Below are 103,959 nucleotides of genomic sequence, written 5' to 3' on the forward strand. Positions count from 1 at the left end.
TACAAAATATAGTGTTTATGCTTGAATTCTTCCTACACTTTTGGAAAGGTTTAAAGTACAAGAATATAATGGAAATCTGAGAAAAAACCCAATAACATTCATCTGATTATTAGCTACAGGGATAAAACAAGTTGTTTTGTTTGTACAATCGAAGTCTTAATTTGAATTAATTTTGCATTTGGGTTCAGCTTTTTAAAAAATCAAATGCAGCCATTTTGTATATTAAGTATTCTCCACTGAAGTGTTACTCTTGTAAATGTGAGAACTCTGGTTTTAATGTTTTTTAACTTAAGAAAATCCACATCCACTACCTTCTACTCTTAAATGTAAATATAGTAGCAGGAAGAGTCACACTAGATTTATAATTAAGTGGGTCAATGCTGAGCACAGATGCTTGTCAAGCTGGGGTGAAATGGGGTGCATTATTTCTCAAGCCATTTGAAGAGCAGTGTGCATTGCACCATGCTGCCTCTGCTGCCCAGCCTGAGTGCTCAGGTACAGTTCCAGCTGAGCAGACTGGGGCTGCCTTTCCCAGGAATCCTCAGGGAGGGATGCTCTGGCACAGTGGCTGCTTGATGCTTTTGTCTCAGTGTGCCTTCTTTACCTTAACATGCAGGAACAGCCCCAGTTGATGCAGTATTTGGGATATGTTATGTTTTATTTGTTATGTTGTCCCTAGACACTAACTAACGTCTCTAGAAGGATTTAATTGTATATTGTACATTGATACTTGAGGGCTGAGATTGATCATGGGCTGAGATGCTTAGCTCAGTGGCTCAGCAGAGATTGAAGGCAATTGATACTAATATCAGTATGTGCTAAATAGTTCTGAAAATGTGTTAGAATAATTCATTTCATTCTGAAGTAGTATTTACTGTTACCATTCTTAGAGGAGAGACCAAAACCTGTCAGACATTTGGCACTGACTATTATAATTGCAGTTTCAATTTGAGATAATCTTTGACTGAGGTTAAATACTGAAATAGAGGGTATTATCTCAATGCTTTAAATAAAAATCATCCATAGTTAAATCAGGTCTTTAAAAAAGCCAAAGCAGCACACTAAACAGTTGCTTAGTCATTGTCACATCAGTTACTATTAAAATAAAATTATTTGTTTGTTTGGTCCTCACCTGAACATGTTTTGCTTTAGGAAGGAAGTCCTGTTCTACAGAAAGCCTATCTTCCTTCCAGATGTAGCTTAAGAAAGCTTTTGTTGTACAGCTGAGCCAAAGGCCCCACAGAACAGCACATTTGCACAGTCCTCTGGGACAGGGGCCAGTGAGAAGAGGAAAAGGCAGTCAGCTGTTCTGTGCTGAAATGTAACCAAGATGTTTCAGGAAAAAAAGAGCATCTCCACTGTATGGACAGAGCAATGTGTTTCTTCCTGATCACTTCTCTGCTTGTAGGCAGTAAGAATAATGACAGGCTGCACTAATTGCATTATTGGATAGACATTTAGTCTTTTAAATCCAAAGCAGGAGCGACCTGTCTGGAGATGTGCTGAGGTAAGAGGCCTTCTAGAAGGATGTAAGTCACTATTAAAGAATGAGTAAGAAAAACAGTGTAGCTTTGCTCTAGGAACAGTAATGTGTGCTGAGGTTGAGGTAATCAGAAGCTGAGAGTGGAGGTGAGATCGAGGGACCCCAGCTCCACAGAGGGAACAGGACTGGGTATCCTCCAGACACTGCTGCTGCCCCCTCTCTCAGGAGCTTTTCCAGCTGGGAAATTGCAATGTTAATACTTCATTGCCATCTGTTCCTTTCAGACATGTTGAGGTGATTAATTTGTCTTCTTAAGCCCCTTGAAAATGAAAGCAGTTTATTAGTGCTAAGTAATACTGTTAATTGGCAAGAGAGAAAGAGGCAGCATGTGGGTTTATGAGCTGGAAATAAATCATTCTAATCAACTCTCATGCTACCAGTTAAATAACTTAGTGGAACTCGCTGTGTCAGTCTCTTGTGTCCTCCCCCTTCAGGGGACTTTAGGGTCCAGGACTGATTTCTAAATTTTATTTCTTTTCCCTCCATACAGAACTATGGATCTGAAATGGAGAATATAATGTTCTGTTCAGCTTCCTTCCAGAGCACTGTTTTTTACACAGGCCACAAGATCCAGCTGACCCTCATCAAAGCAGGGGAATCTGAGCCTGTGAGCCTGTGTGCAGAGCCCCGGGCTGCTGGTGTCTGCAGGTTCTGCCTGTCCACAGGTACTGTGTGTCCTGCAAGCCCCTCGTGCCTGCTGAGGAAGGGAGCTGTGGTGCTTTCTGTTGATGCTGTAGTCCAGGTCATCCCACTCCCCTGCCCCTCCACAGGAGCAATTCTACAGAGCCATGTGGTTTTAAAGGAAAAGAGATGGGTAAGCTTTGTGGGTGATGTGGGTTAGTGCGAATGTTGTTCTTTTTCTTGTTGAGAAAGCAACATGCACACAGCAGTTCTGTCCCTAAAAATGGTTGTGCTCCCTTTCCACCTCTGCCAGCTGGAATGAGCATGTCCATGTCCTTTTTCTGTGGGGCAGCACCCTGCCACAGGCAAAACCAGTTCCAGAAAATTGTTTCTTTGCCCCGGAACTCTTTCACCAGCCTTGGCACACAATTGCATGTGGATTTTACTGTATCCATGAAGGGAATGGTGCATGTCCTTTGCCATGGTTGCTTGGATGTCCAGCTTCCATCTTTCTGGAGGTGTAGAAGTGCTGAGCCTGGAGCTGACAGCCATCACATGTACCAGGGCCAATGTGTTCAGATAGCAGAGTACTAAGCTGTAGCTTGTAAGTCTTTGGGAGCATTAATCCTTTCAGATATGTGACCTCAACAGATGTCATCTGTCTTATTATCAGGCTTTCAGTATACTACAGGCCATGCCTCTCAGATGGCATGTGAAGGAAGCTTAGAAAGCAAAGGGGAGGGACACAGGCAAGGAAACGATGCTGCTGACTTCCATCCCCTTCCAGGCACCTTCTGCTCGCCTACAGGCACTAAAGACAGGTATCGTTTGTGGTATCACAGGTGTGATGAAGGGGAGATGTCCCCCGAGGTGTTAAAGGTAGTGGGACTTAAGGAATGTGGGTCAGGCGCTCCCTGCGCTCCTGCTGGCCAGGATTACATCTCCGAGCTCCACCTGGTGCTCAGGGCCGGCGCACATCTCCGCAGGACACACCCGCTCTTCCCCGGCATCTTCTGGTCCCTGCTCACCTCCGGCAGTTTTTACTGTACAGCAGAGATGGGCTCACAGCTTGGGGTGCAGTGGATCCTGCCCAAACCCCCTTTTGTTGGTGCTCTCCAGCAGGCCTGCTGCCAGGCAGCTTTCTGTGGTGCAGGCAGCACACAAAACTGTCTGGGCCCGGGTGCCAGCACCTGACCTGTGCTGTACTGCTGGAGCTTGGGGTCCTGACACAGACACAGCACCCTCAGTGATGACACATGCATAAAAGTCAGGCCTTTTCCCTCCTCTGCAGGCTTGTAGGTAATTTGCTTACACTGCTTCTGGTGTTGGTTTTAGTGCAAACTGATGCATTCCAGATTGGGACTGGCAGAAATTCCTGTGTGCAGGTTATTTGAATGCTGTCTTGTGTTCACATTGTCTGGGAAATCCTACAAATGCCACTGCCTCAGAGAATCCAATTTTAGAAAAGCTTTTACATTGATTTAAATGCACGATATGGTGTTATAATTTGTTTTGTTATAATTTCTTCCTTGTTCACATAGTGGTCTGTGTTTTCTAAATACCATGCTGTTTTTCGGCATCAGCCTCACTCTAACAGTAGAATAAGGAGTTAATTTACTGTTGTGCTGCCATAACTGTTTTCTTAAAGAAGGATCTTGGGAAAAGATGAGACAAGTGCTTCTGAGAAAGCAGAAGAGACCTGTTTTGATTGTGTGATGGATGTTGTTCAACAACCTGCTCCCCCACTCAAATAAGAGCAAACCCTGGAGCTGTAACACAGCCCTTGTGTTCCAAGTCTGCACTGGGAGTCCTTTCCTGCTCCAGTTTTGACTGGAATGTGTGTGTGTATATATATATATATATATATATATACACACATATATATATATATATATATACATATATATACACACACACATATATATATATACTGGGGGGACTGCAAAATGTTTAGTGACCAAAATCACACTGATATTTTGCTACAGGCTCAATCTATGTTTGTGATAGAACAGCTTTTCTGAAGCAGGTTGAAGGTTTGTAAAAACAGTTTTAGTTTAGTTAAAATTGTTTATACGCTGTTTACATGCCTCCCTCCATCTAGTGTGAGTCCTTTGGTGCTGTGCCTGTTAATTTTTGCATTGATAGGTTTGGGCCACAACAAGTAAGAAATTTCTTCATGTCTGTGGTGGGACCCTAATTCACAAAAGCGGCCCATTGCTTCCAGAAGCTCTGCCTTTGGTTAGGCTGTCTGGAGAAGCTACAGAAGACCTTCCTGAGAATCTCTTTAAATGAAAAGTGAGTGTGGAGTTAGGTATAGGTGGTACTTTTGTTCAATGTGAAGTGGGATAGAAGAATAGCCAGTAAGTAAAAAGTTGCAGAAATGAGAAATCCCTAAACTAGGGAAAGGAGAAAGGCTGTGTGTGGTGTGCAGGAAAAGGCCATTAAAACATCTGTTTACAGTCTATATATGAAACCCTTTGTGTGGGAGTTCTAAAACATTTCATTCCTCTCTGGCACTGAGGTAGCTCGACACAAGCACAAGGATTCGAGGTGAGTAAATACAGCGCAGAGAGCTTGGACAGTGCCCCGGGGGCAGCGAAGCCTTTGGAGTTCAGCACAAGCGGCGCTGCTGGCTCTGCCGCCGGGGCGGGCTGGGGCCGAGCTCGCCCCCGGGCCGCGGGCCCTGCGGGAGGCTGGGCCTGGATCTGGCGCGCAGCTGTGGGACCCGGTGCCAGGTCACGGCCGGCCTGGAAGGGGACCAAGGACACACGTCAGACAGATCCGTGCAGGGACGGTCATGCACCCGGGCTGGCAGGGACCAGGGAAAACCGCCCCTTTCCCCCGGCAGAGCTTGAGGAAACTGGCGATTCCCGCGGGAGCCTGCGTGAGGTTCCCTGACGGCCACAATGAGGACTTTTCTAGAATTTCATACTCTGCCCTGGGACTTTTGCTGCTTGTGACGGGAGAGCCAGTAGCTTGGTCAGTCTCCGTGTCCCGCTGCACCCGCAGCCTTGCCGGGCTGGCTGAGCTTCCTCATTCCCCGTTTCCGAGGCAGGGATGGACTGCTCAGCTGGGTGGCAGCACTGCAGAACAGGGAACTCACATTCCAGAGCATTTAACAGAGAAGTTAACACAGCTGATGCCCTTCAACTGCATCACTGCAGTTGTTGAAAGAGGAACAGTCTGAACAGAAAACAAACATTCTTTAAACCCCACAAAATTTGCTCTAGAGCCATTGCACCAGAGAATATTCTTCAAGTTCTTTGTGGTTTGAGTGCTGCCCAGTAGTAGTTTTGCAGGCCCATACCAAAGAAATGGAGAATAAGCTTCAAGTTTTCTATCTAACCTGATGTTTCCAGGGGATGGGAAGGGATGAATCTCTCCCTGGTATTCATTCCCACACTGCAGACAAGCAAGGAAAAATGTCTTTGAGTGACACTTTTGCCAAATCAGGGAAGGATGGGCTTTATGCCACAGAACCTATGCTTTATGCTGCTGTAAGTGGGATTCCCATTCAGCAAGAAATAGCACTGAATCTTGGGTATGGGGATATATTACCTGGTGTCACAAACTTCTGAAGGGAAAAGCTGCAGGCTTTTATCCTGATTAACTATTGCTGATGTGTATTTAGATCCCTTTTATGCATCCAAAATGCTTTTCTTCATGCTGTGGTTGGAGGCTTATTGTGAACACCGATACATTTTTATCCAATGCTGAGGAACTGCCCACTACATCCCCATTTTTGCTCCTGTTTTAACATGAGCGGATTATCCTGTTTATTTTCCCAGAAAGTTGCATCTCTACACAACCTTTTGCCTCTATTTTAGTAGATCACCAGTTTGCCTTTTGCTTAAGCTGATGCAATTTTAAGTTTCTTTTTTTGATCCACTATGCAGGTTTGTATAAAAAGGCGCATCTGGCATGGCAAAGGGTATGGCTGAGGGAGGAGCAGTGTGTTCTGCCATGAGGGGTGCGAGGAAAGAGACCATTAAAAGATGCATGTGGTTCCTTAACCTTGATATTCCTTTAGAGGTTAAATGGAAGATGTGTCCAAAGAGCAAATCCTCTTAGGAAAGCATGACCTTGACCACAATGAATCCACACAGAAGGTGTACTGTGTGAAGCAACTTTATCAACAAAAACCTCTCAGACCATCTGGATTGTGATATTGCCTTCGTCGAGCCTGTGGAGGACATGACAGAAACTTGTCATTGTTCACTGTGCCTGCTTGCCCAGGAGAGGCAGCTTTCTTTCCTTGGGAGAGTCCTGCTGGGTAGCTGCATGGGGGGGACACGTGGTGCATGAGCACTCCTGGTTTTCCAAGGTCAGGCAGGGTTGGTATTATTTTTCCTCTTAAATCCAAGTACACAGAGGAGGATTATATAACACACCCTGTGTCTCTTACATGTTTAGACAAGGAAGCCAAATACCTGAAATGCTTGTTCCTAGGGTAACAGCACATCTGGGATTAGGCGGCTGATTTATACTTTCTCTTATGTCAGCACTGAATAATTTGTAACCGCGAGTAACGTCCTGATCAGAAGAATGGCTCCTTGGACTGTGCTCAGAGGAGGAAATGTGTGGGAAATTGTGACTCAGCTACCACATCATCTACTTAGATTTCCATTTGAAGTCCTTTCTGATTGAAGCCCCCCTACATTCTTTGTTAAGCTTTAAATGCTGTGCATAAACTTACAAAAGGCAGCACTTCACAAATGTGCTGGCCGTAAAGGCTGAAACGTCACGGAATCACAGAATAGTCTGTTTTGGAAAGGATCCAGGAGGACCATCGAGTCCAGCTCCTGGATGGTCCCCACAGGGATCGAGCCCTCGGCGTTTATCGGCGCCGCGCTCTGGCCAGCTGAGCTGAGCTGATCTCGCTCCTGACCGGCTAAAGCGTGCGGGCAGGGAGCAGTGACTGGGTCTGTTCCCAGCTGGAAAGCGGGGCGGCAGTACTGGGAGGTGCTCAGGGAGCAGTGACTGGGTCCTGTTCCCAGCCGGAAAGCGGGGCGGCTGTACTGGGAGGTATTTTGGGAGCAGAACTGGGTCCTGTTCCCAGCTGGAAAGCGGGGCGGCAGTACTGGGAGGTGCTCAGGGAGCAGTGACTGGGTCCTGTTCCCAGCTGGAAAGCAGGGCGGCTGTATTGGGAGGCGTTCTGCCATGCTTCACACTTGCGGAAAGCCACACCAAGGCACGTACTCTGGGAAATTTCCGGTGGACACGATAAAGACCCACAGCGGTGGCTCGCCCCGTGATACACGTTCTGTGCTCCGAGGATTTTGCCGCGATTCCCGGATTTTGGCTGCCGTGAGGAGCAGCAGCAGCGCCGCCCCCAGCGCTCCCTCAGCCGCTCCGCCGCTCCGGCAGGGGGCGCGCGGCCGGCGGTCTCGCGAGAGCGCGCGGGGCCGGCGGGCGGGCGGACGGCGCGGGGCTGAGGGAGCGGCGCGCGGGCAGCGGTGAGGGGGCGGCGGGGCCGGCAGGGCGGGGCAGACATCCGGGGGGGAGCCGGGAGCCATCCCGTGCGGAATCCCGTAAGAAATCCCGTGAGGAATCCCGTAAGGCACCCGGTAAGGCATCCCGTGCGGCACCTCGTGCCGTGCCGCCCTGCGGGAAGTGCCCAGGCAGCCGGCCTGGCTCGGGCAGGTCGCTGGGGAAATGGACGCTCCGCGGCGCAGGGCTCGCTCGGAACACGGAGACGGCGTTTTGTACTGATCTCGCTCTCCGTGTGCCGGGGAGGTTGTGCCGCGAGCGCTCCTAAAGCCACGTTTCTAATTGCAAAGGCCAAGTCTTTTGTTAGTAGCTGCGCTTCTCGGAGGTTATATAAGCAGTAAATGTCTGGGTTAGCAATGGTCGGGGTTGTGCCGCATCGCGTTTGTTAAAGTTTGTCAGACGTGTGTTGTTCGTTGCTGGTAAGTGATGTGAACCGGAGCTTGGGGGGTTTGCCGAGCATTCTGACAGCTTTAACTCGGTGCTTGTGTCTGGGATTAAAGAGAAAAGATGATAGAGGAACAAGGTGCCTTTTCCCGAGCCTTTCGATAAGGTGTGCAGTCAGGGGAGCGGAAAAAAGCCGGCAGCCATGTAAAAACCACAGCTCGTCACGCTGCAAGTGCCTAACCTTGGGTAGCTGGATGTGCAGAGAGCATGGCAGTGCTGCCTTTGGGGCCAGGTGCTGCAGGTACAACCGGGGGCTTGTCACTTGTTTTCCGAAGGGTTTATAAGTGCAGGAGTCTGGAAGATGTGTTGTAATGTGCAATCTGAGTTAAGGTAAATGTGTGTCTTCCCCACTCTGGGGTATCTTCTTTGGTATTTTCAGTAATTATAGCATAGAGATATCAGGCCTTCATATTCAGATACTTTGTGATTTCAGTTATTCGCTTGTTGTGCATAAAATATTTATGATAGATGGAATAAAGTAGTGATCAGACTTCTTCACAGCTGCATTAGTGACTTGTGACTGTTTAGAGCCCAGCTCTTGTGAGATTGTCTCAGTACAAGTGCTCTGTGCACTGGCCGGGCTGTTTCAGAGCTAAAACAGGCAGAAAACGTAGTCACAGGTGTTCAGGTCTGTGGCACAGACCATATACTGTGCAGACAGATGAAAACTACCTGAATTTTAGAAAATGTAATTCCTGAAACTTCTGTTAGTATTTCTCAAGGTGTTTATTTCACTTTTTCTCTGTCTTGAAACTGTTAAAGGTTATTTCTTTGCTTCACATGGCTTGTGACTTAAAAAATAGAGTGTGACATACTTGTTTTGGAGTAAAATTATCCCCCTAGCAGGAGCTGCATGCAGATACCGGTACATAATGCTGATGCTGCGCTGTACAAAGTGCTTGTTATGCTTGGATGTAAATGGGAAGTTCCCAGATTCAGCTGTTGTACTTAGAGTACTTCACTCCCTGACCACAACTCCTGCCTGTCTAATTTGGGAGAGCTTCTTAAGAGGAACTTCTGTTTTTTGGTGGGGTTAGATGGAAGTCAGTGGGGATTTCAGTTCAAACAAGGCTGCTGGTTTAAAGCCACATAAAGACAGGTCAGAGAGACCTCTAGAGCAGTCTTGTCCTGCCAAATGGAAGAAATCATTCCACGTTTATAAATAGAGCCTGTTCAATGGGAGGCTTCATTCCCTTCAGCAGCTTTTCCCCAACAAAGGCTCTGCACAGCCCTGGTTTTGAGGTGATTTTTCCACACCCATTTGAAATGGAAAACAATGCTGTTCCCAAGGGCAGCGGGGATGGTTGTGCTGAGAGTGAAAAGCTGGTAGAACCAGTTTCCTGCCAGCCTGTTTGCAGAAGAGGAAGGGTTGTCTCCTCCTCCTCTGCTCACCAGCAGCCACGTACTTAATTAAAAGCTTCAAATTATTTTTGTCCAGCGGTTTCTGACCTGTGGGAAGTAACATCCCAGGGGTGGAGTGCAGGCAGCCAGGAGGTTGCACAGAGCACCTGTGACCAGGAGTTGTAGCTGCAGGGTCTTGTGGTGGCACTTCTCCAAGGAGCCAAAAGTCTTCTGTAAAAACTGGGAGTTATTTTACTATTTGGAAACAGTAATATAATAATGCTTATCATTCAGGCAGTTCTTTTGGTTTCGTGCTATGACATTTTTACTGCTTGTATGCAGACGAGGACACGTGCAGGGCCCGTCCCTGGGAGTATTCAAGGCCAGGCTGGATGGGGCGCTGGGCACCCTGGTCTATGAGAGGTGTCCCTGCCTATGGCAGAGGCATTGGAACAACGGGATCTTCAAGGTCCTTTCCAACCGAGGCCATTCTGGGTGCTTTCCTCAGCTGAGTGTGTGAAATTGTGGAAGCAAGACTAGATATGACAAGAATTGTGTATGTGTGGGTGTCATTTTGGTCCTTGCCGGAGCTAACTCGCATCCGAGCTGCTCAGCGTCAGGATTCTGGCACGCTGCAGGCTCAGTGCTGCATGGGGAGCCTCAGTGCGGGGCTGTGCATGGCCAGGGCCGGAGGGCTGAGCTCGGCAGCTGGATCGGCTCGCAGCTCTTTGGACCTTGCTGCTCCATCCGCGCTGCATGCCTCAGCGCTCGGCTCTGCTTTGTTGTTGCATGAAGAAGATACATTGCCACACTTAGCAAGTTGCAAGAAATAGCGGTTTTGTTGCAAAACGTTGAGGTTCCGCGGTTTCAACTGCTGGTAGGATGTTGGGAGGCGCTCGGTGCTGTGTCTGACGGAGCCAGGCCGGGGCAGAGCGGCTCGGCCCGGCTCGGTCCCGGCCCGGTGCCGGTGGTCGCGGCCCGGCTCGGTCCCCGCCCCGCGCTGCGGACGTGCGGCTCGGCCGGGGCGGGGCGAGGGCTGGGCCGCCCCGATAAGGCGAGGGCCCGCTCCAGCCAGCCAGCCGGGGCTCGGAGCGGATATTTGCGGCGTTGGGAGCGTTCCGGAGGCCGCGCCGGGGAATGGAGGCCGCGTTATAAACAGGACATTGCGGGGCTGCTTCCTGAGCGCAGAAAGTGAGTGCGAGCTCATCGGTGGGGTGTGCGTGCCGTGGCGCACGGGGCGGGGGCTGCCGGGGACCCCCGTGTGCCTGGGAACCGCCTGGTGGCACGGGAATGGCCAGGGCAGCTCACCGAGTGTGGCAGCCCGGTGCCTTCCTGTGTTTTGTTACTCTTGAGCCGAATTGTGTGATCGCGGGTGTATCAGAGCGTGTGACCTGAAAACCTCTTAAATTCTCAGTGCTATTTGGGAGTAACTGGGAAGCAATGAAATAGGTGCTTGCCCCCACTTGGTTTTGTTAGAGGCTTGTGGAAATGAAAAAGAGGAGTGGATTGGCTCTCATGCTCCACATATGAGTTTTACTGGCTTATTTGCAACAAAGCCTCAGAACAGCCATTTTAGCAGGGGCTGGCTGGCTGGAGGAAGGCAGCATTCATTCTCTCCATACGTTCTGGAGTGAGTCCCTTGCAATCATTGAAAAGAAGGAAAAGCAACTAACAGTAGTTTCAGAGATCATTAGAGAAGAGTGTGTAAGCTTCTTAAATTTAATTGTGCCACTACAAAGTTGCTAATACAGAGTGTGATAAAGTAGGTTAGCATAATTTTCACAAGAGTTAAACACATTATCTTTTGTGTGAGCAAATATGGTAGTTTTATTTAGCCTTTCAGACTTTGACGTTGTTATGTAAGAATATAAAAATGAAATAATAACCAATATGATGTTTTAAATTTACTTTTGGGTACATGATAGTTTTTAAGGTACCTAATATCCTTGTTTTCTTGGCTGGGTGTATTGCTGTCATCAACTTGTTAGATTACATCTGAGAACTTAGGGCTCCCACTTACACTGTTGGCTCCTACTTGCTGTAGGTTGTACATGAGAGTTGCAAAGCAAGATAAAGTCTGGGGAGTGTTGTGAGAAAAAGCTTAGCTTACCTTTTATTGCATTTTGCTAGCATGGTGAAGATCATGAAACCTTATAGAAGTGAACCTGTGAACGAGCTAGGGGGTGCAAATACTGGTGCTCACAGCACAGCATGGAGAATGATGTATTTGGACTGATTTGGTGCAAAATAGCATCAATGTTACATTTGAGTTCTCTTGTGTTTGTGCTCTGCAGTTCCTAGAGGATGAGGTGTTATGGTGAGGATGGGATTGAGTTGTGTGCAGGGCCTTGGGGTGGCTTCTGTGCCTACTCTGTGTCTTGTGTCCGAGGCACAGGGAGCCCATGGTGCTGAGGGAACCGAGGGAGCTGCAGCCTCTGCTCCTGCCCCACCATGAACATTGCTTTTTCTGTCACCTTCCACTGGCAAGCCACTCTTAGCCCTCTCCTGTGTGACACACACACAGTTTTATATCTTCCTGTAGAAGGACTTTTGGGTTGCAGTTTATATGATCATGGGGCTTGGAAATTGCAGACTAAATAGCTGCTCAGGAAGCAAGTTCTTGGTTGTCTTGTTAAATTCAAAACTACTTTCAGTTCCCTCCAGAGCTGTGGTAAAATTTGTGACATTTTAGATTGGCACATGTGTGTACTTTAAATCTGCTGGGAATTTCCATAGTTGTCATTGCTGAAGACTCGTTTAAATAGAATAAATACTCTTGAATGTTTAGTGCTTCAGGAATCTCATGAAACTGACAGGAGAATTCAAACTCTTTGGTAACAAAATAACCCACTGGTTAGGAAAAGTGCTTGCAGTTATCCTTCCTGTTTTTACTGAAAATCCATACTGTCTTTTCCCTTACTTGCAGAATCCTTGCCAGTATCACTTCTGCAGAAATTTTGTATTTGAGCCCCTTCTACTTGAGGCTGTGCTGAAGCTAAGTGACCAGAGCTGTGCCCAGGACAAAATGGGTAGCTGTGGAAATTCTGGCCTCTGCAGCTTAGTAAAGAATGATCTTTGTAGCAACATGTGGGTTTTCAGTTCTTTACAGAAACTGTATTGGAATTTTCTCACTTATGGGAGCAAGCTCATTGCCTGCAGAGGAAAGAAGGGTGACTGAAATATTTCCTGCCTCTGGTCAGGCCATTCTCCCCCAGCTCCAACATTGCTGCTGAACCTTCCCTGAATCCACCCTCAGCTCTGGAGTTTGCTGGCTAGGCATAAAAGCTGGAGGAAGGTGCCTGGCAGGGGAGGATTGCCTAAACTCCTGTGGCTGAAGCTGTTGTCAAATATCTGTTGGTTTTCCTGTGATTGTGCAAATTCCGTGGGCTGAGGTGTTTCAGAGACCGTTGTTGCTCCTGGAGGAGAGCTTTATGTGTGTTTAGAAAACTTGCATCTGTGTAGGGTCTTAGGGGCTTTTTTGTTCACCTTTAAAGTGAAGTAGAGCAGATGGTTCTTCATATGATGCCCTTCCTCTTCTCTTAAAGAGGAATAGAAACTGTTAAGAAATCGTTTTTTCCATTGTGTTTTAGGAACACTTCAAGAATGAGTCCACCACAAGATAGAAATAGAAATTCCTGCAGCAGTGAGACTCTGGCGAAGTGCCTTCAAGCAAAGAAGGACTTGGAAACAGCTATATCTGGAATTGTCAAAGCTGAACAGCAGATTAAAGAAAACTGGCAGGAGGTAATTTTAAATTACTTCTTAAGAATTTTTTAATAACTAACATAATTCCAATTAAAGTTTTTATTATTCCAGAATATTTACTATTATCATAGTGGTCTGAAATTTTCCTAGCAGTTTGCAAACACATTGGTGTGTCATTTTGCCAACACTCTTGATAAAGGTATTCCTGTATACCTTTATCAATTCTGCAAGCTTAGGCATGCAGCATTTCCAAAAGCTGATGACTGAAACATCAGAATAGGGAGAGATTACTAATGACATTGTTAGCATTCAAAAACACAATCACGGAGCGATTATATGCGGTGCTTTTTATTAAGAGCTCTGGGAATCGGGGTATATTCAACCCAAATCTGACTCTGACCATACATCCAAATTGATCATGTTTTATACTCTATCGTTACAAAACTTTCATGTTAATTATTAAACTTATATTGTTCTATTGTATACATAAATTTAGCCCCTCTCTGAATTTCCAACAGAGTTTCTCACTATTCTTCTTATGGTTATATAATAATTACATTTAATTACTAAACAATCATCACATCTAATAATTATATAATTTATCATACTGCTTACGCAGGTGCAGTTGATCTGGGAAAGCACAAAGCCTAACATTTTAGATTCTATCTTTAACTTTTTCCAGGGTTCCACTATCAACATTATTCTTTGCTACCTCTTTAAAGGTAGCCTCAGAACTGTTACTGACCTGAGTCACGTGGGTCACTGTGCTGAGTTTCTGAGAAATAAATCACTCCAAAAATGCCTTTTGCCACTGACAGACAGGAGTTTGCAGTCAGTGCAGCACATGTGTGTGCACTGTGCTTGACAGATGTGGGAATGGTGTGTGTCTCCTGGCAGGTGAAGGCCAAGATCCACAGCCACATCAGCCGGCAGCTGGAGTGCCTGCGCAGCCGGGAGGTGTGGCTCTTCGAGCAGGTGGATCTCATCCAGCAGCTCAAAGAGGAGGCCTTGCAGCAGCAGGCACAGCAGCTCTACTGGGTAAGCTTGGTAGCTGCGCTGGCATTTTCCAGCAAACTTTTTTCTTGCAAGTATTGGCTCAATTTTAATCCTGGGAGCTGAAACAATAACGTGTGTTTTGTCTTCCATGCAGTACTTGGGACAGTTCAATTGCCTTATTCATCAGCTGGAACACTCCTACAGTAACGAACTGGCAAACCAGATTTCAATTTGCCTGGAGAGGTAAATCTGTTTTATGATGCAAGTTAACACAGTTGGGTTTATTTTAACTTAGGAATTTAATCTGATTTTTTTATTCTAATAGAAGTAATAGATCTCACTGTTCCTACATTTTCAATAGTTCCTAGAAATAAGAACAGCAGTCTGAGGTGATAAACCAGGGCTATAATGAGCAGGAGAGGTACTCATTTATGCAGATTATTTCAAATATTGATGGCAGTTGAAGTAAGAAGGTGAAACTTGTGTTTTGCTGACAATTTATTCTGTTCTTGGTTTTTAGATAGCCATTCCTTTCTTGTATGCTGTATCAAAAGTCTTCTTTGTTACCTAGTTAGTGCCAAGTAACTTGAAAGCCTTTTTATGAAATAATGGACTGACTTCTGAAACAAGACAGATGAGGAAGATTGTAATTTTTTTTCCTTTCTGTAACAATCACCTTTCTCTTTCAGACTGGAAAGTCTTACACTCAAACCTGAAGAGTCTTCCATCCTGAATTTTGAGGCTGACACATCTTACCTTCGCCAAGCTATTACCTCATTTGGTTCCATTAAAACGATGGTAAGCACCAGGACTTCCCTTCCCTTGGAATATTTGCCTCAAAGATTTTTTTTTCAGTAGAGCAATATATTCCAAGTGATATTTTTGCTTTTAGTGACAGCTTGAATGGCTTCTGTGTGTGAGTCATATAATTTTAGCTGTATAATAAATACACAATGGTTTATTAATTATTGCATGTAGTTTTCAACTGAGTTTAGTTATGCACATGTTATTTTAATGTATTTTGGCAGAGGCTGAGGGAATGACTACTGCATTTTTACTCTATTCCAGCAGATTATAAAGTTCAATACTGCTTTCCTTAGATAGCAATAGTTAAAACATAGTAGATATTTTCTGTGATAAAAGTATTTTGGGATTCTGATGTAAGCGGCGTGTTTCCTGTGTTGTTGGAGACAATTCTGTTAAAGGAAGCAGACTCAAGGTAGTATTTTTATAGTAAATTTTTCTCTGTATATGTTGAGAACATTGTTAGCCATAAAGCACTGAGAATTTGTAACTGTGCTTTACTTCTGCTTTATTGTAGAATTTGTCCTAGAAACTGGACAAAATGGAGATTTAAATTCATTTTTACTTTTCTTTCAGCAAACCTCAGAGAGAGAGAATACTTCTCCCTGGTTCCCAGGGCAGAGCGTTGCCCTGATGAACTGTGAGCAGGTAAGACTGACCTGTGTGTGTGTGTTTAATTGCATTAGAGGAAAGAGGAGAACTCAAGCACGTTATGTGAGCTTGAGTAGTGGCTTGTGTGTGTTTAAGATGCTTGGGTAGCCAGTGACAGTGGCTGTGGTGAGCAGAGTGATCTGATACCGCAGCTGCTCCAGGAGCAGGGTATGAAAGTGCGTGTGGGGTGTGGCTGACAGCATTTTTTAATGGAATGTTCATTATGTTGGAACTATCCAATTCCTATGGGATTTTTTGTAATTAGAGGGGACTGTTTTTCCTGCTGGTGCAGAAGTCCTGCTGCCTGCCTGTGTTGGTGTTCAGCACAGCTGCTCAGCAGCCAGTCCCTTCCTAAGCAGGCCTTGTCTCTCGGCAGCAGGCGCAGTGCGGGGCAGTGAGCGCCTCGCTGGCTGGCTGGTTACTCGGAAGCAGGCCCGTGCCCGTGCGCCAGGCTCCCTACGTTCCCAGCACCAACCTGGAGGAGTGGGTCACCCAAAAGTGTGTGCCAGAGCCCAGCCAGGTAAACCTCTTGTGTGCTAACCTAGTTTTGAACAGAGGGGAAAACACAGTACCTGACTGCAAGCACAATGTGGTGGGAATGAAACCTTCTGTAGTACTCTTCCTTCTGCCTCGTGTTCCCCTGATGCTTTGGCACTCACTAGCTGAATGCTCTGAGCTCTAACTATACAAACAGAACATTGCCTTTTAGTTTTAATGGATGTATTTCAATGTGTCTTTTCTAGAATTTGAATTCTTCCAAAGTCTGCTATTTTGAGCAAGCCTGGGGAAATCTGAAGGCTTTGGAGAACTGGCTTCTGCACAATCAGCAGCGTGATCTTGCTGGGAAGACAGATTCCCCTGGTTGCAGGGACTCCACCGCTACTCTTAACTCATCCTTTTCCACTGTTGAAAACGTGGAGGAATTAGAGTCCCTTGGACAAGAAGATATGGACCTTTCTGACTGGCTGCTTACTCCTGACACAGAAAATGGAAGTATTGCTTCAGATGAGAAATGGAAGAATGAATTTAAACCTTTTAGGGAAGAATGCAATTTGAATGATTGGCTCCTCAAAGCTGAAACATGTACCAGTTGTCCTGGCAGCCAGAGCAAAAGTGTGGAAATTGAGAACCTGGGAAATCTGAAGTGCCTGAATGAGCATCTTGATGGAAAGAAATCACCCACTACATCTGCTGTAAATGCTTGGCTTCTTCAGCATCCTCAGGCCCCCTTTAAAGTGGAAGATGTGTGCAAAGCTAATGATCTCTGTGCCAGCTTTTCAGAATGTGTGTGTGATGAAAACTGTGGAAAAGAGGCTCTTTGCAAATGGCTTCTGAAGAAAGATGGGAAGGACAAAAATGGAGTTCCAGTCAGCCAGAGAGATGTTCCAGACCCTCAGCATGAGAAGACCAAGTTTGCTGCCAGTTCCTGGCTTAGCCCCGCCCAGCAGCTCCCAGGGGAACCCGTGAGTGCAGAGAAAGCAGATTATTCAGCAGAGATTGCAGAGCCCTGGAAAGCTTTGCTCGAGAGGCCTCTGACAAGCTGGCTGGCCAAGGCTGAGCACAAAGCAGAAAGCACAGAAGAAAAGGAGAGTCGGGAGAAAGCAGACAAGAGTTTCAAGAGTCCTTTCCTAGACCTCTTGGCTCCATTCCACCTCCCCTTAAATGTAAACAGTTGGGTGTTGGCTTCAAATGACCTAGAAAATGCAAACCTGCCTCCAGTGGAAGATAAATGGCTTCTGCGTAAGAAAGCACAAGTGAGCATAAGTTCTTGATATTTTGTGTCTTATGTGCCAGGTTTATTGCTTTACTGAATTTCATGGCTTCATTCTCTTCCAAAGTCATAGCTCTTCTAGGTAATACTGACTGAAAGTTTTTAGGTTTCTTGACTCTTTTAATGTTCTCGCAATTATTAGTTACTTAGCACTAAACAAGTTAATATGTTATACTAAATGAAGAAAGTATTAATCTCAAAGACTCAAAAGTCAGTTTTGGTTTTGAACACTTTACAGAATTTGAAGATGTATCAGATTGTATTTATGTTTGGGTTGGTAATGAAGGTGACTTCTCTTTCAGGACTTTGGCCTTCCTACAGTTTGTGACCTTTTTGCCTGCATGAAGCTCAGTGGAGATAACGAAAAATGGCTGTATCGGTCTCCTTTACAGGTAGGATACAGAATGTATTAGAACAGCTGAGCCTAATCAGAACTTGGGGGTACAGAACACACACACTGGCAGCTAATGGTCACCTTAAATTCTTTAAACCTTAAGTTTAACAGCGTAGTAATTTCCTCCCCATTACACCTTTTAAACAGTTTGGACCGTTCCTCTTTGTTATTGATCCTCCTCTTCTGATCACAGGCCAGGGAGGGAATCACTTCTGTTCTTGTGTCAATCTCTCAACTGATTGACACTTGGTAACTCTGACTGTAACTAAGATATGGAATTAGTGTATCAATCTCCAGGCAGCTTCTTTCTTAGCTTTGTAATGTATTTACAGCTGACATAATGTCTTTCCTTTCTGATGATAACTCTTTGTCATTGTTTTTGCAATTAATGAAAATAGTCCTTAGCAGGAGTACTTCAAACCCTTAAAGGCAGGATCCTCAATTCTAGGAGGAATGTTAATATAACTTTTTTATTATCTTATAGTTGTTTTTTTTTCCAAAGTGTTGCTTTTTATCAAAGAGAATAATAACCCTGTTTTAAATTTGTTTAGATGTGAAGAACTGGATGTGTTGAAACCATCCCCTTCCTGCTATCAGTCGCACATCACACTGAGTGACTGCAGCCAGCTGAGTGCTTGTGTTTTGTGTTTGGCCATCTGCTTTCTCTTCTAAAATTATAACAAAAAGAAAGATTCCTTATCTAACAGAGTTCTGGTGCAGAAGATCCCTTTTTGTTGTCATTAATTCTGAAATGTAAACCCACTGACCATTAGCAATCTGATGCTTTAGAGGTGTTAGGCAATTTTTATCTGTTATGGGAATCCAAGGATCTTTAATGGGTTGACACTCCAAGTATGTTGAGGCCAGTGCAGGTATAAAGCAGAATCTTCCTGGTGCTGTGGAACATCCACCTTTGACAGTGACTTTACAAGTGCTGCTGTTCTTTCAGCTGCTACAACTGTCATGCGTTGGGTTCCAGCTTACTTAGGCTGTACTTGCAAGCAATTTGTTTATGGAGCAGTTGCTCACTTTGGAGGTTTCATTTGCATCTTGTGTTGGTGCATTTCCCAGCTAAACGTGTGAAATCCAGACTTGGAAAAATACATGGATTTATGGGACCTAAACATGTGACAGGAGAATTGGTAACTTAGTTTTAAATCAAAACTCTTCTTGTGAATTTTGAGCCTTTCAGAGAACAGGGTAGGGTGTTAATTTTCATGCACCAGTAGATCAGATCCTACTGTGTCCCCAGCATTTACAAACAATTTGAATGTCACTGAAAAAGCTGGAAAATGAAATGTGGGTTTCTGTTAGTTCTAGATAATTCATAATGAATTCTTATTGACTAAACCACTGGAAAGCAGGCATCTTAGCCACATAATATTTAAAGGTAATATTTGGGGAATTAGATGCCTTCAGCAGATTGATGACCTGCTGTTTAATTGGGAAACACTGACTTGGCAAACTGTGGCTCCCACTGATGCAGTTTAAAGGTATTTAATCTGTGGTTTCCATGTGATTATGTGTGTGAAAGTGGATCTTCCTGAAGCTGTGGACACAATATGAGCAATACCTCTTCAGATATTTAGCCTTTTGAGCCTGTAGGAACGAGTGCAAAGACGTTCTGCGGAAACGTGGATCATGCCTGTCAGGCTCCATGGAAAACTGTGAAGCTCCATAGCTTCTGGTGCAGCTTCTACTCACTTAACAAATTGCTCTTGATGACTATGAAAATAGGTCCCCCTTCTCCCCATCCCTGCAGCCTGCCTGGGAATAAAAGTGATTTGAGTTCCTCACAACCCTGAGAAAAGAAATTATTATTAAGATCCAACCTTGGTGTCACTTTGCAGTGTGAACACATTCCTGTCTGATCAATCCTGTGCATTCATTTCAAAGTAAGTTTTTAGTCTGAGAAGGGGAGACTGCACATCTGAAACCAGACCCTGAAAGGGCTTAACATCAGCAAAACACTTGAGGCTTTTGTACTTTCATAGCCAGGGCTTTCTGCTGGAGGCAGAGAAGTGTTTTAGGAGTTCACTTTCCCCTTCACGTGTCCTTGTTGCTCCATGGGAAGACTGCACTGTGAGTAACTCCAGCAACAGATGTGATCAGCAGCTGAACTTAATGAATGGGATCGACGTGCAGCCCACCTCTTCCAATGAATTCCATGTAGTCCTCATTGTGTGCTTTGTCTCAGTTCATTATGAGCCTTTAAAACTTGGGGGGTATGTATTCCTTTACTCAACTGACTTGTCACTAATTGATATTTATGTGAAACATTGATTAGTCTTTTCCATTAAAAAATAACTGCAACCAAAGTGTGTATTATGTCTCATTTACAAGATGGTCAACAAAAACTGCTGTGGCACCTGTCCAGCTTGCCTCTGTCTGGAAGCTGCTACAGTTGTGCTTCCATGCAGCTGGGATTCACATGCTTTAGTTCATTCTCCACTGCCTGCAGCTGCACTGAGCTCCAGAGCAAGGAAACTCTGGGAGCTGGCACACTCAAGAACACTGAGTCCTGTCAGCTCCTTGCAGTGTGACCCCCTGGGCATGCAGCTGGTGTGTCTGAGTCACCCGGGCTTTGCTCAGCTGTTGGAAGAAACAGACTTGGACAAAATGACCCATTTGCTTCTTAGCACTCTTGAATACTTAGTGAGGATTCTTGGATTTTAGTAGCATTTGGTCCTCTTCTCCCATGGCTGAAGAACATCTGTGCAATTGGAATTGAGTTCTTCTGTCTCTGTGGTGTTTGAGCATCAGCCTCCCTGCACGACTGGTTCCTCCACTGGGTATTGTCCAGTATTTAACTGCAGCCTGCACTGCTCATTGTTCATTAGGAGAACGTTTACAGCTGGGCCTGGCAGCCTTTGAGCCACCATACCTTAAATTTCATGTGGGGATGTGCACACACACCTTTTTTTTAAAGTGGACTGGAAGTTCTTTGTTGGAACTAGTCACATGCAGAACTCCTGAATGTGTATCCTGAATGTTGAGCTTTCAAGGGCAGGGAAAAGTACTTCAAAATGATCCCAAAACAAGAAGGACTTAGTGGCAGGAAGTGAAAAATGCTATTCGTGGATTCTCAACTGGCTGGAGACCTTTCTTTGAACAAGGTGAGCTATGAGATTGATACCCTGTACTGAGGAATGTTTCCTTCCCTCCCACACCTCCCTGAAGCAGGGTGCCACAGGCTCCTGGGGCATCAGCCCCTTCGACTCCTTGTCCTCAGAGCACCCATGGAGTCAGTGGGGCAGCTGTTCCTACAGGGCAGGGAGAGAGGGGGAAATACCTGTGAGGAACACAGAGCAGGCATTACCCATGCTGGGGAAGTCCCAAAAAGGGCTGGGGTAGCCTCTGGTGTCCCTGCACTGGCTGGTATTGAACAGCACAGACCAATACCCACAGAGTGCACAAAGCTCCACTTAAAACATTCCAGTTTCCTATCTAGAATTTATTAAGTGCAGGGGTAACCTTCTGGTAAAGCACACAAAAGGATTTCCCCCCTCCTTCTGAAGTCCCAATTAGATCACAGGAAACAGACCATGAACACAGGATAGTTTTTCTGCCCTAACACATATTTGCCTCCTGTTTTCAGAAGCTGCTTCTGCATCAGGGTGCCCAGAGACTCCCAACCTAAGTAGTGATTGTTCAACAAATTCCTCCAACCCTAAGAGAAGTCACTTGCTGACAGGGAATGGTGTAAGTGGATTTGCCTTTCTGTTCCAAAGACTAACCAGAACCAGCTTCACAAGCCTCAAACCCCTTCCATTACACCTGCTGTCTCAGCTCCCTCACTTGGTGCCACAGCAAAGCTGCCTTGGATCTATCAGCAGATACCACAACTGGCACCAAAGCCCCCCTCTTCCAAGACAGTCAAGGTCTCCCATGCTCACATTTATGTAACACTGCATGTGAGGGCTCTAACTTGAGCCAAATTCTGCTTTCAACTTGATTTTACATCCTTTTATTCCTACTGAACTTGGATATATTTTTGGTCACAATTTAAAGTAGCAACTTTATACCGATTTGCAGTAAATTGTGAATGCAGTATGTCATGACACAGAATATTGTAAACACATTCTCTGTATTGTATTGTACAATTCACCTCCCTCACTGCTGCCTCTGTGCTGCTTGTGTTTCATAGCTCAAGCTACAGATTACTCCATATACAAACGGATGATGAACCAAAACTTTTAAGAGCTGTAACACAGCTATTTCAGAAAAATCCTCTCAGCTCTGCCCTTGAAGTGAGTAATTCCAGGAAATGTGAGCACACTGCAGACCAGATAACATGCTAAGTTGTTCAAGAGTCAGCCTAGCCTTAAGGCTGTGCTAACTATGAACTTGAAAATGCTTGTTTCTGTATTATCTCCAGTGCACTTGAAGAAGGAAATACATTTGTTAAGTTTCATTGTTTACCCATTTCAATCAGGGCAGACATCTTAGCCCTGGGTCACATTTTAGCCCTGAAAAATCTTAAGAAAACTTAAGATACATTGCAGAGTTCCTGCCATTTAAAAAGCCACCCCTGCTCCCCATCAACCCCCAAAGCAGTTCTCAATCCTTCACCCAGCATGGTGAAGAGTGCAGGAACACAAGTCCAACCAATGGTGACCAGGAAACATGCAGGGGAGGAACTCACTGATGCCAGTGGGGAGAGAAAAAGCTCAGAAGAAAGTGCACCTGTTTTCCTGATGTCCCATGTGACAGTGCTGTGCAGATGAAGCCCACATCACCCCTCTGCAGCCTGGAAGTGGGGGAACAGTTTCTTTGGTGGTACAGCCCTCAAGAAATGCATGCTAGGAAGGAAGTCCAGCTCTCACATCACAATAACAACATGCAGAGCACTATGAAATTGTGGAACATAAGGCTTAACAGCAGCAGCATTGACACAGGGGGTGAGAAAAGGCTGCTTCCTTTATGCCATGTTAAGTGCTGGCATAAAGCAACTAATGTGACCTGGTAGCCAAGCAAAGCAAATTGAGTTCACCTGGGATGGCTCGTTAGCTGGAGCACTTGCTCTATAAAAAGCTGGTCTCAGTGGTTATTTGCTACCAATGAGGTTTCACAGCAAAGGGGCATTTCTTCTTGAGAGAAGGTAAGAGCTACCACCTTCCCTTTACTGCTTTTGTTGGTTTAATTTTGGTGTATGCAATGTATTAAGAGCTGTTTCAGTAGCAAAAACTCAAATGTAAACTTGGTTTGCATTATACTGTTTGCTGACCAGTAAGTTTCCTGTTTTTCCCTTGCTCTGCCATCTTTGTCTTCAGACCTTTTCAATAAGTTTAATGTTTAATTATTTAAATGTGTAAGGAATGAGTTGTTACACAGTAACTCTAATTACTGAACTAATTCCCAACTTACCGTTTAATTTATCTGCAAATGATACTTGGTACATGGTTTAAATTTAACACTGTAGGAGAACATGTAGGTTCATCACAGTCTTTGTTCTGCCAATAACCTATATATGGTACTTCAGACAAAAAGTTTTTTGCTAATTAAAAGTCCTATAAGAGGTAATGAGTGCAGTCTTTATACTGTTTGGTTTCTAATTGTTGGCTAAATGAGTTCTGGGATACTGGAGCACCCAAATGTTTTGATAATCCACTGGCAGCTGCTCTGCAACAGCAACTGTATTTCATCCATAAACAACCAATTTGTTAGAGCAAAAAAGGGAGTGAAGTCAAGCCCTGCTATGCCTTACTGTAACATCATCAGGAGATCATCAGCCTGCTTGTGCACTTCCCCTCACCCACCAATTCCCCCAGGATTTCATCATACAGGTCCTTTAAAATGAATTCATAGGTAGGTCACTGGATGCAGAATGCTTTTGTGGCAGGAAGAGCAAAGGATAGAAATGGGTTTGAGTAAGTACCACCCTTTTTATTCTGATGATGTCCCTTTTGCTAGCTTGTCTTGTGCTGTCAGAATAGCAAGCCCTGCCTGTGCCATGGCTACTGGGGCTGTGCTGCTGGGACTGCAGGGACTGCTCCATGGACACAGCCCTTACAGGACCCAGCCAACCTGGCAGTGAGCAGGATCAGCTATGGGGGCCCAGCATGCCTGGCAGCTCTGGCCAGGAGACACTGTCTCGGTGGCCACTCTGGTCACTTGCAGGTCCAACAAATATTGCTGCCTCTCCAGCAACTGGCTGGCAGGAAGGGCCAGTCCAGCTACACGGTGTCAAGAGGTTCCTCCCAGCACAGCTTCCATCAGTTTCACACTAATTGTAAATAAAATAGCAAGGGGCACCAGATAGATCTCACAACTGATTTGATTGGTGACTAAGCAAGCGTGTCCTGTGCCCTGCTCACAGGGACTGCCGGGCTAGGGAGCCCTTCATGTGCTCCCAGTTGTTGTACAGGGCGTAGAGGCCGGTCAGCGTCAGGCCTGCGATCCCGCCTCGCGCAATCCCGCGCACTCCGCCTGCAAGAACAAACAATGGCAGCTCGTTAGCTTACTGTCAGGGAATGGGCAGTGCACAGCAACTGCCAAGAAGCTGTTTAAATCCAGAGGCATCTCAATGAACAGTTCTTTCTAGAGTAACTCTCCAGTAAGGGTCCCTGTGCTTTTTGTACCTTCCTCTCAAACCTGCTGCCAGGCTCATGGTCACTCACTCCTGATCCTGACACTAATTCTGCTGGAACAGCTTCCTCTCAGGCTGTGTTAGCACCACTGCTTCAGGGAATCACTACAGAGCACTGGAAGCCAAGGTGGCTTTTCCCAAGTCCTACTATTCTATCTGTCTTTATTACATTTGTTTTTACAGATAGACATGCTCTCCTCCGGTTACAAAATCTCCAGGTTTTCAATTATGATAATTAGCTCTGGGCAGAATGAGAGCAGAAGGGAAATAAGTGAACAAAACAACAGCTGATATGGGTATGACACTGGATTCCAGAGATTCATTAGGGCCATCATGCAAAACCTATTACTGCTTCTGTGTCTTTGGAATTTTAAAACTTTTCAATTAAAAAGTAGGAAGTAGATGAAAGGGATTAGCTGGCAAGTATTTACTATGGTGTACTTGAACAGCTTCCTTTATTCTTTCATTAATAATCAGAATTATCACCTTGCAATGGTAAAAACTGAGTCACACAGGTGAATAAAGTCTCAAGGTGCTGGTGAGCACGTTAGTGTAAGGCAGAAATACAGGGCAAGTTTGGCTACTGCCTGCAGGTAGTGCACCTGGCTGGAGCTGGGAGTCAGGTGCCATCCTGTGTCCACTCCATCCACGAGGACTGGGGTGTACAGGGGCACAAGAAGAGACTTCTGCTGCTTTTACTAAACAGCAAAACCCTTCTGTGCCTCAGCAGAGCTCCCAGAATGCTCTATAAATGCACAGAGCACCTGGGAGTATGACCCTCAGTGCTAGGAAAACTTCAGAGAGTTTGGTTCTGCAATGTTTATCATTGCAGCTGAACCAAGCTAGATAATGTGTACAGTGTATAGAACAAGGCCAGTTTTGCTGACATCAAGATAAAAAACCCTGCCTGCTTTATTGGAGGAACTGGCAGGGCAGTTCGGGTTCCTCAAACCTGAAAACAAACATACCTCAGCAATCAGAGAGATTGTGCTTGGATTTTTTCCCCCTTCCATTATGGGTCATAAAGCTGTCTCACAGAATTGCCTTTAGGCTTTTAGTGAGGCAACAAGCTGTTGGCATCAGCTAGACTGACACTGTGCTGCAAGGTTAAATGGGTTTCACTGGAGTTGTTAAACCTCCCTGTACTGCCCAGGCATGCAATGAAACCAAGAAGCTGCAGAAGTGGGACTTGGTATTAGAAGACATGTCTAGCCATAGTTTCTAGAAACTGCATTGCCAGACCAGCTGTGACAATTTGAGAGGTTTTTTAGGGTATAAGGCTGAGAACTAATTGCTGTAACTGTTGGGAATTCAATAGCTGTAAGAAAAGCCCTACTGAGTATGATTTATGTGCCTAAATCAGCATTTAGGAAAGCAAATGTAGATGTTCTGTTTGCTAATTGATCCTGAATTTGTTGCACAAAAAGCTTTTCATAAAAAGGGCTTGCAGCTGGGTACACAAAACTAACCATGTGCAAGCAGTGTCTGGCAAAAAGCCACAGGTGAAATTTAAAGGACACTTTGTGCAAAACAAGTATTTGAGATAATCTCTAAAGAACTGACTCTTCATTCCTGCTGGGGTAAATGAATACAACATTAGAGCCCAATTTTCTGCTGTTCAAATTGGGATTCAAGAGATCACAGCAGGAACCCCCAAAGGGGGCTCATGAGCATCAGGTGTACCAGGAAATGTGGAACATCCCCACAGAATGTGATGCACTGCAGAACTATGACTATTCCTGTAGGCTCTTTCCTTACCCCCCAGGTTCAATTCCTCTCCTTTCCCTTTAAAATCCTGTTATTCCTATGCAAGAACAGGCAGGGGAAGGATGATGATCTGATCTGGCTGCAGATTCTGTGAAGTCAGGGCTGTACAAGAAAGGTGACACCCTACATTTGGGTCACTGAGCTGCCTTCTAGCATCCATGTATGAAGACTTTAGATGTGCTGCTCCTACTGCAGCAAATATTGGTGTTGTCATGTGCTGAGCCAGCCAGGGAAGGATGGCAGCTCTGAACCCATTGTCAGAAGTTCACCACAGGGCCTAAGGCCATCTGCAGGCCTGCAGATACTTAGGGACATTCCTGGAGATGTTTCATGAACAGGGTACTAAACTTGTGCAGTTGGTATAGGGGCATGACTGAGAGAGAAAATATCCAGGAAAACGTGCAAGAAGTGTTCCTTTACCAGTGTTCCTATACTATGCTTCTGCTACAAAATGTGGGGGGTTTTTGGATTTTTTTTGGTAGCAGTTGCTCCTGATTTCTGAACTACCTTTGAGTAAATATGTGGCAGACTTCAAACAGTAATGCACTTTAGAACACAGCCCTGCTGCTGGGCAGAAAATCTTAGGGCCTCTGAGAAAATTACCTTGTTAACAAAAATGAAAAAGAAACTCTCCACTCCCATCCCAGCTGTGTTTGCATGATAGAACACGATCCCACCCCTCCTCTGCAATCACTCTGTGCAAGCCTTTGATACTGAGTCTGCCCTGACAAGCCCTGCTGAAACATGGCCCTGAGCCCCTAATCTTGCATGTCCCAGTAAGATAAGGGTTCCAGCTGACAGACACTTCTGGAATTCAGAGATCAGGCACCTTGCACAAGAGTTGAGAACTGCTGTGGCTGTCCAAAGGTACATCTGATGCTCCCTAAATAGGAAATTAGTTCTCTGCCTTCAGCTGCTGCACTCTTTCACCTCCAAGTACTGTCCCTCCTCTGTGGATTTCAATAGGTTCCAGGTTACACTGTGCCATGGCACACATTGCATTCCAACAGCACTGCAGGAGCCACTCCTAACACTGAGCTGCACCTGTCCAGTAGGTAAAACCATGAGGGAACCACGGTTAGAACCATTAGAACCTTAATGTCTCTATTTTCAGAATGTTACTCCAATGTCCTGGAATAGTTCCTGGAATGTTTAAAGCAAGAACCATCCAATAGCAAGCATTACAAATACCTTCACCAAAACCTCAGACCCATTTATGCCAGACAATAGAAGAATAATCTTTAAATTGTGATTAGTTTTCCATCTTTCAATCTCTCTTGGATACTCTGAATGAAAACAGCTTCTCTTCCTGCCAGGCCTTCAGGAACAAAAATAATTTTAAGTGGTTTAAAGGGCTCAATTCAAGTGTCCAAGGCAATCTCAGTTTTGCTCCAAATTCAAACTCAAATAATCAGACCATCTGAACCATCAAGCAGTCATTTGCTTGAACCTTGTGGGTGGCCTGATGTCATTAGAAAGTATCAAGAATTTCCTCCTGTTGCTCCATGGGGTTCATTTCATGAAATCTTGTAAGTAGTGGGGAGGTCTGTGGATACAGAAATTACTGAGGAAACTGATAAAGTTCTATTTGGAAGCAAGATATATTCCAGAAAAGCATCTTCCATTTTCATATTGCTGCAGCTAAGGCAATATTGTGCTTAGAATACAGAAACAACAAAGCTTGAAAGAGGGAACATTTCCTGTAGTTATTGTGGTATGAAGGCTAAATTAGAAAAAACAGTAGGAATCTACAATTTAACTTACTGGTTTGGAAGTACTAGAGCTGTTGCAATTCCTTTGCAAACATGATTAAAATTTGCTGTATTCTCACTGAGTGAAAGCAGCAGCAGCTGGCTGACGGGAGGCTACTTCAGCTACTGTAGATGAATGGCACCTGCAAACTCTGCAGACCCCTGCAGCTCTGAGTCCACTGCTCCTGGCTGCCAGGGCTGGGCAGCACTGCTTTCAGGGGCCACACATACTCTTAGACATCAGTCCTCAATAACTAAGAAAGCCTCAACAAGCTGTTACTTGTACTGCTGCTTGTACATTGTCCTAACCTCTTCCTTATTTCAGATTTTAAAAAAATCCTTTCTCTAAACATCATTTGATTGATAATCCTATAGACATGTTATGTTAAAAGGGGTTCTTAAATTTTCAAAATGTCTCACAGCCCTTAACTTAAGGGATGACAAGCAAGTTCTTAACTTTTTCCCAAATACTGCAGAAAAGTAAGATGTCCTAGACTGTACCTACAGCAGTCCCCAAAAAGCTCTTCCCTCTCTCCAGCCAAGAGAAATGAGAAAACAGCCTTGTCTGGCCCAAAGGAAAACATGGACTGGGCTCAGAGAACAGGCTTTTTATAGCTCAAGAAGCTGTCAGCTAACACAGCTGCCCTTAACTGCCCACAGGATGTCACAAAACTGATCTTTAGCTCCCACCAGATCCTACTGCTGGCAATAAACCATTCAGCCCTTCCTAATTCATAACATATTGGCTTTTCAGGGTTGTGTTCTGAGGCCTTAAAATGACAACTGCTACCTTCAGCTATTGCTAGCATGCAGTTCCTGTCTTTCCAGACACACCAAATCATGTTAACATCTATTGTTCCAATGGCATGAGATGCTGTAGCTAGGATCGGGTTCCTACTGCACAAAAGTAAATTTAGTTTGTCCAAAGAATTAGTTTACTTTTGGTGCTGTTACCCTTAACCTCAAGAGAGGAAAAAAAAATCCAAGAAAAAGAACATCTACAACCTGTGTAACCCTCAGATAAGAGGCAAAGGTTGGCTAACTTTTTTGCTTACTGAAGTCTGTCAGGAATTCCAGTGAGAAATTAATTGCTGTCACAGTGGGTCAGGCCAAAGTCCCAGCTAGTTCATCTTTTCCTGAGTGATCAATCTGCATGCCTGGGGAGGAGTGCAGGAGCCTCAGCCAGCTGCACCTTTGTGACAACTGGAGCCATGCATTTTCATGGTGGGAGGGTGTAACAGTGACATACTGCACAGTGACAATCGTTTCTGTTTGGTGGTTTGCTGCTTTTATGACTAATACAATGATAAGAAAACCAAATAAAGATGGTGAGTTTAGAAAAGAGGTTGAAAGCACATGAAAGGAGGCCGAACATTGGCTTTAAGATATGTTTGTCCTTTGTAACATTTATCAGAAAAAACATGGCATAACAGATACTAATTTCTGCATTTGCTTAAAATTAAAGAATAAATAGTATCTTATTAAATGGAAAAGCCATCCTTGTGGACTTAGAATATCAGACCCCCTTTTAGCAAAACTTGAATTGACTGAGTTGCTGTAACATTTCTATTGCATATGCCACTGGCAGAGGAACCCAAAGAGTTTTCTTCTAACTGTTACCCAAACTGAATGTACTGGGTAGAAGTTTAGTGGTGAGCTCAAAAAATTGCTCCCATGAAGTTTTAAGACTGGTGTAACAAATTAATGTGTACTCTTATTGCTGCATTTGGGCTAAAATCTAGTCAGTAATTGTGGCATTAAATTTAAACAAATGTGAAAGCTGGAGATCACTTTGGTCAGATGAATGAAGCAGAAGTTGTTACCAAACTCCTCATATCAGTTGTCCATTCCCACCCCAGAGGTGTCTGGTGACCTAAGCCATGCAGAGATGGAGCCTGGCCCTCACCTGCTGTTACTGGGGACTGAACTGCCTCAGTCACTGCAGGGGGAGTCTCAGTGAGGGATGGCACTGCCACTGAATGCAGGGAGGGCTGAATTGCCACTGAACTCACTTGCAGAGCTTTCAAACCTCTCTTTTCTCCCACACAAGCTGTGTCAAATAGCTTTGCTTGCACAAAAATGCTCACAATCAATGGCTTCAGAACGTGCAGGTTCTGTTTGACTGCTGCCATTTTGGTAATGATTAACACTTCTACAAGGACAAATTGTGAAAACTGGGACCAGTTTGGGGCAACCATCTTAGCCTTCACAAAGTCTTCCCAACTGTTTTTTTTTTCCTGTCCACTCATCAGATGCTTAATCATTGGTTTCAGAGATTCAGTCTAGGTTTTGCAGTGTTCACAGGAGTGTATTTCAGTGCAGAACAGATTCTGATGTGATTCCTCTCTCAGTGCTGTGGCAGAGCATTAAGTTATAGTAAAAGACCTGCCATACATTTTCCCATTTCTTCTTAAGTCTGTTCCTGATCTCTTTACAAAGCAGGAATGATGGAAGTGGGAAATCTGAGTCTTTGAATAGCACTACCTGCAACTCTGTATCCAACCCTTGTGGACTACAGAGCAGCCTTAATTTGCAGTGGCATGTTTGTGTGAGCTTCTATCTGACATTGAAATATGGAGATTTATAACTCAGTGCTCTTGACAGCTTTTACATTTTCCTTACTGCCAACACATCATAAATGCACAGAGCATTCTATGTAGCACAGGTAATTATTACAGTCTTGATGTGTCAGATGTCTGCTGATCTTTTGCATGGTTTAAAAATGGTTTAAATATTCCAGGTTTTAAGGTAAATATGTACATTGATGCAGTGTAAAGGCAGAACTTTTAAGTTTTACCATACAGAATAAGAAAAGGTGCTCTGGCATAGGAGAGGCAGCAGTTTCTCTGCACTATGGTTCATAAGCACAACACACACTTGAAATACAATATTGTAATGAATAGAGATTTACTGACTTCATTTGCCTTTATAAGGACTGCCATTAGCTCTGTAGATCTTGTGTTACAAAACAAATGTCCCACTGTGCTCTGGTAATAAAAACCTTAGTAGTGTCAGATGACTGTGCATGTGACTGGAGTAGTTATCTGTGGTTGCACTGTGCCAAAAAATATTACACATAATGCCAGCTGTATTCTTCTGCAAGGTAAGGGGGATGCTTCTGCTCAAGTATTAGATGACAATTCTCCTCATTAATAAACTGCTGCAGAAAATATTAGGCTTCTGTATGCTACCCTTTCCAGCTGCTCTTAGTAATCTGTCATATCACTCATGAAATCCCAAGGAAGAAATGGATTACAGGAGAGCAATGTGTCCATGCAAAGTTAAGAGTCTCCTATTTATGAAGGCTGTTCCAGCCAGTTATTTGTGGCTTCAGGTAGTCTAAGCCATTAGGAAAATAGTTACTCAAAGTGTTTTACCCTGAAAAAAGAAAAAAGCCTTCAGGAACAGCCTTCAGCTGTTCAGACACTGAGGCCCAGTTAGATATGCAGAAGTACATAGGTCAGTTCTTGCATTATCTCCTCCATAAAATGCACGTGAGTCATGCAGCCAAACATTTACTGAGCAACTTAAAACATAAAACTTTTTTCCATGTGCTAATGTCAACCTGTGATACCCAGGAATCCTCTAAAAAATATACCTCCAACTGTTAAGCTTGGAACATGTGTTGGCAGCCATTTTGCTGATGAAGGTCAGAGCCTCTCTCCTGCAAACAATTCAGTTTGCATCAGCAGTCCCACCTTAAATCCATGCTGCTCTCAAATAACCTTTTTTGTTGGTTTTGACCACTATGCAAAGACTAGAATCCTACCCCAAGACAACAGTTATGAAAACCTAAGTAATAAGTTCATAAATACATCAATTTCCCTGTGTGTAGGGTTTCTGCAGCTCCAGGTACCACTATCACGTGAATTACAGTCACATGGATCACTTGTAGCAAGTTTGATCTTCATGCAATCAATCTCTGTGTTCTGTGTTTTCCTTCCCTGTCCCCATTCACTTTGCAAGATAGCTCCCATTTGCTGCATCCACTCATGGACTTGAGAAACAACTACATTTATTCCTGCTAGTGCTGAAAACATGGCTAGGAATGATGTGGGTATGTATTTTATACAACCTCACCATGTATCTGAGGAAATAAATGACTGTTTGTTCAGTATACATGTACAACAGTCACAATTTGGCTCTCATGGTTACTGTCCGTCCTGTGCAGTTGCAAAGAATCAAATTTAATTCAGCTGGATTTTCTTTTTTTAGTGCAAGTTTTCTTTAGGTAGCCTTAGGTGGGTCAAAGCATTGTGGGCTAGGGGACACTGAGCTAACAGCCATTTTTACACTGTCAATTTTGAGAGCAGGACAGTATTTAGTAAAAGTGATGAGAATACTAATAACTAGGATAAGCACAAGAGAAGGAAAAGGAGAAATATTTTGCTACTCTACCAGTGCTTTTGTACAGCATTCCTGTCAAGGTTCCAGCAGCTATGGTGTTCAGGTCATCTTCTGCACCTCGTGTCTTTTCAATGATGACTCCAAATGCACTGTAAAGTAGAGCTGAGGGGAAAAAAAAAATTAAAAAACCTTCCATGGTCTGAGGCCCAAAGCTCAGAATCCAGGCTTGGTGTAGCTATTTAGACTATGCTTCTGAAGAACAAATTTTCTGCTTACTTGAAGGGAATCCTCTGCAAAATCCCATCTTTGGTGTTTCTTTTCCAAATCTCTTCCTGATAGCTATTCCTTCTTTCTTAAGCTACAGTTTGGTTATAAAGTAGCATTCTTCATGACAATATGTGCTATAAAGTACTGACTGAAGTTTAAGCTTATTTTGCTAGTTCAAATTTGTTTGAAAATTCAGTGTTTAAATTTGTACTGGCTGTTTCATTCTATCTTCTGTGGATGACATAAAACCCAGCACTTTCTAGGTAGAGAAAATTGCTGTCCATGTGTGACAGTGATGAAATGTGAGTTAAGTACAGCATTCAGATCATGCTACCAAGAGCTAGAGTATAATGAGCTTTGTTTCTTTTAAAAATGACTATTATAATGGTTGGGATTTGACATTTACAGCTGTTTCACCTCTGCTTGTGCATGAAATCTTTATTCCTAGAGGGCCTTTTCTTTGGGATAAGTTTAGGGACTGTCCTGGGGATAAGTTTAGGGACTGTCCTGGAAAGGACTGGAAAGAGAAATGCATGGGCTTTTTAGCATGGATGCATTTATCATTTATACATTTTGATGAAAGGAAAAGCCCCCCCCCCCATCCTCACCCCTCATGATACACTCCTATTTCATTCTGGCAAAGAATAGTAGAGTATGTCACCATTTTGAAGTGACAAAGACAATGGCATTTATTTTGTTCCTTTTCCTCCAAGAATTTGAAATCTTTCCTTCTGCTAAAAGGCAGTAAATCCTTCATAAGCAACCACAATGATGTCAATGAGTTAACAGCAGCATCATTCTCCATTCAGCACAAGCAAGGGGATTTCAGTTTTTCTTAGCAGCAAGGAGATTAGCAATGAGGGAAGGAGAAGCTGAATTCAACATAATTTTTTCACACAGTTCCACACAGATGTTGCCTCTATGATGACTGACAATTTTTGTCATTCTGTTCCTGAACAAAAATAATCTCTGAGGTACAGAAAGGCTGCACAAGGTGAACTAAGATGCAAAAATAATTCAGTTCCTTGAAAGGAATTTCTCTGGTAGCTAGGACAAGAAAGAGGTCTACCAGAATCCCAAATATAAAGTTCTGCTTAAGTCTGTAATTTTGGAGGCCATATTTTGTAAGAAAAATAACAATTTGTTACTGGAATGCACAAACATTTTCTTGAGTAATCTTTCTTCAAACACAGCTGGAAAAACCTGTTAATGTGTCACTCAAATGAAACCTTGAACTGCAGTGTGCCTGCATCTCAGTTCTCAGACATGTTTTTGTTAGACTTGGAACAAAAAAAAGAAAAAAAAAATCCAAACAGAAAATGACCCATAAAATTTAGTAGGCAACATATGCATTGCTTATAGAAAAAATGCCTTTCTTGCTGTAGCTCAGAATCTTCCCTCTAACCATGCCCTCTATACAATGTCTCAAAAGCTAATGCCTCAATTAAATGGCAGCTAATCTGCTCTTCAGAAATATGACTGAAATAAAATGTCATCCATGCAACTTAGCCTGCACTTTGCTGCATTTCTCAAAAGTCAAACAGATGTAGACTGGGTTGTAACATGATGTAGCCTCTGATTTAAATATTGCTAACTCCAACTTTGTAGGACAACAAGTTCCATCATTATTTTTCTTCAAAATAATCTAATCAATTTTAGATGTCTCCTTTTAAATATTCTGCATCAGTTTTCATTTTGGGAGGGGATTGTAATTTCTAGGCCATTAGTTATTTCACTGACATTTATGAAATAATCTTGTTTTTCTGAGGCAACTTATGTTATTTTATTTCACAGCCCCCTCCCACCCAAATCTCAGTTCATCCAAGTTTTTTCCTTATACATCAGGCTACTGGTCATTTTCTTTTCTCTTTCTTTCTAACCCACATTAGTTATAAGCAGCATTTAGGTTTAGAGTCAGTGTCCCACATGTGATTTTCCTTGCTAATGTACCATCGTTTAAAGGATAAACCTTTGTACTGACTATCACATTTCTTCCTCACATAAACATTTTTCTGACTTCAACAGGAAACAAACATTAGGCAGTTGGTCACATGACTAAAGAGTCTCAATGTAGGTTATGAAGTTATTTCAGAAATATAAAATTCTGTTTTTTGATTTAAGTTGTAATTTAATTGGAATTTATTAACACACAAATATTATCTGTAGTTTCTAGTTATTTCTGATATAGCTAGAATTTTAATACAGTAAAACAATATAATAATGTTTATAATACAGTAAAAAATTTGGGTTTTAATTAAAGGCTTTTGGCTCCTTATGCTGTAAATCCTATTTCAGCCTTTAATTTTCATGTCTACTGAAATACTCTCAAGTCCCCCAAAGAAAAAATCCTGCACTTTTTCCTGATGGATTTAATAAAGAAAATTTACAAAACACTCTTATTCAGATAATACATAAATACACTTTCCCACAATTCCAAATTTAAGTTGTTTTCCCTATGAAGGAATGAATTTACTTACCCAGTGATCCCAGAGTGTTAGCCCATAATGCTCCTTGCCTTGTCACCATATTTAGAATTCTGTAAAGGAGTTAAAGAGGTATGAGAACCTTTAGCACTCTGTTTACATCAAGGCAGTGTTTATGACAGTAGGGCTTCTGTGTTTACACTATATGTGTGGTTGACAATACTGCAATGAAGAAGTAAAAGCTTTTGAATGCAAATATTCTGTCTTGTCTAGTCTTAAGAAAATCTTTCTCTCTTGACCCTCCCCAAGACTCAAGTCTCTTCCCTTCAGATGACTTTCTAACCCAAGTTGTCCTTCCTTCCATGGTGACCCCACACAGCTCCAGGAATAACTGACACACTTATGCAGACTTAGCTGGGTAAAAGGTCTCCAAGAAAGCCTCAGTGCTCCCCTACAAGGACCTTGTGGCAGGGAGTGTGGGGATGCCTGAGCAAATGGTGTGGGCAAAAAAGCAAGTCTGGAGTGCAGTAAGTCAGGAAGGGAAGATTCAGTGCCTCCCAATCCCATCTGTGCACCCAGCAAAAGGCCAAGAGGTGTCTGTGTGTCTGCTCTGTGTGTAGGCTTCCAGACTAGCACCAAAGAGGAAAAGAGAACCCTTAGTGCGCTCTCAGAGAAGCACAATGCCACTCCTGGCTGGCACCAGCTGTCTCCAGAACGGTGACAACAGCAGCCAGAAGAAATGACTGATCTTTATCTCCCAGCAGTGTAACACTGCCACAGGCATGGTATTGCTCTGGACAGCTGACTACCACTGGAACTGAAGTTCACATTAATGTCCGATACTTTAATTGCTTTATGTTCCTTCTGATTTAATTTTCTATTGTTTTTCCTTTTTTTATCATTTTAATTAGGACACAGGTCATTACTGAATATGGTCAGGCAATGAACTAAGCAATAATGGAACATTTCATTTTGAAACAAGAGGGAAAAAAAAAATCTAAGAAGCCAGGCAATTAATAATCTCGCCTTAATTACAACTCCCACCTTTCAATTTTATATTCATTCTGAATTGATAAGAGAATCAGTAATTCTAACAACCATGGCATACTGTAAGGTATTTGATGACAAGTGAATAACAGCAAAATTAAATTTCATTAATAAATAAATAAATATGTGTACATTAAGGATAAATTTGGAAGAAATCTAGCTAAGTAAGTCTGTTCTCTGCATCTGATGAGGGAAAACCAGACCCTAATGCACTGTTGGGAGGTGATGACCTTCAGCAGACCTTTGCCTTGCAGAGCCAGGATAAGAGCAGTGTGTGCACTGACTGCCACCTCCTGGGCTTGACCTGCCAAAGTTTGTGCTTATCATCATGGCTTTCTGCAACTCTGCTCATTCCAAACCCTAAAATACAATTTTGTTAATCCAGAGCATTATGAATGAGTCATAATTATAGTGGTGAATATTTTGATAAAGAAAGGGATGAATATAGAAACAATTTAAAAAGAAGCAGAGCCAATATAAACTGTACCAGGAAATATGAAATTACTCTTCTAAAATTCCCTTGTTCCAAAGTATTCTGGGAGTGAGAATTTCCCATGCTTTCCCTCAGTTATTCTGTTCTGGTTTCCAATGCCTCTCTCACTGAGGTTTTCCTATAGCTATGTCTAAGCTGCCATTATTTTAAGAAGAGGCATCCTGTAGAAACAAATGTTCCTGTCTTTGCTGTGTTCTTTTGAACAATCAGGTAATGTGAAAACACAGCAATGCCATGGGTGCTCCTGGATCCATAACCCAGAGCAGCTCTCCTCTGCAATGCCTGCTCAGCAGCACACACCAACGTCAGCCCTAATGCAAATCCAGGCAGGCCCAGCTCTGCATTTGAATCTTTTCCTGCTTGTGAAAAGCTTGGGAAAGAAGGGAAACTTGTGCTCAGATAAATTACAGCAAAAAATAGCTGCAAGTAAACAGCAATGCTTCTGGGAATGCTTCTACATATAAAAACTGCTTTGACTTTGAAGGAGATTTTTAGTAAACATCAAAGTAGTAATTATTTCTCAAATATTTAAGGTAAGTCACAGGACGCACCAATTGTGACCAAACAAAAAGCAAAATGGTTGAACTGAACATCATTGTAACTAAAAACATGTAATAACTTGATCAAGACAAATACTGACTCCCATTTGTCCCCACTAAAGAAAAAAAACCAAAACATTTATTTTTGCAGTATATTCAGATCTAACCTTGTATAAATTGGAAGAAGCAATTCTGTCACTAAGAAGTACATTTTTTTTAGATGGAACACTTACTGTACATTTCTAGGTTTTGACCATGCCATATTCTGTGTCTCCTTCAAGCCAAGTCTCAAACCATTCAGTGCACCAAATGCTGCCCCTAGTTGGAATAATAACAGTTATTACTTTTAAAGAAGAATAACAATACTAGAAGCAAATCCTGAGACTAGAATTCAGTGTATAAACTAAAATCAAGTATCTCTTTACTTTAGAACAGACAATGTCTTGCAGAACAAGACATTTCCAATCTCATCCATCACTGTAGTGCACAGGTGTTACCTGGACAGCTGGGAAAAATGGAAACCACAACCACCTACCTGTCATACAACATCCTCCAATGGTAAAAAAGGCCAGCTCAAATCTGCCTCGAGTTTTGTTGGCTCCTGTGGGCAAGATAAACTCATCTGTATCCTGAGGGAAAACAAAAACAAATACTTTTGTATTTTCCAAGTCCAGTTCAAAATGTAAGCCATATTAATTTTTTTCTTCAATCCATGCAATAAACTAAGGATGGATGAATATTTCTGGAAAATTCTTGCCCACAGTAGCAGAGATGGAATATACCATGTGTACAGAGTACTAAGCATGAAAAAGGCCTGTAAAAAGTTCAATTGACTAAGTGCTTTTTTTCTCCCTAGCTGTGCTAACTTTTTATAAATTACATCAGTCAGCCAAGGAACTCATACTGCGTGGGTTGTTGGTTGTTTTTGTTTTTAATGACTATTTGCTTAATTACATCTTGCAGCAGGCAACACAAGCCTTCTAAAAACATTCCTGTTGTCTGATTACATAGCACTGTTTCCTCACTGAGCAGCCCAGTCTGATACAATAATGCATTAATTAAGTTTCCCACTACTTTGATACTAAACAAAAACTGTCTTTTTATGAAAAGAAGTATTCCTTGCACTAAGTGACCTATTTAAGAATGTGAAAAATGCAAGGAATACACTCAAAACTAATGATGATCAGGCATGAAATATGTGAGGTTGGGTAATGTTTCACTTGTCCATCTTTCTCCCACAGGGACATGCTTGTATTCTTGCAAATCAGTGGCCTAAAAAGCTACAGAAATGGCCTGGAGAGATTGGCACATGTGCAGAAATAAGGTGTGCCAAGGCACTTCTTCAGTAGCAGACACTGAAGATGCCTGCTGTTGATAAGGTGCTAAAGCAGCAGATCTCTTTTAAGCTTCTGTGCTTTCTAGCCACAGTTTTATCCATCCCTGCTTAACTGATGCATGACTCCAACAGCTGCAGGCTCAAGGAAATGCCTTGAGGGGTTTTACTGGCCCACTCTTGACTGAATGTGAAAGGCAATACAGAAAAAATAGCTCCTAAAATTGTGAATAGTGTTATCAATAAAATGAACCTACAATATGGTTTCTCTCTTCCTTGTAACTAGACAGCTGGAGAAATTCAGTGGTTACACAAGTTAGCAGTTTCTAACAGTTTTCACTACTGTCCCACAAGTCAAGATGAAGCAATCCTTGTCCATGTAACATCTAAGTTTCTAGAGGCAACCTCCAGAGCCCATCCTCTAGGCTTCTGCCAAAGGCTGCCACACACATTTATAACACCTGTTACCTGCTGCAGGCAGCACAGCATTGCAAACACCTCTTGTTCCATGCCTGCACTCATGGACCAACCAAAAATGTGGGGTTTAAGGTAACGAGTACCAGTGTACCATTGGTTATTATGGGAAGACCTCTTATATTCTGAAATATTAGCTGTGTCTTTTTCCTTCAGTATTTAGAGCCCAAGGAACCTGTGGAGACTCTTTACTGCAGTCCCCATTGCTAAAAGAAAGGTCAGTCAGTGCTGGGCACTCAGAGCCATTCCCACACCTTGTGATTCTCTAAGGAAGAGACCTCAGCTTGTATGGGCAACTTGTTCAGGTACAGAAAAATGGAATTCCCCTTTATTTCAATGCAATTTGCTCTTACTTCAACACACTAGAGCTAAACATGAAGGGCAGGGAAGTGTTACAACAACGCAGCCTCTAGTGTTACATCAATAAGTATTTTTAGAAGTGTTTCATGGCACTAATGCCAACACCTTTGCATTTAAAGCAAACATCTCTGTTTCTAAAAATCTCTTAGTATGCACTTTGTTCCAAAATCCCTGCTATACCATTTTTAACACCAACATATTCTCAGAAAACCTACTAACTGAACAAAACCACTTGAGAGTGTTTTTGGAGAAGGAAGCTGAGATTATTTAGACTTTCTGACCACTCAACAGCAGCAGCCACAGTACTGCACCCACTGCCACCAGAGACACAGCCCTGGTCGTCTATCCTTCTGGGAATGCTACATTGTAACCCACACTACAACAGCTTCTAGGCCCAGAACTGCATGCACAGCTTCCACTTACAAAGAAACAGTGACCCAGGGTGCCGTGGAACCAGGCACAGAGCTTAGCAGGCAACTGCTGACCTTTAACTGCTCCTTCTAGAAAACATCATGTTCTCAGATAATATCAGCCATGTATGTAGAAAAACACTAACTAAATAAAATCATTGACATGTGTACTAGTTAGATTAACGTTTTTACCTACAGTTAATATTTATGAAAATGGAAGTCATTACTTGATTTAAAATATTTTTTTTCCTTATGATGGTCTCATTTTATATCAACTGATGTTAAGATGTACAAGCATGACAGCTACATTATTCTATAGAATAAACCAGGAAATTTTACTTCATGATGGTCTCCCTTCAGCTGGGTAAAGACATTGAGACAGTGATATGAAAAGTGCAACTGCTGTGATGACAAAGCCTGTTATCAGATCTGGAGCTTGGCTGAACACCTCAGTAAACTGATGGAACTCGTCACAGTTCAGAAAACTCATCCCTGAAAAGAGGGGAGAGATTCTGGCTGCAATTACTGACTGAAGGGGCTCAGTGGAGGTGTGAGCAGTGCCAGAACTTGTGTGAGGTGCTGTTGGGCTCTCTGCCTCAAGGTAGGGAGGGAGATCTCTTTGCAAGAGCAGCATTGGCTTGCATTGACACAACAGCCCTACCTATCCTCTGCATCATCAGTGCTCATTTTGTTCTAGACGTCACATCACTCCAAGGTTTATTAAGGACAATACTGAAAAAATTGTTGCTTTCCGCTGCTCTTCAGTTCAAGGCTTCAGCGCACAGTGCCCAGCACCGCAGGAGGTTTGAGGTAACCATGGCAAACACTGAGATCGAGTTCAACACGATAAACGCACGCCACCTTCTCACCTGCACTAGGTACTTGGGGTCCAAGTTTAAATACGGTGACAAAGGGCTCATCCCAGTTACTAAAAGGAAAAACACAGAACATTTTAACACCAACAATTCACATCCTGTAAGGCAAAACCGGGCAGCTCTCGTGCGTGGCAGGAGGGGACACTGTGCCGTTAAGCTGCCCGACTCCCTCAGAGGCGGCACCGGCCGCAGCTGCCCCGTTCCCCTTTCCCGTTCCGGGCAGCGAGCGGCCGGGGCGAGGCTGTCCCTGCGACCAGCGCCCGTCGCGGCACGCGGCCCTCCCCCCGAGGCCTGGCAGCTCCGCGCCCACCCCGGGAGGTGCGGGCGGTGGGGAGCGGCCCCCGCGGCCGGGCGGCGGCGGAGCCCTCAGGGCCGCGTGATCCCGGCACCGCCACCGCCGCCGCTCCCGGTGCCGGCCGCCCGGCCCTGCAGCGGCCGCTGCGCGAACACCGCCTCCCCGGGCCGGCCCCGCCGGCCGCCCCAGTACTCACGCGGCACCCCGGCCAGGTCAGCGTGCGAGTAGCCGAGCCCGCCGGCGCCGAAGAGGCCGCCGAGCCCGGTGCCCTTGGAGTTCCCGCCGCCCTCCATGGCGGCCCCGCGCCCGCCGCCCTCGCCACAACCAACGGCTGCCGCAAAGCGCCGCCGCAAAGCGCCGCAAAGCGCCGCCCGGCCCCGCTGCTTTGCGGGTCGCCATGGCGACGGGGTGAGGCGCGCCGGGCGCCATCTTGCTCGAGCGCCGGGCCGCGCTCGCCGGACGCCGCTCGCTCCCGGCCCCGCCGCGCCCCCCGCGCCTTGGGAAGAGCCCGGCGTGCGGCACGGAGGATGCGGACGGGCGGAGCCGCTGCCGCAGCGTCGCGCCGTCCCCGGGGGGCGGGTGCTGGCCGGCCCCGGCGGGCAGGGCGGCCCCGCCGAGGATGAGCGCGGGCTGCGGGCGGGAACCCCCGCGGAAGAAAGCCCGGTCCGGCCCCGGCAGCCCCGGCGGCGGCTCCCAGGGAGAGCGGCAGGAGGGGCCCGGGGGCAGCAGCTCCGCCACCGCCGTGGGGAACAAAGGTTTGTAGCGGCCCCGGGGCGGCGGGAGCGGCCGGGTGCGGAGCGGGGCTCGCTGGCGGTCGTGCCGCCCCCGCCTCCTGCTCTCTGTGCGGGACAGCGGCGGTGCCCGCGGAGCCCGGGCTGCGCTGAGCCGGCCCAGCCGGGAGCACTGCTCGGCGCCCCCCGCCAGCCCGACCCGCCCGCTGGGGCTGGGCGAGAGCAGCCGGAGGTGACCGGGCCGGAGGCTCCGAGGCTCCGAGTCCCTCTCTGCCGCTCAGGGCGTCTCTGCCGGGCTGCTGCCGGCCCGGGCAGCGCTGGGGCCGCCTGTGCCTCTGCACGGAGCCTCCCCGCAGCTGCCCTTCCTCCTCGGGCTGGAATTGTCTCTGACTCCTCTTCCCGCTGCCAGCGCGTCCCCTGTGTCCCAGCCCCGTGGTGTGATCACTGCCCGTGCTTCCCCTTGCAGGATCTTTGCACCGCTTTTGTGCCTGATTCTTTGCAAGTTTCCACTCATAGTGCAAATCACCGACGAGAGGTGTGAGCCGCTAAAGGTAGCGTGTTCCCCAAGAGAGGGACAGATATTTCCTGCGGGATAAAAGGCGGTCAGCGGGGTTGTGCCAGGCTGTGACACAGGCAGAGCCCAGAGCAGTGACAGGAGCTCACATCAGCCCGTGGCTGCCAGCTTGGAGCGCTGCTGGCCCCATGGGTGCCGTGGCTGCTCCTCCTGCCGCCCAACGGGGCTGCGTAGGCGAAGTTCCCACGTGGCTGTCTTAGTTTTGTTTTCTGTTTGGAGCTAACGCTGTCAAAATACATTTTTAACGCACCTCTTTCAGAAATAGAAAGGAATGCATGGAAAGGGAAAAAGGCTGCAAGCAGATTTGCTGTCATCTGCAGCTGATGAGTTAAACCTCACTAAGCCCTAACTAGCTTTGAGTAGAGGATAGTTTGGAGTTAGAGGTGTACACTCCTACAGAGTAAATGAGAATCTTCTGAAAATGAGGGTGTTTTCCTCAAAGGTAGATTGTAGGGGATGATTTGTTTTATGGGAATGGTTTCAGTTATCTTGAGTAGAAATAAATATGCCATAAACAAAAAAAGCAGCAAAGTCTAATTCTGTTTACTCTGAAAATAAGCATGGGTTGTCTTTTTGTTGCCTCTTGTTCCCATCACCTTACCTGTAGCAAAAAGCCACGCTGGAAGGATGAAAGTGATGTGTGTTATGTTGGTTGGAGGGCCTGTGTGGCTGCTCAGATTTTGAAGTTCAGACTAAAGCCATTTTGTTCTGTTCTGGTGCTGCTGCAGTCATTTCTATTTCTTGTGCTAATGAATAAGTAATTCTTCCTGAGCACAAGTTTACACCTCAAGAGGTAGTCAGCTGCCTTTGAAGAGGTTTATTTGTCCCATGTTTTAACATGTCTCTTCAGGTTTTTGTGTTTGCCGGTTTTTTTTTTTTTTTTTTGGCTTCTTACCTGTAGGCAATTTGGATTAACACTTCAAATGTTAGGAGAGGGTGAAATTTGCTAATCAGAATAACTACTAGATTTAAGTTTAGTGACTCTTTGGAAATAAAAATATTTGCTCTGTTGTTTGTGCCATTACAGAATAACTGAAAATGATTTTAGTGTTTTTTTGGAGATTACTTCTAAAACTTGTGGCATCCTCTGATGAGGGTCTTTGAGAAGCAGCTGTGTAAGAGTGTTCAAGGCCTTGAATGCTGGGGAAAGCGTTTATGAAACAATGTCTCATAAGTAACCTCTGGCCTCAGCCATCTTTGTTACAAGTTACACAACCTCCATTTGCAGGAGGCTGCTGAGACTTCCCATCCTCGGAATCAGAAGAGCCAGGGGTGATTTAGTGGCTTTGAAGTTCTGCAAAACTGTTGTTACAGTGAGGCACTCGAGCTGTTCCTTGCCCAGCTGAAAGCAGCCAGCAAACACCTGGCACAGTCAGCAGTGCCAGGGAGGTGCTTTCTCTTGGCAAGTGGAAAGAGAGGGAATTGTAGCTAAGTTGTCAAATTTGCAGAATATCTTTAAATAACAACAAAACTAAATACCCCTTCTACTAATAAAGACTGTTTTCCAGTTTTGAAAGAATTGCTTTGAATTTTTTCTCCTTATTTTCCTCCAAGTCTCTGCATAATTAATTCACATGTTGCTGTTCTATTGACACCTTGTGTGACCTGCAGCAACACACCGATAAGAACTGAGGTGTTGGTAGTAAATCTGAAGAAATTGTGTCCTTCATTTTGTTGCTGTTTAGGAGAGTAAGTATTGAAAAGCTTTTCAAACGGATGGAGGAGAAAGGAAAAGTCCTTTCCTTTGTCACTTACAGGGTGTGCCATGCTTATATTGAGCCTCATGTTTCACAGTATGCTACATACAAATAAAGTTCTTGGATGGGTCCTCAAAGGTGCCTTGTTGTTTCTTCTTTTTTGATTTTAAGTTATGTTATGTTGCCTCTTCCTTCCAAAATTCAGCAGAAGCTTTTGGGGCTCACTGTGGTGGTGGCTAAAGGTAATGATGGGAGCTAGAAAGTTCAAGTTCCTTTGGTTGTTTTCTTTGAATTCTACACATTCATTGTATGTTTTTAACCTTTTAATAATATTTTAAAAAAAGGTTGGAGGAAAGAAATCCCACCACATACCATGCCCGGAATTTATAAAGAGTATTACAAAAGCTACAGCTGCTGACTGATGTAAATTAAATATTGTATCACATGTAGTTTTAATACTGTTAATGTATGGATGCTCCTATAGCAGAGATGCTAATGAGGGCTTAATTGGAGCTGTTTTTATCTTCACCCAGTACAAGTTATCTTTTTCATATGCAATGATGTTGCAGTTTTATCATGTTTCATGTAGTAACTGTGAACTGTGGTTTTCAGTTTGTAAACAGCAGACAATTACCAGTTGGTTGGAGAATAAAGGACCCAAGACAACGGAGTCCAAAAGGTAAAAAGCACAACATAAACTTGTTCAGAAGGTGTGTTCTCTGAGGGGCCTGGTGGGAGCTGGGAGTGCAGGTTGCCAGTGCAGCTAAATGGAGGCAGCCCCAATTTCTGCTGCTTTCCTTACCTTGGCACATCCTCTTGAGTAATAAGCAAATAGATTCACTACAAACAGCTAACTAGTGCCCCTCCCATCCTCTCTAAACACCCAAGCACAAACTTATTGCTGACATAGATTCCTGAAGCATGTCACTGTTTAGGTGAATAAATACATCTGCTCCTGCAAAGCAAAAAATGGGAACCTGGAGCAGGGAAAGGCAAAGTGGGAGTGTTGCTTCCAGTGGCAGCCTAACAGTTGATCAATTCAGTTGTAATACCAGACTATGTCTTTGATGAAGTGCTGCTTTCATTTTTGTTTGACATGGGGCACTAGGACACAATTGCAGATTTGCACTGATAATCCTGTAACCAACTCACTGTTGTTAATTTAAGACAAAAATCTCTTTTGGTTTGTCTCATTGGACTGCAAGTGTAGTTTAAAACATGTGCAGTTGGTTTGATTACAGCTAAAATTTACAGGTGTTCAAATGTACATTGAAGCTTTTTTTATGGAAGATGTTAAAAATTTTTGCTGCTGAATGATACCAGGTAAAGTTTGATATTTTCAACTAATTTGGTCTGTCAGACGCAGGGATTGCACAGCTGCCTTAAAGTTGTACTCCAAAGAGCTTAACTGTCTGGTGCAGAGGAATATCAGAATTTTTTTTTCTGTAGTTGCAGTTGTAAATGTGTTGATTTAGTTTTCTTTGGTGTTTGCTAATAAATAGAGACCCAAGTCCATAGCAGTGCTAAAAATAGTTGGGAGGACTTGTGATAATGGTTAATACAGAAGTATGCAGGACTAATTGCAGGCATACGGGTTCCACTAAATCAAGGATGTTAAGAGGATTCTTAGGAGGAAATGAATTATTTTAGTTTTTTAAAATTCCCTTTAGAGCATTGCTCTTCTATGCCCTTCTCCATCCCTGCTGACAGATTAGAGCCTTGGCAACTTTAAGAAGCAGGTTCGTTGTGTAAACATTTCATGTGCCTTTCTATTACAGTTAACATCACAATTTTAGTTTAAGTTTTTCTTTGTGTTAGATTTAATTTCTCAAGTTGGCAGTAGATATTGTCCATACCTTTAAAGAGTAATTGAGATGGCAGCAGTATGAACTCTTGTTTTTGTTCATCAAAATTTGCAGGAATAAATGCATACATGGGAAGCTAAATTATGAAATAAAGCACTCAAAAATCCTTTTGTTTTCAAATAATCATCCTGTGGATGCACTTCCAAGCTATTATCTCTCCTTATCCTGAGTGGTCATTTAGAAGAGGATCTGTTACCATTCATGGAGAAAGTTAATGCCTTCAGGAATCTATAGTCTATTAAAATGTCCAGTGGCTGAATTTAGGATGGTGTGGTAATTGTATCTTTTCTTAGTTAGTGTAAAAGGGAAGCTGGGCAGTGGCCAGAGTTCAGCGTGCTCAGTTTGCATTGGGAGTATACAGTAACAATACATTCAGGAGGAAATACTGTTCAGAGTGGTGTGTTCACCAAGAGTAGTCAGGATTTTTTTAATATTCATGTGTCCTCAAAGTAATTTTATTTATCAATACACTGACACATAAATTATGTGACACGTAAAATATATAAATGCAAAATGAATTTCTGACATCTGGTCATACAAAACTAGATTCATTTCCCTGTGTTATCATTAGGAAATATTTCTATCCTGCCCAACATAAAGACAAATCAGGTTATTTTTCTCTTAAAAACCTCCTTTAATTTTTATTATCAGTTTGAAATATATTTTACACTTGAGCTTTTGTATGGAGTTTTTTTTTTTTAAGTCATGGGCTGTTTATAAAAGTGAGGAAGTAATAGGAGACTTTGGACTGCTGCAGCCTATTCTTTGATGAATTTGTAGCTCTGAGGGAATGGCCATAAAATCATTGATTTCCTTGCTCATTGTATTTAATGGATAAAAATAAAAGTTATGGAGGACTTTTTCACAACTTCTAGAGTTTTTTTTTCATCTGGAGAAAATAGGTAAATAATAGCTTCATAATGTTTAGATTTGAAGATAAGGAAATGAATGACTGGAATAGATTCCTGAGATAAGCAGCTGATTGATCATCCTTTGGAGACTTTAAATGGAAATGGATTGCTAGTGAGCTACAGTCCTCAGTGCAGTAAAACCTGTTGCTCCTGGTAGTGTTCACTTACAGAGTAGAATGAATAAAAATCTGTGCTTTCTGTTTGTTTATTATTGTTCTTTAAAAAATATGCTCAGAAATTTCATTTGGAAATAAGACATTGAATTCTCTTACTTCTTTTCCACAGCTTGCACAGCAAAATTAATAACAATACTGAAGCAAATCCTAAGATGACTTCCGTTAAAAAAGAGAACTTTTGTGAGAATGATGTGAAAAAGTTAGAGAATACTTGTCAGCAAAATAATGCAAAAATATCTGTGGAAGTTGGTGCAAAGCAAGTAAATTTGCCTCAGACAGGCAGCATGTGTAGCTGGGAGGCTGAGGAAAAAGATGCAGTCTTAGATACAGATGCTGTGAAGGGGCTGCAGTCTGCAGAGCTCTTTAAAAATGCCAACATTGATCAGCTGCACAAAACTGGCAAGCAGAGGGGCTCTGAAGAAAGCAGTGCCTCTTGGACCCAGAGGAAGGTGTCAGCAGGCCGGGCTTCAAAAGCAGGAAATTCCAAACCTTCAAAAGACATGGAGACAGATGGACAGGTGGCTTCATGCAATCCACAGAAGCTGAAGAGTTGCAATTCTGTCTGTTTAACGGGTGAGCAAGAGGAGGGGGATGTAGTTCCAGAAAGTCCACTTTCAGATGCTGGTTGTGACGCCTGTATATCTGATCTTGGAGGTCCTGAGAAACTGAGCAAATGTCAGAGCAGTTCAGGGGACTCACCTGCTTTTGAGAAAGAAAGTGAACCAGAGTCACCAATGGATGTGGACAATTCTAAAAATAGCTGCCATGGGTCAGAGGCTGATGAAGAAACAAGTCCCTTTCTGGATGAACGAGAGGAGATTAATATGTCAAAACCCATAAACAAATCTTTTAGAATTCAATATGGGGATGCTGAATTGGAGTCAAGGAAATCACGATTTTCTGCCAAGGGCTGTGAAAGCTTTGAGGAAGTAGATAATTCTGTTAAAGAGGACACTCTGCATACAAAGGCACCTGGGATCTCCTCTGTTCCATCATCAGAATGCAAAGGTGCAAAACAGAGTGTGAAGAGAGACTCCAAAATCACTTCTCACTTCATGAGGATACCTAAAGTTGAGGAGAAAAGGTAGTCTTCTCTCTGCCTCTTCATCTGTTTTTTTTTGTGCTTGAAAATTTCCTCCTTGGTGATAGAGTTTCAGAGGCTGTATTGTATAAAGGGTTTTGCAAAATATATATTAAGATACAAAGACAACAGATGTAAGATTGAAATAACTTATTTTTAATGGGGCTGTTTGTGGGAATTTTGAAGGGTATGTTTGTCCAACGCAATTCTTAGAATTCTTATTAGTTTGATCTGACAAAAATAGTGAATCTGTTTTGTTGAACTGTCAATGCTGTGATGCTTTAATTGAAATAGACATGGGAAAATTCATGTGTAGAGATGTTCGGGGTTTTTTGTTGATGTTTTTTGGATTTGGATTTGGGTGGGTTTTCTTGGTTTGTTTTGTTTGGCTCTATTCATAATTTGGGAGAGAAGACTGGTGATTACACTGCAGCAATGGGAACAGGAGCCCTGAGCATGACACGGGACTGACTGCAGCCAGGTGTTGTGGAAAGGAAAAAGGATAATCTCTGCTCCAAAGGCCTTAGATTTGAGTGGGAGCTGAGAAAGTGAATAAGTGTCTAAGGAGTGAGCAGAAACAAAAGGACTCTGTATTTTGGCATAACATGCAATTCTTTGACTTGACTCAAGTCCATCAAGTAGGGCTAGAAAGTCATTTTGCCCATCTTTACTGGGGCATGGTCCATGGATGAACAGACCCTGTTGGGAAGGAACATGGCTCTGAAGAGGAATACCCTGTTTTGCTAACCCACTGCAGTTCTGGGAAGGGTTTTGTCAGCCTCTAGAGAAGAGGGTTTTGGTGGAAATCAACTTGTGTGTCTTGGGGAGGGGAGGGTTGGTCGTGGTGGAAGTTCTCCCCAAATAAAGCTTTGGCTTGAGGCTGCAGCAAAGGCTGGCAAATAAACTGCCTGCCATCGCTGTAACCCTGGGGTGGAAGTTTGTGTATTTTTCTATCAAATTTTTCAGCGGAGATAAAATGTTTCAATGCATTGTATTTTAACAGCAGGAAAGAAAAGTGTGAATTCAAACCCCAGAGGCCCGGAAGGAAGGTTGCTAAATACACACCACCTCCTCTGCCGAGCAACAAGAAATGGTTTGGAACCCCGATTGAGGAGATGAGGAGGATGCCGGCGTGTGGGGCCCGGCTGCCCCACCTGCGGCCCTCGGCCACCCACACCGTCACCGTCAGGGTACTGTCAGGCATGCCTTGCATTGATGCAGCCAAATCCTGCCCCTAGTGTTCAGCCATGCATGCCTTGCATCGCTCCAGCCACACTCCTGCCCCTAGTGTTCAGTAATGCATGCCTTGCATTGCTCCAGCCACTCTCCTGCCCCTAGTGTTCAGTCATGTGAAATGCCACCTGTCTTGCCACTCCTGGGGCAACTGATTTCCTGAAAATTGGCTCTTCTGGTGCATAGAATTAGGATAATGAGATTCAAAAGAAAAGCAGGGTTTTGCTGCCTCTGTCTTGTTAGGGGCAAGTAGTTTTGTTTTGTGGGGGGTTGTGAGTTCTTCCTTGACTGAGTTGTAAAGTTTGAGAATTTAGATATGTCTACAAGTAAATTTGGTACTTCCAAAATTTTCATGCTATGTTTTCATTTTAATGTAATTTGGTTTGGGTTTAAGACATATGAAAGGCTCAAGATAGTCAAGATATGGAAAAGAAAAGGAATGAAACAGAATTTCTTGCTATTTTACCACTGCATTTTAAATAAAATCTGATAAGTTATTCTTTAATCCTTTGGAGTAATATACAATCCAATTATTGTTGAAACAAAACGTGACTAGGGGACTATGAGGTGATGGATAAATCCTGACCAAAAGAAAGGCACATTGCGTTTAAATACTTATTCTGAGAGACTTAATTCTGTTAGAGGGCTAAATAGCAAATTAAGTCTTTAAGAATGTGGTGTTCTTTGTTTTTTTTACTTTTCTGATGTTCTCTGGGGTAAACTTGAGACATTGCTCTAGCAATAGTGATTCCTCATCCCTTTCAGTGTTAGGTTAAAAGTACTATTTCTGCATATAACTGTCATATTCACATTTTCTGAAAAATCCCTTCACCCAGGATTTTTTTCCTGGGAAGCAGAGAAGCCTCAAAGAAAAATGTAAACAAATATTATCTCATTTGCTTCTCCTGTGTTGTGCTCATGTGGATGTGTATAGAGATTGTTTTTACCCACAGGTGATTGTTCCATTGGGTTCTGCTGTGGGTTGTTTTCAGTCCTTGGCCAATCAGGGCCAAGCTGTGTCAGGACTCTGGAGAGAGTCACGACTTTTCATTATTATCTTTTTAGCCTTCTGTAGGTATCCTTTCTGTATTCTTCAGTATAGTTTAGTATAGCATTCTTAATTATAATATAGTATTATAAAATAATAAATTAGCCTTCTGAGAACATGGAGTCAGATTCATCATTCCTCCCTGACATGGGCACCCTGCTAACGCGATATATAACTATGGCTACATTTGGAACTACATTTTGAAAATACTTGGATGAAAATATGTAGATACTTAAATTGATGAATGAGGAAATCTTTAGCTGATGATTGGAGATACAGCAATATAATTGAATATATTGCTTGATTTGAGTGTGTTAAGGTGGCATCCTTTTCAACAAGTGTAATGTAAGATTAACAGGTGGATTTTTTTCTGAGTAGCTATCATGTGGCCAGTTTGTAGCTTTCCCCTTTCCAAAAAGGATGGCTGTAGATGAGAGCTTTTTAAACTGTGTTTTTGCTTAGTTTTTATTTCTTCCACTTAAAAACTTGAAAGTAGAGTCTGATTTTTTTTTCCCTGTCCTTTTGTGTTACAGGTAGATCTTCTGAGGGAAGGAGAGGTACCTAAACCTTTTCCAACTCACTACAAAGATCTGTGGGACAACAAGCATGTTAAAATGCCCTGCTCAGAACAAAATTTATACCCTGTAGAGGATGAGGTAAGATTAAGTATTTACAGTTGTGTGATCAAATAAGTTTGTTTCCACACAGATGAGTTTTCAGTTTACTGCATTTGCTCAATTGTCAGACTGACTATGGAATTAGAAAATCAAGTCTGAAAAACTGGATTTTGGGTCATGATGCTTCAGACAGAGCAGAAGACTTTTTTTTTTCCTGGTAATTATTTTATATAGCCAATGATTTGATGATATATATATTTCTATACTTATATGGAGTTTAAACTTGAACTCCTTATAAATAATATATTTATTTACTTACATATTTATATGTTATCTATTATGTGTGTGTGAAGCAATTTGCAATTTCAACACATGTGAATGAATTTGTAAGCACAGTTTGATTATAATACTCTGTCAAGTATTGCTGATAGTGAGGTGTATCTGTTGTTGTTCTGCTAAAACAATTGCAGAGATTAGCCCTGCATACTTGTTGGTCTGGTATTTCTTGTCAGTGCTTGAGACTTAAACATACCCCTGAAGTACTTCAGACTAGGGTGAATGTAATCAGCAAATGTGTCCTGTAGTAAAAACTCTATAATGATTATTGATACTTGACTCAGAAACAAAGAATTTTTATAGCCTCTATTAAATACACTTAGTCTTTTCACTTACGAATTTTACAAATGACAAATTATAAAAAATTTTACAGATTTTTTATAAATGTGTCTTTATGTTGTGATTAATTTAATTTGACTTTGTTTTGGGCTTTTACTTTAAAGAATGGAGATAGAACGGCTGGAAGTCGATGGGAACTAATCCAAACTGCCTTACTTAACAAATTTACCTGCTCACATGATTTGAAGGTAAGCCTGTCAGTTTGAAATCAAGTCTATCTGCATATAAATACATTCAGGTTGTCTGTGTACTACCAGTGATTCTGTCTTGGTTCTATTTGTTTAATGACTTACAAAAATAAATTATGAAAAATTCTCTGCTGTTCAAGGAATTTCTTAATAATGAGGACTAAGTGTTGTTACCAGTGAATTTATTCAGATTATTTGAATGAATTGCCATGTTTAGGTCTACACAAAACTGTGTTTGTCCAGCAGTATATCCTAGTCTGTGGTAAACATAGCATGAGGGTTTTGAGTAGCCAGATGGTCGGGGATGCACAGGTGAGAGCTGGAAATAGTAACTCCTCGCATCAGTTCACTCCACTGAAATCACAGTTCAAGCTGCTGACAGAAATCTGTAGATTTTGGAGACTAATGGCTCTTGATGACTTTTACAGTTATGTTGGCACAAAGTCTTACAGTAACATGAATACTGATTTGGAGCAGCTTAGAGTTGCTATTATGGTTTTTTTTGGTGAAGAATAATGTAATTTAGGTTATGCCTGAAAGGCAGGGAAGGAGGAGGATGCTATAGATAAACTTTAAATGATCAAATAGACCTTCCCCAGCAATGGAAGAAACTTCCCTTGATGATATTTTATTTGTTCTTTTTCTTGTGACTTTTTTAAGGGTGTTGTTGTTTAAAAGAGTCTATTTAATTTGCTGTGGTTCTGATTTTTTAAGTTCCTAAACTGGTACAACTTCTGCTATATTGCTTTTATACCTTAAATAATTTTTATTGGTACTGTTAAAAAAGCAAGCATGGGATGGGAAACATTTATGTTGTTTGTTGGGAGATATGCCTTGTCTTATTTTGTGTTAGGAGAAAAAACCCCATAGACTGAAGCTTATTCATTGCTAAAGCCAAACCAGAGAGTTCAGTATCAAGGATTTTCTCTATATTAATAGAGCAAATTAAGTGTTCTGGATTTTGGTAGGCTCTGTGGAAGGTTTTAGCCACCAGATGGTGCTGCTCCTTCAAGAAGGAAATTTCCTAAAATGGTTTTTCTTCCATTAATAATTAGCTCTGTTTTGTTGTGCTTCTTCCTTAGGAGGCCATATTGAGGTACAATGTTGCTTATTCCAAGAAATGGGACTTCACAGCTCTTACTGACTTCTGTGAGAAGGTAAAACAAGTTGATTTAAAATAGGAAGAAAAGTAATATGAAAGTGACTGTTTTGCCTATATGTCTCAATGCTTTTAGCATTATTTCCATTTTCAAGAGTAAAAGTTTCCAGTTGTCAGATATCTAAGTGAGCAGCTATTTAGCTGGTAATTTCAGCTGAAACAATAATTATATGTTATAAACTGACTTAATTTTAAATTTTTACATGTAATTTGGTTTCTTCAGTAATGTCTAAGCTTCCTGAGAGTAAGGTGAGAAATGCCCTTTTCCTGGTTTATGGCAACCAGATTTATTAAGAAATCATATTAATATTTCCAGTGTAATTTTTTTTTGTTTTAAAAAGTGTTTTTTTTTTTTTTTTGTAAAACTTTAATGTTTTATTGCAGTGGTGTTTGTATAGACTGTGCTTTGCTGCTATAGCAGGAAAATTTTGCTGTTTGGTGAGGTGGTGAATTTAAACTGTAGAGCCTTTGAAAGACTGGGATGGATTTTATACTTTCAAGTATTAGGTATTAGTACTTTCATGGGAAGGATGGAAAAGGGAGATGAATAGTAGGTCTCAAATGCAAGTTGGGCTAATATTAATGTACATCCTGAATGACACTTAGAAACTATGGTAAATAGGGTAAATTAAAGCATAATGAAAGGTTAAATGAGATGCAGTATTGTTCTCTTGTTGTATTTTTCTTCAGTACTTCTAAAACACACATACTTGTTTTTGTGGGAGGGGCTTGCTAAGATCTATTAAGACTCAGTGGAAACTAGATTTGATTTGAAGTGAATTTTGTTTGTTATGTATGTGAATAGATGTTTGCTGAGGCTGTGTGATCAGAGGAGCTGTTCTGCTCTCTCTGTTGCCTGTCTCCATTACTCTTTCACAGAATGAATTTTCATTTGCATGCAGCACAGTATTATTACTGTTGACAAAAGGCACCTATAAAAATCCCAGTGGTATCATACTTGCAAGCAATGAGAGCTGCTCTGCTCACCCATCTTGCAGATTTAGTGCTCCCCCCTCTCATCTCTGGGGTCCCTGACATGGCTCCATGGTAGGGGCTGTGGGCAGTCAGTGTCTGCTCCTATTGACTCTCCTGCTGAGCAAAATTAACTTGGCCTGTCGGGTAACTCACGTGTTACTGAAGTATGCATACTTAAATTAGAATATTTTAAAGTATGAGTGCTGCTCAGTTAAAAATCTGACTCAGGAACAGAACAGATTTACATCATATTGCTACAAGCACAACTGAGCTTGTCCTGATGTGTCACAGTGTGCATTTGGGATTTTGGAAACTCTGGGTGATTAGATTCAGAGCTCATCAGCCAGAGAGCGTAAGTAATGTCAGCTGTCTCCAGAGGAGGGGGAACAATAGGGAAATAAACTGGGGATCAGGCATCAATCTTTCATGAGGATGAAAAGGAAATTTCTGTATCCTGGGAATGATGATTTATTTGTGTGGTTCTCAGATGAAGGGTGGAGATCTGTTTCATATACAGATTTTCAGCCAAATTAAAAGAGTGTGCAGCAGTATTTTAAATAAGAAACAGTGAAGAGCTTGTGACAGAGTTGCCCCTTGTAGACCACAGAAGCAAAAGCAAGCCCTGGGTTGCTTTGTTGAATATATTGAGTTTATGTGGAGGGGTTAGATTTTGCAGAGAAATGCTTGAATTTTTCCATTATCAAGGGATGTGTGAACTTTCCAAGTTTTGTAAACAAACAAGGCATCTGCTTTCAAAGAATGCTTGCAGTCTAAGTGAGCGGCTCTTGTGTGAAAGTTGACATCCTCTGTGGAAATGACCTAAATATACTGGCTATAGTGAGCTGTAGTGCTTTTGAATTTATTGTATTTATGAGTTAATGATTAAGGGCTTACCACTAGCCTGTGTATTTTCTGGTTTATCCTTTGATTTTGAGGGTACAGAGGAGCTGTTTCAAGTTTGCCCAGCCAAGGTTGAGCAGGTTGGTTAGAAGGAAAGCTGGTCTGAGTAATCAGCTCAAAGGGAGTGGCAGCAGCTCAACAGAAGGAGATGTGGTCACAAATATATCTTAAAAGAAAAAGATTAAAACAGAGTCTGTGATTGTCAGATATGTATTTATATTGTTGGGCACTATTGACTTCCAGTGCCTGCTTAACCAAGGATTTGTAGTGTGATTTAGAAGGGAGCTGTGTCTGTAAATCTAGTGGTGTCTGTTTGGAGGATTATTCAGATATTACTTCAGTAGGTCTGTGTTTGGTTATAAAGTGCCTTTTGTTATTTTATCTTCTGCTTATGGGCACAGCTCATCTTATCTACTAATCTCTTAAATACTGTCATATTGGGGTTCCTATTTTAGGTAGCTCCTTGCAAGTTATACTATCAAAATATGCTTTATTTTTAAACACTACTTTGTAAGATTCAAGTCAATTTCCTTATAATAACAATAATTACCAGTTTATTTGGCTTAGGTTTATTTCCCCTTAGGATGAAAGCACTCTCAGCTTTCTTAACTAATAGGAAATAAATATCATGTATGTGAGCCAAGATTTTTTTCGGAACAACACAGCCTGCAAGTTCTGCAGTTTCGTCAAAGTGTTGCCAGAAGAGGGAGCCCTCACACTTTCCAAAGGATTCTCTTGAATCTCAGTTAATGTGTGGAGTATAATTCCTGTGTGTACAGTGAGGTAAATTGGGATGTTTGGATTCCTTTCTGTTTCTTTTGACAATTTCATAGAACTTGTATATAGAACATAGAACTTGCTCATAGAACAGTGTATGTAAAGATCTTGGTGGCTGTTTACTTCAGACATCTGACTCTTGCTGTTCTCTACAGAATTTCCACAGTGTTGTATTCATTTGCTTTGCCATCTGTCTGTTGATATTGGCATACATGCTTAGAATTTCTTCAAATTATTACTTTGTGGATGAAAATTATTACCTCCAATATTTTTCTTTGTACATGCAAAATTCTGGTCACTTGGAAATCATCCTCACATCTGATTTCCCAGAACTTACCTAGAAGCCAGGAAAGAGTAAGCAACAAGCAGAAAAGGAAATGTGAGGAAACCACTAGGATGGAGCTGTACTGGAACCCACAATGTGTTATAGATGAGCTTTATTTCTGGGAGTGATGATGGCTGGATGTTAATTACATGCTTTTGCTCAATGGTGCCATGCACTGTGGTAGTTTTTATTTTTCTTTCTTCTGGATTTGCCATTCCACTTCCAGGCAAAACCAAGTTCTTTTTCTTTTTCTCAAGTGCATGAAATAACAAGTCTGGTCAGGTCACTCAGGAGTTATGCCTTAGACTAATCTGTGACAACAGCAGCTTGATCTAAAGGGAATAGTAGGGCTCTGTCATTTAAGAGAATTGCATGGTTTGCTGCTTTAGATTGGGTCTCCTTGTGCTGGACATGCTTTGGTTCTATTATATGCTTTAAAGTCTCTTAGAGCTTAAGCATAATTCTTGTCAATGAACTCTTCCTCTTATTGCTTGCCCCTGTCCTGCCCTTTCAGGAACAGAGGAGTGTTAAAATCTGAAAATGGCACAGGGCAAAGATTGAGTTTAGGTAAATTTGTGTGGCATAGGCTGTGATTGTCTCTGAGCTGCTGCAGCTGGTCTGCCAAATGGATCACAGTACCTCTTGCAGGTTCAGTACAGTGGATCCATAACTATATTTTGTTTGTCTGGAGTCTTTGGTCATTTTGGTGGAAAGTTTAGGAAGTGGAGAACATACAGGGAGAGGAGTCAGGAGTGATGCAAAGGTATGTAATAGTTTCCATATGAGAAATGTCTAAATAAGTGAGGATCATTTCACCATATCTTCTTAGTTGAGGGACATAAGTAATGGGTGTAACAGTGCTGTGCAAAAGAAATGTAAGAGAGGGTGAAGAGGAAATGGCTGTCCATTCTTCTAGCACAGCAGTTGAGTGTTCTTAGCAGGTAAAGGTTTCAGCACCAGACAAAAGTACTTACTGAGATACTGAATGCTGTGGAACCCCTTGTCAGGGGAGCTAGAGGATGCTGTGGCCTTACTTCAGGTTTTGAAGGAATTGGGAGAAATTGCTGTTATAAAGATCTCATTGACACCCACAGAGGGCTCTGGGAATTGCTGGTACTGATTACTGCAAATGAGAAAGTGCTGCTGATTACCTGTGCTTCTTGCTGTTATAGACTTTCCCAGGAATCCTTTGCTGCTGTGCTTTCATTCTGCTGTTGTTCTGTTGTACATGGAGCTATTGTCCATTTTACATTCTTATGGCTTGGCTGGATTGAAGCTGAGAGTTGAGACAAGTGGCCTTGTCATGCAGGGTCTGTTGTTGCATAGTGTGCAGTATGAGATGTTGCTGACAGAAAGGTATGGCATCTATACAATAGACTAAGAGGCAAGAATACTAAAGGTCATTGACATTTTAAATGCTTGAATCACTTAAGCCACTTATGCCTTTCAAAATTTGCTTTTCCAGGCTCTCTTTAAACCCTTGGTGCCCACTTGACTCAAGCAGGAATTCTTAGAGGGGATATACTATCAGTATTTTTACAAAGACACTCTCCACTGTGTAATACTCAATTTCCAACTGTTAGATTTGATTCTAGTATAGAGAAAACTGTGTCTGTGTCTGCAGTGCCTGTGTATGGATGCCTTGTGGTCTTTTTGTGTTTTGGGAAAGCTGTTGAAGCCAATCAGTCTATTTAATGGCCAGTAATTGCATATTTGCTGTTGATTCCCATGCAAATTCAGCATCCAGGAAATCCTTTTATATTACAAAAGAAGCTTTATAACTTTTACTTTTAGATTTTTCTATGAGATTAAAAGAAAAATGATAGTGATATCTAAAAAGAACAGTCTCTTCCCTTCTTTATACTTAATTACAGAGAAGAACCTTCAGCATGAGGGAAGAATTTACCAGACTGCTTTCTCTGTCCTCCTCTTTCTCCTTTTCCTTTTCCAGTGTGAGGTCACTGGCTTTAGCCTCCAAACTGACTGTTAGCAATTGGGGTTTTTTGTGGCACAAACCTCAGATTATTCTAAAATCTGATAAAAAGCCATGTAGCAAGTAAAGAAACTCTCATGGCAAACTGAAGGAATATATTGCTATTTTTCTACACCCTTTAAAAATAGTTGTCTTAGAATTAGAGCTGTAATTAGTTTTGATACAAGATTAGAAAAGGAGCTCTATTTCTGACTTTCCACTAAAACTGACATGATGGATGCTACTGCATGCTGAATCCTTTTAGAAGTCCAGAACAGCTGGCCTGGGAGACTTTGTTACCATCTGCTTTTACATGCAAGTCTCTATTTGTGACTTTTGAGAACTTCACTTAATGCCTTTTTAAAATTTTCCATAAATGTAATTTAAAAACACATAAACTAAGTAATAAGATAAATATGTAAAGAAATTGATCTATAAATACATCTCTTTCTATTTTTCACAAATACCACACATCCATATTATATATGTTTTGTTCTTCCAAAAGTCTGGTTTCCTTTCCTTGCAAAATGGAAGTTAACTCTTGTACTAGAAATTGGTTTTTGTTTTCACAAATTCTTGCCATTTTAATTTCAGCCTAGCAGTATTTATATGGGTGTGCTCACACACACTTTCTAAAATACCAGTTTTTGTACTGCAAGTGTTGTGTACAGATTCCAGAATATAAGAGAATATTCTGAAAGTGAAGAGTGATGGAGCTTGTTACAATGAGTCTTCTTGGTCAAGCCTTTGCACTTAAGAATAATTAAAGTAAATAGAAGAACATTAATGTATTTCATTGAGACACCTAGCATATGTGTGTTGCTGATTGTGGTACAAACCTGTAAAACCTGGGATATCTACAGAAAGTGCTTAGTGCAGTTTTTGGCCAAAGTGTAGTTTCTCATTTAAATGTATGCTACTACCTAGCATACTAGCATGTTTGGGCTGGATTTGCTGCTTTCAGAAAATGTCAGATACAAGTAACTGAGTTACAATAGAGCATACTAAATGATAGAGAACTGAGCAAAAAAAAATCAGACATGTAAATATTGGCAGTGTGTCTGCTTCCTCTTGAAGAATTGGTTGCATTTTGAGATAACTGAAAAAAAATAAGAACTCACTTTGAATGAAATCCTCTACTTCAATTGCAGAACTGCAAACAGCCACAGAAACACAAAGTCTTTTGTGGGTGTATAGTCTTATCTTTAATAACCTTAAAATTACCTTGAGAAAGTTTTCAAATTACCTGGGTAATTTTGGAAATTATGGTTCCATTTTTTCTTGTTTTTTCAAACTTTGATCTAATAAAATTACTATAAATCCAACATGTGAAGATGATGCAAATGCAATATAGTATAATTGGATTGTGGTTGAGCTCTAAGATTTTCATTCATTTGAAAAAGACCAAGCACAGAACACTGCTACAGTAAAGTATGTGCATATCTTGGGAAATCTTTATGTTCTAATAGGGTTTCACCCCACTCCTGTCTCCTCATGGGTCTTATGAACCATGACAGTCTTTGCTCCTTGTTTTGTTGTTTGAATGACCTGCTTGAAAAAGTGATTGCTGTAATCAGTGAAACTGGAATAGAAGGAATTTTGAAGTACCAAATTGTTCTGGTGACTGGGTTTTTGATAAATCATTTTTATAATTGTCTGGACAGTACTAACAGAAGGGAGCATTGTATACAGATGTCAGCACTACAAATGTAGGCTTTTAAGCAAGAAACAGAATGTCCCAAGGCTGAAAATAGCCTATCCATTGCTCCTTGTTGGATTTTACTTTAGTCTAGATGTTTTCAAGCAATTTTCATTACATCAGATTACCTTTTAAAAATCTAAACTGGAAAGGTCTTTTGAGTGTGCCATGAAGGGTTTTCTTTTCACAGCAGCAGAAAGGAATTTATTCCCATATTGAACAAAAGGTGAGCTTTTCTGTGGTGGGGGGAATATGCATCTTGTACACATTCAAGACATTAGAAACTAAGCATTGTAGAGGAGAAAGAGCAGGGAATTACAGGCTTATTCTTAGTTTTCTGTACTGTGTTGGCAGTGGTGTTTTGTAAGCACTGTTGCAATGACTGTTGAGTTGGAGTTATCAGGGAAGGGATAGCTGCGCACAGCAGGTGCAGAGATATAATTGTGCTGTGTCCCAGGTGCTTGTGGATACTCAGTGCTTTAATAAAGATCTATGTAAAGATACATTCTGAGTGTCTCTTTCATAGTTTTTCACTATATTCAGAACATTCCTCTTTGAAAAAAAAAAAAAGAAAAAGCCCCTAAAAATCCTAAAATTCTGAGTTTAAAGGCTGCCATCTGATATTTACATTGTTTTTTGTTTTGGGGTCAGAGGACTGTTGAATAGATTTCCTCCACTGGATTATGTGTAAGTCATCGTTTATCTGTGCTCACCTGTGTATCCCAAATCACTAAGAGAAATTTCTTTTTGTTGTGGGAGGGCTTTCCTTAGCTGCTTAGTGCTTTTGGTTTTTTTAAAAAATATTATTTATAATGTATTGAGCCATTAGAATACAAAAGCCCCACAAACAAACCCTGATGGTCAAAGCTTTCAAGAGAAATGCTCACTGAAATGGTGTACATGTAGGTAGGGAAGTGATAAAGAGGCATTGCCATTTTTTAGGATGATTATAAAGTATAAATGAAGTAGATTGTAATTATATTCCTGAGTTTTTTCCTCCTTCCTTTTCATCAGAAAAACTGAATTTGCTTATATGGATTCCTTGGAGATTTTGTTATTGCTACCATGCATTCTTTAAAGAGCAGGTTTACAAAGGTGGCCAAGTGTGTACCCTCAAGACAGTCTGAGGGTTTTATTTGGCCAATAAAATTGTAATTAGTAGATATTTTTCTTTAAATATTGGTCATTTTGAGACTGTGTAATACTGACAGTCAAGCAAAAAATGGTCTATAGATTGGTTAAAATCTGCAGTGGTATAGTTTTGTCTTTACTTGATCCTTTTTTTTCCCCTTCTTCCTGTGCTTGACTTTTTGTTTTGGTTTGTTTTTTTGGCATGTTAAAGAAAATGCAGTTTCCATAAGGGTAACAGCTGTGTTGTCTCATGAAGCTTTTTGTGCCAAAGTTTCAAAAGTAGTTGCAGAATGTATTTCGTATGTGAAGGCTTTCAAATGCTTCTACAGTGTTTTTAAAAAATGTTTTATAAATCATAGCAGTAGTAAATATTTTCCCCCTATTACTGTATTCAGAGAGATAAAAGTTTTGAATTATCTGGAAACAGATCACTTTCACTGGGAACTTGTATCAGGCAGGTGAAAGGAACTTTATCTTCCCCTCATGTTACATTCAGCTCTTCTGTAGAGGCAAGGTCATTGTCCTCTCCACTGCTCTACTTCCCTAGAGTAACTTGAAAGTACTTAGAAAGTGGGATTTGACTTTTCATCCCAGGACTCTGGCACTGCCCTGAAATGGCTGTGATGCTTCTGGCCACGACAGAATCACTGTGCAGCAGCAGAGAGGTAGAAGCTATTGGTGGTCTGAAGGGTAGGGAAAATGACTGAGGGTAGATTTCCAAATCCTGCAAGGATAAACTTGGCTTCTGAAACCATTATAAGACATTGGAAAATAAACACACATTCGTCTCTCAGATTTTAGTTAGAATGTTTAAAAGCTTTGAGAACAAAGCAGCAGTTGTTAAGGATGATACACCTGAGAGATTATTCCAGAGTTGGATTGGCAGAGGACATGAATGAGCCTTTGGGGGGAAGAAAATTAAACATAACCAAATTAACCTCTGCCTTGTAAGCTGTCTTCTTTTTTCCTTTTGAAGTGTCAGTTTGTGGTTTTGATAAATGTCAGGAGCATTCTTGTTCTCAAATAAGATTCTTCTCTGCATAATCCAGTGTTACGGTTTCTTTCTTCTTTCCTCCAAAGATTACTTTGTCCTTCCTTTTGTTTCTAATCAGACAAGCACTCAATAAATGGGGTGGATTTGACAGCTGAGTGTGTTTCCTACTGAATTAGTTTTGTAAGGGAACTGGAAGAGGCAGATGAGAGTATTCTTTCCTGCACTTTTGGAAATTCATTGATGTGATAAAATGGGAACTAGAATGCACACACACCACACCCTCCACCCCACATTTCTTCCATGTTTCAGTCTTGTTTATATGTACAGTATTTGACATTATGATGAGTCTGTTTTGCAGAGGCTTGTGGGTTACTGGGCTGCAGCCTGGTGTCTCTGTCTGGGTGTGAGGACACTGGTAGTTGTTGCACAATGTCTTTAAGTAGAATTGATCTCCTCCTTGTGCAGAAAGAAAGGCTTTGAAGAGAGTACTACATAGTCATGCTTGTTTTGGGAGTTTAATTTAATTAGATTAATTTTTAAAGTCACTCAATGAGAACTGGCATGGGCTTTTTTGTTGTTTGTGTGTTTGTTTGTTCAATTGTTTTTCCCCAGCTGTTCCAAATATCAGATTGAGTAAGTCTGCTCTTAGGATTCTGTAATGTTTAAAGGCACCTATGACAAGGATTAGAGGAAGAAAGGGAGTACAGATTGGCAGTCTGAGGTTACTTTCAGGGAAAGGACTTCAATGTCATAAGCAGCTTTTTTGTTGTTTTTTGGCACTGCAGAGTTCTAGTCATGGATTTAGACTTCCCCATGTTTAAGTGTTAAACAGTATGCAAAAAGCAGGGGATTCCTGGATCAGACAGGAGAACAGGGAAATAAGTACAGGCTGCTCTGGAAGGAAGAGAGAATGAAAACAGTGCAGTAAAGGAGCAGCCACATGTTGTGATTGTTTGAGCACACTCAGGTGTTTAAATGCCTCAAAACTATGGAACCATTTATGTTGATAAGGACTCTGAAGGTCATAGAATCTAACATTAACACAGCACTGCCAAATCCACCACAGAACCATGTCCCTAAGCACCACATCCACACATTTTTAAAATACCTCCAAGGACAGTGTTTTCAGCTTTGAAGTATTTCATGTGCCTCAAAATACCCTGTAGAAATATAAATAGACAAACTGAAGATAGTGAAGAAGGGAAAAGAAAAAAATTATACCTGAAGTTAGGAGAATGAACCTACTGTAAACAGAATACATACAAGTTATTTGGCTTGTCCAATTATTTAGTTCAGCATTATCACCTCTATATGATGTCATATTATATCTTACATTAAAGTAATTTGGAAACTTGTTACTGGAAAGTTCAGTGTAGTAGCTGTAGATGATTCAAATCACTGACAGCATGAGGCATTATGGCAGCTGTGAAGGAAAAATTCAGAAGGTCAAATTCCTTTAGAATTTGGAAATAAGAGACAGTCTGAAGGAAGCACTCTGGTTTTCCTCTTCATCCTTAAGAACATGATTCAGTTGGTCCTTGTCCTGCCACAGAAGTTAATATGGGCATATAAAACCCAACAAATTGAAAGCATTAAGGCATTGCTGTCTTAGCATGCTGCCTGCCTGTTGGCATGATGGCTGTGCCTTCCTTTGTGATAGATGGAGCTGTCCAGATTTGTGTACTCTACGTGCAGTTTGTTTGCTTTGATGAGCTGTCAGATTTAGATTTAAACTCTCTACCATCACTATCACCCTATGCTACCTCAGATCCTTCTTATTAGCCTGTCAGGCATATTCCTCCCTGCATTTTGGAGGACTGGTTTATAGTGACAAGAGGCCATTACTTACAGCCATGTTTAGTCAGGCCTCTTTGCTGCAGGATAAATGTTCATTTTGCTAAATTGCAATGCAGGTTTGGCCAAGAGCTCATACCTCTGCTACGGCTCACTGAGCCATTTGCATCTTAGGAATTGGAGCCCTAAGTCCTGTTCATTTAATCAGTCACTCCAGTGAAAATAGTGATGGAGTTGCCAAATTATTGCTTTGGTAAAAAGCAAGTCATGCTTTGCAACTCTGACTCCATGTACTTTTCCCTCAGGGTATAACCCCTGCATGTGTTTAATTCCTTTGTATTTTGCATAGCTGGAGCACTGATAAAGTCAACAATGTATTTATGTTTTTGTTTCAAATACTGAAGGAAGCTGTGAAGGACAGTAGTGCACAATAAGGAAAGGAGAAACTGATCAATTGTTTAAAACCAAAATTGCTACCATACTTAAATGTATTTTTCTTTATGAAAATTTGTTGACAACCATTTCACATTTTAGAATTCTTTAAGTTAGAAAACAAATGGTAGTTCCTTTAAAAATGGAAACTCAGTCTTTTCTCTTAATATTTGCAGAGTTGTAGCCTTGAAACCTTATACACAATTAAAAGCACATTAATGAATTCATAGAGACATTCCTGTATGAGCAGATTTACTTCCAAGTGAGGTGCTTGTTTTAACAACTTCATTCTGACCAGAACATTCCTGTTCTTTCAGTGAGAAGAGTTGCAACCAAGCTCTGCCTTTGTAGCCCTTTGACAAGGGTCATGACTGATTCTTTTTCACTTAACACCCACTCTGCACACATCTAGTAATGCATGACTTTTTGGTAGGCTGCTTCAACTTATTACTGCATGGACAGACTATCTCCACCTCCAGATTATTTTTCTGTGGAATCAGCAAGATGAAGGATGTCAGGAAATTGTCAGATGAACATGGGAACTGATGAAATGTGGTGTGTGAGGGTGTGTGCATGTGTTTGAATGGATAGAATGAACACACTCCTCTTTCAGCAGCCTCAAATATGTAGAGTGTGCAATGTCACTCTAAATATGCTGGATTTTACATCAGTACAAGTCACTGCTTTCTGAAGAGAGTTGCCTTGTGAATAAATCTCCCCTCAGTTCTGTGGCCAGGTGTTCTCTCTGCTGATGTTAGGTTCTTCAGGTTGGCATTTGCATCGTGGGATGTCTGCCAGATGTAGCTGTGTTGTCAGCACTCCATGTCCTGGAATTCTTTTACTTTCCATGACTGAATGTTCCTTTTTTGCTGCTTTCAAAGCCTGAAAAGACTGTCACAGGTAACACCAGGCTCTGTGTTGCACTCAGCATAGCTGAGAATATGCAGTGACAGTGGTGGGTCTACAAAGCTGCACAAGTGATGGTGTGCTGGGTGAGTGGTCAGAAGAGGCTGTGAGGGCCAAGCAGCCAGGGGTTTGCAGGTGTTCTTTTTTCATAGAAACCTCAAAGGAATGTTACCTGTACAGGAAGAGTGTCTGGGCAGACAGGGTAAACTTTAGTTACATGGATGTGGCCATTTGGTAGAGAGCAATGCTGAATTAGGAGTTTATTGCCAAGGTCTGTGGTCTCTTCATGTATTTGAAGTTGTGTATTTGGAGTCCTCATGGCACCCAAAACTGTTTAAAAATTCACTTCATTCACATGTAAGAATAACCAGATGTCAAGGAGAACACTTTTGGGCAGTAACACCTCTAAATGTTGACATTTTCATTAGTGGAGATCTAGTAAAACTCATGCATAGAAATACTATAGAAAAGAAATCATACTCTGGTACATCATTAGGAAGGTAAGAACAAAGAAAAGTAGGATTTCAGAATAGAAGTGACCTTTATAGTTAAGTATTCTGCATCAGAGCTGAGCTGTGCAATTGCTGGCCTGCCTCTGTTTTGGGAAGAAATTGTCTCACACTATTATGATGTTGTTTTCAAAGAAGCATAAAGAAAAGGTTGAAGTCTTGACAGCTCTGACAAAGTCTGGTGCCATAATGTGTCACCAGATAAGTGATACTGTATAGTCTGTGGCAGTCAGCAAAGCACAGCAGCCACTATTTATATGTCAGCTTTAAAAGAGAGGAAGTGTTACCCGAAGGGAAGAGAAGATCAGAATTTGACAGCCTGGTAGACATCTGAGGTTAAATGTCAGTTTTTGAATAGCTGTGACTTATGTATTCATTTTATGGGTTGAGATCTGAAATTTTAAATGCTCATTTGGTTACTTTATGGCACTTAAAAACATTGTGCCTAAGAACAGAGCAGAGTTTCCTGTAGAGCAGATAATGTTAAAGGTTAGGTCATAGTTTTCAGGGTTTGACTTATGCTGTGTAAATATGTAGGTGCATATGCAGCCAGCAACAGGAGAGAGAGATGCATCTTGCTCATTTCCCATCTTACTTTCAGAAGAACTTTGTTTGTTACTTGGATTCTTCCTCATATCAAGTTATTTTCATGTTTCCTGGACTTGTTGGTCTTTGTAAGTTGTTCTTTCATTTTAAAACTTTATAGTAAACCCTCATTTTTATGCCTCCACAAGCAACATACATAATGCGTAGAAAGTGACTGTGTAGGTCTTGGTGTTGTTATATTTTCCTCCTTTTCCCAAGCAGAAGTTGTTTGTGCTTTGAGCATTTGTTTGTGTTTTGGTTTTTAACTTCCTAAGTACTCTTATCCCTTTAGATTATTACTTGGAGCAGGAGACAACGGAGCCAAGATATCTCTATGGTTATTTTAATGATCTTGGAAGAGCAGAAGTTGCTACAGTTACCTTCAAACAATATTTTCAGTGTTTATGAGGATCAGTGTGTCTAGAGTCTGAGGCACCATATTTTCCTTCTCAAGAGAATTACCAATTTCTTTTTTATATTTTGACGCTTATGTGAAACTTTCCATAGAAATGTGAATTGCAAAGCCCTGATAATATGTAGAAAGATCTGTTCCTGTGGTTTCACAATTAGTCTTAATTGTTGTAGAGACTAAAGTTGATAATACCTTCATGCTGTTTCATCCATTCTATCTGCAGTTGGTTTTGTGCAAAACTGGTAGCAAATCAATTTTCTAAGTGTTACTTGAAAAATAATATTGTGTAGTTTAAAAGCCAGCATTTCAGAATTTTGAGGATTTTAGTCTAGAAACTGGTAGAAAGTATTGGTCTCAAATACAGATTCCCTGCAGGGGAAGGATGGAGACAGACAACTGAGCTGTGACCTTTGTCTTCTGTTCCCCAGCTGTAGTGCAAGGTGTGTGTTCTCTTCTCTCTGCTTTTAGCCTTGAATGCAGCATGCAAATCTTAACAGCCACTGACATCTGATGCCTGTATCCACAGATAAGGGGAAGAACTTCCACATCATAGGAATGTGCTTTTCATTCAGCAGACTGAGTTTTGAGGCTTTTGTGCTGCCTCATGTATTGCAACTGTGCCACTTCATGTTGCATTTCTTTTTATGACCTCTTATCCTGGATTTTCTTAGAAGACTATTGCCTACCTTAAGGAAATGTTTGCATCTTTGAAAAATAGGTGTGTGATACATCAGTAGGCATGTGGGTGGGTTCCTGGACTTGCTCTGAATATATTGGCTTGATAGGCTTTGGCAGCCAAACACTGTGGGCCAGACAGTGTCAGGGGAGAACTGAGAGCAGGGCAAGAAATATTTGATGTGACTTGTTCTTGGGTGTAAAAGCTTTGAGAGGCCTTGTGAAACATGGGTGTGCCCATTTGCTTTCAGTGCTGTCAATTCTGGCCTCCCCTTCTCAGAAAGTATGTTAGAAGAGTGGGTGAGGCAGCTGAAATAGCTGTAGTGTCAGGTGTCCTACAGGAAGAGACTGAAAAGATTGTAACTTCAGCCTGTGGGGCCTGGCAGCCTGCACCTTTATGTAGCAGTGGCTGGAATTCTAGAGGAAACATGGTAGGGATGGATTGCAGAAGATGCCCAGGATTGCATCCTCTTGCAGAGGATTTCCTGTTGCTGCTGCAGAGGCCCAGCAACTCTCCTGATCTGAGCCAGGAGAGCATTTTGTCTGTCCTTTATAGGAGGATGTCACAGGTACTTGTCTTGGAATATGACCTGAATATGAAATTTGAGTAAATCATTCCAGTACTTCTGTGGTTAGGTAGTGATTTCTTCAGATGAAAATTTGGTTCATTGCCTTGGAAAGAATAAAATGGTAACTTACTCAAGCTTTCTTGAAAGGGCATTTGGTGACATGTTTTCTCAAGTGCAACTTTTGAGACTTGTTTCTGTATCTCAGTGCATTATTGCAAGGTGAATTCAGTGAGGTACTGCTGTGAAAGTGTTACAGATTTGGCATGAAGCAAGAGGACCTGTTTTTTTCTTATTTTCTTGTTTCTTTTGCATAGGTCCTGTTTTCACAAACTTCTAATTCAATCCTTATTTCTGAGGTAAAAAGCTTTTTTTCCTTCTTATTTTTTGAACAGGTTCTTGAAGATGCAGAGGCTCAACATCTGTTCCAGTCCATTCTTCCTGATATGGTCAAGCTGGCACTGTGTCTCCCCAGTATCTGCACCCAGGTAAGCAAACCCAGCTAGCAAGTGCTCTGTGGCAGAGCCCTTCTCTGCAAACTGCAGCTGGTGGCTAAGGTCACAACATCAGGGTCATGTTATGTTCTTAATAAAAGCTGTAATTTTTGTGTTGAAGGCAGATGAGACCTAAGGAGCAGAATGGACAATACACATCTGCAATTATGTCATAGAATGCAAAAAAAGTACATCTCACTGTCATAGTTTCAGCCTGGACTTCAGTAACCCTTTCCTTTCTATGTGCTGAAGTTGCTTCTTGCATTTATTAAATGAAATGACCACACTACAAATCAGGTTGTAAAATCAACCTTAGAAACTGGAACAATTGAATAATCTGATTCAATTTTTTATTTCAATCTGATCTAATTTTTTATTTTAGAATTTTTTTAATCTTACAAGTGGTATTTTTATAAAGCTTTCATTTACTTTATTTTGTTTAAAGCTTGCACACATACAAACCTTAACCAATTCTGTATTAATGCTATGAGAATTAGTTCTGTAAAGAGTGAATCTGATAAAAGCGAGTGAGGATGTATGGTAGGTAACATATTGGTAGGATGACAACAATTTGTAAACTTCTTTGTTGCCATTTTCTGAATTTATCCTATTGGGAATAAGCAGGAAAAATATTTCCCTACTTTTTTAGGCTGCAAGGGTCCCAAAGTATATACATAACTTCAAGCTGTGAATATTACTTACTTTTTTTTGCTGTTAACTCAATGAGGGAAGTTGTTTGAAAACGCTATGAAGTTTCTGAGCACAAGTTAAGCACAAGACTTGCAAGCCTTTTAGAGATCATGTACTGCTAGGCAATGTAAATTGTAAAGATCTCTGTCAGACTCATTTTTTTGGTTAGATATAAAGATAAATTTGTTCCAATATAACACTATCCAAAATATTTTCTTTTTATAGGTTTGTAGAACTTATTAGAGTGAGCTTCTCAGGCTTTTTTCCCCCTCTAGCTGTGTGACTTCAGACATCATAATAAAGGTTGTTAATTAAATAGCCAGAAGACAAAATGAGAGTCAGTGAATGTGAATGTAGTAGTTATAAGAATGAAGGGATATTTGTTTGTTTTCTAGAGTAAACAGGGCTGGGTATTCAACAGTCTAAATCAACAGCAGTTTCTGTATTCACAACTAGAAGGATGAAAATGTAGCTGTACTGGTGCTAGGCTAATGATGATGGCTGAGAATTTTGGAAGCAGCTGAAGACTGTGTTCTTTCTCCTGTCAAGTGGATTTACTGTAATGGTTACTGGACTCAGCAGTCAGAATGATGTGCCTCTGCCATGCTCCATGTTAACACATAATTAAAACAATGAAATACCATGAATGTTGTGAGCCAAAGCTCAAAATCAGAAGGCTAATGCCTGATAAAATGAAAGATGTCTAATGCTTCAAGTTGGGGAGTTCTTTCTTCCCTCTGACCATTTATTTCTTTTTGTATTAAGGAAACACTGACCAGAGTAAAATAAAACTTCAAACTGCTGAAGACCAAAGTGAAGCTGAGCTTTTTGTTCATTCTGATTATAAAAGAATGAATAATTGCACACTTTCTACAAATACCAACAGTGTTATTTCTTCAAGTAGGATGGAAAAAAATTCAAAGCAAGTCATAGAGTTATGATCTGTGGCATGACTTCCTTGTTTCTTGGTAAAGTTCAAAGCAAGCTTATTGCAGCTGAAAGCATTCCCTGAAGGGGTCTTAACTATACAGCTATTGAAAGTGGATTTTTGTTTCAGTTTTTAACATTGCCCAGGATTTGCTACATCCCATCTATTTTTCTCCCCTCTGCATTCCTGATGGTTTTGTTTGATAAGTTGTGCTTTCCTGATCCTTTTATTATTGATTTGAAATATGCAGTTTGCCTGGCAAGCCCTTTCTGAATTGTCTTGAATAAACTGTTCTTGACTTTAAGGGTGCTGCTGATTAAAGGCTTTACCAATGGCCTAAATTATTCTTGCTCTAATATAACAAATGTAATTTTGTACTTCTGTTTTTTCTTTCAAAAAGGGTAAGCTAATTATTCTTCTCTCTCCTTCCCTCCTTTCTCCCCTACCCCTTCCTCCCCCTCATTTCTTTTGCTGGTAGCCAATACCTCTGCTGAAACAAAAGATGAATCACTCCATCACCATGTCCCAGGAGCAGATCTCCAGCTTTCTGGCCAATGCTTTCTTCTGTACTTTTCCACGTCGCAATGCGAAGATGAAGTCTGAGTATTCCAGTTATCCAGACATTAACTTCAACAGGTATGGCATCAGCAGGAAATGAGCCTGATAACCCTGCCATGGAAACATTGCTGTCCTTTAGGGGAGAAACTCATTTGTTTTGTGTTTCTGTCACTAAATTCACTAGTTTGCTTTTTGTCTTTTTTTTTCCTATTGCCTCTAATGGAAAGAAAACTGTGCATCTATATAAGAAAGGATCTTGTGCACAGGAAGATATGATCAATATTCCATATTTTCTTTTGTGCATGAGCATGCACAGACACACTCTTGCTCTGGCATAATTAGATTGATACAATTCCCTGCCTCCTCATAAGCCAATCATCTGCAAATGGTATATCTTAGTTGTGCTTCAAGTGTCCTGTGTGTATTTAAATTAAAGGTTGGTGTTTCCCCAGCCATGTTTCTGTTGTCTCCTGTGTCATCAGTGGTGAGCTGCACAGTAAGTCATATCAATAGGACTTAATTCTTCAGCATCCATACCATTATTTTAAGGCAGTTGTAGTGCTGCATATTAAAATTAACTTTTTCTTTTTGCTGTGAGTTAGTCGAAGAAGGCCACAATAAGAACTTACTTAAAGTTACTCTGATGTCTAAGCATGCATTTATTTTTTTCCCTAGTGCTAACTTACAAGCAGATTTGATCATAATTTTTTTCTTTACATTTTTTTTTTATAATTTAAATATGTTTATTTCAATTTTAAATGAGGGAAGTAGAGGGAGGCATTTTCTACTGCAGAATATTATGATTGACATGGACTTGTAGATTAGAAATACAAGTTCATAATTTTTTGGCACTTGCATATAAGTGTAGATCAACCTTAAGTTTGCTAGGCTGAAGCTTGGATAGATTATTGATGTAGAGTTTTTCTTATTTCTCGCTGTTACCAGATGTAGTGGATGTGCTCTGACAGCTGAGATGAAATACAGAAACAGTGCTGCCTGTGATCCAGCACACTTGGGTGTGTGTATTACGAGAGCTGTATTGGCCTAGGACAGCTCAGAATAAATTGGCAGGCATGCCAATGCACTAATGATGCTTTTGGCATCTGCTGCCGTTAGGGGCTGTCCCAGGTTTGTCCATACTGTGTATTTCAGAGAGACCAGGGTCACTGTCTGGGTGGTTGTCCCAAGAGTGCAGTGGGTTGCAGAAGTGTGGGTGGACATTATCATGCCATACAATTCAATGTATTTTTCTACCAGTAGTTCCTAAGAACAAATCAATGAAAAGTACCATTGGTGCATTAAAAATACTGATGTTCAGAGCATTGAAAGAGGAGAGTGAAAGGGCTGGAAGGAGTTCTCTTTGACTGCACACTTCTAGCTGTATTTGGTGGTATTTTTAAAGGACTTTAAGCTGCTGGTTTTTGTTGCGATTTAAGCATTTTATAAACCAAGCAGTTAAATTTTGCAAGTTGGGTAATTTCTTACTAACTGTAGAATGAAGTGCTGTTAAATAACTGGAGTAAATTCATATGCTCTTCTATGAGAATTGCAGAGCAATGTAAGGTGATAGTATTAGAGTGCACTACTTGTGGTTGACTCAGGGCATAATACTGGAAACTACTTCCAAATAAAACACCCTGGTAAATTATTAGGTAAATATTTTCTTGCTGTGGACTCAAAGAATGACCAGTACAAAGTATCAAGCATTCAGAATTTTCTGCTCTGTTCCAGTCAGTCCAGCATTGTTTTCTGACTTGGCTGCCTGGTGCTATCATGGTAAGGTCCCACAACGTTATTTAGGAGGGGAATAGAGCAAACAACCTTCAGGCTTTCCTTTTGCATTATGCATGAGGCAATGCCCAGCTTCAAGTCACATAGGGGAGAAAGCCATTTTTATTAGTGCAAGAACAACAATATTGTTGCCAAACTGGAGAAAGAAGGGAAGCCAGTGTCCTCTGGTTATTGAGGATTAAAAGTGTCTCTTCCTCAGTGTTTGCCAATTTATGCATTTGTTAGATAAGTACAGTTTCTTTTCCATTCCTTTTTTTTACTTAACCATTTGTTGCACCAAATCCACACTCCTACACCCCCTGTATTTTGAATTTGATAATCAGCAGATTAGTGAAGTAGAATACAAAGTGTGGCAGGCAGTGGATACAATTTGAGAAAATGTGTTGGTGAGAGTGGGAGACTGGTAGGCTAAAAGCAAAAGGAAGAGTTCTGGAGAGAGTACTACAAGATGTACAGTTTTCTGCTACTGTATGTAACCTGACTTAGTTAAAATCAAAGATCAGCGAGGAGAAGGAGGATACATAGTATCTTATGGGTTTTTCCTTCCTGTCAACCCTGTATTTTCCTGCCCTGCAAAGTTATTCTTCAGTAGCAAGGACAGAGTGAGCAGTCATGTTTTCAGTTATTGTTTCAGACTTGTAAAGATGACAGGATTTGGTTCACTGCAGTGTGTGTTTTCAGCTTAAAAAAGCATTTTGGGAAGCTGGATATACTCAAAAGGCAGTAGGCAATGACTGACGTTAAATATTTGTGACTTCTTTTCCTGCTTATAAAAATGTTTTGATGTAAAGGCTTTGGAGGCTGCTGCTCTGCTCTGTCTGCTTAGGGATGGGCATAACAGATTGTTCACACATCAACCTTTTGTCCCCACAGTATTATGGTCTGTTGCTTTTTTCAGACTTAGTTCTTTCCTCAGCATAATTCATTTGCTACGTGACTGTGAGTGAATGACTTTGTTCTTAAGGTATCAGAAATAATCTGCTGTTGTTCCCTAACAAAGCCAAACTACTGAGTGCATGGATGCTAGCATTTGAGGGGCTTTTCTTTAGAAAAGGTGATGTTCCTCCATTCCTTTATCCATGACCTGTCTGCATTCATAGAAAAGGCTCCCACTCCTCCCCTCAAATCTCCGAGACTGAAAAATGGAAATTTGCCACTTCTAAGCTAGAAACATAATTGTGTACATTTTCTTGTGGTTTTTGTTTTACACCACAGTCTTTTGTCAGGTCACTTTATGCAGACTTAAATATTAGTATCTTTTTAGACACTATAAAATATTTATGATTTTTACATTTAAATGCTGATATGTTCCATTGTTCCTCCCAGTCTTCTCCCTGCTTTAGGTTTTATGTGCTGTTAACTATGATAATGTAAGTTCTCCCCCTACTCCTCCCAAGGTACATATCTGTTTGACAAAACAAGACAGTCACTGCAAGATAGTTTAAAATATAAGGCTCATAGAGACATGAGTGTAGCTGATTGGGAGGAAGGCTGTTGTATGTGTTAGCATTAACACACATCATCCATGCTTTACTTCTCTCCTGCTGTTAGTCTTGCCAAATGAGAGGAGAATCAATGTGGCCATTCCTCTTTTGACACAGAAGCACTTGGTTTAATGGTGTGTGTTGACACTGACTGTCCATTGTGATTCCTTATCTTGCTACAGACTGAAAGTCACCTGTGTATAATTAAATACTCAGTAATTTAATTGAATTCTTCCCTTTTTTGGTTGGCAGGGATGAGCCTGTTATTAATCTTAAGTCATTAATAAGATAATTCATTTCAAATGTAGTTGATAAAAAGGAAATAATAGTTTAAGAGCTTTAATATTTATGAATTTGAGTAGGTAGAATGACATCCATTCAGTGGCCAAACATTAGATCTTACTAAATAGCATAAAATATTGCTTCTGTTCAAAATATCAAGCTAAATTCAGACTGTTCAATTTTTCTTTTTAAAAACACTACTATAATACATGTGATGACATTAGATTGGGCAGTTTTATTCCAAAATAACCCATCACAAAAGAAAGAAAGAATTGAATTGGCCATTTTATTTACCTTATTGATGTGTTTTTCTTGGAAGTTGCATTCTGGTTGAATGTAGAGCCTGAATTGCATTGACTGTCTACATTATGATGTTGGTTGCAGAGTTTAAAATAGTTGATTGTGGTGATGGTTCTAATTACTATGGACACTATAGAATTTGGTAATTTAGGAAACTGTCTAGTTTGGTTATATGGGAAAGCAAAATGTGAGGAAAAATGTCTGCAATATTGAATCAGTGTTCTGGAAATTACACAGGTTTGCCAAGGACCTGCTTTGCTCCTGCTGTGTCTTTGACCTGCTACAGATCTGTTTTAGCTGTTGTGTCAAGTGAGAAGAACTCTTCATTTTCTTTGTTCAAAAACTCTGTGGTTAAAGTGAAGATGCAATATTGGGCTTGAATTCATAACTGAGGGCAGTAAAGTCTAACAGCATGAGCCTGGTAGATCTTCTGGCACATATATTAGTGCATGCTCTGGTCTGAAACCACCAGTATTCCACTGGGACTGAATTTCTTCATCTTTATCAAACAAACCTTTAAAGTAATTTCAAGTGATTGGAAATGAGGAGAAAAACACACTAGTTAAGATATATTTCTTTTATGGAATGTATAATATATGAAAGGAAATGGGAAACTGTATGGTACATTTATGCAGGAGAATTGAAATCTAATTTACCAGTAATGCAATTATCTCTCCATAAACAACATCAATTTCATAACACTAATGAATATTCTCTTGGGCCTAGATTATCTAATGACTTTGAGAGAGCTTGTTTTGGACTGAGATGTATTGCTCCTCTGATAAGGGGTTCTAGGTTTTCTGAGTTAAAGGACACTGATCCTACAAAATTCATTCTGTTATGCCTACTTTGGGCATGGGAACTGATTAGCCTTGGGTGGATTACTTTAGGTTGAGTATAATTTTCTGTAAAAAAATTTAAATCAACATTTCTATTTGGTAAACATGGAAACACTCTTTAAATAGTCATCTTCAAAAGGAGACTATTTTTATGAATCTGGCATAATTGCTTTGCTATAGTGATTAAAACAGTACTGAATCTGAAGGCTTTTTAGCTTAGTAAATATAGTCATGTAGTCCAGAACTTAGTTGTACCATGTTGTTGGTTGTCCCTTGTTTTAGATTCCCCAGGGTAAAACATTTCACCCCACTATTCTCTGAGGTTGAGTCCTTGCAGTTAGCATCTTATCATTTAATCAGGGTCAGATATCAACTTGATGCATTTTAAGACTCATAAATCACCAAAACCTTTTGTTAAAACAGATTTACAATGCACCAAGTTGCTTGCCACAATAAACAGAACAACAAAATGAAAAGCACAGAGAAGAGATGTGTGAGTATATGGGAGTGTCTGAGATGAAAGATAGTTTTTTGTATTTAGATTTCCCAACAAAATTACATTGCTCCATTTTTTTTTTGTTTACACACATCTTAAAAGTCATTATTTATCTACAGATCAAATTTAATTCAACATAAGGTTATTGAATAGTGCAATGTTCTTAAATAACTTCTCAGATGATGACAGTTTGTACCTATAACATATCACAGTAAATAAGAAATTGCCCATGAGGTTGAAATATTGAATGTTTTGTTTTTCTCCTGCTTGCTATGAAGGAAATTAGAGAAGTCTAGAATGATGTCCTTTATAAGCCCAGAGCAGGAAGGCAGTTTTAATGCAGACAGATAGAATTCATGCTGAGTGGAAGAGGCACACACTGGGCACCAGAAAAGAACTGAGGTTGCTGTACCTGACTTGTGGGAGGTTGTGCTCTGTTTTTCTATCCGGAAATGCAAGATGTGGACAGTGGCATTTCCTTTTGTTTTGTCAGAGGGATGGGCAGTTTGCCTGCCTTTCATCTCTCTGGAAGGAATTTCTTATTTGGATTATTCTGCTTTTGATTCCCATTAAGTCCAAATTGCATAAAATAAAGCTGTAATATACTGAATTGTTTTCCTTCTAATTATCACTTCAAATATTTTTAGTGATTGCAGGACTTTCTAGTAAGGGTTTATATTTTATATTGGATATAAGAATGTCCCATTTTCAATTTGCTACAGTTTCTTCATCTTGCATTATCTAACTGATGTTTAGGTATTAGTATTTAAAACTATTTACGGCTATGGTCTCCAAACATTTTTGATCACACATACTTATCAGTAAAACATTTTGAGCAATGTATTGTGTTTATACTATATATGTAAAAAAAAATATATATTTATACACCCCAATGTATTTGTATTTATTTACTTAAGAGTTACATACATGTGCTATTTTACTAATATATTGCATTATAAAACATGAAAAAAATTAGAAAGGATGAGATAAAGATGAAATAACCACTACTTCAAAATGTTTTTTTATTTAATGAATGGGACAAAAATATATTATTCCTGCAGCCTAGTGGATTGTCTTGCACACCCCCTGGGGTACTTTGGAGACCAGAGTGGGTCTCTGGGGTATTGCTGTTCCCAAAATATAGTGTAGTTTGTTTCCCTTAGGAAGAGAAGCATGAATTATAGCAATGAAACACTTGTTGCAGCTCCATTCTTCATGAAAAGTCCTTGACTGGTCCTCTCTCTTATCTTATTCACTGAAGTGAGGCTTGAGAGATTTAAAACTCCATTTTAAAAGGCAGATATATATTTCTGTATGGGGGGAACTCCACCCAATAAATAATCAACAAAACAGCATTCTCAGAAAACACTTGAGGCAAAGGATATGGGTAATTAATGTAATTTCAGTTATTCCTATATGGTAATCAGGTTTGCTTTCATATATTTAGAGAGTGAGATTGTCTGTCCCATGCAATAGTGTGATAAGCACACATAATTGTAGACACATTCCAAATCTCACATGGTGAGCTCTCTCCCTGTGCACATTAATGCACACAGCTTTGCTTGACCTTTGATACACTAATATCTATAGGCAGTCCTTAATGTGGATGTGACTAAGGTTGCCTTGAGCACAATTGGATAAAAAATGTCAAATCATACTGAGAGAGAATCCTTTTGAAACTGTTTTGATAAGCTGTGTTAGTATTAGAAATCAAAGCTCAAAAAATACTTCACTCGAAATATGATTCTGGTTTTGAAAAAGAGAATTTTGTATTTCTTGTGTGTTCCTGGAACTCCACTTTTTTTTTATTCCAAGAGGTTGGGAATTGAAGGAGAAAGATGGAAGAGATGCTTCTTATGTGCTCCCCAGTGCAACTAATGCAGTCCTAAATGATGAGGCTATTGAACCATTTAACACTATATTAGTTTTTCCTTTGAGGTGCTGTGTATCAACCTGAAATTTCAGTGGTTCCTATTGAGGATGCTCAGCCACTTAATCAGAATAGCCCTCAATCATATGGAGGGCCCTAAAGTTTGACAGGAACATACTTCAAGTATGTTATTTCCACCCCTACATGTATATATGCATCAGGTAAGCATAGGCTTGAAATGGAACAACATAGAAAAAATAAGATATTTGGTTTATTCACTTTTCCAAACATTTTGTCATCCAGTGCCTTAGACTAAAACCATTTAGTGATTAGCTGTGTTCTTGAGGTGGAAGGAAACATTTTTCCAGTATTTTAATTTCTGCCTTAACTGTCCATCCTTCCCCCTGCTCAGTCCCTTTACATGGTGAAATTCATCTATCCATATGACTTCTGTGTAAGTCCTTCTTTGACTTCTATTTGTAGGAGAACCTCAGGTTTTAGTTAAATGTTTTGTAGTTGTTCAGATGGTCTGTTATCTTTAGTGAGATCACACTAAAATATAAGGAAAAACAAAATAAACAAACAACTTAAAGTTCCTTTAAGTCCAGTAGTAAAGATGCTTTTTAGTGGCTATGGGTAGTGGAGGAAACAGTACACATGGTTAATTGTAGGGATCACAAGTACAAAATAGTGTACCCACACTCTGCAAAGAGTACCCATGGAATGCCATGGATTTATGAATGGGAATTATTATTTGAGGTATGATCCATACTGCAAATTTTTGCATACTGTTGCAGTGTGTACACCTGTCTGGGTCTTACAGTAGGTTCCAACTTCAATGTAAAGACATGATTATTCTCTTTGAAAAGAAACATTCAAAGGAAGCCCAGCCTGGGTATGGAAATATCATTAGGAAATTATGGAAGTGGGAGATTAAATCACGTGATTGTAATGGCTCCTGCTGGAGCCAGGTCTTAGAGTAACATCAGGGCAGCAATTTAATTCCTAGAAATTAAATTTTACAGGTAACTACTGCATTTTAATTTTACCTTATTCAGAAACAGTGTATTTGGGAACTGTTTACTTAAGCAGATTTAAATTCTCCCCAGTAAACTCTATGCAAACCAAGGTCACTTTTGTGAAGCTCTTAATGTTCTTAAATAATTTTTCTCTTGTGTTATTTTCAATGCACCCTTTGAAGTTCTTTGCAAGTTTACAGTCTACCTTAAACTTGCAAGGAAGGAGTTGGGAGTAGGTTCTTTGGAGCTTTTGACTCCAGCTTTAGAAGGTGGAAATGTTGGTTGCAAATATGACAATTTTGAATTGACAGTCAAGACTGCAAAAACCAGAATATTGATTGCACTTTACAATGCTTCTTTTTCCACCCTAGAATTTTTTGGATAATGCTCATACATGTTTTTGTAATAATTGTTGAAATGTTATGAACTGTTGCCTTGTAGCTTTACTGTATGGTTGCTGGCAGTTCCTAAGTGAAGTAAGCATATTTTTTTACTGTATGCTTGCTTCACTTAGCATTCATTCAATATCAGTTCTTACTATTTTTAGTATTTTATTTCTCATGTATTGTATTTCTCTTCAGAACAATTAAATGTCTGAATATTTGCTAGGAAAGATTTTTCATTTAGCCGCAATGACTTTAACAATCTACAAAGTCATAAACACAAAGTTCACACATCTACTTTCTTATGTTTTCAAATCTCTGGCCTGAATGTATCTCTGGGGAGGTTTTCTGTTTGATTAGCATTGCTACTCCCCTGGAGTGCTGGAGAGCCAGAGATGAATTTGGTGATCAGTCCTGGAGGCTCTCTCAGCTCCTGTAGCTGATAAATTGAAGTTACTGCATGGCAGTGGGAACATCCTGTACAAAGCTTACATATGCAGTTGCCACTAAGATTTTAATTACTTCACCTGAAAGTGGACTTGCAGTGCTTTGTGTTTGATTTACAGTGCACTTCATCTGGATGAGTGCTTTAATTGAAATTAATGGGTTTTGGCCCTAGGTGGTTCTGTCAGGAAATGATGTGGTTTCCACTTAGATTTTTGGGTGGATTTTTAGTAGGAACTGTGTTGCAGCACTTGAAGAATAATGTTATTTAATATCTTAGTGATGCCTTCATATAGCTCTATTCTTTCAAGCATTTGCTTCAAAAAGAAAATTTTCATTATGTTGCCCAATTGATTATTTCAGAAATAAGGTTCAAGGTTAAAATGTTTGTAAATTTGCCATGTGATGTCCTCATTTAAGTGGGGTAGGACAAGGCCTTTTTTGAATCATGTAAATTTCCCTTGCTTTTCCTGTTGCATTCACAAATATGACTGATTTTAGTGGTCTGACTTACTTCAGCCATAGTTCTGCACCTTTCCTGCCCAGCCTGCTGTTTGTGCTGGATCACATATTGCCTTTTGTGATGAAGAACTCTCTCCTGAGGGTTTGCAATGTAAGCAAGATGTCACTTTGATGTGAAGAGGCATAAAAATTAGTAAAGACATGATCAGGCTGACATTTAAATTAAGCAATTTAAAGACTTGATATGAATTGAGACTTCCAGATAAGAGGTTGGGGGTAATTTAGGAAACATCTGCACACACATGCACACATTGATTCCTTTTATAAACCCCTTTTTATCTGTGCAAACTCAAGGCCTTGATAGAACTTGCATATAGGCTCATGTTAGAATAGACTGTAAAAGTCTGGAGTTTTCCTTCCTAAAGTCCTGATTCACTGTTCAGAGAATAAAGTGCTAATAAAATTAACCTCTGTGACTTAATAGAGATTTCAGAATTGATCTCTTCAGCCTGTATACATCATAAGGATTTTTAGATGCTGAAAAAAATCCAGTTCACTTCCTTGCTGAATCTAGTTTAATTCACCTCTCAGCATTCTGGTTTTAAAGGCAGATTGTCATTCCACTACACAGAAACAAATGAATCATGTTGTGTCATTGCTTTACTTAGACTGTTTTTTGTGGGGGAATCTTATATCCTCAGGGCTTTCAGTGGATCAGACATCTTTTAGTAAACTTCCTATTCAAAGGGTTTTATTTCTGAAGTCACTGCTGTTCTTCCTTCCAGATAAATTCCATTATGTGTTGCCAATAACAATGCCTTGTCACTCTGCTGGAAGGGAAATTAAGTAATGCATGTTCAAGTTGCTGGAAGACAGATGATGCAGTAAAAGTATTTCAGCTAACCTTAAAAGAATACATTCACTTAATGGCTAAAGAAAGGATCCTTCATTTTAATGCTTAGGTTTTTTACAAATGTCTGTTAGAATGGCTGTAACAGCCCAGTGGATGGAGCCATTTCTGTTGGGGGAAGGTTCTTTTCTTTAGAAATGCTGCTGGTGCAGTGCAGCTCTTGAAAGCAGCAAGGTTGCATTAATTCCTCTGAGCAACTCACTGAGCTGAAAGGAGGGGGACATTTGGAGTACCCAACATATGTGTTTTCACCCCTTGGTCACTTAATGACCTGTTAAACATTTCAATTTGCTGCAAATAAAACTAGTAGCTTTCGAAAATGTTCCTATTGAAATTGCATTTCTTGGTATTAGAAGATTGGTGCAAGTGAAAGAAGCATTCACTTGGCATCTTCATCAGAAATACAGCAAGTCAATAAACTCATTATTTCTAAGATCTTGAATTACAGAGGGGCTGTCTAGAGAGTTCTTTCTACAGTACAGTACTTAAATGCAAAGCTAATGAAATGTGTACATACTAATTACAAAAAATCAAATTGCAATTAGTAAGTAGCACTAATTGCTCTGCACTGTGTCCCTGAAATCTAATTGTTTGTTTTTATTTCCTGTTTTTCAGGTTGTTTGAAGGGAGGTCACCAAGAAAGCCTGAGAAACTTAAGACCCTTTTCTGCTATTTTAGAAGAGTCACAGAAAAAAGTATATCCTTTATTCTTTTTTTGAGCTGCAAAGCAGATAGATGATAAATTTAATCCCATTCAATTTAGAAATGGCTACACAGCCATGATGGAAGTATTTAACAAAAGTCAGCTTGCAAGTACACTGATTTTTATACTAATGGCACTTCTTACCATGTGTATTATGCATGCAAGTAAATTGTTTGCCCAGAGCTCATTCTGTTTTATTTTTTCTGATAAATAGATATAAATATATATAGGATGTGTGTGAAATACAGAAATATATTTATATGTGTGTGTGTGTGTAAAAATGTGTGTGTATATCATTGTGTAGATATATATATATAATGCCAATAATATATGCAACCACTTCCATCACCACATCAAAGTGAGGATGTAGAGGGAACTTGGCACCATTGCAGCCATTAAAATCACAGGCTTAAAGATTTTGAGTCAAGCTTCACTTTTCCTGCAGAATGCATATTTAGTATTCTGATTATAGTTTGGAGTTCTGAGGGATTTTCCCCTGCTTGTCTTGATATTTCAGGTATTTCCCTTCTATGATTCCAAAGCAAAGCTGTTTTTAGGTTTGCCCAGTTCAAATAAAACAAATGATAGGAAGATGAGATATCTCCTGCTCTTGGGAAATTTAATGCATTGTCAGATGATCTGTTATTAGCACAGATTTGAACATTTGCATAAGCTTTCACAAACAGATCTATTTTTGTGATAACTACCATAGCTTATATATTGCCTTTTTGGGGAGAAAGAGATTTTACTGGAGTAGCACACATCAGATCTGCAGCAATACCCTTACAATGGTCTTTTTTAAAAGAACTTTTTCTTTACATGTCAGCATTTTACTATTAACTTCATTCTTTCTCAGAAGGGTTTGTTTTAGAAGAAAGACAGATTTAAACTACTAAATAAAAAAGCCTCTTACTTGGTTCAGACCATCTTCATCATTTTAATTCACCACAAAATGAATGCAGCTATATCCTATTTCAGCTGTCAGACTTTAAGCAATATCAATAGAACTAAATCTCTGAGGTAAAAGTAACTTGTGATCTATGTGTGGGACTGAGAAGAGATACAGTGTACCAGCTTTTTTTAATACCTGAGTTATAATGGTTTTGTGCAAACCAAATCCTAAATTGATGCAGCTGTCCCTGAGCCCCTGAGAATATGAAATCTGATGGGAGCATGCTTTATGAAACTACCATATTAGATTTCCTAACATTATAACTTTAAATAATATTTAATGAGATTCTTGAATGCTCTTTTCTTGAATTAAAAATTCCTATCGTACCTTTAAAATACCCCATTTCTTATTCTTTTTTTTTTGTCCCAGGAATTAGTAAGGCTGAAGTAAGTTAGCTCTATAAGTTACTGTAATAATTTTGTAGCTCTTTTTATTGTAAATAATAATAGAGTTCTCTGTAAAAGAATGCTGGAAACTGTAGACTTTGTGCTCAAAAGGTGAATGCTTGATTTGCAGAATACCACAAATGATATCAGAATTCCCTTGTGAAAGAGCACTTGATTGTTGTGCTTGAAAGCTATGCACTTTTTTCAGAGAAAATAACCTTTTTTTTAACCTAAATTTTAAAGTAAAGCATAGGACTACTTAAGGCTTTTTTAGAAGGATGCATTTGTGCTTTACATAGTATTCTCAATGTTTTCATAAATCAAAGTAGATTTACTGTAGCAGAGAAACAAGTCTTAATTAAAGATTTTATTGAGATGAAAGCACCTAATGAAAGGTTGATATTTTCTTTCTGTTGCAAAACTGAACTTCTTTTGAGTGAAATAAGGAGAAAAGATGATACTGCATCCTTCCTGCAATAAGCAACAGCTCCTCCTTTTCCCTCAAGGGCAGGAGTCTTTTCTCAGTTGGAATACAGTGAATTTCACTTGCATCTTGGCAGGGTTAAAAACTGCCTGATTTGGAATCTGCTAACACTGCATGCTTATTGACATAGTTGGACTTTCTTGGAAATATGAGCTGCTGCTTCCTCCCTCCATAGGTTGAATACTCTCTAGCACTGAACATTGTTGGTTTTTAAAGGTTCACAATCTCCTTTTCTCTAAAGCAGCACATTTTACTTCAACTACTGGGTCTTTCTAGTAGTGTTGAGTGTTGTTAAAGTGAAAATCACTTAAGAAATAGTTTTTCCTAGATCTGGAAAAACTGAAATACTCAAACTGCAAAGTGGGAAGAGAATATTTTGGTCTTCATGTTACTTGTCTTCAGTTAGAGCATGGGCTGTCAGGGGAAAATCAGAGTCACTCTTGAGGAAAGTTAAGCTCTTGGTATTGACCAAGAATGATGTTTGTAATTTTCAAAGATTACCAGTTAAAATAATCTGAGGCCTAAGCTCCCACACTTAATACATTTTCCTTTGGGGTTGATTTGCCTGTAGAACCTACGGGATTGGTGACCTTCACAAGGCAGTGTCTCCAGGAGTTTCCAGACTGGGAGAGGTAAGTCAAACATCCTGTAAGAAGTTTTCTAAGTCCACAATAACTGAGTGTCATTCATTTGGAGTTGATTCAGGTCTAGAAGTACCACAGAAAACAATCTTTGCTATGGACTGTTCCAGAAAGAAATAGAGAGCAGTGGCTGAATTGCCACAAGTAGTTTGTGTCCTGAGTTGTCCCATATGTTTTTCTGTAAAGAAAACAAGTATTAGTTGAAGTTTTAAAACACAAACATATCTTTGATGCTGTTGTTTGAGTGGGGAGAGAAAAGAGAGGGATTATATTAGCAGTCATTTATTGATTTAAGAAATGACAGGTAATGTAATGAACTAAGGGTGATGATCAGCATGAGCACAAGTATTATAGCTTCATTGCTGGGGAGCAAGAAAAACTTAGAACTTCAGATGTTGGGTTTTATGGTAGAAGGTGGGGAAACTGACAAATGACATTGTTTCTGTTTCAAGTTTGTGATGCAAACTTTTTTTTAATCCGTTGGGGTTTTTTTTTTTTTTTTAAACCACCTTATGTTCAAGGTGTTTAAGCAGTTGGGGTTTGGGTGAATTTTGTTTTAAAATGAATGGGTTTTTGTGGGGGTTCTGAAATGATCCTTTCTGTACAATATTTTTCCTCAATGGTAGATCTCAGAAAAAATTATCTAGATTGCATGTCACCTATGAAGGCACCATTGAAAGCAATGGACAAGGTATGCTGCAGGTAAGTGCATATAACAGTTCATGTGGATTTTGTGGTTTTGTCATACTTTTATGGTCTATCTGCTTAATAAAGTTACTTGTTTGTCCTCAATTGACTTAAATGACAAGATGTTATGCAGCATAAAAAAACCTATCAAAATTAATTCTGTGGGCAGTACTGTCAATGTTCCCCAGCTCATCTAGGTAGCACATGTACCTGTTACAGAAAGGGCTGACAGAAAATCACAAGTCCTGGACAGCTTCAGGTCTTCTGGTTCAAGCCAGGATCAAAGATTGACAAGACAAAAGATTCAGGCTGTGATCTTGATGACTTGTCAAGGGTTTCAGTTTATTTTAAAAAAGTTATTCTTGTGCCCCAGACAGTGACCAGGTCAGTGACCCAGGAGACTTTCTTGCTGCTGCCAGCACCACTGTTTCAGTCTGGGAGACAGTCAGCAAAATAAATTCATAAGGAGGATGTCCTGTCCATATTTATAGGAAGGAACACATTTGAGTTTTCAAATTAGTTGTTTGCTTTCTGCTTTTCTTTAAGAAAAAAAAAAAAAAAAAAAAAGGTCTGCCTTCTAGAATTCTTTTACCAAAAAAAAAGTAAAAATTAGAACTTTTTTAGCCAGGGACAAGTACTGCATTGGAAGAGGAGGAAGGAGACAAGAAGAATTCTTTTCTGCAATGCTCGTTGCACAGACTTTAAAATGTCTCATAACTTTATGAAACTGGGGCACTTAAATGTGTGCTGAAATTATGAAGAACTCAGCAATTGCTCAATAATAACCATTTTTCTGGTGTTGTACCCTGTATAAGGGGGTATTACCTAGGATCTGATATTTTCCTCTTGGCTATTTCAAACCTTATCAAACAAAGTACCTCTGCTCAGATGAGGAGCAGTGTGGAGGGATAGAATTTAAGAAAATAGTGCAGAGGGTAGTCTCACACCTGAGGAGTTGCAGCTGTACCAATTACCAAAGATTAGGAGCAGGCCTGCCCTTAATAGGCCACAGCTGTGTCCAATAAGAAGACGAGTGCTACAAAAGAGTGGGTGAGCTGGTTGTGCTGTCAAGAGAATTGGAGTTGGTTGGTTATGCTGTGAAGGGACCTGGAGTTTGTTGTCTGTACTGTGAAAAAGGAGGAGTCAGTGCTCTGAGGAGCTGCCCCTGAGAAATCACTGAGAAGGTATGGGAGCAGAGCAGTCACTCCAGCAGGGAGCAGGATGAGCAGGGCAGGACAGTGCAGGAGTCCACAGTGACCCAGCCTCAGTGGGCAGGGATGGTGCCAACCACAGCCCCTGCTGAGTGGCTGTGCCATCAGACAAAGGCAGAGTGATGAGTCTGAGTCAGGGCACCAGGGACAGTGAGAGATGTCTGGTGAGCACATGGACATCAGCAGGGCTGGGCCCAGAGGCAAGGTGTCACAGGTGAGGTGCAGGACAGGGTCAGTGTTTGTGTGGGTCAAGGTTGGGCCCAGCACAGTTACAGTGCTTTGGGACCCTGGCACTCTGTACATCTGAGTGGTTTTCATATAACTTTTTTATCATAGTCAAGTTTAGCAAATCTCAAACAACTGAAGTATGTTGGTATTTCCAGGATAGACTAGAGGAACACATGCTGCTGTAGTGGCTAGCTCTTGGTGTGCTTTGGACTCTGCCTCCTGGGTTGGTCTGTAATCTACACAGATGTTCATGGCACCTCAGCAACTTCTGTCCCCCTCCTGTACCTGTGCTCTCATCAGCTACCTAAGTAAAAATCAGTAAGAAGCTAATAGGATTTGGAGGATGAAGTAACTTTTAAAAATTATAAATTTATATGAGCAGTTAATTTGAGTGAATAGTAATTACTTTATTGAATAAACAAACTCCTTTTAAAACTGTTGTCTGTATGAAAATGTAATTTGCAAAATATGTACTGTTGAAGCAAAAAATAGTCCAGAGCTTCTCTATTTCAAACAGAAACCTTTAGAGTCAAAAGTATTTGCCTTATTCAAGTGCATTTCAAGGACAATTCATAACAGATTGTTAGTACATTGCAAGAAGAATTTGTTAGAGGGTTTTTTAGGTATAGAACTATTACAGGGGCAGTGCTAATCTAAAGATACTTCCATGTGCATAGCTGGGGCAGAATGCTTTCCAAAGGACAAACTAATGATGTTTCAATGGCCCTAAAAAGAATGCTGTTTTCATCTGTCACATCTACTGAAATGTGTTTTATTCTGAAATATGTGCTTCTTCAAGGGAAACCCACACAACCTGGATTTGGAACGTTTGAGATGCAAAGTTTTTTTGCTTTGTAATGTCTCATTTGTTGTAAGTTTTCTGAGAAGTTGAATGGAAAAAAAGAGAGAGGCATGATCTTGTTAATCAGTTTCTCTGTTTGTGGTTTTGAGTGATAGCAGCAGATTTCAACACAATAATTAAAATTTTGGATTTTATTTACTTTGGTAACAAAAGAATTTTTTTTTCTTCCTTATCCTATCCTAACTCTCCTGAATGTGTTTTTGGTAGGTTGACTTTGCAAACCGTTTTGTTGGAGGTGGTGTGACCGGGGCAGGACTGGTACAAGAAGAAATTCGGTTTTTAATCAATCCAGAACTGATTGTATCAAGGCTCATCACTGAAGTCTTGGATCACAATGAATGTCTTATCATCACAGGTTAGTCTTTGCAGAAAATGTTTCACATCAAGTTCTGGTTTTATATATGTACAAAATACATTTCAAGATGAAGTTTAGTATGTTTAAATGCTGTAAGAATTAAAAATAAGGGGGAAAAAAGTTAATACTCATTTGACAAAGAGCCTCCTGCTTCATCCCAGCTAACACCACAAGGGACGCTGTTCCATACATGTTTTGTGAAAGGAGGAAAACAAAGAGACAGCAAGCAGAAGAATTTATTTTATTCCTTGTAAATGTGTTTGAGGACTTGGTGTCTTGAGCTAAAGAATGCTGATGGGCAATATAGGTAACAGCCACAATTTCCAGCTATTAGCTGATATTGCTTCCCTTATGTTAAAGGATGTGGAGTTTTTGTTCCTCTCCTAAATTTGTAGCATTTGATGTGATCAGTGGGATTGAACACTCTTGAGAAGAGGAGCTACCTTCTGATTACCTAAAAGGGGAGGAAGAGTAGAAATTCTGCATCCATTAGGAAAGGGTAAAAGGCTGGGAACTGCCTCTGTAGGATTTGATCTTGTAAGTTTCAAATATGTATTTATGTTACTTGTAGGTTAGTTATGGGTTCCTAATCATATCAGAAATAACCTGCTTCTCCAGTATGTTGCTGAGGGGTTTTGTGTGAAGATGTCCTGTCTGCCCAGAGCTTAGCTGAAAGGGTTTTTTCTTTTGCTTCCCACTCTCTTAGAGATCTTGGATTGTTTAATTATCCATTGCATTAGAACAGCATCAAAAACCAAATGTCACTGTTAAGAACTGGAGCAGCCCAGGTCATGCTGCATGTCTCAGTTCTAAACATAAATGAGCATTTTTCATGACTGAAGAAATAAAATGATGCTATAATACTACTTTATTTACACTAAAGAGCAACTATAAAGAAAAGTATATTTACTGAGAGAGATCCCCTGGTTAGAAATTATAATAAACTATGTTTATTTTTCAGTCTGCTGTAGCAAAAATGTTAGGTTTAGTTACCTGAGCTGTCTCAAAAGTCAAGAGTTTCTGTAGGTATTGGAACACATTGCTTGGAAAAATCCATCAATAGCACTTTTCTCTCACATGCATACACAGTAGAAATTTGAGCTTAAATCTTGCAGGTCTTACTCTGTTCTGAGTTATTGATTGTACTGGCCAGAGTATCTTTTGTTTTCAGACTTATGCTTGGCAATCTTTTTAAGACAGTGTTTTATTTTGTTTTTCCACTCTGCCAGAATTAATGCCCTTTCTGTGAAAAGTCTTTGATAAATTGGCTTTTGTGATTACATTTAAAAAAATGAGTCAGAAGAGAAGAGTCAGAGACTTCTGTTCTGTATTTTGGATGTGATACTATATTAACATATTTTAAGCACTGTCCTCTGGGAGAGACTTTTTTGGGAAGGGGAAAAACAGAGCACAGTTATCAGTCTGGGTAATAACTGATTAGGAGGAAACACTAAATTAGTGTTTTGAAAGACCTTCCATTCCCCTGCAAACAAAAATGGTGATTTGGCATGGACAAATAAAGGTGAGAAAGTTTATTTACTGCAGCAACGTTTTATCTTTCTTGATATTTTATCTTCCAGTGTTTTTCAATTAGTATTTAGGATATGGAGTTCTTCTCTAATGGAAATATCCATTCCATCATTTTTATTTAATCCGTGGAGCTTTTCCACCTTGGTTCTTAGCCAAGTCTCTTCTGTGTCACGATCCTCTTGATAAATTACATTCTTTGTGATGCATCTTGACTCAGCGGCCTAATGGGTATAACTGTGTAGCTTAAATTTGCAGTGGAGCCCAAGAAATTGGGAGATAAATTAAATTTGTTGTGATTTTCCAGTATCTGGTTAAGATCACTGCTGTAATGACTATGAAAATGGTCATGCAAACAGTGGAGTTCTTCAACACAGACATCTACCTACAGAAATGTCAGCAGCAACACCAGAGATTCCTACAGCTGCATTTCTGGTAGAGCTGTGAATAAGTGTGAGTGGTTTTCATTCAGATTTTTTCTTTCTTTCTTTTTTCCCCTCCTGTTTGAGCTCACACATCCTCAGGCAGTGTTAAGAGCAGATGAAGCTGTGTTCCTTGTTTGCTTACAGATCTATCAATGGCCAGTCAGGACTGCATCTTAGCAGGGCAGTTTTGGAGCCTTCTGACCACATTAGCCAGGCAGCAAATGAGATGAGATAATTGGTTTGGCTGAAAATTTACTCAGAGAGGAAAATTGGTTTTCAGCTGGATTTAGCAGGCTGATTGTGCCAATGTTGGGAGAGCCAAAGACTAATGGTGGTACAAGATAAGGATTGGCAGGACTGATTGAAAGGGAAAGAAGGACCTTCCTCTCACTTATGGCACTAAATGTGCCTTTATCTTGGTCACTATAAAACTAAACTCTTGCAATTTTCACATGTACTTTTTGTTTAGTGCTCATGGTCCTACCTCTTCGGGGGTATAATTTTAGCTCATTAGAAATACTAGAGGAGCTGTATGGTGGGATTTTTCCCAATCCCTGGAAACATTATAATGCTGTACACATATATGCAAATGTAAAGCTAGACTATGGAGTCTGAGAAAGGTAAATTTATTTAATTTATTTTTAGTAATAATTGCAAATCTGTCTAAATTGGTGAGGTCCCATAAACACCGACACTTGGCTGGCAATTTCACTTTTTGTCTGATGCTGTAACTTCTACAAGTCTCACAAAGGATAGATTTTTGAATGGTACTTATATATACATTCTTTTGACTTTAGGTAGGCTATTCTAGGTTTTGTAGCTTGTTTTTAAAGTTGTGGTGGAACCTTATTCATGGTTTCCCTTCTTTTACTTTTTTTTTTTTTGATGGGAAGAAAAGAGAGTCACCAGAAACATTAACATCTCTAGCTTATCCCATACTGCTTCTGTTCTCCCAGCAACAGAAGTTTGTATCCCAGTAATTCACAGGCAGAAGTATTGCCAGTGAAAATTGTCTGACAAATTTCCAGGGCTTCACTTATGAAAACTCATTGATTTTCATTAACTTTGGGTTTCTGGGATGTGACTTTGGAGTCTGTGTGATTTCCTTGAGTTTCTCCAGTATTGATTTTTTTCTTTTAGTGGATATGTGTGTGTATATGGGTGTATTTGCTTGTTTGTTTGTTTCTGGTGCTTTTGTCATCAGACACTACACTTCCATAAAAATTAATGAAAACAATGAACCTTGAAAAAGTCAGCCTTATACTTTATAATTTAATCTATCCTACTGCAATATCTCGATGACCTAGAGTTTTCTTTCCCCATCTTAAAACACCAAAGAAAATGCTTCCTTTTTCAAGCTGAAAGTTTTGCTAGGTTGTCCTCTAAAGAGAGCTCTCAAAAGAGTCACATATTTCCCTTATCTGTCTTTTCTTGCTCTGTGCTTAGACACTTTCGTCAAGTCTATCAAGATAACTGAATTTTACTCATGTCAGGAAAAGTCTTAGTGAGGGCTGATAGCCTGCAATTCAATTAGAAGGCTGATTTCAGAGTATGGAAGCTGCTTGTGGTTGTCCTTTGTCTGAGGGCATGAATGCGTGTGAATACATAGGCACATCTTGTTATCCACATTTTTCAGATGATTTTTTAATCATCTGGAAATGAACTCAGTGAGAAATCTCTTACCATCTCACTCATTTTGCATAGCAGCTTTTCAAAATAGCCTTAAGTGAGATTTGTGTGCCTTCAGAATGATTAATGTTCTAGACTAAATAAATAATGAGTGAGTAGCAGGGCAGATGAATTAAATGAGCATTGATAAGTCTTGTCAGTTAAAATTAATATGGGTAAATGGGGAAAATATTTTGACATATATGCATCATTGTAAACAGTTTTTAACAGCTTGTTTCCCATGCTTGAGACTACTGGAGGTAAACATTGAAGTGTTCTTGTCAGTGAGGTTTACAGTTAATAGTTTTATGTTTTTGATTGTTCAACTTCAGTTGTATTTCTATTTAGAGATTGGAAAACTCAGATTAAGTTTAAACCTTTGTATTCTCAAGGTATTGCTGATCTGTGCACTAGTTAGGCAGTACTCTTGTCTTAGTAATCAGATGTTTTGTGCTGTCAGCTTGCAATTCTTTAAAACCTATTTCTTCCTGTTCTATTTATAGACATAGCTGGTATCACAGCTTGGTTTGTGATACAGTTCTCTTCTTACTCTAAACAGTTCTCTTCTTACTCTTACTGTTTGTAATTGTGCCAAACTATACCTGCATGAAGCTCCAAACCAGTCAGCTCAGCTGCTCAGAGCATGGTGCCAACAATGCCTAGGCCGTGAGTTCACTGAAGAGTTGGGCTCATGATCCTTGGGGGTCCCTTCCAACCCATCTTAGGATTCTGAGATTGCTTCTGAAACTCAGCGGTTGTGAGCTCAGAATGGGGAAAAGCTGTGATTTTGCTGGGGCATTACTTGAGGAGTATTTCTCTGAAGCATTTGTGCAACACCCCGGTTTTGAAGCAAGGTCCTGAAGCTCTATAAAATGAGGTGAAAGGCAACCTTTTAGAAAGGTTATGATCCCTGTTCTCAGTTAAGATACACTCTGTCTTGGGATAAACCTTTGAAAAGGATTTGGTATAGCAGAGCACAGTAGCTAAAATTACTGGTTACCTTAAGGAGCTGCTTTCTGACAGCCTTTAATACTTGCCAAGATCCTCTTCTGGACCTTTTCAAGAGCAGCCAAGTACATTCCAGAATGTGGTTTTTTGGGTGTTTGTGCTTGTACAGAAGTAGTTTGTTGGTGCTGACCAGTTCTCATTATATACTGGGCAGCATATGTAGGTCTGCACTTGTAATGTTCTGTGGTGGTGCTGCTCATCACCTGTGGGAAGGGAGCTTTACTAGGAAATCTTGTATTTGTGGTGCAATACAAATTCTCTGTTTCCCATTGCTTCTGAGAGCTGTGTGTTCATTTGGAGAAGCAGTGATTCCTATCAAAGATTTGCCAAGTGAAAAAAAAATGTACATATTTTGTATGTAATCTGGAAAATAATTTGTTTCAGGTACTGAGCAGTACAGTGAGTACACAGGTTATGCAGAGACTTACCGCTGGGCAAGGAGCCACGAAGATAAGACCCCTAGGTAAAGTTCCACTTAAGTATTTTAAGTGAAGGAAGAAAGAAATGTTAGAAATTTGAAAAGTTTTTCCTATTTTGCCTTAATAGGATGTTTGGTTGATGTGGTTCTCTTCAGCAGAGCCAACAAGCTAAGAAAGTTTTGTCACATTAGTAATGCCATACTAATAAGTGGTACCTGCCCTTATGTTGGTTCTTAGATTAACATGTTTTACAGTTTAGAGATATATGTATTTAATGCACATTTTTGCTAAGATACTGACTGAACTATGGTTTGCAATGTCACAAGAAGTATGATAATGATACCTCAGATGCCACAGTGCAGCTGATGTGTGGTAAAATAAGAATCAATACCATGAATCTGAGTAGAAGGCTGTGAGCTCTTGAATTTATTTCTCCAGCAATGTCATTAGAGTATATACAGAAAATTACTCATTTGGTATAGAAACATACACAGTGTACTCTCATTTAAATGTTGGAGGAAGACAGAGAAATACTGACCTTGCAATGTTCTTACATACTTGATAAATAGTGCTGTGTAATTAGATTTGTTTCACGTTCATGTTCAAAGTCTAGCTGGGATATTTCTAAATTTATGGGGAAGCCTGTCTCATTTCTGATGCTGCTTTCATTCCCAACCCACAAAGAAAAAGTTCCATTGTCTGTTGAGTTCACCTTTTCAGCTGCTTCTAACAGAGAAGGGAATTGCTCATTTTGAATTGGGGTTATATGGCTGATATTAAACAACTAATGTCATCTACTTTTCTCCCCTCTCCAATTTTAGGGACGAATGGCAACGACGCTACACTGAAATTGTTGCTATAGATGCATTTCACTTCAGACGTTTCCTTGATCAATTTGGTCCAGATAAAATTAGAAGAGAGCTCAACAAGGCCAGTAACTTCTTATAACAGCCTGCAGTCTAATGTTTATAGACCTTTTTCAAATATTTTTATGTTACTGTCTCCATCTAAGGAAGTTCTTGCTTAGTTGTGTCTCATATGACAGGGATTTGCTGTCCAATGTTAAAGCAAAAGATTGTCAAATGTATTTCTTGTCCTTTGATGTTCAAAAGTATATTTTATACAACTTTCAAAAACATAAATGAAACCTAGATATACATCTTGTTAATTCTTTCCTGTCCTGCTTCCAAAGGGTGAGAGTTGGGGTTGTTCATCATGGACGAGAGAAGGCTTCAGGGAGGGACTTTTAATATGGGCAGATAGTGACAGTACAAGGGCCAGTGGTTTTAAACTGACAGAGGACAGGTTTAAATTAGGTATTAGGAAGAAATTCCTTACTGTGAGGGTGGTGAGGCACTGGAACAGGTTGCCAAGGGAGCCTGTGGATGCCCCATCCCTGGTAGTGTTCTGTCCCAGGTTGGATGGGGCCCTGAACAACCTGAGCTAGTGAATGGCATCCCAGCCCATGGCAGGCAGGTTGGAACGAGGGAATCTTTGAGGTCCCTTCCAACTCAAGCTATTCTGTGATTCTAAATTATGAGTCTAAGTTCTTTCCCTATGATTTGTGCTGTTGAATCCTACTCAGCTGTGCAGTCAAGGTGGGGCCGTTCATAAATATGGTCCCACTTGCTTTTCTTCCACCTTTCTTCTTTGCTCTTGGGGTATTGACATACTGCCTGGGAGTTTACCTTTTCCTATGGTGATGTTTTCTTGAGATTGGATCCAGCTGTTCATAAATCCCCTTTATTTTCACAATAACTGTAAGGGCTGTTGTAACCACATATGTGTGCATTCATGCCAGTCAGAGCTTAGAGTCTCCAAGAAGACTGACAATGCAGGCCAGTTTTAATCCTTTAAACAAAGCTTCTGGGCTGACATTCAAAACTTGCATGCTTCCTACCAATAATTCATGCACATTATTAATCATTATCATTATTAATTCAAAGTTCTCAGACCTTGACTCTGCTCTGAGTCAGCTGTGTAAAAACTGCATTTTGCAGTGACTGTGGTCCGTGATAATCTCACACATCAAAGTTCCCAGGCTGAAGAGCTCTTTGATAGGGGAAGCTGGAACTGTGGTGGACATAATTTTTTTCTGTCCTCTGCTATCCCTAATTTGGCATCTACTCCTTAAGTAAGATATTTGAGATGTTTTCCAGTCCTTGGTGTCTACCATGGATTCCCAAATGTAATGTTTGGGAACATTGGGTTGCTTTCCCAAGCTGTGGCAGGTGCTTTATCATCTGCATACCCAAGGTTTTTCTGTCACTTGTTTTCCTTCTTGTTTTGCTGCTGCTCTTTTGTTGAAGCCAAAGCAGTCTTTTCCCAGCTTTTAAGGTTGTACTTTGACAGGGACTATTAATTGCGACCAGTGAGCTGTTTGTGGTTGTGGGACCTTAACTTTTCAAGGCCTTTGCTGTTATCCCATGCACACATTTTATCTGCTGACGTGCTGTGTGTGGAATCAGTCTCCAGTTCACAAAGCAGATTCTCCTAAGTTAATAACAAGGTCAATGGGCCAGAATTAGAGCCTTGCATGGCCAGTGTAAGGCTTGGGTAGTGAGAGGTGTGTGGCCTGTTCTAGCAGAGGCAGTGCTGTTTTTACTGGGCAGTGGAGTACAGGAATGCTAATTCAGTTATACTCTGCTAGTGGGCCAATTTTTGGGATCAAAACATGCTGATGATCTTCCTTAGTGTGATTCTGCATTTACAAATGCATTGAGCTTGGGTGTAGAATATAAGAGCTCAATGCTGTTATTGTTAAACCCTCCTTCTTTCTGCAGTGTGGAGGGTATAGAATATTATAGGATGTATTTTAAATAAATTCAAACATAGGAACACACTGCCCTAATTCTCAGCTGGAAAGGATATATACCTTGAAATGATGTACAATGCTGAAGGACTAATTTAAATTAGTTGTGAAACCTTAGCGTCTTGACTAAGGTAACATTCATCAGCTTGTTTCTTCATGGTTGGTAATGAAATTAGCCCTAAAAAGACATTTAAGTACAGTTTGTAAACCTCACTGATACCTTAGTACAAAATTCTAATTACCTATATCAGTGAATTTATGATCTGCCTACAATTTTCAGTGTATTGATTTGGTTTGGATTTTAAAAATAAACTATGGTAAATCACTGCAATGTTTATAAGATATGTTGGTTTGGCTGATGTTTTTTTATGAGGACTGATTGGTATTTAAGAAAAATTATAAGTCTTTATCCTGAAGAGGTTCCTGTAGCTGTGATGAAATGCCTGGGACTCAGGACCTGTATCTTAATTTTTAACTTGGGTCCAAAGAAGGCAAAAGTCTTCCCATCTTAATTTTTTTGTTATTGATGTTGAATTTAAAGGAAGACTGTATTGAAGTAGTTTGAATTTGGTATTGCTAGAAGACAATGCTGGGTTTTGTTATCATTTTATTGTTTGGAAGTATTGCAGCAGGCTGCCTCTCAGATCCATCTGTGACCCTTGTGTGCATGCAGGCCTACTGTGGCTTCTCTCGACCCAACGTTCCACCTCAGCATCTCTCTGCAATAGCCACAGGAAACTGGGGATGTGGTGCCTTTGGAGGGGACTCCCGATTAAAAGGTAAACCATAGCATTTCTTAATGGTCAGATTAATCAAATCACTGACATTTTGGTCCTGGGCCATGTGTTTTTGTTCAAGTACATTTTTTGCTTTTGTTCTAATTAGTATATGTTTGCCAAGAAATGGCATTCTATAGAATTGGTACATTAGTGCTGATCTTTAGGCTGTGAGTAATGAGGCCTTCAACAATAAAAGAGCATTCCACTTTATTCTTTGTGCTGTAGACTGTTATACTATTTTCAGTTTAAAGTTTGGTTCAAGCACATGATGGTGAAATGCTGGGTTTGCAAGGACTTGTAGCACTGAAACCTTCCAAAACACAAATATACAGCTTCAGTTCACAGAATATGTTCATTGCAGTTGTCAGTCATATAAATCAGCTGACCTTTCTGCAGCAGTCTTTTCAGATTCTGCCTGAAATTCATATCTCTGCAAAGCTGTTTAAAATACCTGGTAATTTGCAAGGCTTCACAAATTTGCTGGCAATGGTTAATGTTTAGTTTTACCCCTTAATATATTGCTGTATGCCAAAGAGGTTTCCAGTCACTCAGTCATGCTGCTTTCTCTCCTGACTTGCCTGCTATATCACTCACTTTCTCATGTTCTTTTATATTTAATTAGAGTATTTGTAATGCAGCAGATATCATATGCCTACATTCATTTAAAACCTTTTCCATCAATTCAAGAACTGATGGATACTGACATATAAATTCATATCCTGGTTCATATAATTCTAAATAGAAATTTACATTTCTTTGTTGTTTCCAAGCATTTGAAGAGTATTTAAAATTTGCTTTTCAGAACAGCTTTAGGTAGCTACAGTGAGACAGTCATCAGGCTACCAGTTTCATTTCTTTTCTAATGTGCTTAATTCATAAGGTATCTATTTTTTTCTCAATGCTCATTGAGTTCCTGGCAGTTGTTTTTTGATATCCATTAGACAAAATAGGTTGCCAAATGCATATCTTATCAATATCAGGACTAGTATTTACTGTAGGATCTGAGCATACTTGATTTATGTTAGGAAGGTTTAACAAGTACTTCAGTTTGCATAAGATCTTGGATCTGAACTGTGATATCCCATGTATGTTTTTTTTAAAGTAGAAGGAGGATGTCACTACAGCCATTGTTCCAGGTGCAAGTCCAGAAGTTAAGTGGGATCACATCAGCTGGGTGCAAGGGCCAAGAGAGCTCAGATCCCTCCAGACCCCAGTACCACAGGCTCTGTTGCTCTTCCTGTGATGCTTCTTTCTGTACCAGTAGCATGGAAATTTCCCATGGTATTGTGTATCATTAGTGTCCAGAAGATTTGTGAAGTCTGATTCTTGACAGAAATTTTGATCCTTGTTTCATAAGATCTATAGCAATTCAAAATAAGCACTAGGATATTTTTAACATCTTGTAAAGTGAAACTGCAGTTTGGAATGAATAATAAGATTCATTAGGTTCTGTTCCCCTATGCAAGCTAGTTAATTAGACTCTTTAAAAGCTAAACTACTGAAGCTTTACTAAATCCACAGCTGGTTCAGTGGTTTAATTAAAATATCACTCCCAGATTGAGATTAATTTCACATGTGAATCATGTAATTTTTAATTTTGGCTATGGGTTTACAAGAGGAAGTTTTTTTTTTGTTGAGGAATGCAGTGTTTTAATAGGTCTCTGTTTAAAAATGTGAAAGATTATTGAGCTGAGCTCTGAACAGCTTTCTATTTAGCTTCCACTAGCAGGTGGTAATGCACTATGTACACAGTTTTATTTTAAATTAATCTTTACAAAGACAATATTAATCACATTTTAATTAACTCTACTTACTGGGTAGAAAAAGGAGGAATTAATATCAGAGCTGCACCAACAGGCTCTGAAGGAGACAGGCTGCAGCAGATGAAATAGTTGCTGGGTTCCATTGGTTAGGACTGTTGTAGTTCCCTGAAATGAGTGTGTGATTGATTGCATGCCTCTGTGGCACTCAGGCCTGGCAGTGCTGGCTGATGGAAAAGCTGCACTCTTCTAAGTTTGGTGCTGCCTAAAAGGGCCCTGGTTTTCTTCTCCCCTTTTGTTGTTCCTGGCTCTGTGGTCTGGTGCCCTCCCTTGCCTCAGCTCTGACTCTGGGCAAACCTTTCACTCTGCCAATTCAACTGCTGTTCTAGCAGAAAACAATTAGCTTTTATTCTGCATCCATAATTTTCTGCCAGTTTGGTGAATGGAATTGGCACAATGATGTCTGATGAGCACCAGAGAGCTGCAGAAAAGTCAGGAGCTGGCTGAGAAATGGACCAGAGCTACTTGCTCCAATTGCAGTGAGTCATTAGCTTGGCTCAGCAGCACTGCTGATAGAGGTGATTTCTCAAGGTGAATCTTCAAAAAACTGTTCCCAAGAGAGGAAACTTTTTTTTTCTTTTGCATGTAGAGGAACAAAGACTGTCTATATTGTAATGTTAGCTGTTGGCAGAACTTGGGATGCAGCTTGGGCCAATGAGTTTGACAGAAAGCTGGAAGTAACATGTCAGCATTGCTGACATCACCCCTCACAGGTCAGAGGAAGCCATTCTATTCCTTGCTGCTTACTTCTATTGTAGGTGTGGTGGACACCTGAAGTTATGCAGGAACAGGCTGCAGTTATTTTCTTGGAGCTAAAAGTTGGGTCAGCTTTCACTTTGCATAGCTTACCTAGTGGAAGGATTGGTTCCATTCCTTCTTACAGGTGGCACAGAATGGAAATTGCCAAGTGCTCATGGATGCTTTTTACCCCACTGTCTGTGGCTGTATGGGCAGCTCATACCAGAATGGGAGGGGCTGCTCTGTTGCCTTATGCTGCCACAGGTATTTATTGGAAAATTAATGGCTGCATGCTGCTTGGGGGCAGACATGGACCAAAATAAACCCCTCAGCTTTAAGCACATTGTTTATCTGGAAGTAAGGGTGGATGTCACTAACAGCTCTAGCAGAATGCTCCAACACTCTTGACCTGCAGTGCCCAGCATTCTTTATTTTAAAAATGGAACTAATATTTACCAACCCATTGTTTGTAGTGCTTTGCAACATCCACGTGGATATGGGTGCTATGGTTGCTTGCTGTAAACTTAAGCTGTGATTTTTCCTTCAGTAAATTGTTTTATCCTGTGCTCATGTGTAATCTTTTTTCCTTGTTTCAGCCTTAATTCAGATACTGGCAGCTGCAGAGGCTGGACGTGATATTGTGTATTTTACCTTTGGAGATGTGGAGCTGATGCGGGACATTTACAGCATGCATACTTTTCTCTGTGAGAAGGGCCAAACTATTGGTGAGCAAAAGGAAATCTCTGTGTGCACAATAGGGACATGACCATCTCTCTAAGTAGAAATTTTCCAATATGAATTCTTATCACTAAGTGCTGAACACAAGGAAATGAGTCTCAGTTTGTTTGTACCTGTTCCCAGAATGGGGAACTCTTCTGATTTGGGATCTACTGCACAGTGCTAATCAGTTAGAAGACTTCTAGATGCTTTTCTGATTCACTTAGGAGTAATGCTGAGAATTTGAAAAGTAGAGGTAATGTGGTAGGTAGAAGATTTGCAAAAGCTTTTGATATAACTCAGTAAATCTTTGAGAAGGGAAAAGCTGCTTAGGCATTCTTGATACAGGTTTGTCTTCTAGTGACTCTCTCTTGATCCTGCAGGATGTGGTCTGATGTGTTATTCAGTTGCAGTACAAGAAAAGCAGTGTATCCATTGCCCTATTGTAATTGTTATGTGTCTTTTAATTTCTGGCCCAGAAACACAAAGCTGGGTAATTGGCAATACATTTGTAAGTAATATGTATTCAAGCTTAATGTTAGGATAGATTGTGCAGGAAGTTGAGGGAGCCCATCCTATCTTCTGAACAACCTGCAGACATTCCCATTTACACAGTCTTCTGCCTCCTCTGTCACTGCTCATTTAGAGATGCTCCTAGCCACTGTCTCAGTGTGCATGTGCATTTCTAGCCCTCCTTTGCAATCATACATTGCTCATTTGGCATGTTCTCACATGGTGTTTAATGACTTCTTTTTGGTTTTTGAAGGGGACATTTATAGGCTGTTGCTGAGATACTACAATGAACAATGCAGAAACTGTTCTACTTCAGGACCAGATGTCAAGCTGTACTCTTTCATATACAACACCCTTGAGTCCTATGCACATTCTACTGATGATGAGGAGGAGGATGAAGAAAAAGGGTTGTGTTTTGAAGATTAAAGTAAATGTATTTGATCAGAATAATTGTTCTCTCCTCCCACTGGTATATTGTGTGAATTGCTGGACATAATGAATGAGCTGGCTTAATTTATGTTGACTGCATTGGTAGTTATGTATAACACCCAAACAAAAAACTCCACAAACACCTTTGAGAGATGAGATTTATTTGTTTGATGGTTTGATACATGAAAACCTTGTTCATGTGTGTACAGAGAAAAATTCTTTGGTAAGTCTGGTTGCGTTGTATCTTGTTAAGTAGAATATTTTGGTACATTTCCCTTGAGATTGCTAAAAACCTTCAGATTTCCCTGTACTCCTTTGCCTTTATTTTTCAGAGCTCTTATGTAGATTTCTCATGGAGGCTTACAGCTGGAGTACAGACAGCCATGGAACTCCCTGGATGATGTTAGAGAGAAGCATTTTAATGATTGTTCTTACTGAAAATTGTCATAATCCTTAGGAGTGCCAAGGTACCATTGGTGTTGTTACCAAAGTTTTCCTTCTTTTGACTTAAAATATCCTGGGTCTAATTAATTTTTTTTAAAAATTGTTAAAAATTGAAAAGTTCTGGGGCAGTCAAGAATGCATTTCACTACTGCATGGTCTTTACCAAATTAGACATAAAAGTTAGCATAAAGAAGTAGAGAAAGAACAATAAGTATGGAAAAATGAGAAATGTGACCAAAGCTGGAAGCAGAAGGAAAGATTTTCACATGAAACTCTTCAATACCATTTTATTGGTGCTATCTGTTACCACATTGAACAAGGTTTTAGTCTATTGGAAGTTTCTCAAGGTTCACTGCTTCTGACAATATTTGAGTTAAGGTCTGCTAGTTATGTTCATATTGTCATATCAGTTCTCCTCTCAGTATGCATATGTGTGAATGTAAGATCCCCATGGGATATGTGAGTGAGGAAACAAATCACATATCAGTGGGAGGAAAGTCTGTTGGTTACAGATAAGAACATGAGGTCTTGTTAGGGATTTCTGCCTGTGTCATTTTAGACATGGGAATAACAGTGAAGTGTTGGCAAAACATTTTAAAACCTGTGCTTTTACTATCTGTGAATACCAAACTAGTGTTGCTGTAGTACATTAATAGTTTACACAAAACTGCAGATACATCTGTGATAAAACTTCTTCAGGTCTATGTACAGGGCAAATCCAGTGAGACTTTTTTCTGTATTTAAGCCCAGATTAAGTTTCAGCCCAGATTCCTAAATTTAACCTCTTCTGTGTTAGATTTTTATTGTTTGTCATAGTTGCTATTATGAGTTAGCAATACAAGTAAAACCTGCAGCAGGAAATGTAGTGACCTACGTTTCTTAATCAATGAATCCTTTTGAGTTATGTCAGATAAAACTCTCCAAGCCTCAAACACACCATGGTAATTAAATGCTGGAAGCTGTTGGCAGTCTGGCTTAGAATAAATCACTCACTGCTTGATCTGCTCTGGGGGAAGCAATGGGAAGGAGTCTGGGTCATTTATAAATACCTTCAGGGAGCTGTACCTTGGCATGAATTCTAAGTGGGCAGCTTGCAGGTCTGTTACTTACTTGGGAAGTGATGGACACAGAGGTTTCTTCCTGTTCTTCCCACCAGGTGTAGTTTTCTCACCCCCACCCATTCTGAGAAAAAGATTTTGGCTAGAATTTCAGGCTTTTTTCTGTGTTTGCAACCTGTGTCCTCAGATTTAGCAGAAATCTTTTCTCCTGCTCCTGGTGTTTCAGTATTGGCTCAGATTCTGGCAATAGGAATAACTGTTTTATTGACTCTTATTTGAGCATTTAGGTTCAAGTATGGTAGTGCTTCTAGATGCATTGGTGATGATAGATGTACCCTGGGAATTATGACAAGTGATGGAAAACTGGTGCTATCAGCCAAACCTTTTTCACCTTACTACTCAGGATCTCATATAGAAGAGATGAACAGAATTTGTTCCTAAACAACTGGAAAAAAATACAACAAAAAGCTTTAGATGGCTAGAAATTACCTCCCCTTTATTATATATAAATACTTCTTTAGTGCAATGTAGTCATTGTGAGAAGTGATTGGTCAGGTATGAAAAATGTACCAAAATATGATGGAATGAAATTTTACTTCAACTCTAGAAACAGAAAAAATTGACTTTGGAGAGATTCTCTGATGATCATATTATAGGTATGCAGTTAAAAGAGTTCTTGCAGTGTCCAGTGCTTCCAGGATGATCCTAGTCTTTTTATGCACTCTGTAGTTCCAGTGATACTGAGCATTTTCTAATATGGAAAGAATGCCTTTTGTTTGAGATTATTCATTAGGATATGTTTACCATACCTTTTTCTCTAGTGAATTATGCTTGTATGGACAGGAACAAAGGAAAATAACTTCTTTTTCATTTCATGTGTTGTCTGAAAAAGAGTGATATATCCTGGATTCTATCGTGTGTTCCTGATCTCGTGAAGGGCAACATTGTAAGAATGCTTTGAATATGATTTTGATCACAGGCAGGCTGAAAATTATTTTGTGGTTGTTTGTTTTGGTTTTTTTTTTGAAAGCAAAATAGCCCAGAATTAGTTAGCAGTGGTGTTACATTCCCATGATGTTCTAATTCAGTAAAGAGCTGAACTGCCCAGATTGCTGCATGTCAGCCCAATAAGTGCTCTACATCTTTCTTTTTCTCCCCACCCAGCACTCCCCATTTCCAAACTCCCTGAAATGTTTCCTTTAGCTGGCAATGCCTTCGGTGCTCTGGGGGAAGTGGTGTGGAATGGAGATGCCAGTGATCTCCTTGTGCAGCCTAGGAAGCTTCAGCTTCACCCTTCCAGAAACCGGGTGATGGAGTATTCTAGGTTTGGGATTTTTTATTATTTTAGGGATGTTTGCTATATGATTTCCAATAAAAATTAACTTCCTACCAAAACTTTTGTTTTATACTTTTTAGCAGCTGAATTGAATGCTTAATATGAAACAACAACAGGCAGTCATGTCGATTGCAATGTTGCCTCATGGTCAAGTTTGGTGTCTGAGCACTTCTGTTGTTCTACAGCTCTTGCAGCTAAATTGCTCAGTTTTGATGTTTCCTTATCCAATGAGGAGTATCCAATACTGTATATATTAATTTATAAACTGTTAAAGTGTTCCTGAAATTCTTCTAAACTTACAGTTTATGCACCATTATATTGTATTGATTTTTCTGGATCTGTATGCTAATGTTTACAGAATTTTGTAGGAATACAATTAAAAAATTCTGACTGAAGCCATGTTGTGTAATTTGTCACTTAATATACTTTCCAGGACAGAAGAATTCCAGCACATTTGAATGCGCAGGGCATAAAATTGCAGATAGTTTTAGCAGTAAACTGACACATAATACAGGGCTGAGAAATTATTCTTCCTGTACAGTATTGTGGTGGTTGCTTCTGTCTGCACAGCACTGTAAAACACAATTAGCTACTGTAAATTGGAAGAGTGTCAGTATGAGTGTGATGTGAGGTTTCATCCATGTCTATGGCCATATGCAGATATTCTGATGTTTCCAAGCTTTTGATAAGCAAGTAAATTTTGGATTAGCCATTGAACTTCATGAAGGAAATGTCACTAAATAAAAGCAAATAACACCCTAAAAATACGTAAATAATTAACATGTTGTCTAGGGGTTTTTATGGTTTGTAAGAGTGGGGCTGAAATCCTTCTAAATAAAACCATTTCAAACTTTTCCCAAAATCTTGTTTTAAGGATTAATTTTTTAGCATCACAGGAAATTAGGATACAAATATAATTTGATTGCTCCTAAGGTTTTATATGCAGCTGTGCTTCTGAAGTTTGCAGTGTTGATACTAAAGGATTCTGTCCATCAGACAGCAGCAATGGAAGCAGAGATGGTGACTCACAGACACGTCTGGGGGAGCAGGAATGAGCAGGTGGCTGAGCAGGGAGCTTCCTGCACTGTGCCCAGGTAACTCTGCTCATGGAAGTGGCCAAAGGGATCCCATTTTCACTCAGTGTTTGGCTGGGTGAACTGGGAGTGCTGGGCTTTGGTTGCGTGACAAGTGGGAAAGGAGGGAAGGGCTGATGCCTTCATGCTGTACCTTGGAAATCCCAGGTGCAGGGGAGGCAGAAGGTGCTCCCATTGTGCTGCTGCAGTGCAGGAGCAGCTGCCAGTCTGTCCCAAGCTGTCACTGATCTCACTGTAATCAGCAAATACCCTCATGAATACACTTGAAAAGCAACCATGGCCTGTGGAGATAACCCTGGGGATAAAGCACAAGTGCAAGGGCTGCTTCACCATGGACTTCTCCTGGTTTTCTCCAGTGTCTTCCTACCTATGTCAG

The 103,959-nt window shown here is 40.5% G+C and overlaps 3 protein-coding genes and 1 non-coding gene across 8 annotated transcripts; 2 read left to right on the plus strand and 2 right to left on the minus strand.

The window, feature by feature from the left end:
• Positions 1-7,573: 7,573 nt before the first annotated feature.
• Positions 7,574-20,078, plus strand: NCOA4 (nuclear receptor coactivator 4). Of its 4 annotated transcripts, none has more exons than XM_058029672.1 (10): positions 7,574-7,620; positions 13,030-13,183; positions 14,042-14,182; positions 14,295-14,383; positions 14,830-14,938; positions 15,521-15,592; positions 15,972-16,115; positions 16,339-17,349; positions 17,669-17,758; positions 18,312-20,078. In XM_058029672.1, exons 2-10 carry the CDS (start codon positions 13,043-13,045, stop codon positions 18,315-18,317), a joined length of 1,803 nt encoding a protein of 600 aa, XP_057885655.1. In that variant the 5' UTR covers positions 7,574-7,620; positions 13,030-13,042; the 3' UTR covers positions 18,318-20,078. The 4 variants fall into 4 exon arrangements, with proteins under 4 accessions (XP_057885655.1, XP_057885654.1, XP_057885657.1 ...); XM_058029671.1 differs by lacking the exon at positions 7,574-7,620 and adding an exon at positions 7,644-7,731; XM_058029674.1 differs by lacking the exon at positions 7,574-7,620 and adding an exon at positions 7,644-7,731 and having other exon boundaries at positions 15,975-16,115.
• Positions 20,079-21,703: 1,625 nt separating this feature from the next.
• Positions 21,704-41,066, minus strand: LOC131086590 (mitochondrial import inner membrane translocase subunit Tim23). Its single transcript, XM_058029675.1, has 7 exons — positions 40,927-41,066; positions 40,430-40,488; positions 37,519-37,612; positions 37,217-37,301; positions 34,959-35,017; positions 32,266-32,376; positions 21,704-24,189 (listed from the first exon to the last, which is right to left on the minus strand). Exons 1-7 carry the CDS (start codon positions 41,021-41,023, stop codon positions 24,074-24,076), a joined length of 621 nt encoding a protein of 206 aa, XP_057885658.1. The 5' UTR covers positions 41,024-41,066; the 3' UTR covers positions 21,704-24,073.
• Positions 35,518-35,720, minus strand: LOC131086631 (small nucleolar RNA SNORA74). Its single transcript, XR_009114773.1, has one exon. It is a non-coding gene; the product is annotated as a small nucleolar RNA SNORA74 (small nucleolar RNA).
• Positions 41,067-41,340: 274 nt separating the features above from the next.
• Positions 41,341-102,884, plus strand: PARG (poly(ADP-ribose) glycohydrolase). 2 transcript variants are annotated; one of them, XM_058028936.1, is made up of 18 exons: positions 41,341-41,485; positions 44,345-44,411; positions 46,794-47,768; positions 48,769-48,955; positions 50,580-50,702; positions 51,443-51,526; positions 52,609-52,683; positions 67,733-67,825; positions 69,928-70,085; positions 80,903-80,982; positions 83,384-83,444; positions 84,080-84,155; positions 86,649-86,796; positions 91,809-91,887; positions 92,665-92,773; positions 95,329-95,434; positions 98,589-98,717; positions 99,476-102,884. In XM_058028936.1, the coding sequence occupies exons 1-18, from the start codon at positions 41,350-41,352 to the stop codon at positions 99,646-99,648; spliced, it is 2,859 nt and encodes a 952-aa protein (XP_057884919.1). In that variant the 5' UTR covers positions 41,341-41,349; the 3' UTR covers positions 99,649-102,884. The 2 variants fall into 2 exon arrangements, with proteins under 2 accessions (XP_057884919.1, XP_057884920.1); XM_058028937.1 differs by having other exon boundaries at positions 48,772-48,955.
• The last annotated feature ends 1,075 nt before the right edge of the window (positions 102,885-103,959 follow it).

The sequence above is a fragment of the Melospiza georgiana genome, chromosome 8, assembly GCF_028018845.1.
Source record: "Melospiza georgiana isolate bMelGeo1 chromosome 8, bMelGeo1.pri, whole genome shotgun sequence".
NCBI lineage: Eukaryota > Metazoa > Chordata > Aves > Passeriformes > Passerellidae > Melospiza > Melospiza georgiana.

Bases quoted from the DNA above. Each gene is read 5' to 3' on its own strand.
- PARG (XM_058028936.1), top strand. From the start codon at position 41,350: ATGAGCGCGGGCTGCGGGCGGGAACCCCCGCGGAAGAAAGCCCGGTCC. The intron at 44,412-46,793 runs GTAAAAAGCACA...TCTTTTCCACAG, and splicing joins AAGACAACGGAGTCCAAAAG to CTTGCACAGCAAAATTAATA. The intron at 48,956-50,579 runs GTACTGTCAGGC...TTTGTGTTACAG, and splicing joins CCCACACCGTCACCGTCAGG to GTAGATCTTCTGAGGGAAGG.
- NCOA4 (XM_058029672.1), top strand. From the start codon at position 13,043: ATGAGTCCACCACAAGATAGAAATAGAAATTCCTGCAGCAGTGAGACT. The intron at 14,939-15,520 runs GTAAGCACCAGG...CTTTTCTTTCAG, and splicing joins TTGGTTCCATTAAAACGATG to CAAACCTCAGAGAGAGAGAA. The intron at 17,350-17,668 runs GTGAGCATAAGT...CTTCTCTTTCAG, and splicing joins TTCTGCGTAAGAAAGCACAA to GACTTTGGCCTTCCTACAGT.
- LOC131086590 (XM_058029675.1), bottom strand. From the start codon at position 41,023: ATGGAGGGCGGCGGGAACTCCAAGGGCACCGGGCTCGGCGGCCTCTTC. The intron at 35,018-37,216 runs GTAAGTGTTCCA...ACTCCTTTACAG, and splicing joins TCAAAACCTAGAAATGTACA to AATTCTAAATATGGTGACAA. The intron at 32,377-34,958 runs GTAAGTAAATTC...TTTTCCCCTCAG, and splicing joins TAACACTCTGGGATCACTGG to CTCTACTTTACAGTGCATTT.